The sequence below is a fragment of the Mustela putorius genome, unplaced genomic scaffold (assembly GCF_011764305.1).
Source record: "Mustela putorius furo isolate JIRA1106 unplaced genomic scaffold, ASM1176430v1.1 tig00000596_pilon_pilon_pilon, whole genome shotgun sequence".
NCBI lineage: Eukaryota > Metazoa > Chordata > Mammalia > Carnivora > Mustelidae > Mustela > Mustela putorius.
In genome coordinates, this window is record NW_025421428.1 from 14,222,132 (window position 1) to 14,357,933 (window position 135,802).

The window sequence follows — 135,802 nt, forward strand, 5'->3', positions numbered from 1 at the left end:
CCGGGCACCAGCTCTGGGGGCAGGAAAGTTCCAGACCACCGTCTCTGCAGGAGCGGCGAGGTCTGCAGGTGGAGGGGTGACGGGGTGCCCAGGCCCTGGGGGTTTGAGGATGACTCCTTCCCATAGAGTCAGCCCGTTGAGCTCGGCCTCCCCCCGCCCAGGAGAACAAAGCCCAGGCCCCTTCTATCTTGGCTGTTGAGGTCCTGGACGGGGGAGCAGACAAAGGCTTTCTCCACCCCCTTCACCTCCTGGCTCACTCTTTTCTTCCCTTTATCATGCATTTTAATAGGGTCAGACCAAGATGGATGGCCCCCAGCCCAGGAGAGGGGCAGGCCTGCAGGCTGCCAGGGGGAGGCGTCACACGGGCGGGGGTGAGGGGGGGTAGCTGAAAGCAGCCTGTCCTGTCCCCGATTGGGCTTGTGGGCGCAGGGCGGCAGCCTTCTCCCCCTCCCTTGGTCAACATGTGGGCTTGCCCCAGTGTGGGAGGGAAGCAGGGGACTGGCACCCACTGTGGCCCCGAAGGACAGGAGGCGGCCGCCGGTATTCGCAGGCGAGCCTCTGCTCTGTCTTTCGCTGATCCGAGTGCACATCTGATCCGAGTGCACATTCACGCACGGCCCGTTCATCACCCCCGCCTTTTCCTCGTGGCCCACGACTCACTTCCACTGGGCCGGAGCCGCCGGCCGCAGGGTGCACCTCCTCCCCCATGGGCCCGCTGACTCTCCAACAGCCCAAGGATATGGACGTCACCCTCCCATTTCACAGACGGAGAGACGGGGCGGATGGGGCCGCCGCAAGGTCAGGAGGAGCTTCGTCCCGGCGAGGGACCCCCAGGCCCTTGGGGCTCCCTCCACGCTCAAGAGGGCCCTGAGCCGCAGCAGGCCCACCAAGGACCAGCTCCCCACTTCGAGCATCCGGGAAGCGGGGCTTGGACCTGGCCACTCCCGTCTGCAGGCCAGGCCAGCCCTTGCTCAGGTACAGAAAGTGCTTTGGAAAAGTAAAGGTCTCCCTCCGCCCACGAGAGGACCGTCCATCAGCCGCTCTGCTCGCCTTAGCCGAAGACGGGGACCCCCCGAAGCCCACCCGCAGAGGAAGGCAGCAGCAGGGGGCGTGTCCGCAGGACGGAACGTTCCGGAGCCGTAAGGAGGAGGAAGCAGGGACCCACGCTGCCCTGTGGCCGAGCGTCGGGAACGTCTTCTCCGTGGGAGAAGCCAGACCCAGAAGGCCCCTCCTGCGTGAGTCCGCGTACCTGGGAAGTCCAGAACAGGCAGATGCCCTGACATGACAGCAGACGGGGGCTTGCCAGGGGCTGGGTTTCGTTTTCGGGTGAGGGAAATGTTCTGAAGGTAGTAGTGGTGGTGGTCGTGTAGCTTGGTCAGTGCAGGAAAAGCCACTGGACTGGACGCTTCGAGAGCACGACACTTGTATGTTCATTACACCTCGATTTTAAAAATATATATATAAAAAAAGCTGTAGGGGGGACTTGGGATCAGCCGGGGCCACACCCTCCTCTCCCGCCAAACAGAGAGCAGAGCGGGTCCTGTCCCTGGCGTTTCGGGCATCAGGTGCAGCCACAGCCCTGGCTCACCTTGAGGCAGGGTTGGGGAGGGGGAGGGGATGGCACTGCCCTCTTAGCCCAGCTCCTTCATTTTACAGACAAGGGAAACTGAGGCTAAGAGAGGGGTGGTGTCCCCATGACTAGCCCTCGGCCCCGAGCTCTTCCCCAGGCAGCCCCTGGGTTGATGGGTGCCTCTGTCCGCCAGGTGCACCTGGAGACCCAGAGTGTGGGAGCGGCCGAGGCTGGGTTTCCAACTGTCCCCTGGGTTTGCAGTCAAGTGTTGTGACAGTCCTCTGTGGAGGCAGGGGTCAGCCCCCAACATGTAGCAGTGTGCGGCAACAGTGACCATTTCTGCTCGCCCACGGTTTCTGGGGGGCAGAAACGTGGGGATCCTTGGCCAGGCAGGCTGGTTCCCGAGCTGTCGGCCGAGCAGATGGGCCCCGGTGCGACTGCGAGGTCCGCTTCCGAGGGGTGCGTATCCTGGGAACATGGGCGCTGGCCGCTGGTGGGAGGCCTGGCTTCCTCCCCGCTGGACCCCTCTCTCTGTGGCCCTGCCACGTGGCGGCCCCTTGTCCCGGAGCTTGTGGCCAACAGAGAGGGCAAGGCGAAAGAGTCCTATAGCACCATTTCCCCTGTGTCCTGCGGGGCCCTCGGGCCGGCTGCATTCAGCGTGGGAGGGCCATGAAGGGGACACACCCCGAGGCAGGGTCACCGGCATCATCTGGAGGCTGCCTGCAGCAACGCACAGTCAAGGAGCTCTCTGCAAGGTCAACCCCTGCCAGGCACCCTTCCCCCAGCCCTCTCTGTCTCCAGGTTCGGGTCCCGTGCCCTCCCCTCTGCCCCTTCAAGCCTAGGATGCTGAGCATCTCCGTCCCCTGGCCCCGGGTAGGGCCATGCCAATACTCACTCTGGTGAGGACTCCTTAAGTCACCCGGCTTGGACTACGGACGTGGGGGCCCCCCACGGATGCGCATCCCACAGAACGGGCAAAGGACAGCGGACAAGGTGCTCTGGCAAATTCTGTCTCTCGGCGAAAGACAGCCGGGTTCTGATCGGGGTTGTGGACAGGGTGAATTAGTCCCATAGCCTGGTCGTAAGGGAAATGCAAGCTGAAACCCCAAGATCACAGACGCGCGCGCACACACACACACACACACACACATATCAAGACTACAGTGGAGGTCGGTGGCCGGACCCTCCCTGGCCTCACCAGGCTCTACGGGCTGGACCCCCGGTCATCCGGCAGCAGGCGTCAAGTCCGGCGGGGAGCACGCCTCTGACCACTGGTCCAGGGCCAGGGAGTGATGAGCCGAGACCCTCAGAGACGCAGAGGACACTCAGAGGTGCATAATTCTGGCGAGAGTTAATTACTCTAAATCTGCCTGCTGGATCCCGCGGTCGCCGTGGTAAATAATAGTTCGAGTATTTAATGAGACAGAACACGTGCGGGATGTAATTTTAATAGGAAAAAAAAATAGGGTACAAAAGGTAGATAGAGTATGATCTCTGGATGAAAAAATACACAATATCACATATAAAGTGTATAATAAATATATTTACAGACGAAGGGGCTAGTGGAGAGACCAGAGTGTTCGTAAGGACCCGTTTTCCGTGACGGGATTTATTGGCTTTTTGATTTTGTCTCTTATCCTTTACCTTTGTATGTTTTCCAGATTTTCTCAAATGAATTACTCTTTTTGTTGTTGTTGTGGTTTAAAAAGGAAACGACTTAAGAAAACCCGCGCGGTGGGATCGGACACCTGGGAAGGGCGGCGCTCGGGCAGGCGGCCCGGTCGGCCGAGGACAGCATCTCACGGCAGCGCCCACCTGGGCAGGGCACCCTACAGTTTGCTGCTGCCGTTCCCTGGTGTCGTGGCTGGCTCTGGCCTGCCTCGCTGGGTCACCTCGGGAGAACCGTCGAGGCTCAACCATCCATCCACTCAGACTCAGCGGGAACGCCTCCCCTAGGCTTCTCACCCCCACGCACCCCTGCACGCCCCCAGTCCTGTCTCCCTGCAAGGGAAGCCAAGGTCTGAGCTGAGCCGACCCCCGGCTGGGACCCCGGTGGAGTATAGGTTCCGGGAAACCTACACGTGGGAGCACTGAAAGTCACGGAAGCGGACAGACGGGTCACCAAGAGCCAAGTTCAGGGGGAGGGATCAAGACTGGGAACCCACCCCCACGGCTCCATCATCTGAAAACAAGCTTTCTTCCTTCCTTGGAGACTCCCTTCCTTGGGAGGCCTCCGCCCGCCTTGGTGCCCCCGGCCTCCTGCTCACCATCTGTCACTGTCATTACCAAATCAGAGACCCCACAGAGAGGGCACCTCTGCCCCGGGCATGGCCATGTCACCACTATGCCACCGCATAGAAGTTCAATGGCTTTTCCCGAAGTAGACACCAGACTCAAGGAACGAATAAAACCAGACCCTTGCCAAACCGTGTCCCCCCCACAGGAGACTCAGGGGGCGGCGAGCCTGTTTGCTCTCCGCGGCGTGCGTTGTGGCCGGAGCAGGCCGTGGGTCCTGTAGGCAGGCGCCGTCCTGGCTCCCATTCCCTTCCCAGGCACAGAGGAGTCCCTGCCCCGCCCAACTCCCTATCTCCGCCACCACTGCCCATTTGGGGCACACAGCTGGAGCTCACCCAGAAGCTGCGGGCCACCCCAGGCTTAACTGTCCCGCACTGTCCCTGTCACCCGAGCCCAGGCCAGCCCAGCCCCACGGCCAGACGGGCCTGCTGCTCTGCTTTTGACTTGTCATTGTCGATAAAGCCCTATTAAAACTTGGAAATACATTTTCCTGCTGCTGATCTTTTTCCTTTTCATTTAGCAAACATTGATTTTTCCCCCTCCTACAGACGGAATAGAAATGAAATCACACACGTCTCTTTGGGGTGATTTAGTTGTCAGAGCCGGAGGCAGAGGGCAGACGCCAGGCTCCTCCTGTCACCTCGTCCACGGTCTGGCACCTCGTGACCTGGGATCGTCATTTAGCCGTTCCCCTCCGCTGTGCGCGCCCTCTAGGAAAGGGGACCCGCTGCCTCTGTCCGGGGACAGCAGGAGGCCTGATCTGCCATCCAGGGGAGCCCCCCGGGAGGCTCAGAGGAAGGCTTCTGTAAAAAAATCAAGTTCAAAGTTGCATCAACACCAAGCACCATGAAGTGGCAATTATCCAGTGAACTTGATTAGTGTAGACAGAACCGCCTGCGTCTGCTCTGCACAGCCCCTTGCGTCAGTCCCCCGGTCTCGGACAGCTGCAGCAGAACAAGAGGGAAGTTGGAAGCTAGAGATTGGGCCTCCAGCTGCGCCCCAACTGTCCCTCTCTGTCCCTATGCTCCTAGGTCCCCTGCCTGGGCCTGGCCCTGATATAGGGTTCACTTTAGATAAAGTATGCCCTGAGCTCCCTGACTCTAGTTGGGGTGGGGGGTGGCAGAGCCTCCCTGGCTGGTCCCTGGTGAAGATTTATGGGTTACCCACAGTGAGAGTTCTGGGGAGACTAGGGGAGCAGGTGCTTAAAAGGACGGCACATGGGCAGGGTGTGGGGTAAACCCACTCGCATTGGAGGCCTGATGCTTCCATCACGCTCAGCGTGGGCAAACTCATCTACGCCTCCGTGTCTTCCTCTGTTCCATAGGGATTCTAACAGCCTTGGTCTCAGAGATGCACAGCCCAGGGTGAAGGTGCTCACAGCGATGGTGATGGTGGTGACGGTGATGTCGTGATGATGGTGATGTCGTGATGACGGTGACGGTGACGGTGGTGACGGTGATGGTGGTCATGACGGTGATGGTGGTGATGGTGATGTGATGACGGTGATGTCGTGATGACGGTGACGGTGATGGTGGCGATGGTAATGGTGGTCATGACAGTGATGGTGGTGATCATGATGACGGTACTCATGATGGTAAAGATGATGATGGTGATACTGATGGAGATGATAAAACGTCTTTCTCGTAGGCTCTCTGTATGGCCAACCAAAGAAACAGCCTTGCCAAACAGCCCCTCCAAAGGGATCCCTCCCCCACTGCAAGGTGGAGTCTGACCCTTCACCCCTTGAATCTGGGCTAGCTCCATAGCTTGCTTGGCTGGTGAGACCTAGAGGAAATGTTGTTATGGGACTTCCAAGTCTAGGTCAGATGAAGCCTTGCAGGCTCTCTGACGCACGGACCTCTTAGGACATTCTGAGCACCCTAAGTTGTGACATGTCTGGACATGTAAGATGTCCAGCTGCCCCGAGGCTCCATCCTGGAGAGGCCACCTGTAGGTGATCTGAGTGAGGGTCCCAGCTGAGCCCAGGCTTTTAGTTATGCTGGCAAAGAACCACACATGGAAATAACGCCATCTTAGAGTCTCCAGACCAGCCTGGCTGCCAGTTGAAATGCCACCAAGTGAATCCAGCCAATGCTGCCTGGGACAGAAGGGTGGCTCGGTGGGACCCCTGATGGGCTACCCGACCTAGGTGTTGTGAAAGGCACTACATTGGGGGATAGCACAGCAGTAGCCAACTGGAGCAGTTTCCAGAAGGTCCTGGTGTCGGTCACATCCTAGAGGGGCGTGTGTTTATAGATGTCACAGACGTAGGTCCCCTGCCTGGGCCTTGCCCTGATATGGGGTCCACTTTAGACAAAGAGCAGTGAAGACCTCTGACTTCTCAGCATGGGCCAAGCGGGTGTGTTTTGGAGCTGGGGGTCACACAGATGTAAAATGCCGTGGAAGGAAGGTCACACGTGGGCCTGGAGAGATCTCAGAGCAGTGTGAGAACCAGGAACGGCCCCAGGCCCCAGGGGGACACCACCCGTGACCCCAAGCACTCCTGGTCAAGAGCAGGGCAGCCCTGGAGGACAGGACATGCTGATGGGTACCCCCCACCCCGGCAGCCCCTGGTGGTCCCCACCACAGCCTGGTACTTTTTCCTGCTGGGCCCTACCAAAGAGGGACCCCCTGGGGGGGCGGTTTGGGTTTGCTGCTGGGAGGAAAAGAGGAGTGTGTAGAGAGGGGGGAATAAGACTTTACACGCCAGGCCAGAGAGGAGGAGGTGCCAGTGCCCACAAGCACAGACTGTGGTCAGTCCCGTGCTCACAGAGCCTCAGAACCGGCCTGGGGGAGGCGGCTTCCTTTCCCGCTCGCTTTATAGATGACAGTTTCAGGGGCCGGACCAACATCACAGTCCTGGGCCAGGATTTGAGGGGGGTCTGCCTGACCCCCAGCCCATGTCCCCTGAGGCTTCCCGGGGCCACCTTCCAACAAGTCCCAAGAGTTTACACTTTAAGGGTGATGGGAGCCTTCCTGAGCTTTTCTTCCACAGAAGCCCCCAGGTTTGGGCCACGGTCGGGGAATAACCAAACCGTACCCCTTAGGTGAAGTTCAGAGTCCTCTGATCAGACAGGCCCAGCACACACCAGCAGCGCTCTTTTATTCTGGGGGCTCAGGGAGAAAATGCAGCCAAGCGCTAGGTGGCCAGTCTAGCCTGTGGCTTGCTATTTGGGGCCAAGGGGCAACTTTTTTAACACATACAACCCCCTGCTTGTTCCTGACCTCAGGAGGAAACCAGTCTGTTTCCACTGTTCAGGGCGAGGTTGGTATACATTGCTTATCTTTTCTGGTTTTTCTTTTTTAAGTAAACTCTACTCCCAAGGTGGGATTTGAACTCATGGCCCTGCGACCGCGAGCTACGTGCTTCACCGACTGAGCCCACCACGGGCCTCGTATGTTGCTTGTTTTTCATAGATTCGCTTTTGAAATTTGAGAAACTTCACTTCTGTAATCTCCTACCTAGTTTTCCAAGAGTTTCTATCACGAATGGATGACGAATTTTATTAAATGTTTTTCCGAGTCTTTTGAAATAATTGTATTTTTATAAGAGTTTTCTCCTTTCATCTGTTAATAGGGTGAATTCTGTTGGGTGTCTGTCCAATGTCAGACCCACGTTGTGTCCCTGAGATACACGAGCTGATCGTTGGGTACCCCTTTCCTATATTGTTGGATTTAATTTGTTACACATTTGATAAGGGCTTATATAAAACCTTTGAAAAAATATTTTGAATAAAATCTTGGATAAAACACTTGAGTGACTGACGGAATCCGTCGGTGAAACGTTCTGGCCTGTTGTTTCGAGAAGATATTTCATACTAAGTCAGTTTCTTTCGCGGCTGTAGGGCTGATCAGATTTTCTATTCCTTTTTGTGTCTATTTCGTAAGGTCCCTCTTCCGAGAAATGCGTCGAATTTGCCCACGTTGTCTTCTTTCTTGGCATAGCGTTGTCTACGGCGTTGCTTCATTCGTATTGGGAGCGTCTGTGCTGATAACCTCTCCTTTCCTCCCGACACTGGCGATTTTTGTGCTGTTTCATTTTCGCCTCCTCTCCAGGGTCCGTCAACTTCCTTGATCTTCTCCCAGACCCAGCGTGTGGCTCTGTCCGTTTTCTCTGCGTCTCTGTCCGCATCATTGACTTCTGTTCTTTATTGCCTTGCTTTCACTTACTCTGCATTTACTTTGCCTTTTTTTTTTTTTTTTAAATCATCTTACGGTATCTTTTGGTCACTAATTTTAGACCTTCCTTTTTTTCCAATATAAGCATTTAAAGCTATAAGTTTCCCTCCCCGTACTGCTTTAGCTGCATCCGTGAATTTGGGTGTGGGGGGTCATTTTCAGATCGCAAATGTAGTGCCTGTATTTGGGGAGGGCAGGCTGGACCCAGGAGCGTCCCCCCCTGCCCTCCGCCCCGTGATCCTAGTTCCAGGCGCTGGGAAAGATCTCGGCAGTGATGCCGTGAATTCCCTGGATGCCGTGGAGAGGACGGGGCACCTGCGAGACGTCTTTCATGGGTGCCTTTCTCCACCCACCCCACCCATCTCAGACATCACCCTCCTTCTCAGAAGCAGTCCTGCCATCTCTTCTGTGACCCTGTCATCACTGGCTGCGTGACTCTGTTCATGTCATTGCTCCAGGACACTGGTCACACCACCTCGTGCCTCCTCGTGGGTCAAGGCAATGTCTTGGCCTTCCCAGTTGCCATCGGTCTGTCCTTCTTGGACTTTAGAGGTCTGTCTTGCCTCCTCACCCAGGCTGCGGGTCATTACCGGGGTCTGATGACCAGGAAAACGCTCTCACCTTCTCTTCCGAGGCAGCCTTGCAGAGACCCCCGTCGCTCAGATGTGCGGGGTGGGTCTCGTCCAGGCTCCCAAGCATGGGGAGCATCTACGGGGGAGCAGGAAATCCAACACAGACCTGTCTGTGGCCAAAAGCTGAGACATCGCCCACGGGCTGGACGTGCCCTTGGTGACCACCCGTGCTGTCGGCGTGAGGTGGACGTGGAAGCAGTGTGTGTCCTTGGGTTCCTGCTGAGGTGCTGGCAGGGGGCTCGTGAGGGCCGTCCGCAACAGAGGGGACGCCTCCTCCCGAAAAATCCCCGACAAAGGCTGAGAGCCCGCCGTTGAGCTGAGCAGTGTGGGCGCACGGCTCACGGGAGAAGAGCTGCCTCCTGCCTCCCACACGGGTGACGTGGGGCAGTTCCCACGTCCTGTTCCAACAGTCAAGCTTTACTTTTTCTTAAAGCAGGTGTTCGAAGCGTTCGTTCTGATGTACACCAGGCCATGATCTTTGGTGCTACGAGCGCCCTGGAAGGGAACCGCTAGCCCCCTTCTCGGGCAAGGAGACCAGGCCCAGCCAGGCCTGCCAGGCCCCTCGGGCCGAGCCGCAGGTCCCTCCAGCCCGCCCTGGAGTGCCCCGAGGACGTGGGTAACTAACGCAGAGGGGGTGCCCTTTGGGCTCCATGTTGGAGGGAAGAAGCCCAAAGGGACCTCCAGGGTGTCCTGGACCAGCAGAGGCCGGACACAGCCTCGCGGGGACACCAACTGGCCAGGACTTCTTGTCAGCCCCAGGCGACGAACCTGGATCACGTCTGCATGTGCGGGGGGGAGGGGGCAGCTACAGCTCTTTCCAGCACCTTCCATCATGGGACCAAAAACACCCAGGCCCATCGCAGGGTCCGCTTGTGCGAGACACGAGGCTCAGAGTTTGCACCCTTCGTGAGCCTCAGCAGGTCACACGCCCCTTCTGTGCGCCTGACGCCAGCGCGGAGGCTCTGAGCTTTCCACCGCCTCCCAGAGGGCCGTGAGGCCCTCGCTTTCAGGGGAGGAAACAGGGTCAGGGCGGCCAAGAGGCTCGCCTGAGCCCCAGCGGCCTGTGAGCTGGGCAGAGCAGGGATTCGACCAGGGGCTGCTTGGGAGGCCCAGCTCTCTCCACGCCCCCCAGCAGCAGGGCGGAGGGCTGCCTGACCCACAGGCGGGCTGCGGCCCTTCCGGGCACCTTCCCCTGCCTCCCTAGAAGAGAGGCTGAGTCCCGGAGCCTCTTGGGGCTGGTGGTCTGGGCGGAGGAAGGATGCCCACGCTAATTCCCCTTCAGAGGGCCGAGGGGGTAATCGCGGACAGAGCGGCTCCCGGGCAGCCGCATGATGAAGAGCTCCGGCAGTCAGGGAGGGCAGGCGCTCGGACCCCTGAGGCACTCATCCTCGCCGGCCGGCAGGGAGGGGAGTCAAAAGCGGGCGCGGGCAGCCTTCCTCTCTCTGGCCTCCGTTGGAAGCTTCTGGCCTCGGGCAAGCCTCTCCTTTCTTCCGGGCCTCCAGTCCCACTTTTGGTGGTCTAGGGCCATCGTGCTTGCTGGTTCTTTGGGAGGCGGTCTGGGCAAGGTGAGGCCACAGGCTTTTCTTGGGGCACAGGGTGGTGGGGGCCCAGCCTCTGAGCTGCCCTGGGGTGAAGTCGGGGGTGGGCTGTGTTGCGGTCCCCCAGCCTCCTGCCCTGGCCGGCTCAGCCCTGCTCTGCCTCTGGGCACCAGGTTCCTGAGAGCGCCGTAGCCCCGCTATGGTCTAAAGCAAGGCCTCTGGCATCTGGAAGCCTGGCTCCTCCTTGTAACAGGGAGCCAACGAGGCACTTGTTTTTGTGAGAGTGGCAGCTGTGATGCCACTGCCGCCTGAGGGCCAGTCCCCAGTGCTCAGACTCACCGCGCTCCCAGGCCACTTCATAGCACCTCGGCTGAGTGCAAAACGCCCTTCCAAGCCCGAGCCACCCCATTGCTCCCGATGGAGCGCCTGGTGCCATGTCCCCACCCCACGCACCCAACTGCGGTCTGACCTCCCCACCGGGAGGCTTTACCCTCCCACGTCCCCTGGCCAGACAGGGCCCACCTCCAGGCCCTCGGAGCACTGCTCCTGAATACCTAGCCAGAGGGCCCAGCAATGCCTCCTGGGGGTCTCTGACCCTCATCTCTTTCTCCAGGTTTGTGTCCCGCCCCTCCCCGGGTGTCACCGTGGGATCTGGCCCATGGGACATGTGTCACACCTGCGTGTGACCTGGAGCTGAAGAGAAGAGGGGCCAGGGCTGTGTCCCCCTCCTCATTGCCCCCCCCCACAGGCAGCCCTGCTGAGGGAGGGTGACATTCGCAGGGCACTGGGGTCCAGGGTACGGTCCCGCTGCTCAGAACCTTTCGGCCAAGCCCAACCACTCACTGTGTTGGCAATGGACAGCGGGGAACAGATGCCAAGCAGCCTCTGCGTCAGCTTTTAAAACCACTGAAATGACCTCACTTGTCGTTCTGCGGTCCAAATATTTTGGCCATTTAGACACAACCTTCCGTGCTTGTGAAATTAAGTGTATTATTAATCCCGCCTGGCCCAGTGACAGGTGGGCAGATCAGATAAATGTCCGCGCAGCCAATCCAGGGCCCGGCGAGCACGTTCTTATCTGGACGAAGTCGAAACGGAGGAGGCCGGGAGGCTGTCACGTGGGGGCTGTGGGGGTGGGGTGGGGTGGGGGGGTCCTGCGAGGGGACATGGGACCTGTGCTGGGGTTTCAGACACATTTCAGACAGGCCTTTGTGGACCCTCCTTTTTTGTGATTGTATAGAAATAAAGCCTCATTCTAGCACAGGAGGAAAAGCACAGAGGAGAATCTGAGCGGCTCCCAGCTCCACTGCGAGAACCCAGAACTGTGAGCCAGCGGGGGCGGGGGGTGCTTCTTTCCGGACTTCTGTGTTTGCCTTCGTGACCAGAGTCCTTCCGCTCCTAACTTTAAACTGCTGCTTATTCACTCGGCAACACGTTACTCTGGCACACGTGTGCAATTAGCAGGTCAACCCCAAGGCTGGGAGGGGGCGTGCCCCCTCCCCTTGGCCGCTAGACCTTCCTCTGAGACTGCATCCTTCGGACCCAGCACGGCCTGGAGGACACCGGGCTTGGACTCTGGCAAGGTCCCTGCTCTGCTCCAGGTCCCGCCCAGGTGCTGATGACCGGGGCATCCCCAGGAGAGAGTTCTGGAACCCCACACGGGTGGGGCGTGGGGAGGCGGGCTTATTTCACGGGGGAGGAAAGCGAGGCCGGGGGAGGGGGATGATGCGACACCTCCCTGAGTCGGAACCCCAGGAAGCGACACCAGTCAGACTATCAGGGTGATAGTGTTCCCCTCGGCTAATGTTTCTCTGATCAGTGAGCTGAGAGGACCAGCAGCTGGGCTGTGGTGAGCCAGCCAGCAACTGGGGACCGGCGGTCCTGAGCGTGGGCCACGTTGGGCAGGGACAGCCGACTCCCCCCGGAGCTCTCAGCCACGTTCTCTGCCCACGGGTGATGGGGTGTGTGGTCGGCAAGAGGTCGCCTCTCTGCTGCTGTCCCCGTGTCCTCCAGCCAGGGGCCCGCTGGGAAGCCCTTCTGTCCGTGCTCTCCTGCCTTCCCGGGAGTCAGGCTTCTCAAGAGCGGAGACCGGGGCGGGGGGGCCCACCCGGTCAGGCACAGCGGGTGAGGAAGAGCCCTGAACCGGCTCAGCTCCTGGGCCCCGAACCCCATCCATGGGCAGACTCCGCTAGAATGAACCTGGAACACCAGGGAACTCCGTCTGAACGGCAGCACAATCTGGAAATTTCTGCCACGGGGCTTCCACTGGGCAATGCTGGAACCTGGCCTTGGGCACGTTACCTCCGCAGGCAACTGCTGGGCTCTCGGCTGAGAGGTGCGCTGACGGAAGGTGTGCCGGGAGCTGTGGCCTGGCTCAGGCCTCCTAATCCCATTAGCCGAGCCTTATTCAGCACTGGCTGTCCCGGCTGGCGGCTTTCCAGACATGATCGCCTTTGATCCACACTTGAACCCCACAGGGCAGTCCCGCCGCCCCTCCGTTGGGTTCCCTCTGATTCGGGTGACTGCGACTTGGCCGTGACTGGGTGGCCCCTCAGGAGTAGGGGGGTGGGGGGCGGGCTGGGGGGGCCCCCCCGCTGGTCCCCACCCAGGGCCTGGCCCCTGCCCTGGCTTCCCCTGCCCTCCTACCCCAGGGGCGTTGAGGAGATGGAGCCGAGCAAAATCCGCGACTCCGTCTTCCTGCGGGTCTCTCTGTGCCAGCTGCTGCGCCCACTTCCCCAGTCCCCAAGAGTGGGGGTGGGTGTGACGGGAGGAAACGGTCTGGTCCAGAGGCACCGGGGTGTGCGCGTTTGCCAGCGTCCTTATCCCTGAAAACACTTTATGACAGGAAAGAAAATCTTTTCTTTTCAAAGATTTTATTTATTTATTTGATAGACACAGATCACAAGCAGGCAAAGAGGCAGGCAGAGAGAGAGGAGGAAGCAGGTTCCCCGCGGAGCAGAGACCCCGATGTGGGACCTGATCCCAGGACCCTGAGATCATGACCTGAGCCGAAGGCAGAGGCTTAACCCACTGAGCCCCTCAGGTGCCCTCTTTTTTTTTTTTTTTAATTTTTTTTATTTAGACAGAGAGAGACACATTGAGAGCAGGAACATAAGCAGGGGGAGTGCAAGAGGGAGAAGCAGGCCGCCCGCTGAGCAGGGAGCCCCATGCGGGGCTCCGGAATCACGACCTGAGCCGGAGGCAGGCGCTTAACGACTGAGCCACCCAGGCGCCCCTTTTTTAAGGGGAAAAAACAGTCAAATGTTGTTCAGCGCATCTGAAGCCCACTGGTCTGGGACAGCTGTCCAGGGTGTGCCTGGGACCCATGAACCCCTGGGTCTCCATTTCCCCCTTCTGAGGTTCCACTGCCCCATGGCAGGTGGGGCCCCTGCGGCTCACACCCCGGGGGGAGAGGGCCCGCTGGCAGCAGGGGGGCAGCCGGCCCACTCCACGAGAGCCCTCTTGGGGCTCGGACGGGGTCTGTGAGGGGGATGGGAGGAGCCTGAGGTCCAGAGCTCTTCTGCTTGAGAGAGGCCCAGGGGACTCAGCGCGTGGACAGCAGGAGTGCCTGTCCAGTCCCGGTATTTATTGCTGGAGGGGGAACCACACACGTGACCGACCAGCACTGCCTACAAAGCAGGAGGCTGGGGACATCTCGGGCAGGGGCTTTAGCAGGAGCCTGGTCTCTCGGAACAGGGTGAAGTGAGGGTCTGTGCCTGCGGCAGCAGAAACACGTGCTGCGTGTCCCTTGGCTGATCGGCGATGCTCCGGCCTGGTGCTCGCCTCTCCCATCCTCCAGTCCGGCTGGGCTTCTCTCCCAGGGCGGCGGGTGCTGAGGATGCGGCCCAGACCCCAGGCACTGCAAGCAGTCGGGGATGGGGCCCTCCTCCTGGGTGACCTCATTTCCAGGACAGCCCCGCCCCTCCTGCCAATGTCTCAGCTCTGAATCTGCTCCTTTGGGGAGCTGGGACCCTCATTAGTGGGACAGACAAAGGCCAATTGTCACCACGAGCCCGTAATTCACTGGGCCTGGGGACCGGGCTCCCTGATGGCGCTGGAGGCTGGCGGGTGGGACCAGGTCGGGAGGGGTGAGGTAGGGTGGGTGGTGGTGGGGTGGGGTAACCCTCCCTGCGATTCCCTCAGTGCCAACTCTTTTGGGCACTTCCCAAAGCAAACCCTGAAAAGCTTCCTGTGAGTGAGTGCCTGTGGGGCTTTCGAGGGGCCTGGACACCCCCCTCCCATGCTGAAGGCATGTTGCAGGGGCAGGTGGGCGGAGGTCCTGGGAAGAAAGGGTGCTTCTCTAAGCCTGGAAGGATCAAGCCTGGAGACAGAAGCGGGGTCCTGAGAGCCCCCCCCAGGGCTTGGAGGGGGAGCTCCTCCCTCTTTGACCATTTCCAGCTCCCATGGCGGGACTAGAAAGCGGGCGATCCTGGGTCCCTGGCCTTGGGACTATCAGTGAAATAGCCCTCACGGAGGCCACCGGGGTACAGGTTGCCGTGGGGCACAGAGAAGCCCTAGCCAGACGTGAGGGGGGTGTGCCGGGAGAGGGTAGTCGGCAAACTGCCCAGAGGGGCCCTCGGAGTTGGTCACTCTGCGCTGGCCGGCAGCGGGCCTGGGTCTAGAGCAGCAGCTCCATCCCGCTGGCCTGGGGTGGTTGGCTTGTGGGGCGGGGGCTGGCCGCTGGGAGGAGTTCGGACTTCATCCCTCCCGCAGTGGGGAGCATGAAGAGCTCTGAAGCGGGGAGTGACCGACTTGAGGGGAGGCGGCAGAGGGTGCCTCTGTCTGCTGGGTGGAGGCTGGGGACAGGCCGACCAGCGGGGTCTCCAGGCAGAGAGGGTGGGGCCTGGGCCAGCCTCCTCCGTGGGGACCCTGGGCCTCAGCCTGGGGACGGATGCCACAAGCCGAGGCGGGTCTTCCTCCCCATGTGCTGGGAGCCTGTAGGCGGGGAGCCTGGACTCTTTCAATGCGAGCACCAAGGAGCATTAGGGCAAACTCCTCGGCTACTTTTCCCATTCTTCAGTGCAAAACGGCTCCTTTTTATGGCCGCCATCAATAAGGCTTCCCGCTCCCCACTGCCGCAGTGGCCGCATATATAATATTTAAACCACATTGGTGGATGACAGAGACGTACGGATATTTTTAATCCCAACAGGCTATTACGGTTCATATCATGTCTGTCAAATAAATATTATGAATCATTTCCCGTTATCTTTATGGGGGCAAGCCGACTCCATCAGTGAGGCTGGGCGCGGCGGCTCTTGGCGGAATATTTATTTACCTCTTATGGATATGTATGTGTGCGGAGGGAGATTCGCGGAGCAACTGTCGGGAAGAAAGGTCCCGATGAAGCACGCCCACGGCCTTCTGGCCCGCAGGGCGGCCTCTGCAGAGGGCCCCGGGGGGCGGAGCCGGGAGCAGAGGCCGGGCCTCCGCGGGCAAGGTCGGGACTGGCGCCGGGCTGGGGTTCTGGGCACAGGTCCCTCCTCGGGCTCCCGTGGCGGATTCCTGTGGCTCCCGTGACCCATATCGCTGTGCACAGGTTCCCCACGTGTGCCGTGAAGGGTCCGTGGCTGGTGGCTCTTCTCTTCCACTTTGTCAGAGACCACGAGTCGGAGCGGGCCACGTGAGCACTGGTGGCCGAACCAGGCCGTGGCCTCCCCTCCCTGGACCCACCTGCCACCCAATGTTCCCGTTTGGCTGTCTGGCCCTTCCATCTGGAGTCTGGTCTTGCCTGCCCCCCTCGCGTCTCCCCCCCCCACCAGGTGGCCTCCCCTTCCCCCACGCTGTGAGGAGCAGGGCCCGGAGGATTTTGCTCAAGGCGGGGTCAGAGGCTTGTGGTCGTTCTGAGGCTTCCCCTGTGAGTCCGGGGACCCTGGTGCTAAAGCCACTGCACAGTGCAGAGCCAGTCACTGCTCCTCTCGGCCTCAGTGGCTCCATCTGTGAAATGGGGAAACTGGGGTCTCCGTCCGCTGGGCTGGGTGGTTGGAGGGGACAGTGCCTGGCCGTACACGCAGACCTGACACCAAGAGGCCCCCAGAAAGCATCTGTGTCCTCCCTTGCCGCGGAACTCCCGGGAGTGCGGGCCCTGTCCAGCCGCCCGGCTGCCCCCTGCCTCCCTCCAGGCAGCTGGTACGCCTTCCCGGAGCGTCTCTTCGGAGGGTCCTGGCGGGGACCCACCCATTCTCTGAAATCCTGGTCCTTCTCCACCACGGGGCCCCTTGTCCCCTGAGGCCTCACTTGAATGGCTTTGCCTACTTCCCTTAGCCACCTGGAAGTCTGCCACGGACCCCCCCCCCCCCCCACCCTGCGATGGAAGTACGAGGCTTCCTTCAGCGCTCCCGGCCCTCCTGTCCTGGTGGGTCTCGATGTGCGCTGGGGGTGGGGGGCGACTTCGAGTCCGGGAGCTGCTGACAGGCGCAGTCGGGGCGCTGCAGGGCTGAGGGCATTTCCTAGACAGAGCCAGCCTGCTCTCCCCCCTCGGCCCCTCCCCCTCCGCTCCCCCTCCCCCTCCCCTGCTGCTGGCCCCTCCCCCTCCCCGTTTCTCCCATCCTTGCTCCCTCTAAGCGGGAGGCCAGGTGTGGACAAGCCGCTTTCCCGTGTTCTTCAGACTGACGGAGACAGACGGGACCGGGGTCAGCTCCAGCGGGACTCACTGGTCTTCATCCTCATCTCCCAGCGTGGCTCACCTGTCACCCCTGACAGAGAGTGTCACCCCCAGAGGAGCCACAGAGTCGGGGAGAGAGGGCTCTCTGGGCTGGGCGTTTGGGGACAGAGGAAGGCCACCCACCCGGGAGGACAAGTGTGAGTGCCCGAGCCCCTCTGCTTGTTGGGGGCCAATGGCCTCAAGCCCCTGAGGGGTCCTGTAGGTCACTTAGGATCACATGGACCCTCTTTAGGGGAAGGAACCAGAAGCAGCCGAGGTGGTCCTTGCTGTCCCTTGCTGGGGACGGTCCACCCGGACATTGGCCTCAGGGGCCCCAGGCCAGCAGACACGGGCCTTCCAAAATATGATCCACCCAGGGATTCTGGAGAGTGTTTACCAGGCTGTGCTGAGACAGGCACATGAAACAGGCCACAGTACCCAAAACGGCATCTTCAGGGATGTTTTAAAAGGAAAAAAAAAAAAAAGCCCCGAACAAAAAACAAAACCCTCTTAGATCTCAGGTTGTAAATAGATGAATATAACTATAAAAACATTTTTGGCTGCAGAAGCACACGGCAGGCAGGCGGGGGGCGGTTTTTTCCGTGGTTAGCTGGGGCCGGGCCACTCCACACGGGGCGGCCACCGTCCCGGGCGGTGTCTTGTGGGAGCGTTTCCACAGAGAGTGCCGGCTTCAGGCGAGAGCGAGAAATAGAACCAACAAGCAGCACGGGTATTTTCCACCCAAGAGACGGGTCTGCTGAGCCCTCCAGCCATGGGCGATGGCTCCGGGGGTGCCCCGAGCCCCACACACCCACCGGGAGGCAAGGCCGCGGGCCCCTGGGGGCATGTGTGGGCCCTGAGGTGGATTTTAGGCGGGTCTGTGGTTTCAGATCCCGCATTCGCTCCGCCGCCCTGGAGAGAGGCTGAGGCCGGGGGACCCCTCGTTGGATCTCTTAGGAACAGGGGGCCCCCAGCCCTTGTCCCTGTGCCTTCCCTGGGCGTGGGAAGCCCATGTGGAAATTGGCCTGCGTGTGGCTCCCAGTCTTCAGGCCCCCGCCCCCCGCGATTCCAGAGTTTTCCATGGCAGGGGTGGGGCTGGGGAGGGGCTGGGAGTCCCTGGTGCCAGGCTGCCCACTGCCAGAGGTGACTTCAGATGTCTGAGCCCAGCCTTCCAGGCCTCCACGACCGGCTTTCCCACCGGCGCCCAGCGAGTTCCGACCTGCCCTCCAAGCGGGCTGCCGGCTGTTCCTTGCAGAAGCCCAGCACCTCCCGCCTCACCTCCCGGCCGGCGCTCACACCGGTCCTACCGCCCGCCCTGCCCTCACCCCTGCCTCTAACCGCCCGCCCTGCCCTCACCCCTGCCTCTAACCGCCCGCCCTGCCCTCACCCCTGCCTCTACTCAGTGAAAACCTCCCTTCTTCAAAACCCAGCTGCAGGACCGGCGGTCCCCGGAAGTGCCTGGGGCCCCCGGCTGCGTGAGGCCCAGGGTCCGCACCACTTCCTGCGTGCCCACGGCTCTGCACCTCACACGAGAGGCCCCTGTAGGCATGTTCTGTCTCTGGTTCGGGGCGGGGGCTCCCAGAGGGCCCAAGTCATCATCTCGTAGTAATAGCAGTAGTGGCAGAAGTAATCGCGGAGCTCACCGAGCTCCTCCCCCTCCGTGCCAGGCTCTCCTTCCTTGTTATCTCGCTCATCTGCACCGTGACTCAGGGGGAGGGCGTGTCATCCCCACTTTGCAAATGAGGAAACTGAGGCCCAGGGAGGGGTGCGACTTGGCCTAGCTGCACCGCTGGAAAGGGCCAGAGCTGGGATCTGCCCCACCTGGGACCACACCTCCCCCTGAGTAAGGGCGCCACAGATGTTTGTTGAATGACTGAACGAGCCACGAGCTCGCTCACCGCTCTCTCTCCCGCTCTTCCTCACCCACCCAGCCTCACCCTCTCTGGCCCGAGGCCCAGGGTCTTGGATTGCGGATAAGCTGTCCTTACGGGACATTGTAGGACGGCAACTTCACCGACGGTCACCGCGGCCCGTGGAACCCGTGCAGGATTGCACCCTGGCGCCGTTGGAGGCCCAGAAGGGCCAAGGACAGGCCTGGGTTCAGATCCTGTCTTCCCCCTCACTGCTGCGAGACATGCTCCTGTGTTACTTCTCAGCCTGTGTGTCCTCCCCAGGCGGGCGGCTTGTAGTGTCCACAGCCCATGGGACGTTGGGTGACTGTCAAGCAAAGGAGGAAGCGCTATGGTCTCAGTGGGCTCCTCTTCCCGCTCAGTTGTGCCCACCTGGGTCTCTCTCTGGACAAAAAGGGCATCTGGCCTCTTCTGTAGGTGGAGGGGCAAGGTCTGATGGTGCCGGCCAGTAGGTCAGGCTCCCGAAGGGGCACCGATGGTGTATCATGGCCACAGGCACGCCGGAGTGCCACGGAGGCAGGCCAGAGAGCTGGGTCTGGCCCCCGGCGTGCTCTCCATGCGTGTCACTGCCCGCGCCTGCTCCTTCTCAGAGCTCTCCCTGTGTGCTTCCCTGCCCCCAGCCCTGGCACAGGAAGTCAGTTTTCGAAGTTGTGCCCTGGGGAAGCGAGGAAGGGTCTGACACCGGTGGGTGAGGGCCTCAGTTAAACAGGCTGGGCTGCAAGGAAGGCGGGGAGCTGCGAGGCGTGTGTTGGGGGCGGCCGGCAGGGGGCCAAGAGCCGGCAAAGGGGAGGGGATGGTGGATCAACAGGAGCCAGGGGGCCAGTCCGACCCGGGGCCAGTCCGACCCGGGGCCAGTCCAACCCGGGCCGCGGCTTGTGGTTTTGCTGGCTGGGAGGTGGCTCTCCTACCAGGGCTCCAACTGCCATGCTCCTGCCCCTAGTGGGATGGGAGCCTCCCCCAGGACAGGTCGCAGTGGCCATCCTGAGATCTAGCTCCTGGCTGTCAGGTGGGTCATGGGTCCTGCCACGCCCCACTTCCCAGAGGGGAAAGGGAAGCCCAGACTGTAAGGCTTACCCAGGGTCACACAGGTGGCAGCCAGGTGATAGGACTCCCTTCCTTGTCAAGGGCCTCCGTCTGGGGGCATTAAGGCCTTCCACATTCAGCCTCCAGCTCCCTCTACCATCAGCAGCCCCCTGGCCCCAGGACCACCACGTGCCGCAGGTGTGACTCGGCTTAGCCCCTCCACAGCAGAGCCCCAGGTTCCTGCGGGCTGGTGGGGAGGGGCGCCCTGGACTCCATCTGCTCAGCGAGGCTCCCCCCAAGCGGGTAACGCGGGAACCCTAACTCCTGCCGCCAAGCGGTCCCAGGGCCAGCTCCTTCCTTTCGGTTTTTAAACAAACAAATCAGAAATTTAAAAGTCTGGGCAGAGAAGTAGCCACCGGCCTCCCAAGTCGGCACCCAACTCAGGGCCGCTCCTCCCCAGCCCGGCGCTGCTGCAGAGGTCCCCCAGTCCGGCCTGCGCGCAGGGAGCTCGAGCCTCCCCGCCCCCCTCCGCCCCGCTCCTGCCCCTCCCGGAGGGCCCGGCTGCCCGCTGGGGCCGGCCGCGGGGCAGAGCAGAGGGGGCCTGGGGACCGCGGCTTCCCCGGGACGTGGAAGTGGGGGGCGGCGGGGGCACGTGTCCAGAAACTAGAAGATTCGCGGGCGGAGGCCTAGCCCGGGCCCCCGCGCGAGCCCGGGCCCCCGCGGGCCTCAGTTTCCCCACGTGGCGGCGGGCGGGGGCGGCGCGCGGCTCAGCCGGCCGCTTTGTGTGGCCGCCCAGACAATGGCCCGGCCGTGCAGGACGCCGCCGCCCGCCCGCCCGCCTCCCCCTCCGCGCGGAGGGCCGGGGACAGCGGGGAGGGAACCCCGCGCCCGCCCCTCCCCCGCCGCCCCCGCGCGGCTCCCGGGAAGCCCGGCCGCGGCCAACTCGCAAGTTTGCGCGGCGCCCGCTCCGCGCTCGCGCTCCGGCGCGCGCTCGCTCGCGGGGGCGGGGGGCGCGGGGTCCGCGGGAGGCGCGCGCCGGGCGGGGCGGCCGGGCCGGGCCGGGCGGGGCGGCGGCGGCGGCGGCGGCGGCGGCGGCGGCGGCGCTGCGCCGAGTCCGCGCCCGTCGCGGGCCCCCCGCCGCCCCCCCGCCGGCGCCGCCGCGGTCGGAGCGGAGCGGGCGCGGGCGCGCGCGGCGGGGGCGCGGGCGCGGGCGCGCGGCGGCGGCGCGCAGCGCAAGTAGTTTACATTGTTGGGCGACTTTTGCAACAACTCGCCGCGCCGCGGCCTCCGCGCGCCGCCGCCGCCCCGCCGCCGCCGGCTCCCGCCGCCCGGGCCCGGCCGGCCGCGCCGGGGGCCGCCGCGCTCGCCCCGCCGTCCCGCCGCCGGCCGCGGGGGCCGCCGACATGGACACCAAACATTTCCTGCCGCTCGGTGAGTGCTCGCGGGCCGGGCCGGCGGGCGGCGGGGCGCGTTCCCGGCTCGCGGGGCGCCCGGCCCGGCCCGCTCGGCCCCGCGCCCCCCGCGCGGCCCTCGCCGAGTTGGGGCGCGGGCGCGGGGCGGGCGGCCGGGCAACTTTTCCCGGGCCGGTCGGGGCGCGGGGCGCGGGGCGCGGGGCCGGCCCTGGGTCGCGGGGCGGGAGCGGGCGGCGGGCGGCGGCGGCGCGGGGGCGGGGGCGGCGGCGGCGGCGGACGGGGGTCCCGCCCCGGCTCTCCCCCGACCGCTACCCCAGCCCCCTCCTGGGCTACGGGGTCCGCCTGCGGCCCCGGGGCGCGCAGCTCCCGGCGGGCCGCGCAGGGGCCGGGCCGGGGCGGGCGGAGCAACTTGTGCGCTCCCAGCCTGCGGCCGCCCTGGCACCGGGACGGCCTGTGCGCCGCCGCCCGGGCTGCCGAGGCCAGCAGGCCGCCGGCCCTGGAGCGCGCGGGACCCCTCCTCCCGCGGGGCGGCCCGGGCGCGGGTGGGCAGGGTCACGCAGGGGCCGTGGCACCGGGAACACCAGACCGGGGAGGCCCCATCCCAGAAACGGGGCCCCTCACTCGGGCGCCCCCGGAGGGTTGCGCGGGGCGTTCAGGGGAGGGGGGCTGGCCCTGCACTTGGGGAAAGGACACCCCAGAGGCGCCGAGGCTCCGCTTTCCCGTCCGAGTGCCATCCCGCCCAGGGGCTTCTCTGCCCCAGACTGCCCCCGGGCTCCAGGCCCCGACCCACGTCGCAGGGGGAAGGGGCTTGGCCGGGCGCCCCTAGCCGCTGCCCTCCCTGGGGTTTGGGAGCCAGTGAGAGGCAGGGAAGGGGGAGGGGTTGGGGAGACTTTATGAACGAGCGCCGGGAAGGATATTAATTGGGTGGTGGGGCCGGCCGCCAGGCTGTCAGGCTGGGTGAAGGGTCTGTGCGGAATGGAAATTGAAACAGCTGATTATGAATGAAACCCCTCGGTCAGTCGCCCCTCCTGCCCGCCCCCCCCCCCCCCCCCGCAGCCCGGGGCCCCACTTGGGCAGCAGGTTGGCCGTCAGACCCCAGCACGGCTGCAGGGACGTCTGCTGAGACTTGCAGGTGGAGGTGAGCCAGCGTGGAGCTGCCCTCCACCTCCTCCCAGGGTCAGGGTGAGGATCTGAGCACTCCCAGACGCCCCTCAGCCCACTCACAAACTGGGGTGCTGCGGGGAGACTGGACCAAGGTCAGCCAGGCTTGTGAGATCTGGGAAGACCCTCTCCTCGATTCTGTAAGATGCAGACCCCGAAGCCTCCCAGCAGAGTGTCCTCCTCGCGTGAGCCTGGTCCTCCCCAAGCTCTCTGCCGGTGGGCGCGCTCGCCCATTGTGCAGATGAGAAAACGGGCTGGAAGAAGCCGAGGCCACAGGATGCAAAGTGGTGAATTTTGGAGTTGAACCCCTAGTCCTTGGGTGCCAGTGTGTGTGGAAGAGGAAAGAAAGCTAAGTTGTCTCTCCTTTTTCCCCACCGAGGCTTTGTGCCGTCCACGACGCATGCAGACAGAGCTGGGCTCTCCCGGAGGGTACCTCCTGGGTCAGGAATGTTCTGCTCTGTCTTTGCTCCCCATCCCCGAGGTGGCAGGGCCCTGGCTGGGTGCTGGGGGCAGGACGGGTCTCTGTCTCCGACATCCTGGTAGGGTCCTGGGAGTTGGCGCAGGTAGGGCCTGGGCTGCAGGGTGGCGGTGCTGGTGTCCCCATGGAAAGGAGGGGTTCTGCCTCTGGACCAGGGCCCCAGGAACCCGGACGGGTCCCTCAGGGACTCAGAGGCTTTCCCTGCCCCAGGCTGGCGGCCTTCCCGCAGCCCAAGCCCCAGGCTTGAGTGGAGAGTCCCGGGCTCTGATGACATTTTATTTTTTTCTGAGCTTGTGACTGGCTTTAAAGAGCCGTGGAGTTGAAGGTCCGATTAAGCAGCTACTTGCCCAAGCTCTTTTGTAAACACAGCCTAATCCCTCATGGGGGTGCGTGTTGGAAGGCCCGCTCACTTGTCCAGGGCCCGGCTGGCAGCCCAGGCCAGCCCTGGTGCTGCTGGGAAGGCCGCACCGCCTGCCGCCTGGGCTCGCGGGGCCTTGGGCAGAGAGGCCTCCTCCCCCAGCAGCCATGGCCTCAGGCCTTGGTGGGGCTGGGTACTTGCCTTTACCCACCTGGGAGTCTCCTGGCCACTGCCTGTGAGGGACAGGGACAAGCCCCTGCTTCCTGCCCCTGCTCCCCAGTGCCCCCCACACCCATGGGAGAGGCCTGCATTGGCCCGCACCTGGGTGGTGGGGCCAGAAGGCTGGACCTGCAAGGGAGGCCCACAGGTCTCAGGTCTGGCCAGACCCCGCTGGGCCAGCAGTGGCTCACTTGCTGGGCGGGAAGGGGTGGCCCGTAGCAGAGTGATAGGCCCACTGGCTGTCCGATAGGGGGTCCCTAACCCTCTCGGGAACCTGAGTGAGCTTGGAACCCAGGTGAGGGGCTTCTGGTAACATCAGAGCCCCGAGGGACCCAAAATAGAGCACATACTGGGGCCTCCTGAAATACCAGAGTCACATGACTCTGGGGAGGCCGGGCTTGGAGTCCGGGCTTGGAGTCCGGCCTGCTGAGGCCGTTCTGTGTACTGCCGGGCACTGCCGACTGTTGGGGCGTTTGTTTTGGTGAACTCCAGAGGGGGCTCTGTTTGTTGACAGGAGAAGTGTCAGGGCGAGAAAAACAGCCTTCCTGCGGGCTGACCGTGGCCGAGGCCTTGCAGCCTACAGGCTCGCCTGGGCCCGGCATACAGCCCTGACCCCCTCTGCCCAGACATGGGTGGGATGAGCTGGCCCCAGGAAGGCCGTGCCGGGAGGGCTGGCGGCTGGGGGCTGGGGTTAGGCAGAGTCGAGCCAGCAGCCCTGCTTACCCAGTGGTGGCTGCCCCGGAGCTCCGGCTGTGCTTCCGGCTGTGTCTGTCTGTCCTTTAGGGCCTGCAGGACCTGCGCCTCCTCCAGGAGGCCCTCTGGCTGCTTTCCCTGGCCCCCATTGTCTCGGTGTCCCGTCCTGGGAAGGGAGGAGGGGGTGGCTGTGGAATTGTACGGGCGTAGGATGGATGACTGGGGTGGGTCCCCTGCCCGTGCTCGGCTGGTGCCCAGGCCTGGGGCTCTGCCATCAGGAGAGCGGCTCCCAGGTGATTCTAGGTGGCACGGACTTGGGCCGCACGGAGGGAGGTGTGGCGAGAGTCTGCGATGTCCGGGGCCGTGGGAGCCGCCGGTGGAGTTATACTTTCTTGGGCGGCTTGGGCTCTTTCCACCATGGCTGCGTTTCACGGCTGTGGTCTCCGGTGGCAAGTGGGGCGCATCCTCCGGGAGAAGAGGCTTCTGGGCCTGCTCAGCTGCCCTCCGCTGGACACGGAGTCAGAGCTGCAGAGCTGGCCTAGGCCAGGCCTGTTGTCGGGCTGATGCTTTGAAGCCAAGACCTGCTCCTCCTTCCCTCTGCCACGGGCTTCAAGTTGGGTGAAGGTTGTGTTTTCTGTCTTTTGTAGCGGGCCTCGGCGGCCAGGGCTTTGAGGTGTCCATTCCCATGGGAAGTGGTCATTGGCGGCGCTGGGGCTGGGGCAGGGGTCCAGGCCCTCAGGACCTGGGGTGTGTGGACCGTGAGCCTAAGGGGGCTGGCACGGCTGGTGCTCATTTGGGGGTCACCTTCGAGACCTTTGTCCCGGTGCTCATTAAGCGGATCGATTTGAGGGATGCTGCGGAAGGGTGGGGGAGAGGGCTGAGCCCTCCTGTCCCGCCCCTCCCCTGCATGGCCCTGCTTGGGACATCCACATCGGTGTCCTGGGAGCTGCGGCTTTAGCCTCCCCCTCCCTGCCCTCCTCTCCCAGGCACGCCCCTTTGTCACTTGCTCCCCGAACCTGAACCTGCTGCCTCTGGAGCCACCCTGCCCTCCCTGGGGTTGAGGGGCGGTGAGCACTTCGCGGACGGCTGTGCTGTGCTCCTCGGCTGCTGGAGCCGGCCGCTCCTTGCTGCCCGCGCGTGCGTGTGCGGCCTGCTGTGCCTCTGTGCCTCTGTAGAACGGACGCGGGGTCGGCTTCTGCCGGCCCCGGGGAAGGCAGCCCTTTCTGTTCCCACGGCCCCTCCCACGGTGAGGTCTGCGGCCAAGGGCTCCCCGTTCCTCCTGCCTGGGTCAGGGCGCCGCGCAGGTCTGGGGCGCGGGACCGACCCGGACCCTGAAGCGGAGAGGATGGCCGGGCTCTCAGGGGCGCAGATGCAGAAGGGAAGGCGCCCCCCGCCTCTGTGAGCTCAGCAAGCACTGGCGTGGCCCCTCGGCCGGCTGCCCTCGCCCCTGCCCGGTTCCCCCCGCCTCTGTGAGCTCAGCAAGCACTGGCGTGGCCCCTCGGCCGGCTGCCCTCGCCCCTGCCCGGTCCCCACTGTGAGGCCTCTCCTGGAGCCCCACGGCTAGGGACTCGCGGGCGCCCCCTCCCCTGCAGCCTGGGGCGAGGTGTTCGGAGCCTCACGCTGTGCCCCAGCGCCTCACAGACCTGGGGATCGCACCCTGGAGTTCCAAACAGTCGTGGCGCTTGGCAGCTGGACGAGTGTGGAACGGGGCTGAAAACAGCTAAATGAAATTGCGCGGTCGGTGCAGGGGAGATTGGGGGCGAGCACGTGTGCAGGGCCTGGGCGTGGGCCCGTCACATTCTCCCTCTTCGACAGCGGTGGCCACACCGTGCTCCGGCCCCTGCCTTTGGGCCCTGCCTGGCGCTCTACCCAGAGGCGTTGGTTACGTGTCCCCGTGTCCGTGTGGCCTCTTGGCCCTGAGACCTGCGTCCCAGTGTCCCCTCATCCCCATGTCTCTGTGTCCCTGTGCCCCGGGTGAGTGAGGTGGCCTCCTGGAGCCCGGTTTCCTGGTCTTCAGAATCCAGGTGGACCTGTGCGGCCCTCGCCTGTCCCGTCAGTCTCTGTGCTGCCCCTTCGGGGAATGCCGATGGCCCCAGTCTCTGGGCACCTACTGTGGACGTGGGACTTGACTTTTAGACCTTGTGGAGGCTTCACAGAGGCAGGCTCAGCGAGCCCTTCCGTCATGGCCTTTGCTGAGCCTCTGGGTCCGAACTGCCCCCAGGATGAGAGCGCTGTCCCCCTAGGTCTCCTGACCCTCAGGCAGCATTGTTAGGAGCCACTTGCCTACCAGAGCCCGGGCCTGCGCCCAGTCCTGGCTCCCTCGGAGCTCTGTTAGGGATCTTGGGCCCGCGGGTGAGTGAGCATTCTGTTCTGTAGGACTCGGTGGAGGTGAAAGCTTTGTTGTGTCCCTTCTGTCCCCTGTCACACACTGAAGGCCCTCTGGGGACTGGAGACCCTGATCCTCGTCCAGGGTTGTCTTTGGTGGGGAGGGGCAGCGGGTCAGCTGATGGGCTGGAAAACCATGGGTGGGGTCAGTGGCCAGAGGCCCTGCCTGAGGACCCCCATGGACTGGGGCGTACCTCTTCCCCCCACCGGGACTGAGCTATTTGGCAGCAAATTCCTGAGGGAACCAGGTGGCCGGTGGCTGGGCTAGAATGGCCACACCGGGTCCCCGGGGCAGGGCGGGGCCTTGTCTCTGTGATCATCCTTCCCAGTGCACACACTGATGCACGCGTACACACGTGCACACACGAGTCCACGTGTTCAGGCCCACGTGCACACATGCGCGCACACGCACCGATGTGCACGGGCACACACAGCTCCACACATACACACACTCACACGAGTGCAGGCACAGGGGCACACGCCCGGCTTTCCCAGCCTAGCCTCACAGAGCCTGACGAGCTTTTCCTTAGGATGACCAGGCCTGCCGGCCGGGCTCTGTCCACACAGCATCTGGAGTGTGGCTGCTGGGCGCTGGCCACGTCCTGCCGTCCCCTGGGGGTGGTCTGCGGACTGGGGGCTGGTGAACCTTCCCGTTGGAGCTGGTTTTGTTACGGGCTCTGGAGAGGCAGGGTTGCAACAGGTGGTGGGGGGAGGGGTCTCTGGTGGCAGGGACAGAGAAGACAAAGGCCTACAGGCCTGGCCTCTGGGCCCGTGTGGCCACAGCGGGGAGAGGCTGTGCTGTGTGAAAGATAGGAGGGTACAGTGTGTCCAGGTGAGGGCCTGGGGTGCTCAGTTTGGTGTGGGGGGCCCGGGGTCACAGGGGGGGCCTTGGGCAGGATGGTGTCCATGGCAGGAATGAGGCCTCCAGCTCTGCGCAGCGGGTGGGCTGGAGGCGGGCAGGAGCTGGGAGGGGGAGACGTCCCCGGTGGGCCTGGAACCCGGCTTGGTAGGTGTCCCTCTGTATGGGCTACTGACCTTGCCCGGGCTGAGCCGGTCCATGCGGCAGCCTCCGTGGGGTGCCCCTCCGTGCTGGGGGTGGCACTCCCTTCCCCCGCGCCGGGCCCCAGTGCCAGACCGCGGATCTGCCGTCCCCGATCGTGGGGAGGAGTCGTGTCCCTCCCTAGCTCCCTTCCTGGGCCTCGGGCCCTTGGCCTGTCCTTGGGGGGGGGATGCTGCCCAGCCTGTGCGCCCCTCCCCATGTTAACTAAGCTATTCCAGGGCCTGGGGTGCTAGTGGGGCTCTGGGAAAGATGGCAGAACAGTCTGGTGACCACGAAGGGTGAAGCCCAGGTCTGGGAAGAGCATCGGGTTGGGGGACAGGCTGTCCGTAGGTGGCAGGGCGGCTGGGCGTCCTGGGGCCAGGGCAGGGACCTGAGGGCCATGTTGGGACTGGCCTTGGGCCTGGACCCGCAGCCCCTCAGTGTGAGGCTTTAACTCGGCGTTCTTCCCTCTGAGGTGTTCTCAGTCGGCCCTAGGCTCCGAGCTCCTGAGGTCGGTGACTCCAGGCTCTTCTTGCTGGGGCTGGGGAAGGGGAGCTCTTGGTCTGAGACCCTGTGTCTAGGGTGACCCAGAGACTGGCCCTGGCCTCTCTGCACCTCTGTGGACCCATCAAAGCAGCAGTGGTTTCCAGCCTTGACTCAGTTTCCCTGCTGTGCTTGGGGCATAGGGCCGGTGGCGATGGGTCTCAGGAGAGGGAGCCTCCAGTGTGGAGGGGAGGGGAGGGGAGGGGAGTGCGAGCTGGGCCTGGGCCTGGGCCAGGCTGGTGTGTAAATCCTCCGGCGCAGTGGATAAACCCCGTGGAGTTCAAAGCCGGCCCGGGTGCGGCCTCCTGGCTGTAATGAGGTTACTGATTCAACAGGCTTCCTGGTGCTGCGGCCCAGAACCGAGGGAGGCTGGGAAGGCCCAGGGAGGGATCTAAGTACCCCATAATTGACCAATTTAGCTTAAGTGTCCGCACTGGCCCCGGGCAGAGGTCGGGCAGTGACAGCCCAGGTGGCCCGTGTCGCAGCGTTCACGGGCTCCCGACGGATGACCGCCTTGCACGGAGCTCTCTGGACCAGGCGCCCGCGGGGCCTGGAGCCCCCTGTCTCCCCTCTGCCCCATCTGTGCCGTTGGCTTTAGAGCCGTGTCCTTAGCCACGTCCTCCCGGGGGCCTGCTGGCTTTCCCCAGCCGGGGCTGGGTTGTGTCCCGTGCACGGTTCGGGCGGTGCGCACGGCCTGGACTCGCTGCCAGGCTGCCAGGGCTGCAACCCGCCCTCCGAGCCGCGGGCCCTTTGCTGCTTCCTCGCGCCTCCACGCGGTCATTGTGCCGCCTTGTAGGGACCCCGTGGATTAGGCACGTGTGCGGGGGTGTGAGGCCTGCCGTGGTGGAGCAGGTTCTTGGCCCGTGGGCTCTCCTCCTGTGCAGGCCGCCCCCTGCCAGCCCTCGTTTCTGAGGTTTCCTGGCGGCGGGGCCCGCGTCAAGGGTGTGTGGTCACGCAGTGCCCAGCAGGGGGTCCAGGCCGTGTGTGGCTGGTTCAGGACCGGCCCGGAGAGGACCGTGCGACTGCCCGTCGGTGGCAGCTGGATACCTGCCCTGTGGAGCCTGCCCAGTGTCCTGGCAAGGGGCTGGTGGGGTGGCCTGGTCCCCGCTCCGCACTAAACCTGGGCCTTGTGTCCTGAGGGCCCACTTTGCTCATTGTCAGAGGCAGGGCTGGGCGCTGGGCCGCACTGGTCAGGGACCGTCCAGGGGCTGGTGTGGCTGCAGTCGTAGCTGAGAACTGACTGTTCCCCAGCCCACTGCTGGAGCTCTTTGGGCCACAGATCTGGGATGCAGGCTTCAGGCTCAGGGAGGTTGAATGATTCGCCGAAGGTGCTGTGGCTGGTGAAGGCCCAGAAGGCTGGCCCTGGGGTCTCAGCCGAGGAGGGGTCCTTCCTGGAGGCCACGGGTGCTCACTGCGCCCCCCCCCCCCCCACCCTGGGCTCGGCCCTGTGCATGGTGGCTCGGGGCGCTCCCAGCAGAAGCTGTCGCTGCTGCTCCTGGGAGAGGCTTGTACAGGTGGACTTGGTGGGGGCGTCCCTTGGTCCCCCTCGTCTTGCCCTGCTTGGGGGCGGGGCAGAAGAACTGCTCTGTGCAGAGGCCCCGGTGTGCTCTGGGCAGCCTGCTGCGTGCCTGGACAGGTGCCTTCTTTCCTGGCCTCGGGTTCCCTGGGGTTCTCTGGCTGCCAGGGGTCTCTGCCCTTCCCTCCTGGTACTTGGCCTGGTTTCCGTAAGCTGGTGGCTCTCTGATGGGGTGTCCCAGCTGGGGCCTAGCATCTCAGGAAGTGACTCTGGGGGTGAGGTGCCTGTGTGCCAGGAAGCCACTGGCCCTGAATTGGCCGGGGTGGGGCCTGGGGTCACTCTGGCTGGGCCCAGCTCTGGGTCCGAACTGGGAGTGTTAGGGTAAAACACTTTGGGGTGAGTAGCTTGTGATGGAGGAAGTCGTGACCCTTATGACCAGGCCTGGGCATGGTGGGTGGCAGTGGCGGCCTGCTTCTGGCACCTGAGGTCAAGCCAGCCTCTTCTTTCCTTGGGCTCCGATCTCCCCTGCCTGAAACTCTCCGTGGCTTTCGTCACCCTCAGCGCAGAGGCCAGGCCTCAGCTCCGTGTCCTGTGGCCCGGGAGCCTCTCCTGCCGCATCCAGCACCACCTTCCGTTCTTCCTGGCTTTCTCGTGTTCACAGCTTGCTGTGGGGCAGCCGCCTGAGTGAGGAGGGCGGGCCCTGACTGGAGTCTGTGTGGCCCTGGGTTGGCAGATTCACCAGTCTGGCCTTCTGTTTCCTCACCTGTAAACTGCCTGGGGAGGCGTCACAGGAGCGGTGTTGCTGCAGCTGGGCTTCAAGGCATGAATAGGAGTTTGTGGGATGGGCTGTGGGGAGGGAATCAAGGTAGCGAGAATGGGTGGACCCTCCTTGGGGGATTTCTGGCCCCAGGGAGGGATATGGAGAGCAGTGCCTCTGTGGATATTGGTAGGGATATCGTGGAAGAATCTGGCTACCTGGCCAGGCTCCCGTGGCTCCCGCCTTGCTGGCTGGGTTCTGGGTCTGTGCTGGTGAGGAGGCATGGGAGCCTTGTCGGGTAGTGGTGGTGCTGGTGGAGTCAGCTGGTCTGGGAATAATTAACCCTGTGACGAGGGAGGGTGGCAGGGGCCTGTCTGACCCGGCGGACCCCATTCTGGCTGTCGGCAGCCCCTCTGAGCCGGCTGCCTCCTTGTCTGATGTCCCCTCTGCTTCCCAGGCCCTGGAATGTGCTGGTCTGGGGTGTAACCTACACTGGCCCCCCACCTGTGGGACTGGCTCAGAGCTCTGGTTCCTGGGGTGAGTGGCTGTTGCCAGGTCCCTCTCTGGGTGGAGCAGCTGTTGGGGGGGCTTTCTGCACCCGGACTCTCAGTCCCCGTATCCTCAGTCCATCCCTGTGGTGTCGCTCTGCCGCTGCCCCTGCCCCTGCCCCGAGGCAGCTGGGCAGCATTTGCTCAGGGGCCTCCTGTGTGTGCTCTGGGCTGTCCCCTCCCTGCGCTGAGGAAGAAACCAATGAGGCCGGAGTCTGCGGGTGGGGGTGGGGCGGTCCCCACCGCACCCCTGCCCCTGGACTTTCTTCCCAGGACCAAGGTCGGGAGGAGGGTTGGGAGGCGGGGCCCGTAGGCACTGCGTGCTGGGCCGGGACCCCTGGGGCGGGGCAGTGCCGGCTTTGGCTTTCCTGGACCCTTTCCCGGGCCCACGTGGAGGGGCGTGGGGGGCGGGGAGGGCAGCCAGGGCCTCCCTCTTCCTTTTTCTGTCTCTGGGGGCACAAGGTCAGGGCTCCAGCCCTCCTGGCTGGCTGGACCCCTTCTAGCCCCAAGGCTGGGACCTCAGGGAGCCTTCTGCGCGAGAGGCTGACCCCTCCAGACTGCGGGCCCTGGGGGAACGGTGGCACGCTCAGGACCCCTGACTCTCCCTCTGCGGCTCTGCCTCGGGAGCTCGTGCGTCGGAGCAGGCTCCGTCCTCTCTCTTTATCTTGGTTTCCGCGTTGGCGAAGTGGACGGTGGGGGGGAGGAGATGGCGCTGGGAATCGCAGTGGTGGGCGCTGCTCCCGCCGGGACCCTTGGCAGGCACGGCTGCCGCGGTGCGGCTCTGTCCACTGCGGGTCCCTGAGACCGCAGGCCGCCCCTCCTCCAACGTGGGGTGGCTCCTGGGTATTGTTTGCGGCTGAAGCCACAGTGCCAGGTTCTGCCCCTTGCGCAAATGTTTGTTGATTGAATTAGCGCCCTGCAGACGCTGCCCCTGCCCTGTCGCTTCAGAGGGCCCGTGCAGCGAGCCCAGCCCTCACCAAGGTGGCTTTTAAAATTATCACCCGTGTGCAGAATCCGCCTCCTTCTGGACGTCTGCTGGCCTCCGAGGGAGGGGAGTTCTGTGGTGTACGGCCTGGGGGCGGAGCAGGGAGGGTCCCGGACAGTGGGCTAGGACCCTGCCCTGGAGGGTCCCCCGGTGCCCTTGAGGGAGCCTGCTGCATCTGTGTTCTTGCCCCCGTGGCCAGCACCTATCCCCCCGCCCCCCCGCCCTAGCTTGCTTTAAACACAGTGGCCTCTGCTGCTGAAACGATCCTGGCTTGCCCTTGAACTCGGACACCCAGACGCATCTGGGGAAGGGTCCTCAGCCCCAGAGGACCACCCGGGGCAGGACCTGGTTCTTCCTTTGCCGCTAAGTGCATCTTGTTGAAACTGGGTCGGTGGGGGGTGGGGGGTGGCGGGGACCTAGGCCAAGAGGCCCGGAGCGACATCTCGCCTGCCCCTTGTTGTGTGTCCGTCCGTCTGACCGGCCGTGTGTCCGTAGACAGCTGGCTCTGCTGGGGCGGCAGAGCTGGGTAAAGCTCAGCCCCAGCGGGTTTTGAGGTCAGAGAACAGAGTATACCCGGGGCTACCAGCTTTCAGTGGGTCACCTCGGGCCAGATTTTTAAAAACTTTCCTGGGCTTTGGTTTTCTTATGTGTAAAGTGGGGCTGATGGCAGATCAGGGCAAGTCACCCGCAGTGAGTGTGGCGCTGAGGTTGCTGGTCTGATGCCGCCCTGCTGTCACTCTCGTGGAGGACACGGTGTGAGTGCGGTGGCAGAAAGGCGTACTGAAGGCAGGTGGGGTCAGAGCGTTGTAAGCTTGCCCTGAGGTTTGGTGGGTTGCATCCTCTAAACTGGGTCCTGAGGGATGCATAGGAGTTTGGGAGAAGTCGGTGTCTGTCCGCTCAGACCTGTGTCAGCGAAGTCGGTGTCTGTCCTCTCAGACCCGGTGTCAGCTTTGTTTTGTCAGAGGCCACCCCAGAGCAGAGCTCCTTGGATCTGCCTGTGTGGGTAGAGCCAAGCCACTGAGGGGAGAGGGGACAGCTGGAGTCGGGGGCCCTGGAGAGGGCTCTGGGCCTTCCGCCTCCAGGAGCTCGGAGCCATTGTGGCTGTGTCAGAGGCAGGGCTGGAGGGCGGGGTGGGGGTCACCAGGTGGACGCGGCCTCCGTGAGGGGAAGAATGACGGGTTTTTTACCCAGTGCAGAGAGCCGGAGAGGCGCAGTCCTGAGGGTGGTCGGGACTTCGGAGTGGGATGCATTCTGACACCTCCCGGGAGAGGTCTGGCGGGCAGTGGCCGAGCGGGGCTGGAGCGCAGGGGAGAGGTCAGGGGTGGGATGTGCGGCGTCGGCTGGCGGGGGAGGCAGGAAAGCTTGGCAGCGGGAGGAGGTCACTCCTCTGGCTTCATGGAGAGCAGAGGTGGAAGCAGGCCAGGGCCCCGGACCCATCAGTGGGATGCTTCCAGGCTGTGCTGCGGGGGTGCTGTTGGAGCCCCGCTTTGGAGGCAGGACCCCCCACTTTTATTTCTTGGCGCTGCCTTTGTGGTGGGGACTGCGGCCTGGGGCTCATTGGTGGGGAGAGCTGTGCCCGTCAGCCTGACGGGGGGCTGTGTCTGCAGAGCAACCCAAAGAGGAAGGAGGGGAGCCCCATCCCTGCCGTGGAGTGGGGTGCGGGGCAGTGCTGGGACTTCCGTCGGCTCCGGCCGGGCTCTCCGGGCTTGTCCCCGCCGTGCCCTCTGCCCCCAGCTCTTGGATGGTCTGTGGGAAGCCGGGCTCGGCAGCTGCTGGAAGAGCTTCCTTCCACCCTGGCTGGCCCCAGGCGCCCGAGACACGGGAGGCCCGTCCCGCTCTTGCCACCTGTGCCCGTGGAGCACATGCCTTGGCCGAACGGCCTGGTTCGGGTCCCAGCTCGGTGCCCACACCTGCAAACAGGGCTCACGACGGCTCCAGGGTATCCGAGGGCTGCGGGAGGTGAGGAAAGGCCTGGGACATACAGGCTTTTCTGGGCCTCCCTCCTCGGGCTGAAAGGGTGGGCCAGCGTGCAGGCGTGGCCCTTGGCCTGGAACCCCCACTCCCCACCACGAGGTGTTTGATGCCTGCCGACTTCTCTCTGGCTGCGGTGGGATGAGATTTACAGAGAGAACGGGTCATGGTGTTCAGAGGCTGCCTCGCGTCAGGGCATGATCTGGGTGCTCCTGGCCGTGGGCGGGACTAGGGATGCCCAGTCTCTCTGAGCAGGCGCAGGGTCCCAGGGCAAGGTCATGTCTCCCGGTGCCTTCGCTGGCGGCAGCGTTGGGAGAGGCGTGACCCTTGCGTGGGTCTGCCCGCTGCGGCGAGCCCTGCCTCCCAGCCCACAGCCCAGTCCTGGGCCTTATCTGCCCGTGGGTAGTGACTGTGTCCCCTGCATTGGGCAGCAGAGCCAGCGAGGGGGAGGGGGAGGGGCCGGTTCGCCAGCCCACACTGGCCCTGGATGTGGCTGATAAGCTGCGGGGCTCGCTATCAGTGCCCCTCACCCCCTCAGCCACCGCTTCTGTCCGGCCCTGAGGCCAGGCCCCGTGCTCTGTCCAGCCCTGTGGTTGAGGGGTGGGAGGAGGTGTGGTTGAGCCTGGCCTTGGGGTAGTGGTCGGGCCTCGTGGGGATGTCTCAGGGACCCTAGAGTGAGGAGAGGATCTGCCCCAGGCTTGGGCCGCCCTGCCCCGCTGGCTCTGCACCTCTTCGTGTCCCCCTTTCCCGCGAGCCTCCCCATTTTGCGGAACTAGGGAACCGTGGTCACCACCGTTGTCCCCCTGGCTGCCTAGACTCATGCTTGGTGCGTGGCCCCCCCCAGCCAGAAGCCGTGAGTGCGAGCTCCGATCCCGGTCAGCAGCCTCGGTGCCTGTGGCAGGTGGGCTTCTGGAGTCTCTGACCTCAGGCTTGGCCCTAGGACCTGGAGGTCAAGGGGCCCAGAGTCTACCTTTTGTCTTTGGCTTCCCCCAGCCACGGGGCCCGCCACCTCCTGCTTTCCAGCAGGCTCTGAGGGGCTGTCGGCTGCAGGGTGCTGGGCACGTGGCCCACTGCTCCCGTGTTCACCCCGGCCCGCCCTTGGGGCTCCGTCCTCTCCAGACTGTGCTCAGGGCCTCGGAGCCAGACACACGCGGGGCAGAGGGACCTGGCAGGCTTCCTTCTCTCTAGAGCCGGAGTGTTCTGAATGAGTTCCTGCGAGAGCGTGTGAGCCTGTGTGCCTGGGAACGTGTGAGCCCGTGTGAGCCTGCGAGCCTGTGCGTGTGGTCTGTGGGCTTTGCCCCCCACTCCTGCTGGCCAGCACGGTCCCGCCCAAGTTGCAGATGGGCCTGCCCTCCCATGGGCTGGCTCCCTCAGGGCGGGCGGAGCAGACGGTGTGGACGGGTATGTGCACAGGGAGGCCTGGGTAGGTCTGAGCCAGTCATTGCTAAGGAAGCGGCAGGGGCTGGCAGGCAGGTGGGTTCCACGAGGACCTGCGGCTGGCGAGGGCTGGGAGCTGGTGTGCATTCTAGAGGACAGCGGGTTCTCGTGGGGAGGGTGGTTTGGGGCTGACTGCTGCTGGGTCAGACCGGTTATGTCACCCCAGACTTCTCTGGCCCCCCCATCCCCCAGCCCACTTCAGTTCCTCGGGAGGGGGCTATGGGCGTCAGATCCAGGGGTGGCCTGCGAGGGCTCCTGGGGTGTCGGGGGGCACTGTGGACTAGCACATGGGCACTACTGGGGCCACCGGCGACACACAGCCACTGCTACAGGAGCAGGCTGAGTGCTGACCCAGCAGGTGCCTCACTGAATGGGGCCAGTGGTGGAGGACCCTCATGCTGCGGGGGGTAGGGGCGGACAGCACGCACGCTTGGGCCCACATGGGCCTTCCTTGCCCTCTGGCTGGGTGTTTCAGCTCCAGGATCAGCTCACTCTCTTCTGTGTAGCTCTGTTCCCTGGAGAGTGAGCCACACCTGAGGCCAGGGTCAGTCATGCACACTTTAGTGTGAATGAGCCTAGTGCCAGTCCTGGACGGCCCGACAGGAAAGGAAGGAAGGCTTCCTCTGATTGTTCCACGAGGAAGTTCAGGCCTGATTGCCGCACAGTGAGCTGGGGCCAGCCGGGAGCCAGATCCCGTCTCTCACTCTAGTCTGGGGCTTGGCTTTTCTGATTGCCCACCTTGCACGGCAGAGCGAGCGTGCAGATGGGGCGCTGGCAGAGGGCGTGTGCCTGGGGGGATTCTGGCAGAAAGGTGTGTGGGGGTCCCAGGAGCCTTGTGTGAACCATGGTGTGGCCCCGTTCCTCCGTACTGGGAGGTAGGTTCGTAACCCGCCAATGGGGAGGGGGTGCTCAGCTCCTTGCCCAGGGTCACCCGCCTGGGTGGTGGCAGAGCTGGGGGTTGAACCAGGCCCTGGGGATTCGTCTTCGAGGCTCGCGTGTGTGTTTGAGGTCTTGATGGCAGCTGGAGCCTAGGGGAGACATTCCTCGCCTGGGAGGGGCCGGTGCTGAGCCCTCCTTGTGGGCGGTCCGTGCCCCCTCCTTGTGGGCGGTCCGTGCCTTGTCTCCCGCACAAACAGCCAGGACGGCCAGGGCGACTTTATTTTTATTTCCTATTTTTACTTCCCTGTTGGCTCTTTTTAGCAACTCTGGGTCAGAGAGGCCCCCGCCCTCCAGTCCCCACCCGGCTTCCTGGCCCAGGCCCGGGGCCTCTGAGAAGAGGAGTGTATGTGATTCTGTTGGGGGTGGGGCAGCGACGGGACTTGGCAGCTTGGCTTGCACTCACTCGGTCACGGGGAGCTCACTCCCTCACCGGATAGTTCTGTAGTGGCCCCTTCTCATCTTCTGGGACCAGCCATGGCGGGGGGTGTGAGGGCGGTGGGTGTGTCTTTGTTCCTGACTCAGTTTCCTCACACCCCTCCATGGTTCTCAGTGGGCTGCTGAGGCTTGGGGTGGCCTGGCAGAGGAGAGAGGGTGACTGGTGTAGGTGTGTGTGCCAGGCGGGCTGGGCTGTGGCCACGCGGGTGGATAAGTGTGTAGTGTTTCCTGCCTTGGACCTGGCTGGACAGGGTGTGTCGAGGGCAGGGCTGGACTTGGCCTTGTTCAGACCACGTCCACCAAGGGCCCTGGACCCCGAGAGACCGGCTGTGCTGTGGGGTGAGCAAAGCCCACCCCCAGGGCGGGGGTCATTGGAACGGCAGGCCAGCTGGGGTCTTCCCGGGGTGGGTACTGCTGGCTGTGGGGCACGTGGAGACCCCAGATTCGGGCTCATGGCCCAGCCCAGGGTGCGGGGTCTTGGGGACCTTGTCTGCCTGTGTGGACACAGCTAGGCAGCAGGCCAACATTTGTGGTGTGGGGTCCTGAACGGTGAGAGCAGGCTGGAGGAGGCTCTGGGCCCACACAGGCTCCAGTGGGGCTGGGGTGTGGGACGAGCCGGATGCAGCCCGCTGGGCGCCCAGCGTGGCCTGTGCTGAACCCACAGTGCTCTGTGTGTAGACGAGGCCTGGGCTCAGAGAGGCCAGGCAGATCTTCAAGGTCACACAGCTCGGGGCCACGTTCTCTCCTGGCCTTTCATAGATGGGGAAACTGAGGCAAGGAAAGCCACCATCCCACAGGAGGCAGCACGGGACTCTGCTTCAGGCCCGTTCCAGGCCTTCAGTGGGGAGGGGCCGGGCAGAACGGGGCGGGGGGGGGCTGCAGTGAAGGGGGTGGGGTTTCTCTAGGACCCCGGGTGGGCTATGCACAGGCCGGGGGCTGCACCGTCAGGACGGAAGGCCCCGGGAGGGCTTGGATGTTGGGAAGCTGCTTGCCTGGATGGAGACATGGGACATAGGCCCATCTTGCCAATATGTACGGGACCTGGTGCGTGCTGCGTGGCCAGTGGCCAAGTGTGGACTGGTGGGTCTGGGTGAGGGCTCAGGGCTCAGCGGGTCGGGGCCTCCCAAGGACAGGCAAAGGGCACAGACGTGGTGAGGGCGTCTGGGCCGGGTCCAACCCACTCTGCACCAGCGGGGCCCACTTTGTGTGTGTCTGTCCCTCGCTGGCGGCCAGGGCCGAGGCCAAGCAGCTGTTGATCCTGAACCCATCCTACCAAGCCCCACGGGTCCCTGGGGCCTTCTGCCGTTCCTGGAAGTGCTGGGTGGGCTTCCCAGGTCCAGCCTGTGGCCCCCGTTGCCTGCAGGACACCAGGTGTGGTCTCCTGGGCTGACATGGGCAGCCCCAGCAGCACTCAGGCCTGCCTGGAGAGGATGGGGGCTTCTGGCCCGAGGAGGTAGTGGGCGGCAGTGGGGGACGAACCCGCCCGCTGGCCCCTCCTGCTCTGGCTGGCTCTGGCGGGCACAGCGGGCAGCCGTAGTCCTCTGCACAGACCCCGTGGTGTGAGCGATGCGGGCGGTAGGTGTGTGTGTGTGTGCACGAGTGGGTGCCGGCATCATGGGTAATCCCTTGATCACAGGCCAGGACACCGAATCCGGCAGCTGAGGCGGGGAGGCCTCCTCCCTGGAGAGGCCCACAGCTTACGGGTTTCTCCCAGCCCTGCCCGTGGGAGGTGGCCTGTGTGGGCAGGGAGCATCTGGCTGGTGGGGCTGCCTTGTTATCACAGGGCAGAGGGGCTCCTCTTCGTAGCCAGGAAGCCCTGCGTGGGTTGGGTGGCTCTGGGGTGCGGGGGCGGCTGCACTCGTGCTCAGGCCTGCACAGCTGTGTGGCCTGGGCCCGTGGCTGGCTCTCGGAGCCTGGACTTTGTTGTCTGTGGAGTGGGGCGATGGGGTGGGCGTGAGGGTGAACCGAGGTTGGGCCAGACCGTCAGTTCTTGCTTGGGAGCAGGGAGGGCTGGTGGCCGGGGGCCCCTCTGAGCCTCAGGGTCCTCATCTGCCCGGCGGGGAGAGGAGTTTCTCGCTCTGGTGCTGGGACATGGCAAGGATGGCCCGTCAGCGCCCAGCGGCGCCTGGACGGTGGGGAGCACTCGGTGTCGGGCTGGGCAGTGTGGGGACCATGTGACAGTTCCGCTCCCCTGGGAGGGGTGGTTTCGGGGCAGCGGGCTCCAGAACCATCCTGGTTCCCAGGAATCCCCAGGGTCAGGAGTGGGACCTGTCGCCCGGTGTGGCCTTGGCGTGGACTGGGGGGTTGTGCTCCCTGTCCAGTCCTCGCGGGCCTCTCCCTGGGTCCCGGGTAGGGATGGGTGTCTGGGTGTCTTCTGTCGGGGAGGGACCCCTAGGTCTCGGGGGACCAGCCCCCACCGTCAGTGAGTGCGAACACCGAGGCCTGGAGTAGAGTGATTCTGGGTTCCCCTTCTTCCTTCCAGCAAAGAGGATCTTTCGTAACTGTGGGAAAGAGCGCTTCTCCCTGAGGGCGGTGGGGGCGGGGGCTTGGTCAGCAGATATGACGTCCCTCCTCCCCCTTGCCCTCTGCCCTCCTGCCTGCAGTGCCCTCCGGCCCCGTGCCAGCCCTCCGGCCCCATCAGGGTGGGGTGGGCTTGCCCAGGCAGCTCTCCCCCCGGACACGGCCTCTCTCGTGGGGGCCCCCGCGGCAGTTCCTGGTGGGCCGTGCCCTGCGTGTGCCCACCTTGGACCTCTGTGCAGACAGTGCCCTCTGCCTGGTGTGCCCTCCTTCCCCTGCTTTCCTGTCCCTGAGCCTGATTCCATGGGGCCTCCAACCCCTTAAAGCTGGTCCCCAGGCCCGAGCAGGGTGTCCCTGTCCTCTGAGGTGCCTGCCACCCCCATCTGCTCCATACCCCAGAGGGGACTGGGCCAAACACGGACAAGGCCACCTTCACGCACCCTGGGCCCTGGTTCTCCCAGCTCCAAGTGGGTCCCTTCCAGCCCTGAGGAGTGAGGATGGTGTGGCTTCTGGTCCTGGGAGGGGCTGCTGCTGTGGCAAGGGGCCAGGAGCTGGCTTGCTCAGCTGGGAGCTGGCTGGTATGCAGTAGGCGCTTGGCAGGGCTTGGGGCCAGTGGACTTGGCTTCCTGCCCATGCTGCTGGAAGGGTCTGTGATTTGGGTCCCACCCCTGTGCTCCTGACTCAGCAGCCGCAGGGTGGGGGAAACCGGAGGTTTCTCCACAGAAACCCCAACCCTGGGCATCTGCCACAGGGCCCAGATTTCTCTCCAAGGTGGGAAGTGGAGCCCTTGATTCCTGCTACTGGGTTCCCAGTAAGACACTGGGGGTGGGGCTGGATCCGGGGCTCTGGGGGTGTGTCCAGGGGTGTCTCCCCACCCCCTACCCCAGACCTCGCTCTCCAGTGCGCTGCTTTCTGCGGCTCCCCAGTGCCTGCAAGACGAGGTCCTCGGTGCCTCCTGGCTTGGTTTTCTTCTCGTCCACCCTGTGCCTCCTGCTGCCACACGGGGCACCTCTCAGTCCTCGGGAGCCAGGCCGGCTTCTGCCTCTGGTTCCCACCCACACGCCTCTTCACCTGCCAGCTTCCTGCTCTGGCCCCTCTCCGTGGATGCAGCCTCCTTCAGGGGGCTCTCCTGGGTTGGGTCCCGCTACCCCTCGGCGGCAGTGCCTGGTGTCCTGGTGCCCCGGCAGAGTCGCAGGCTGGGGCTTGGGGCCTCCCTCCGTGATGTGGGTGTGGAAGGGAGCGCCGAAGCCCTCCGGCCCGGGGCCAGCCTTCTGGGGGGCTTCCTGGCGGGGAGTGGGGGCCGGCGCTCACAGGGCCTTTGCTCGAGCATCTTGGACAGGGCGCCTCCCACCGCCGAGGCTGCGGCCCCCAGTGCAGTGCATCTGTGCAGAAGGTGGCGGAGGATGCACCCCCACAGGCTGTCCGTGAGCGCCTGGTCGGGGTGGGGGGTGGTAGAGTTTGGGGCCGGGGTCCCGGTTTCCACTCGGTCACGTGGGGAGACCGGCCCCCACTGGGTCTCGGGGCAGTGTCTGCGCCCTGGGGCAGCCCCAGCTCCAGTGGGTGCACGTGCTGGGAGGAGGCCGAAGTTTGGGCCAAACGCAGAGGTGGGGCTTCGTGGCTCCTCGCCCGCCGGCGGTGGGTGCATGTTGTCGGCTTATGGGCCTCCGGGGCCCCCCCAGGGCCTGCGTGCAGGTGGCTGGGCCGGGGTCTGCAGCCTGCAGCTGGGAAGCTCCGTCCGCCCGGGTCCGGTGGCCTGGAGCCAGCGGGGTCCACCACCATGCACTTGGGGAAAGGGGGGTACACGGTGCCGTCACTCAGACCTCGCCTTCTGCGTTCTTAGCCCGGCCCCTCCTGCCGGGTCTTAGTTCAGCGTCTGATGGCTGAGTGCCCCCCCCGCCCCCGCCCTTGGTGCCAGCTGCCTCCTTGATCCCTAAAGATATTTGTGAAACACGAGCTAAAAAAGGTTCTTCCCTGGGGGATGGGGGAAGCGCAGGGAGGGAGAGAACAATTAAAGCTGAAATTAATGGTGTTGCCGGTTTTCCTGTCGCCTCCCACTCACCGTCCGTGCACACAGCGCAGGACCAGGGAGAGTGAGGAGCAACGAGTCTCGACTCACCCGCTTCATTCATGACTAAATCTGGGTCAGCGCCTGGCACAGATAAGCACGAGTGGGCGCCGCGCGGCGGGACGATGGCAGTGCTACTGCTCCCGCTTTGCGTGCTGTGCCCAGATGCCCCCTCCTACAGGAAGCCCTGCTAGGTGCCCCCCGCCCCCACCCCTGGGAGGCTCTTTCCCACGCCTGAGGCCTAGTGTCTTCTGCGTGTGATGGTGTCTTTTCCCCACGTTCCTGTAGGGACTGTGTTGGGGGCTGGCAGCAGCTTTTGGGGTGGGCATGTGGGGGCGACAGCTCAGCGTGGTCTCCTACCGGGGACCACACAGGGCCTGCTTGCGGTGCTCACTTGTTCCAAAACCCTTGACCCTGACCGTGCCACCCTTTTTCAATCTCTCCCATGCTGGCACGGTCCTCGGGGTTCATGAAGGCCCAGCTCTGGCCCTGGCGCTGGTCCCTGCGGGGGAGGCCGGCCAGCTGTGCCGATCCGCTTCCTGTTGCTCGAATGTTCCCAGCCCTCTCACTGCTCACGGCCTTTGCACGTGCTCTGCCTCCTGAATGCTCTTCCTTCCACTGCCCCGGGGCCCCCGCTTTCTCCCTTCTGATCTCACTTGGGTGTCCCCCACCCACCGCTGTGGCCTCTCCCCCACGGTCACGCTCAGCCAGCCTAGCCTGCTTATTTTCCTCTGAAGGTTTGTTGTGGGGCTCCCTTCTGTCCCCTTGGCCAGGGTGTGAGCTCTGGGACTCTGGGTGCCCCAGGGACTGCTGGCATTCCCACATCTTCAGCACAGCAGATACAGGAAGAACATGAACTAAGACCCCACCTCTGGGGTCTGCGGCTGCCCGTCCTCTGCCTCCTCCCATGGGGGACCTTGTGGAGACAGTGGGTGCCTTAGGGAGGGCGGAAGGGAAGGTGCTGCCTTTGGGGGCTGGTCCTTGCGGCACTGCTGGGCTCTGCGAAGCGAGAGCTCTGTGGGGGCCCCGGGTGCTTGGGGCAGTGTCTGGGCGGCGGGGCCACCGTGGGGGGCCCGGCCAAGACTCTGCCACTTCCTGACTCTTCTCATCTTACAGAAATGGGAAACTGAGGTCTGAGGGCAGGTGCTGTCTGCCTTGAGGCCACTGGGGAAGGTTTGAGAAGTACTGGGTTAGACCCGGGCTGTGGGGAAGGGCCCTGCAGTCACCCCGGGGTAGATGGCACGGGCAGCTGGGTACAGAGCCCGGCAGACAAAGGGTTACAGATTGAGGGAAGTAATAATGTTTCTAATTTTCCGTTGTGATTTAATAAAAATGTAAATCTTGGGGCGGAGGACGGCCCCGCTCACCGTGGTGTTGACCGAGATGAACTGCGGGTTCCTGGTGGTCAGCCTGCCTTTGTCTCCACGCCGCTGAGCCTGGGGCCTCCGTCAGCCCAGAAGGCCAGACAGCGCAGGGCAGACGCCGCCTGGATGCACGGGGAGCCGGCATGCCAGGGGCCGCCGCCGCGGGAGTGTCAGGGCCTCTGCTGAGGGGGCAGGCCCGCGATGAGGCTCCCCTCTGACCCCTGCACCCCTGTCTCCAGAGGAGCTCGGGGGCTCAGCTAGGATCGCTTGGGGCCTGTGCTGACCGTGGGCAAGTCCCGGGTATGTGGGGGCGACGTTTGAGGTGAGCTTGTGAGCGGGGAAGATGTGGCTGGCAGAGCCGTGGAGGAAGGGCGTTCCGGGCTAAGGGGGGGGGGGTGTGCAAAGGCCCTGACTAGGGAGTGAGCTTGGGCTGCGAGGGTTGGTGCAGGGCAGGTGCTGGGTCCGGCCCCGAGGTGGGGGCAGGAGGCAAGACTGGTGGGAGGAAAAGCCAGGTGGGGTACCGTGGGGGCGGGGTTGCTGGGCCTGCCCTGACAGCTGTGGGAAGCCCTTGTAGGGCTCAGTGGGGAGCAAGGACTCTGGTGGAGGTTGGGAGACAATGGTCCCCGGCAAGAGTGGTCCAGAGGCCCCGAGGAGGTAGGGCGCACTGGTGGACCTGGCTGCAGTTACAGCCACCGCGACAGGCCAGGCTGGGGTTCCAGGGGCTTGGGCTGCCCGAGAGGTTTGGGCCCCGGTGGAGGTACCATTTGCGGGGTGTGGCAGGGGGCAGGGTCTGGGGTTCTGGCTGGGCAAGGTGGACGGCGAGGGGGCACAGGGCTGCGTGGAGCCTGGACTGATGTCTAGGCTTGAGGGAGAAACGTGGGACTCCGGGGCCTGTGGTCAGAGCTCAGAATGTTCTTGGAGCTGCGTTTTGTCAGCTGACGGGGGCTGGGGGGTGAGGACAGGTGGCAGCGGGAATCGCTGTGGCTTTTGCTGGTGTGGTGAGTGCTGTGTCCCTGGGAGGGCGCGGGTGGCCGGGCTGCTCTCGGAGCTCAGGGCAGTCGGAGGAACGCGCTGCTGCAGGTGGCCGAGGGTCATGGCTAGGGGACCGCACACTGTGGTTCCAGCTCTGCAGAGTTCAGAGACCGTGGGGATTCCTCCTCACCTCCCTTCCTGAGAGAGGGCACTCCCGTGCGTGGGACCCGCACCCACTCCCAGGGTCCCCGGCTTCCATCGTGCCTGTCCCTCTGCTGCCGTCAGGCAGTGAAAGTTGCTAGAACACCTCCCAGATGCTGGACATGCAGCGGGGCAGCTGGTCCCTGTGGGGTTTATAGTCCCCAGTGAGAGTGGAACTGTGCCCTGACGCCAGCTTCGCTGAGTGTGAGTGAGTGACCGCGATGGTGTCTTGTCACTGAGAGAGGCTCCGGGGGTGGGGGCACGTTGAGGACCCAGTGAAGAGGGGCCTGCGCGTGGTGGGGGTGGGTGGGTGGTGCTGGGCTGTGCCCCGCTGTCCCGACAGGGACCTGGTCTGCTCCTGGGCTCACAGTTGGCAGCTGGGGGGCATGGGTGGAAGTGGGGTAAGATCTGGCCAGAGCTACAGACCCCAGCCCCCCAGCCCCCTGCTCTAGCTGGCCTGGAGCCACCACCCTCGACGCTGGGCTGTGGAGGCCTTTGTCCCCGAGCTGCCCCGGGCTTTATGCCTGGTCACTGTGCGCAGTCGGTGGTCCTGCTTAGGCCAGCTCTGGGCCAGGGACACCTTGACCAGGGTGCAGGGCATGGCCAGGTTTGGTGTGTGGGGGAGAGGGCATCCCTCGATGACCAGTAGGATGTGGACGGGGCTTTGGGGGGGCTCTGGGAGTGAGTGAAGGAAAGCCTGCTGCTTGGGTGGGCTGTGTGCTGGACCTCAGCTGGCGGGCGGCCCCCGGGGCCACGTGGTGCTGGGTGTTGGTGAGGTTCGACCTCTCCAAGATTTATTGGAACTGATTGAGTTGTGCCCTTGGGGGCAAAAATCCCTGCCCTTGGCAATGGTGACCAGAGGGTCTGGGCTGGGAGTGACGGCTGCGTACCCATGAGTCCCCGGAGCGGGGACTGTGCAGCCGCTCCCCAGGGGGCTGTGCAGGGGGCGAGCGGGCGGGCGGGCTGCTTGCCATGGAGCCACGGGGACAGCATCGCGCTCTGCCTTCAGCGCTGCCCTCTCCTCCCGGCCTGGCCTGCCCTCCCATGCGGTCTTCGCCATGCCCTGGACCCCGGACCCTAGCTCTGCCCCCCACCCGGAGCACATGCAGGCCTGGGGTCAGGAAGAACAGGCCCAGCAGAGGGCCGGGCGGGCTTCTTGGCCCCGAGACCCCAGAAGCCTCCTGCCCCCGGTGCTTTGATCCGACAGCCGGTCGGGGCTGCAGGGCAGCTGTGCAGTGTCAGGCTCGCTCAGCCGGAGGCGGGGCGGGAGGGGGGACGGGCCTCGGGGAGTCCCTTGGGACGGGCCCAGCCTTGGCCTCGAGCCCCTGGGCTCACACCCAGGCCCCCACTTATCAGCTGGAGCTCTGGCGGCCCTCTGTGCCTCAGTTCCCTTGTGGGTGAAGGAGGGTGCAGAGCCATGGGGCCCGCATGTGGGCAGCTAGAGGCTCCCGGGGGGCTGCCTGTGGAGAGGCTTGGGCTCCCTCTTAGGGGCCTGTGGTTTCTGCCCTGCCCGATGGCACCGGGAGGATTGTGGCCTCCGTCCCCGGCTCGCTGTGTATCTGGGGGGGAAACAGAAGGCACTTGCGGCGCAGGGAGCCTTGCTCTTGGCGTCTGGCTGGGGCTGAGGCCGGGGCCCTCTCCGCCTGTCCTTCCCCTCCTTGGGGGGGGCGGTCTCCTGGCCACACATGGCTTCTGTGCCTTTGGGACGGTTTTTTTCTTTGCTGAGAGGCGGAGTGAGAGGGAGGTGGGCCGTCCTCGCCCTGCACGCCGCATGCCCTGCATATCCTCGCCGTGCCGCCGCCAGCGGGGACACTTCCCGGGGAGTTGGGGGTCCAGGGCCTGTGCCAGACGTTGACGCGCCGCCCCTCGTTGGCTCTGGCCGCGCGGTGGCTCCGTGACGGGACCAGGGCATCACGTGCCTTTCCCACCTGGCTGTGCTCCTGCTCCTTGGTGAGGGTGGGCAGAGCTACTCCTCTCCTGCCTCAGCGTCCCCTTCTGGGATCCCGGGGCAGCCCTCTCAGCCTTCAAGAGAGGCTTCTGTAGCCTCAAGGTGTACCTGCCTGCATGTGGGGTGGTCCCTGCATTAGGGGCCAGGCACCTGGACGTTTTGCTTAGGAAGTGGAGTGCTGGGGACAGGGCTAGTCGTCCTGGAGGGTTGAGCCGGCAGTGGAGGTCCTGCCAGGGCAGGACTGGGGCCAGGGCTCATGGCTGGAGACGTTAGGCCACAGTGTCCTTCTGGCAGGACTTACCCATCGGAGGCCCCTGACCAGCAGCAGGGTTTGTGACGCGCCCAGAGCAGGGACACAGGGAAGGCAGGCACCCGTGGCCCCGGGGACATGCAGGGTGCTGGCTGTGGTGGGGGCAGGTGTCTGGCCCCCGCCCTGTGGGCTTTGTTCCACTGGCCGGCCCTGATTTTTTACCCCAAACTCGGTGTCCTCCTGGCTCAGGGAGCCCCTGGAGAGGGCAGGGACCCAACACCTCGGGAAATGTGAGCCCCTCCCCAGCCCGTGAATATTTCATCAACGGATTAAAAATTGAAGCTGAACCGTCCACGGCTCGGGGCGCGCGGGGGCGGGGCACCGCTCCTGTGTCAGGCCTGCTGGAGTGTTTTTCCTGGTGACAGAGCCACGTCAATTAGAAATGGCATTGTGGTTTAAAATGCCATTCCGTGGCCGTCTTCCATTAAGGTCGAGGTGTGATCAGCCATCAGCGGCCAGGAGTGAATTTTGACCCTCAGAATGAGAGGTAACCAGGGCACGGAAGGGTTTCTCAGAGCCGGCGAGCGGGGGCCTCGCAGAGGCTGTGGCTGCGTCTGGGCCGTGGGCAGGCATGGGTGTTGCTGTGGGCGATCTGGTCTGTGCGTGTGTGTAGGGCTGGGGGGGGTCTGGTCTCTGGGTGCGCGTGTGCGTGTGCGGGGCTGGGCAGGGCTGGGTGGCTGAGGGCTGGCTGCCCCCTCCTCTGGAGCCCCACCGTGCTTGCCTGGCCCGGTGCCCGGGGGGCTGGAGCCCTGAGGTCCCGCAAACAGCGTGGGGCTCGCGAGGGTCCCGGCAGTGGTGTGTGAGGGGGAGGCCAGTCTTGGTTGCAGTGAGGGAACAGTGGTCTGGGCCCTGGGGCTGAGGAGGGGCCCTTTCCTGGGGCTGCCCGGGTGGCTGGCACGGGCCTCCAGGCCCCGATGGCCAGTGGCCCTGCAGGTGGGTGTGTTGGAAGCCCTGATGGGTACGCTGGGCGAGGAGGACAGGCTGTTTGCCAGGGCCCCCCGGGTTCTGAGAGTCCACATCAGGACCCCAGGAGCATCGGCCCCAGGGAGGAGGATGCAGGGCAGGGGCCCTACTCTAGGCCCCCAGGCAGGCTGCGCAGGGCTTGGCAGTGCTGCCCTGCCCCTCCCCGTCTCACTCCTGCCCAGCAGCAGGCAGAAGTGGCCACTCGCCAGGCAGCAGACTGCCCAAGGCCGAGCGTCTGGACCACCCAGCCTCCCGTCACTCTCCTGCTGGGCCTCGCTTGTTTTCCTTTGGCGGATCGGAGCTGATGCAGCTGCCGACGGGTGCCGCAGCAGCTCTGCTCCTTGGCAGGCCGGCTGCACGCGGGGCGTCCGTTCCCCCAGGGGCAGGTGCTGCGGGGTTGGCTGGGGGCCGGCGTGCGGCAACACAACAGCGTGGGGGAGCAGTGCCACGCTCGGTCCCCTTCCCGCAGGGTGCAGAGAGGGGCCTGCTTGCTGTCGGGCATGGTCCGCTGTGAGGCAGGGGTGCCCCGCTCCCTGCGGGGATGCCCAGGGAGGCCTCTGCTGGCCTCTCTGGGGCGGGGGAGGTGGGAACCGAGTCGCCTGAGGTGCTGGAGCCCATTCGCTCTCCCCTCCACGCGCGACGGTGAGTACGCGGTCCTGGCTTCTCCCGCCTTTTTGTCTCTCCCTGGGGGCTCTGCTCTGCTCGCTGTGGCGGGCGTCACGGGGAGCGCACACCGGGCTGGGTGCTGCGGACTGGGTGGCTGAGCCTGGTGCCCCTGGCCCCGTTGTGCACCGGGAGGGGCAGGCCTGTCGCTGGGAGTCCTGGGGGCCCGGGACCCACGGAGCAGGCTCAGCGGGGACGTCGTGCTAGTTCTCTTAAGGGGTGGAGGGCTCCTGAGGGCGTGTTCTCAGATTTCCCGTGAAGGTGGAGTTTCTGGCAGCCCTTGGCTGTGGGGGCTGTGCGAGGCCCGGTGGCGCGGGCTGTGCCTTGCACACCGTGGCCCCGTGTGCACGTGTCTGTCTGCACGCGGATGTGCTCACACCTGTGTGTGCTGGGCCGGTCTCCCTCCTCGAGGCCGAGCCGCAGGCATTCCTGCCTTTAAGCAGACTGTCGCAGGCTTTCCAGAGGCCTGGCTTTGCCCAGTGACGCGCTGTCCGCTTCTTGGGGTCTGTGTTTCCCCGGTGCGCATGGAGCGTTCCTGTCCTCCCGAAGGTGGTGCCTGGGCCTCCCCCTCCCCAGGTCCGCGGGTGGTCTGCCCCCTCCTGGTCCGTCTCTGGGCAGGAGGCTCGAGGTGTCCTCTCTGTGGCAGTGCCGGGCCTTGGGAAAGGAGGGGGTGCCTTTGGGACGTGAATCACTTGCAGGGCTGGTGTCCCTTTTGGGGAAGTCAGGCCACTTGGGATCTGCGATTCCTGACTTCTGTTGGTCGGGGCGATGTGGCAAGACCCCGGGGCAGCTCTGAGCGTCCCCACAAGCCGTGCTGAGGGCGAGTGCGGCGGCTTCGCCTGCGTTTGGGGGACCCTGCCCGGGACGCCAGCTCGGATGGGGACGGGGTGCTCCCTGGGCCCGGGAAGGAAGGGGCCGGGACTCACACCCTGAGCACTCTTGTCTCCGTAAAACCCCTCACTCCGGCTGACCCGGGCAGGCGCAGGCGCGTGCGGCTCCAGGTGGCGGGGTGGGTGGGGTGCCAGGGCGACGACTCTGGGTCCTCGGAGTGAGCCGTGCTGTGGCGGGTGCGTGGCGTCACGCGGGGGGACGGGACGGGAGGGCGCACGTGCCGTGCGGGGCTGGCCTGGGTCCGTGGCCTCCTGCCGCGCCGCCTCCTGCGCCTCCCCCTGCGCCTCCCCGGGGGCCCCTCCGCTGGAGCTGAGTAATGGCGCCCTGTTCTCTCTCGGAGAGCAGCCGGGCATGGAAGGCCGGTGGGGTCTGCGGGGTGCGGGGGCCAACACATTGACCCCGTTCACCGCAGCCGTGCGCTGGCCGACCAGGCGTCAGCGCCAGCGCGGACCCCGTGAAGCCCCTGGCCCGGGCCACACCCCAGACCACTAGACCCGCGGCCCTGGGGCGGTGCCTGGGTGCTGGGGCTTCTCGGGGCTCCCTGGTGGTCCCTGCATGAGATCAGGTGGAGGCCCACGGCGCACGGGGGCCGTATCCACGGGGCGCTCCCCTCTTCCCGGCTCCGTGCGTACAGCTTCGCGGGTGTCAGCATCATGGGAGGTTTTAAGTCTTCGTTGCTGTGAAGTCTCAGATGCGGGTCAGACCTCCTCCCCGGGTCCCAGGCCCTCGTGTGCCTCGGGCGATGGTTATCTGAGTTCTCCGTCAGTGGCTTCCCTCCGTAGACCTGTGTGCTCTCACTTTCCAGCTTCCACGGGCCTCCCGGGCTTTGGATGGCCTTGAGGGCCCCAGGAGGTCTCACTGGGCAGTTTGGGAGGCTGCCCCAGAGTTCTGGGGGGTTTGGACCAGAGGGACCCCCAGTGGCTGGCCCCTCTGCTCTCAGAAGGCTGCACGAGTGAGGTGTCAGTTATAGAAAGGCCCAGGACACACAATTCCAGGGAGAATGTGCCTTCTTCTGTCATGTGCCCAAGTTGGCCCTGGGGTCTGGATGGGGCTGTGGCTGGGCATCTGTGAGCCATTCTCTGTGTCCTTGGCTGCTTGTGTCTGACTCTTTGCTCCCCCGGGGTCTGACCTCACCTGAAGGAGGTGTGGCATCTGTGAGCTTGTAGGTCTGTGCAAGCAGCGCTGGACGGGCCGGCTGGTTTGAGCTCCCCAGCAGGGCCCCGGGGGAGGCCACCTTGGAGGGGACGGGAGGCCTTGTTCCCGCAGGTCCTGGCCAGCCTGCCCAGCACTGTTAGCCGAACCGGCCTGACCCTCAGTGTGGGTCCCGGAGACATCAGGCAACAGTCCCGTTCCCGCCCCTCCTGGCCTCAGCCTCTAGGTTTGCCCTCAGGAGAGTTGGGCTGGTGAGCGGTGCTCAGGGCTCTCCCCAGCGCCCGGGTCGGGGGCGGGGGCTTCCTGCTTGTCAGCTTCTCAGTTGGGGCTTCTTGTCTCCATGGGGTGGGGAAGGAGAGGCACAGGTCGGGATGGGGAAGGGCAGTGGAGCATGGAAGCAGAGAGAAGACAGCACGTGTCCGGCCAGGGCCCCAGGAGGGCTGCTGAGGGTGGGGGCGATACCCAGCTGCTGTCATGGGCCGTCTCGAGCCAGAGGGCCACCAGGTCCTGGTGACACCCAGAGGCAGGTAGGTTCGCAGCCATCATACAGCCTGCGGTGGGGCTGGGGACTTTCTTCCATGGCCCTGGGCAGTGTCTGCCCAGGATTCCGCGTGTTCTGGAAAGCTCTGTGGCACCCTGGTCCCAGGGAAGTGGGGGGTTTGCCCTCTGGGATGGCTGCTGGGCCTCAATGTCGTCCCAGAGAGGCAGGGCTGTGTCGCCTGCGGGGAGCTGGCGGGGACAGCATGAACCCTGCTGGGCTGCGGTTTCTTGCCTCCTACCTTGGGGGGCTGGGGCCAGGGGGCTGCTTCTTGGGAAGTGGCCGTGCTCCCACCCGACTTCCCGGCCCCCAACCCTGTGGACTGTGTCAGGCTGTTGTGGGTGACTGCCCCCCCGCCCCACTGGGGAGCAGAGGCCCCGGCAAGTCACTCTGAGCCTCGCTTTCCCCCACGTGAAATGGGGGAAAACGTTCTACCTTGGGTTTTTGTAAAGCAGCAAAGAATTGTGTAGCTCACTCCTGCTAGGACATGGAGTCGGGCCAGGCTCTTGAGGAAGATTCCCGATGGATGGCTGGGCCGGGGGCCGAGGGACCGCAGTGTGCACTCTGACTGTGTGCAGACCCCCACCCATGAGGGCAGCTAGGCGGGACCACCCTCGACCCCGGGAGGGCTGGGGGACAGTTAGTGCCTCACCCAAGGGTGCGTGTCCCCGTCTCCCTCTCCCCCCGTGAAGGGCCTGAGAGCCTCAGTTGCCAGGCACGTGGCCATGATGATCCTGTTTAGGGGCTTGGACAGGACCCCCTTGAGGCACGGACTGGGAATGGAGGACTCTCATCACGACCCTTCTGGAAGGGAAGGTCACAGTGTGGCTGGTGGCACGTTTGTCCTGCAGTTGGGAAATAGTGGCTTTGTCGGGGGCGGTGGGGGGGGGGGAACGGCCACCCTGCCCCAGCCTCCCCCTTCCCTGCAGACAGCTCAGCCCCCACCCTGTGATGGAGGGCGTCTCCCTGGGGACCCCTAGCTGCTCCTCCCAGCCCAGCACCCAGCAGGCAGGCGGCCCCGAGCGCCAGCACCCAGGCCCCTGTGGGGCACCCCCAGGAAGCCTCTGGCCCTGCGCAGGGCTGGGGAGCCGGGGAGGCCCAGGGAGGGCAGAAACAAAACAAAACAAGACCCCACCCCCAGCCCCCGGCCCCCACCGAGCCTCCTTATCTGTCCTGCAGCCTGTCGCAACGGCTGGCTTGGTGCCGTGGAGAAAAGTGATGGAACAGATAGTCGTGGGGCAGGAGTGTCTGGGCCCGTCCGACGGGTTTGGTTCCTGCCCCAGGTGGAGGGGAGAACCTGGCCGGAGGTCACTGCCTGGGCGCGGGCTCCTGGCGGGTCCTGGGAGCGGCGGCTTTGCGCGGAGCCGGGTCCCGCCTTGGCCCTGCTCCCGTAGCTGTCCTGTCAGGTGCTTCCCTGGAGGGGTGCGGGGTGGAGGGTGAAAGAGCTCTGCCTCTCTGCTGGATGGTTCGCAGTGAGCCCAGGCCCGGGCACGGCCGTGACAGTGGGGAGGGTGGCAGCTTCCGAGGCCCCAGTGGACCGTCCTGCCCCCCTCCCCCCGCTGTGGCCCTGGCGTTCAAGGGAGTGGCCGTGGTGGACACCATCAAGAGTGGATTTTAGGTAGAAAATGCCCTACTTAAGCCAAAGTCAGGTTTCTGGCAGCCAGAACCTTCTGGAACACAGACACGGGCCAGAAGTGGGCAGGAAGGGCTTCCATCAGGTCGGAGCCTATGTTCTTAGAAACGTGGATACAAATCATGGTCTGTCAGTTTGCCCTGGTGACCTTTCACCTGTCTTATCGTAGGACAAGAGCTTGGGGACAGTCTGCCGCAAACCTGAGTTCAGGGAGAAGTGACAGCCAAGGCGGAGGCCATCCAGTGGAGAGCTGGGGAGAATTTAGCTGTCCACCGTGCCCCGGGGACCATGGGGACCTGGCGGGGATGCCGATCGCGGGCGGCCGCAGGATCTTTCTGGCACTGTGGGGCGTGGCTGGGATGAGCTGTGATGCTCCCAGGTGTTTCCCCGGACAGACCCTGGTGTCCTCCCCTTTCCAGTCGTCCCCACGGGAAGCCCCGCGTCACTGCCGTGAGGGCCGTCCCGGCGCACTGGCCCCAGCCCAGGTCCCCGGCCCAGTGTGAGCTCTTAACCCTGGTCAGAGCTGAGACGGCAGGCCCTGCCCAGCCTCACGAGGACCCTGACCTGATGAGCCGTGAATTGGGCAGGAGGCCCGTCAGTGGCCACATTCGGGCAGGAGGTAGGTGAGGGTGTGGAGTATAGCTGGGGTGAGGGGTAGGAGCTGGGCAGTTGCCATCCTGGGAAAAGGCCTCCGTAGGCCTGGGCTGGGGTGGAGTGTTTGGGAGGGCTTCCTGGAAGAGGTGACCGTCGGCTGGTCCGGACGAGAGGACAGCATCTGCAAAGGCCCGAAGGTGAGGGAGGGGTTCTGGGTTTGCGCGGGGAGGTCTCAGAGGCCCCATCCGAGGTCTGGAGGATCGTGGGCGCCTTGTGTGCGGGAACCCACGGGCCCAGTAGGAGTCCAGGGATCTGGCTTTCCAGGCTTCGCTTTGGGCGTGGCTCGGCAGAGCCGTGCTGCCTCGGGCTGTCCCTCCTCCTGGCCCAGGTGGTCAGCGGGACCCGGCAGGGCGCTCCATCCTGCCAGAGACAGGCCGTTCCCGGGGCGGGCCTGGCCAGGGCTGGGGTCTCCGGGAGACGGCAGTGGCCACCTCGGGAGTGTTGGCATGTCTGAGCGTGGCCTGTGTGTGAAAGCAGGCCGCACAAGGGGGCGGAGGGCCAGGAGCCTTGCAGTTGGTCATGGTGAGCTCAGGAAGGGGGGGTCCCAGGACGGCTGGAAGGTAGAGGTACAGAGGGCCCCCCCGAGGGCCTTGCCTCGGCCTCGCCTCCCCCTCGCCCGGGCCACGGCAGAGGGGCCTGTGCAGTTCTGGGGGTGTCGACTGAGCACTCCCGGCTGCAGGAGAAGCGTGGGGCCAGGCCCAGGAGGAGACAGGGTCTGCGGCCAGAGAGTGAGGGCCTGGGCAGAGGCCGGGTGAGGCCTGGGGTGCAGAAATGGCCTTGAAGAGCTGTTCTTGGCCATCTGGGGTGAGAGCGAGGGGGTGAGTGTGCCTTTTTGGTTGGGCTCTGGGGGTCCCTGCTCCATCTGAGCGTGTCTTGGGGCCACATTTGGAAGCCACGGACGTCACTGTGCAACTGGGGGAGACGGAGGCCCAGCAGTGGGCACCCAAGGGCACGCAGAGCCTGGTAAGGGCACGTGGGCTTAGTGGCTCTAACGGGGCTACCCCGGGGCCTCTTGTGTTTTGGAGCCTGCCCTGACATAATTACCCGGCAGTAATGAGCTAATTAGTCACAGTGGTGCCCCCTCCCGCCTGTTCCCCCACCGGGCTGCCTTCCCTCTCCTCCTGCCTGTAGTCTCTCTCCAGTGCTCCTGCCGGGACGACCGCCCTCCCCCCAGGCCCCAGCCCCCCAGCCCCTCATCCTTCGCTCAGGGGACACTGAGTGTGGTTTTGTCTGCTGGAGGTGCTGGGCTGTGAAGGGTGGGACCTGGGGAAGGTGGCTAACGAGCCTGTCCTCGTCAGTGGGCCTGGATTGATTTTTCCCGGGTTGATGAGGACCCCTCACTCACTTTGCTAGTAACAGTCAAAAACCCAGTAGTCATTTGTGGCCTGAATCCCAGGAGAGGGCAGGGTCCACATGGTCCTGGGGTCCAGAACAAGCTAGGGTTGAGCCCTGGTGGGAGCAGGGGACGGGCTGCACCCCCACTCCCGCTGGGGTTTGGAAGGTCCCCTGACAGTCTTGGTGCTCTGGTCCCAGGCTGCCCGTGTCTGTTTCCCTCTTGGGCAGGGCTCTGGGCAGGCCTGGCCTGGGAAGGGAAAGGGCTCACATAGCTGAGGCTCCTCGTCGCCCCACTGAAGGGCAGGGGAAGGTTCTGGCGCCACCGGGGTCCCGGGGCTGGCCATGGGGGAGGGAGCCAGGAGGGCCAGTGGAACAGTGATGTCGTTGCCTGAACTGGTTTCCTCGTGGAGGGGCCTTTCCTTAAGGCCCGGCTCTCTCTGTGTCTTGCCTGGGGGCGTCCCAGGGTTGCTGGGCTGGGCTGGGAGCTGCGGGTCACCCCGACTGGCCGTGGGGTGCAGGAATGACGCCTGGCTGGGACACGCTGCACATTTGCTTGTCGCCAGGGGTGGGGGCAGAACAGGCAGGAAGCAGCTGTTCCTTCCCGCTCTCACCCCTGCGGGTCACGAGATCGTGCCCCGTGGCCCTGCACCAGCCCCAGGTTTGAGGGCGGGCATGGACGGCATGGCCCAGGGCCCGTCTGGAGGCCGTCGCCACGGTGGCTCATGGCGGAGCCCGGCTCTGCCCAACGTTCTCGGGCCACGGGTCCTGGATGGGGAAGGAGGTGCTTTGGCCCCTGGGCCTGCCTTGTGCGGGGCCAGGCCTGGGATCTGGGTCGCTGGGTGAGGAGTGCTGGCCTGACTCTCCTGGGGAAGCGCTGCCCCCAACAGGGCCCCGGCCTGGGGCCTCCACCTGGGCTGGAGTAGGGCCCGCGTCAGGGGGTGCTGGGCGCTCAGGAAGGCAGGGCCCCCCAGGACTGCTGTCTGTGCCAGGGAAGGCTGGGGGAGGGGGCTCCTTCCCCAGTGGCTGTCAGAGACCCAGCGGAGCCCTGGCTTCCTGGTCTGGGGTCCAGGAGCCCCCTCTGGGTGGTCTTGGAATCCAGGGAGGCTGACGAGGTTCCTGGGGTGCCTCCTGCCAACGGAGCCCCACACTGAGCCTGGCTTGGGCCCACGGCTCCCTTTGGGAAGCACCTTCTCTCCCCGGCTCTGCTCGGATCTTATCTGATAGGAGAGGGTGGGCCTTTTGGTGTCAGACTTGACTTTCCCAAGTGCCTTGCCGTCTGACTCATCAAATTCACGTAGTGACTGTTCTGCTGATTTGTTTATCAGCTAACGATTCTGGAACTTTCTCTGGGTCAGGCACCTGGTCCCAGAACTATAAAGGAACTTGGAGATCCTGTTTAATGTTCTTATTTCACAAATGGGGAAACTGAGGCGGGTGGCTGCCTCTCTGCTGCCCGCGTCCCCTCCTGGACACTGCCCTCGGTCCCATGACCAGCTCTAGCTGAGGGCTGCTATGTGCAGAGGCGAGTTTGAGGACCTGTCCCACTGTCCTGTGCATCGCACCCTGTCCCCATCTCCCCGCTCGGTCCAGCCCCGTCCGTCAGATGTGCAAGCTGGCGGGCGCGGGTGACACCCAGGCCTGAGGGCACGGGGGTTCCCAGGGACTGAATGCTCCCAGCGCCGTCCCTCAGCGACTCTGTGCCCTCCGCGGTGGTGCCGTCCTCTGTTGGTAACGAGCTTTTTTGCTCTGTAATGTGTGTTTCCTGACTGCCGGGCAGGCGCCTAATGACTCTGATTAAATCAGAAATCAGAGGGACTCCAGAGGTTCCTTGCTTGGGAACAGGCCTGTGGCTCTCAGGGCTGCCCTCCATTGCTGGTGGACGGTTCTGGAGCAAGCACTTAGAGCCCGAGTGCCTTGGGTATCTCTGGGTCTGACCCATGTCAGGGACTCTGTTGCCGGTCTACAGACTGGAGAGAGCAGTGCCTGTCCTCTGCAGCGAGCACCCTCGGGAGCTGGGATGTTCCTGCTGCCTTGATGGGCTGGAGGCTCAGCTCCCGTGGGGTCAGCCCTCCACCATGTGGTCACTAGGCTTGCCAGCCCCCCTCCGACCCACTGGTGAGAGGCACTCCGGCTGTGGCCCTCTCCCGGCCCTGAGCTCGCCCCTGGCTTGCACCGCGTCTCCTGGCCTTTGTTCCACTTCTGTCGGTTGGGTTTGGAGGGGACAGGGCTCTGAAGGCTAAGCTGTGCATGTCTGTGCTGGAGTGCCACTGTCCCCCCCTGCCTTCAGTGGGTCTCCATCCCCCCTGGGCCAACCGTGCGTCTTCCAGCCCCTGCCCAGCCTGGAGCTGCAGTGCAGGTGCGGGCGTCCCCCAGCCCAGACCGCACCCACAGGGGCCTCTCGCTCCTTGCGCCTTTCTTGGACAGAGGTCTCTGCCTAGGACGGGGACCTCTCCTGGACCCCTTGCCCAAGTCGGGGCCCCCATTGGATGCTGCTGCAGCCCCTAGCATTCCTCCTTGTGTCCCAAACTCCATGATTCGGGTGGCTTGTCCCCACCTGACTGTGAGCCTGGAGAGGACAGGAGCCGAGGGGCCTCACGGCCACCGTGCGCCCGGCAGTCTCCGTGGGGCACGCTGCATGAACGCACGACGTAGTTCAAGGTGGCAGAGCCCCCTTGGAGCTTCTGGAGCATCTCCCCTAAGCCAGGTGCTGGGCTGGGCACGGAAGCACCTGAAGCCAGCTCCCCTGAGCAGGGAGACCGCGGGCCCCACCAGAGACTCAGGCTGTGCACCGGAGCCGAGCCCACCACTGCTTCCCGTGTGCCCCTCGTCGGCTGAGGCTGAGCCCGGCTGGAGGGGCTTGCCTCGCTTCACGGCGTGCCTGTGCCGCACCCTGCTGCCCTCCTGCACCAGGGTCTGCCTGCTGGAGCTCCGCAGGTGCAGCTGGCGTACCGCCCCCCCACCCCTTCCCTCCTGGGGTTTGGGTGCTCGTTTCTGCTGCTCTGCCCGGGGACACCCACCCTCCCAGGGGGCCCCATGTCTGGCAATGATGTAACCTGAGTGACGGCGGCAGCCCCGTGGGCAGCAGGACCTCCTCGCTCCCCCCACATGTGTAGCCAGGGCAGGGCTGCTCCCGAGGCACCCCCGACCCCACGGAGCCCACGGGCCGCCCAGCCACCCCTTCTCTGCCAGTGGGGAGGGGAGGAAGGCGTCCGTGTAGAGGGTCAGCTAATTTCACGCCTCGCTGGTCTCCCATCTGAGCGCCTTTCCCTGCTGGACCTGGGGTGGACCCGCATGCAGGCTCTCGCCCCTCACCCCTGCAGGGGCTCCTGTGTTTGCACAGCCCTTTGCTGCTGTCTGGCCTCTGGGACTTGCTGGCAGTGTTTCCAGGAGGGTCCCAGGTGGTGCGCGTGGCCAGAGGGCTGCATGACGTGGTGCCGAGGACGCCACCTGGAGCCCTGCGCCCGTGCGGGGCTGGGTTTTCCGTGCACATCCGCGCTCGGCTGATACTTTGGTGCAGCTGCCCGTGGTCTTTCTGCCGCCTGGAGCACCCCCATGTCCAGGGCAGCGCCCGCTCTCTCCGGCGCCGATGGCTGGGGGTGGGGGATGGCTTTCAGGCAGGTGCAGCCCTGTGACTTGTGAGTGGGCCTTGGGTCGCCTACTTCGTCCGCTCACCTTGTTTTAGCGGTGTGGGGAAAAGCCTTTCTTAAGAACTTTCCAGCTAGAAAAACCCCAGCTCATTCTGAGCGACGGTGGTTTCTCCTCCTCCCGCGCTCCTCCCGCCAGCTCTCTGGACCGCGCAGCGCTGTCGGGACTGATCGCGTCTTCCCTCTAAGTCTCCGGCTCAATGAAGACATCTCGTCGAGCCGAGCTTCCAAGCTCCGCAGCATCTTGTTTGTGAGATCCGGGTGTCCGGGGACAGGGTGCGGAGGCCCTGAGGGTGGGCAGGGCAGAAGGCTGGGCGAGCGTCCCGCGTGTGGGCGCCGGGAACCGCAGCTCATCGGCTAAGAGGCTCCAGGAAAGGCCGGGGTTGGTGTCTTTGTTGACGGTAATGATGGCAGCCCCGTCATGGGTCCCAACTGTTTACAGCTTGGAAGCTGAGGCCTGCCTGGCCTTGGCCTCCCCTGAGCCCTCTAGGTGGCTTCTTGCTGGAGGTGACCTGGGCTGGGGTCTGCCAGGCAGGGGCAGGGAAGGCCGTAGGGTGCTCTGGGAGTTTGGGTGAGACCATCTATGGGACTGTGCTTTGCCCAGGTATGCCTGTGGTGACCTTGGGGCTGTCTGGGACCCAGCTGTGGGGGGCTCTCCCCTGGTGCTGGCCGGTCAGGGGAGAGGAGCTGGGCGTGTGGGCTCCGAGTCCCCAAGGTGGGGCCAGCCTCTTGGCCCTGCTGGTGGTCTTGGCCTTTTGAACATTATAGATGAGGGTGTCCATCCCTAGCCTTCTGCCTACCCTGCCTCTCACATAGGAGACAGTCTCGAGAGGGCTGCGCCCTGTCCCCGTCCCCCTGTGTGTGAGAGCTGTGCAGGTCAGGGTGGGGAACGTAGCTGGGGTCAGGCTGCTGGCTGTGCACCAGGCCTTGTGAAAGCATTTGTGGGGTCGTCTCGGGAGCCCCTCTTAAGGGTAAAGAGATGGAGACTCAGCGCCACACCGTAGCAGCGCGCCCTCCCCTGCTGGAAGCCCCTGCGTCTGTCCGCTGCTTCCTCTGGGGGCCATTGGTGCCCAGGTGGGTGAGCCGAGGAGCCCAAGTCCTGGGCGCCCCTAGAGCGCAAGCAAAACCTCTCCGGGTGGACAGAACTTGGCAGGTCCACTTGCTCCCAAGAAAAGCAGCTGCGGGAGACCTAAGTGGTCTTGGCTTCTCTGCGGCTCTGCACGCGCCAGCCTCCGTGCCGGGTTTGGGTGCCGTGTGCGGCTGGGCCCACAGCCGTAGCCGTTGCTCGCGGGGTGAGGCGGGCGCCAGGCCCGGCAGCCCGGGTTGTGCGCGGACTGGGTCCTCACCATTGCTCAGTGGCACAGTTGGACCAGTTTTACGTCTGTCCTTGGTGGCTGCAAACCCTGGCCAGGGTGGCTCCAAGGGGCCAGGCTGACTGAAGGAGGGGCGCTTGACTGCAGGAAGGGCAGGTGCGTCGGGCAGAAAGCACCCCCTCCCCGTCATCCTGCCCAGCTCAGGCCCAGTTTGTGAGAAGGGTCCTGTGTGGGATGGGGGGCTGGGCCCGCCATGGAGGTGCGCATGGAGGCCCAGCGATGAAGCTGGGCCCTCTGCGAGTTGGAGGGCCGGGCGGGTGAGTTCTAGGAGCGCTGTCTGTCTCAGCTGGGGCCTTAAGACCCCGGGGCTCTTGTCTGGAGTCTGCTTGCACCTGTTTCTGGAGGGGTTGGGGTTGACGCGTCCCCAGTGTCTCAGCCCAGCCCCCAGGGGTTTTGGTGGCGGCCTTGGAAGAGGTGTCTTGCCAGTCCCAGAGGGACGCTGAGGCTCAGAGATGCCGGGGCCCCAGTGGGGGTGCCGTGGTCCGGGGTGGGGGTGTCTCCATCTGCGCCATCTGGGTGGTCTCCGACGTGTGGGTGGGGGAGCGGCCTCTCCTCTCCCACAGCATGGCTCGCCGCCCCTCCCCGGGCCACGGGCCTTGGCACTGGCTCAGGAATCCCACATCACCTCGGGCCGCGTCCAGCTTGCTCAGCGGGTGCGGGGCTGCCCCCTCCGGCACCGGCCGCGTCTGGAACCCATTACCTCGGGGTGTCGGCAGCAGAGTAGCTGCCCGCCGCGGGCTCCCGGGCTCCCACTGCTGCTGCCCCCTGCCCTGGTCCCCTCAGACGGGGGAGGCCAGGAGAGGCCGGCCGGGGGCCTGCGTGGCGGTGGGAGGCTGGGAGAAGCCGGGTGGGGCCAGAGAATGTCTCTGGCTGGCCTGGTCTCCAGCTTCCAGAAGCACCACCTGGAAGTTGAGTGTCGGGGTCTGAAGGGCTCGAGGGGCTGCTCCCAGCGTGGGAACCAAGGAGACCCAGAAAGGCGGGTCCCTTGCCTGAGGCTGGGCAGTGCGCTGCGGCCCAGGACTGACCCTGGCCTCCTGGTTGCGCACTCCTGCAGCGCCCCGGGGGCTGTGGTCCTGGGAGGGGTGGCCAGAGGCGCGGCCTTGGGGCTCGGGCCTCGGGAGTCTGGTGGCACCGAGCGGTCCAGGACCAGCCGCCTGGAGACGGGGCATGAACCGGGGCAGGCTCTCAGCCCTCGGCACGCGGGGAGCGTGTGGTGGGCTTCTGTCGCTGGGGCCTTTGCGGGGTGTCCCGGCCATTGAGGTTGCCTCGGACTCTGCCTTCAGGCCTTCACTTGCCCTCCAGGGCGGCGCATGTATGGGGACTCTGCGCCCACCGAGGGGCACAGCCGTCCTTGGCACCTGCAGGTGGAGAGCGCCGAGGGGCGGCCGCGCGGTCCTCTCCCTCACCAGGTATTTCCTGAGGACCTGCCCCGCCTGTCCCCGGCAGCCACGCTGGCTCCCGGGCCCTGGCTCTGCCCGCAGCTTGCGCCGACCCTGCGGGCGCTGCTCATGAAGCTGATGGCCCCGGGCTCCTGACCGCAGTCGATGGGCTCGGCCTTGCTGGAGAGAGTCCGCGAGAAGACGCTCCCGCCTGCTTGGTGGGGTTCAGTGTTAAACAGCAGCGAACGCTCTGCGCGTCTCGGAGCCATCTCTGCCCTCCCGGCACTGCCACGGCGTGATTGTGCTCCAGGCCCGGGACCCCAGCTGGGGTCCCCGGGAGTGCAGCGGCTGCGGATCTGGGGCCTCCCCGGGCCCTGGGGCTCCTCCCGCTGTCTGAGGGGTGAAGCGGGGGCTTCCCCAGCCTGAGCCGAGGGGTCCGGGGCTTGAGGGCGCTCCAGGCCCTCGTCCTGGGGAACAACAGCCTGCAGAAGGTAAACAGCATGGGAGTGGGCGCATGAAAGCTCCCGTCTCTTCCGGGGCCCTCTGAGCAAGCCCCGGTCCCCGAGTGGGCCTGCTGCTGGTGAGGGTGGACATGCTGGGTGTGCGGCCCTGCTCCCAGTCCTGGCTCCCTCAGTGCCTGGTGTCCCCACAGGCTCAGGAGAGGGCTGGTCAGGGATTGACCGAAAGGACAGCAGCTGCTCTCGCTCTGGCTGTCCCAGGGCTCTGGCGAGGATGCCCCCGAGGGCCTAGGGTTTCCGTCCCTGGGCCAGACAGCCTCGGCCATGTGGGAGAGATTCTCCCCGTGGAGTGAAAAGATACGGGCAGTGGAAGTTTCTGGAGAGCTGGCTGGCCTGCTTTGAGTGAGAGATGGGGTGTGCCGTTCTGAGGGGGTGCACACGTGTGTGCGTGTGAGTGTGCACGCGTGTGGGAGTGTGAGAGCCTTTTGGGCCCTTTTGTCCCTGCTGGTTCCCTGGGCAGGGTCTCCTTGCCCCCAGGGGCTGCCCAGGTTTGCGAGTCCTGGGCCTGCCTCGGGATTCTACCTGGGTGGCTTCACCTCGGGCCAGGCAGGCACGTGTCCCCCAGCTGCCCCACCGTCTCCTGCAGCCTTGGGGTTCAGAGGTGGGAGGATGCGGGGGGTGGGTAGAGTCGGGAGGCCCCCTCCTAGCACCTGAGAGCTGGCCTGCATCGCGTGCACGTGGCCACGCTGACACATGCACGTGACCTCGCGTCAGACCCCCGGCCCAGGCAGTGAGCGGGGGTCCTGCTGTGCCTCACAGTACCAGGCAGAGTCCTCTTCCCTCTCAAGTGTCGGACCCTCCTTGGGCTGAAGATGTGGCGGGGTTCTGGGCACATGGTGGTCGGGGGCAGCTCATGGGCGGACTCCCTACGACCCAGCCTGGGTGTGGCTCTCGGTCTCCTGACGAGGGGACAGGCAGGAGGACCACTTGTCCTTGCCAGGTGTCTTAGGGGGGCCTTCAAGGGCCATGCGGGGTGACGGTTTGGATGTCCTCACACCCAAGCTTGAACCCTGGCTTCAGGGCCTCCTGGTGGAGCCCACTCCATGCCCTGCAGGCGCCCGTGGTCGGCTGCTCCTGCTGCCCGGGGCGCCGGGCCCTAGAACCACCGGGGGTCTCCCTGCCTCTCCAGCCCCAGTTCCCTTCCTTACCCGTGTGCGGGTTCACCCTCTATCTCCCCCGGCGGGCTCTCTGCTGTGTCCCCACATCTGCTGTGAGAAGGCGGGCCGGTTTGTGCCCGTGGCCCCCCCCCCCCGCTCCGTTGGCGCGGCCTGGCTGCACAGAGCCTCTTGGGCTCTCAGAGCTCCCGGTACAGGGTGACGGCCGAGTCATCTTTCTCCGTCACCCCGAGCTGTCCCCAGCAGTCAGCAGCTGGCTGTCGTGCTGAACTCTGGGGTGGGGGCGGCTGGAGCGTGGCCCCCGGGGGCCCGTGGTGTGGGAGCGTCCCCGGTGAGGCTGCTGGGTGGCTGGGCCCTGGGGGCCTTGTGTGCAGCAGCAGAGCACGGACCCCGGGGGGTGAGCCGGAGGGAGCCCTGCTGCCCCTAGGCCACACGTGCTGGGGAGGTGGCAGTCGGGTAGCTGGCCGAGGGGGTGCCGCGGTCGTGGATGGAGGCGGTGCTGGCGGTGTGTCCCGTCTGTTAGCTCATTTGGGAAGACGCCCAAGGGCCTGGGGTGAGGCTGTAGCAAGCAGACTGGGTGGTTGCCCGCGCCGGGAACCTTCGCCACAGGAGCTGGAGATAGCGCCGGGTGGGGGCGTCGGTTGGCTCTGGGGTTCCTGGCACGTCCTGGGGTCGCCAGGTGGTAGGCCCCTGGGCGGATAGGCCGACAGTCCCTGTTCCCAGAGATCTGCTTCTGACGCTGACCTGCCACCCCCCGCAGACCCCCACCCCAGCGAGAACTCTTCCACTGCTGGCCCTGTGGAGGGGCGTGAGGTCGGAGTGGGGTGCCGGCTGCTCTGCTCCTTCAGTTGAGGCCTTGGCTGAGTCCCTTGTTCTCATGGGGCCACTGTGTCCCCTTTTGTGGGGGTGGGACTGTCCTGAGAGCACAGCGGGACCATGTTCCTGGAGCATGGGGTCCCCCGGAGTGGCAGCTGTTGTCCTTGGTCCTGCTCTTGGTTTTGCTTTAGGTTGAGCACAGGCGCGTTGGCCGCAGGTTGGCCCCAGGCATGTGGGGCGGGTGTGTGTGGACGTGTGAACAGTGAGGCGAGCCCACGCGGGCAGGGTGCCCCAGGGCGGCGGTCTGTGGGCGAGTTCCACCGAGAACTCTTGTCCTGGTGTCCTGGCCGTGGCGCGCAGGCCTGGAGCAGAGCCGGGCGGCTGATTTTAGGCCTGGTACTCCCTGGCTCACTGGGCCTGTAGCCCGGCCCTGGGGTGTGGGAAACGGGCTTTGAAGGTGTGGCCTTTGTACCTTTGAAATGATCTGACCCTTGTCTCTGTGTGTCCCTGAGGGCAGGGGACATCACCGAATTGGACAGAAAGGGGAGCTGAGAGCCCTGTCCCCGAGGCCAGCTCCCCTGACCACCCCCCTGCGATGTGGCATGGCGCGGGGGTAGGCAGGCAGACCGGAGGGCTGTGGCCCTTTCCTGGGTGCCGCTGCGTGTCGAAACCAGTTGCTGACGCGGCCCGTGGTGTTGAAATCCAAGTGCTCTTGGGTTTCCCAACATCCTGCTGGCCCGTCATAGGACCCAGCGTTAGGAGCCGGGTGCCAGGACCAGCCTAGGGCCCCTGTCTGGGTGCCTGTCTCCCTGCTCCCTCCCTGGGGAGATGGGGAGAGACCGCTATCCCCAGACTGCTGTCCAGGCTGATAGTGGCGTGTGTGGCATTAGGACGGGGTGACACAAGCCTAAGCCCTCACAGTCCTTGTGACCTGCTCATTTTCGGTACATCACTTGGCTTCGGAGTAGAGGGGAGTAGCATTGGAACCCGGGGCCTGGAGTCAGTGCCGTTGCTGCCCTCGGGGCAGGAAGGATCAGGGAGGCGAAAGGAAGAGCCAGGTCAGGCCCGGGGACGTGGCGCCGTGAGCGTGCTCCATCTGCGCCCTCTGACAGGCTGTCCCGGTTCAGCGTGGGCCCCTCTCGGGGCTGACCCCCTTGTGAGGAAGACCTGGGGGTGGGGGCGTTCCTCGGGCTTCGCCTGGAGCAGGGCCTGGTGCCTGGACCGCCCTGCCTGAGGACAGACGGCCACCACAGCTGTAGTCTCCGCTCACCCTCTGGGCTCCAGGCCTGTGGCCTTGGGGGAGCAAGCAGTCTCCCTGAAACCACCGGCGTGCGGGTTGACCTGCTGGCGTCACACAGTGGGCTGCTGGACGGCGGAGGCCACTGTCTCTGGGATCCTTCCAGGTCAGATGCGGCGGGGGGACGCAGTCCAGCAGGAGGCCGTGCTCCTGGGAGCACCACTGAGCTCTGCTGCGCTGGACAAGGCCACCTCGGGCAAGTGGCCCAGGAAGCCCGAGGGTGCTGTGCCAGCCCGGGGCCTGGAGCTGGTTGAGAACACCTCTCGTGCCCGTTCTGTGGGTGAAGGGAGCAGAACAGGTGCCCACGGGACAGCGAGCCCCCCCACTGTGGGGCAGGGGGTGCTGGGCTTCTAGGAACCTGTGGTCAGGCTTCACCCTGGCTGTGGCGTCTGACTGTCGCTTGTCAGCAGGGGAGGAGCCCTGGAGACTGTCTCTTACTGAGGAGGAAGCAGGTGCCCAGAGAGGACGAGGGGCTGGGCCTGGGCCACATGGCGAGGCAACCGCCACGCCGGGGGCCTTGGAGAAGGGGGCATCGGGAGAGGTGGAAGTCCCTGGTGAGGTGGGAGTCTCCGTGGTTGGGGTGGGGAGGGTGCTGTGGGTTCCACTCGGGCAGGAACCCGTGAGCCCCCACCGCGTGTGCCGGGTCGGGTCGTGGTCGATGCCTTCCGTTCCCGCCGCCGCAGGCCCACGGGGCGCCGGGCCCCTGCTCAGCCCATCCCACGCCCCAGGTACGTCCTCATGCAACTGTGTCTGGAGGGTCAATCCGCCCATCTCCCTGGTGTTCTCACACTGTAGCCCAGAGAGGTGATGTCGTTTCCTGAGGTCTTGGGCCACGAGGCGGTGAGACTGGCCCTGGGCCCTGGTCTGGGTGCCTCCTGCTGCCAGGGGTCCCCTGCGTCCCTCTGCCGCGGCGGACGTCTGTCCCGTGCTCACGGGGTGCAGGAGTTGTTCTGGGGGGATGTAGGCAGCTACCGTGTTGCAGCTGCAGGAAGATGAAGGTGCCTGTTACGGGAAGCCCTGCCCGACGTCCGCTCGAGGGCAGCGTGCCTTTCCTCCTGCTGTGCGTCGGGGGCTGACAGCTGCGGGCTCCTGCAAGTCTCTCTGTCTGACTTCGGGCGGCACATCCCTGGGCAGGGCCTGGCCTTGTTGATCCTCCTGTTCCTGGCGTGGGGGCAGTGCCGAAGCAGGTGTGACGCACGGAGGGAGCCGGAGCCTCTCTGAGGACAGGGCTCTCAGCCCCAGCAGGGCAGATGCCTGCGGGCCTGCCTGGCCTGGAGCTGGAGTCGGAGCCGGGAACGGAGCCGCCTGCTGGCTGAGGGCCACCTGCCGCTCACACCTTGGGGACAGATGAGGAAAGGCCGGCTTCGCGGTGCCCCGTCCACTTCCCCTGCCTCCTCCTGGCCACCTTCTTCATAGGCGATGGAGTTTCTGCTCAGAGCGCTGGTTTACCTGCTGGGTTTACACAGCACTGGGGTCTCTGTAGAAGTCAGTGCTTGGTGGCCGGCTCTTAAGGACCATGGTGAGTCCTGCACCGGCCCATTCCCACCTTTCCTACCTGCCCCCCGCCCGCCCCGGGGCTGGGCCAAAATTTAGTAAGTTTTTACGTGGGACCCCTGTATGCCAGGTGCTAGGCTAGGCTCCAGGCCAGGACCTAAGGGTGCCTGATGGACCACTGGGGGCTCCTACCCGCAGAAGCCCCCGGACTTTAGCAGCCTCAGACAGGCCAGCTTGGGGCCCTCTTGGGGGTATGTGGTGGAAGAGGCCTTACTGTGGCTGGGAGGATCAGGAGGGCATCCTAGAGGAGGTGTTTAAGTTGGTTTGGAGTGAGCCAGAAGACACGCAGGGGAAGTTTCAGCCCAGGGAACAGCCTGTCCAAGCCTAGAGGCCCGAGAGCTGGCGTGTTCCTGGAAGTGACCTGGTTTCCAAGGCTGGGGGTGGAGAGTGGGCCAGCCCGGCGAACACGGCGGGAGGCGGCCACCGTGGCCGTGGTCGGCCCAGGCCCAGGAGGAAACCTTCCCACCCCCAGAGTCGCAGTGGCTTCTGGGTGCTCGCTGGGCTGGCACAGTCAGGGTCTGGGCAAGGGGGCACTTCCTGGAGGGAGACTGGGGGGTCCCCTGGGGGGACCTTGGCCCTTTCTGGAGTTGTAGGGTGCTGGGGGCATTGGTTCTGGGGCCCCAGTCCAGAGTAAACCCGGGTTCACGTCCAGGTCAGTCCAGGGACCGTTCAGATGGGCTGGCGTTCAAGTTCCCCAAGCAGCCTCTCGTCGAGGCCAGGCCCCTCCTCTTACAGCTGAGCGCATGGGTTGGGAGCAGAGGGGTGGGTAGGGGGCGCTGGGCAGGGAGCTCCTGGCCCCCCAGGGCTCCTGCCGACTCACTTGGGGGGAGGTTGGAGGGGCTCTGTGGGTGGGCAGAGTTTAGGAGAAAATCCTGTCTGCATTGGCGTGGAGGGGCCTTTTGGTGGGGTGGTTTGTACACAGGGCTGACTGAGGTTCTGTGACGTGCCCCCCAAAACACCCCAACCGACCCCCTGTAGCTCTGTCATCAAAGCCAAAGAAAGTGAAAGCCGGCCGCCGCGTCAGAGCGCTGCCCTGCTCGAGATTTAGTTTCCGTCCGGGCTCTGCGTCCCCCGTCTCTCTGCTACTGCGTGTCTGTGTTGCGTTGGTCACAGCCTCCCGTCTGGGGGGGACGACCGGGCGCTGAGCACGGCCCCCCGGGCTGGTGAGTCGTGCAGACTGCCTCTGGGGACTAGGGGTGCGCTCAGCTGGAAGCGGGCAGCGGCCATGCGGCCAAGGCTGGGGCAGGGGCGGCAGGGAAGAGCGCGGGTGAGGGGGGCTGAGCTCCCGGGGGCGCCTGGCCACCACGGGTGTGGCCATATGGTGGTGGTGCGCAGGGCCCTGCACCAGGACTCCGGCCCCGCCCCCAGCCCGCCCCACGCCCCAGGCAGGCAGCACTGTCCTGTCTCCTAAGGTGGAGAAGGAAGAGGGAGCCTGCCCTGGGGGGTCTGTGGCCCCGAGGGCAGTGAGGGTACTGGCCGGTTGGTTTGCTTGGAGCCAGGCCCTGGGGTGCGTTCCCTGTCCCGAAGGAGCCGTTTTCCGGGTGGGGGCGCGCTGCGGGCCAGACCGTGGTGGCGCCTGTGGCTCCCTCCGCTGCCCCTTTCAGCTCTGGGCTGCGGTTCACCAAGTTTGGAGGACAGCGTGGTCACAGCCAGGGAGTGGGGGCTCTGACCGCCAGCTGCTCGGCCCACCCAGCTGCTCGGCTCAGACTTGGGATTTGCCGAGGGAGGTCGGTTCTCTGTGCACTGAGGGTGCTGGACCCCAGAGGTGCCCCGGCCTGACTCTGTGTCAGCCTGGAGTTGCTGGAGGTGCCGCACGCGGGGAGTCGGCCTGGCCCCTGGCCAGCGCAGTGTGTGCAAACCCCTTGAGCAGAGCGTAGGGTGACAGCCACGTTGCCCTTGGCTGTGACTTCGTTTGGTTTCCTGGAGTCAGATCGTCCATCACACACCCGAAGAGAGGCCTGCTCTGTCCTTGGGTGGGGCCGCGAGCCCCTCACCTTCCTGGGGTCGGGGTGGGGGGCTGTGCTGCCCTCTCTGACCACCCAGCTCTCTTGCTGCGGCGCCTCGGACCTGGGGCCAGACTTCCAGCCCCTCCTATGCCATTGGCCCTGCCTTGCACACCTCTGTGCAGCGGAACCAGACGTCATGCTGTTCCCTGTCCTGCCTGCTTGTCCTTGCTGTACTCTTTCCTGGACCTTCTTGTTGATTTCTCCTTCAGGCTCTGCCCCCGTTCACTTGCACTTAGGGAGGCCCCTTTCCTCGAGCATCTCTGCCCACTTCCTGTGCGCTCCTGAGGGCAAAGCCCAGGCCGTCTCAGGGTTCCCCTGTGACCCAAGCACAGGAGACGGGCATGCCCAGCACTCTGTGCTCCCAGAGCGTCCTGGAATGGGGACTCCCTTGCTCTCTGGCCACCTGTGGGGATGGCCTCCGGGACCTGTGGTGAGGAGGGTCCCCGTGGGGATGTCCGAGGAGACCCTTCCCTTGCGGTGGTGAGTTGGGCTTGTGGATGTCGCTGTTGGAAGCAGTTCTGTGTCCGAGGCCAGCTCTGGCCCTTTGAGCCAAGATGAGGCTGCCCCTTGGAGGCGCTTCTCATGCCCCCCCGACAGCCGGCAGGGCCTTGCTGTCCTGTCTCTTGCCCCTTCTCAGCACCCCTTGTTCCCAGGGGGTGACAGGATGGCTGAGACCTTGGCCTGGCCCTAGCAGAAGGCCCGTGCCGGGACTGGGGCCCGTTGACCTGCCTAGCCCCCGGGTGAAGCTCAGCCCCGTGGGGGGAGGCAGTGGCCCTGAACCTGGACGTGCAGGGTCCGGGGACTCCATGGCGGTCAGCATGCTGGCCTCTGCGTCACGGGGGCCAGGGAAGCGGGTCTCCATCCGAGTCCAAGGCCCTTTCTCCAGGTGCTCCTCTGGCCCTTAGGGCCTTTGGGATCGGGGCTCCACCCCTATAGGGGTTCCATTTCCTGAGCCACCTGCTGGAGCGTGACCTTCCTGAGTCCCTCCTGGGAGTTCCTCCGTGGCACAGTGCCTGGCTGGCCCCACAGTCTTGGGGACACCCAGTTCCCAGGTCCTCCTGACGTCCGCCAGCAGCAAGTCTGGACAGGTGTGTGGGGGCCAGGCGGCGTTCCAACCCTGTGAGTCACACCGATCCTCGGAGCAGGGGTGGCAGGGGCCCGGCTGTGGGGTGGCGTGCCAAGACATGCCACCGGCCTGGCACTGGCAGGGAAGGGGTCAGGGTGGGCGGGGGCCCTGCTTGTGGCCTCACGGGGAAGCTGGGCTGTGGACCAGATCTCAGAGACCCCGCCTCCCACCAGCCTGTCCTGTGGGGGGGGGGGCGGGGCTCTCTTGTTGGGGCTGGGGAGACGGGGTGGCTGTGAGAAGCTGGTGCCTCCCCAGGTCGGTGCTCCGTGAGGGGCAGATGCTGCCTCTGTACCCACTTCACACGTGCACAGCAAACCCGTGGGGAGGGAGGAGCAAGGCAGGAAGGCGGGGAGACACAGGGCCCAGCCCTGCATGGCCAGGGGGCAGGTATGGCAGTGTGGTGGGCCTGAAGGAGCAGCGCCCTATGCCCCCCAGCTGCCAGCCTGGTGTTGGTCCACTCCTGTTCCTGTGCCTGGTGGGCGTAGAACTGGCCACCGAGACTCACCTGGTCCTGGGGGGTCAGAGGCCAGAGGAAGGGCCCCTGCGGGGCTAGGGCCACCAGGCCCGGTATTAGGGGCCTTAGAGCTGCAGGTGTCCCTAGGTAGACAGTAGCCAGACGTCCTCCTGAAGGCACACTTGGCTGCAGAGACAGCAGAGTCCCAGGGGAGGGGAGTCGGGGGGCTGGTGCTCCCCCTGTGGGGAGCGGGGCAGACCGTTGTGGGTAGAGTCAGAGCCCGGGTCTGAGACCCGCACAGCCTCTTGCCAGCTGTGAGCTGGGCACAGCTTTCCAGGGCAAAGCCCCAGACCCTCAGGGGGCCATCTGGGTACCACCATGAAGGACAGACGTGGCCTGGGCTGGTGGTGGGAGGTCTTGGGGGAGCTGGGGGTGGCTGGAGGAGGTCTGAGGCTCAGGGGCTTTGAAGAGGTCATGTGGCTGGGAGTGGTGACCAGAGGGTCTAGTTTGGGCTGGGGGCTGGGGTCCAGAGATGACTGGACCATCATGGCCTGTACTCTGGGCTGGTGGGCTCGGACTAGCCACTGCAGGGCTGAGGCTAAGGGCTCTGAGAGGGTCTTTCGGGGCTGGGGCTCGCTCTGGCAGGGGCAGAGGGCTTCTTGGAGGAAGTATGCCCGGCAGGAAGCTCCAGAGTGAACGATCGCGTCTGCTCGGGGGGCCAGGGCTGGGCGCGGAGGGGCAGATGGGCCTGACTGGAGGGGGCTGGGGTCTGGGCAGGGCTGGACGCTGAGGCTCGTGTGGGGGCAGGTGAGCCCTCTGTGGCCACAGGCCCCCCCCCGAGAGAGGGAGGTGGGCTAGCTTCGGTGGGAGTGGCGGACGCAGACCCCTGGGTGAACTTGAGGTTCCCCGAGTTCATGGTTATTGGTCTTCAGCAGCCTCAGGGCTCGCAGGGCGGCTCCACCCCCATCACCCCCGGGCTCACGGGGGTCCCCGGTGGGGGCGCTGCTCGGGCGGAGCTGGTGGGGGGCCCGTGCCCGGACCCGGGAGGGTGGCAGAGGCCAGCTTGTCTCCACGCCGGCCCCCGCCCCTGCCAGTGCGGGCGCGAGCACCCCTGCCCGCCCCTCGGCCGGCTCGCCGCCCCCCTCGCTGCCGCGGTGCAGGGCGAGGAAGGAAGCCGAGGTGGGGGCGGTGTGTGTGTTCACTCCTCGCGGGGCTCTGGGCGCGCTGGCCGGGGAGGGGCGGCCGGGCCGGCGGCGGGGGGCCGCAGGGGCCCCGGGCTGGGTGCCGGGGCGGGGCGGCCGCGGGCGGAGGGGACGGAAGGCCTCCCGCGCCCCCTGGGCCTCCGGGCCGCCATCTTGGACGTGGCCGGAGCAGCCGCGCGGGCCAGAGGCAGGGGACTGACTTGCAAGGGACAGTAGGTCTGTGGGACTGGGGGGTGTGGGGGGAGCGGAGGGGCCTCTCCGGTCCACAGGGAAGCCGAGGCTGGGAGGGGGCATCCCTGCGGCTCGGGGCGGGGTGGGGGGGAGGCCCCGATGGGTGGGGGTTCCCGGTTTCCGTGCTGCGAACGCTCTGGCCACGGCCAGCGTCCAGCTACTGATGATGTTGTTCAGGGCCGATCGCCAAGGGGTTGGTTCGTGTGAGCCAGCCCGCCGGCAGCTGCAGCAGCCCCTGGGTGGTACCTGCCCCGTGTCCCCCATCCCCCCCGCGGGGCACGCCCTTCTGTTCCCCGTTCTGCTTCGCGCCTGCCGCCAGGTGCTTGAGCTTGTCTGGATGGGACTGTTGGCGAGACCCCCAGGGGCCCGGAGGCACCTGGCCATGCCCCGGGCCAGCCCCGTGCTGGTGAACTCTAGGAGCCTGTGGCCGACATGGAGGTGGCTGGTGGGCATATGTGCCAGGGCCGGGGGCGCTCTGGCCTCCCCGGGCGTCAGCACACAGGTGGGCCGTGGTGGGGACCAGTGTCCAGGCTGCCCTACCTGAGGCCACCGGTCTGCGGGGCTTGCTCCTTGTCCTACAGAGGCAGGCATAGATCTGTGTGGCCTTCGGGGGGTGGCTCTGCCGTCCTAGACCCCTGTGGTGCGGAGGGCAAGCCCGGGGTGGCACTGGGCACCTTTTCCTCCCCGGCTGCCCCAAACGGCAAGAGTTAGCTTTCCGGGGAGAAGATGCTGTGGAAAAGTGAGCTGACCCCGTGGGATGGGGGCCTGGAGTCAGACAGGGGCTGTGCCCGGCCCTGGGGGTGCAAGCCGGTGACCCGCCAGGCCACAGGCGGCTGAGGAGGAGCTGGGGGCCCCACTGGACACAAGCCACGGCAGAGCTGGCGGAAAGCCTCACATGGGCCGGGCTGCCGTGCCTGCTGCCGCCGTGCCTGTCCATCGGGTGAGCTTACCCAGGTGCGGCCCCGGCCCTGAGCCAGACCGGGCAGGCGCTGGGAGGCTGGAGAGGAGTGAGTGAGGGATTGTGGCCAACACGGAGGAGAGCAGCGGCAGCCTGGCCCGTCTGGCCGAGGCCTTGCTGCAGTCAGGGCGCCGCAGAGGTGGTTCCTGTCAGCACGAAGACAACCTGTGCGTAGAGCATAGAACCCAAACCAAACGAAAACATAGGCCGTGCCATCTCTCACCCTGGAGCTGGGAGTCCTGGGCCTCTCCACTCCGCAGTGTGACTCCTGGGCCCTTCCCTCATGATCCCGGAACCCCAGATTGGGCAGCCATTCGTGGGGTGCAGAGGGGGCTGAGACGTGACATGGGTCCCTGGTGACAGGATGGAGGTGGGGGATGTGACCGGCCGTGGGGATGTGAGCACCAGGAGGGCCTGCCACCGAGGAGGGCAAGAATCAGGAACCCAGTGGCCCCCGGGAGCGTGGACCTGCGCAGGCAGAGGGCCGGGCTGCCAGTCCCACAGCGGGCTGGTTTTCAGGAGGAGGGCGACATGGGCGGATGACGGGACAGGTGTGGGGCGCACTGGAGTGGCCTGGGGGCAGGGGCTGTCTGGCCTGTGCGCGAGGACGGTGGCTCATCTGTGAGTCCTGCGGAGGGCTTCTGGACGGCGTAGGCCTGTGTGGTCCTCCAGCCCTGGCCACATCTCCGTCTCGGTGGCCCGTCCCCAGTGCCAGTGCTAGGCCCGGGGGTGAGGGTGGGGGTGGGGGTGCGGGCAGGGCTGGGGGGACGTGCTGCTCAGAGTCTCCCGCATGATCTCGGCCCTGGCATTCTGGGCAGTGCAGCCCAGCGTGGGTAGACCCGGTCGGACCTCGGGCTCCTTGTCCGGCAGGGGCAGTGGGGTTGAAGGGTGCGTGCTGTGGTTCCTGTGCTCCCCCACTCCCACCGCCCGCCGGGGGCCATTGGCTGATGGGCCACAAAAGGCATTCTGTGCTGTAGAAGAATGACCCGTTGTGTGGCTGAAGAGAGGTTGGGGGCCTGTGAAAGCTTCCCTCCTGCTTCCCGAAGACCCTCTCCCCTCCGAGGCTGAGTCCCTGCGGGCGGCAGAGGGGGCCCGTCCTGGCCTGCGCAGGCCCTGCTTCTCTGGCTGTGCAGCGCCTTGTGGTCCCTCCACCCCGGCCTCCCTCTGTCTGTCCTGTCCCGGACTCTTGGCCTCTGGGCCTGCACCTTTGCTGCGCCGTCCTCCCGCGGGACCCTTGCCTTCCAGGGCTCCATGCCGCGTCTGCTGCTGGGGACGAGGGAGGACACAGCATCGCAGGCCAGGCTGGAACAAGTTCTGTGCGTCTGGATGCAGGAGCCCTTGCTGGAGGCCGTGCGGGCTGACAGCTTGGGGGGGCTGGCAGCACGGGGGTGCCCTGCCTGCCCTATCTTCACAGCAGCGAGCACTGGGGCAGGGGGCTGGCCGGTGGGGGCAGGTTGAACTCCGGTCTGCCGGTGCTGTTCCTCTGTCGCAGGCTCTGGCGGGCGGCGTGCCCATCTGCTGCACCAGCTGCGGCCTGGGCTGCTGCGTCTCCAATTGAGGAAACAAGGCTGGGGTCCCTGTCCTTTTCCCAGAAGTGCTGGTTTCAGCCAGTGGGAGCTGCCTGTGGTCACAGGTGTCTGGGTGAGGGCGGTGGGCTGGGCAGGCCCTGGGAAAGGGGAACTCGCCCGCCGGGCTGATGCGAGCGTCACTCGCTCCGGACGCCGGCAGCTGCCTCGTGGCGACGCTGGTCCTCCCGTGCCTCCTCTCCCTCCCGGCCCCCTGCCGCCCCTGTACCGCCGCCCTGCATCGTCGGAGGCCGTGGGACCCCGAGCCAGAGGGCCGGGGGCTGATGGGGCCTCCCCCTTGGTGGGACCTGTCACCCACACTCACCATGAGGCTGCACCTCCTGGCCTCTCTCTCAGGAGGGGGCCTGGCCTGGCGGCCTGGGGACCACCGGTGGCTGGCAGGTGAGGCCGGGACTCGCAGGCCTGGGGGCAGCCTGGCCTGTGTGCGTGGGCGCTGGATTCTGGGGCGCGGTGGGAAGGGCGGCCAGCTCTGGGGAGGGCTTCTCGGGGTCTGGCTCACTCCCTGTTCTCACTGGGAGACTAGGGGGGGACCCGTGGAACAAGTCTGACTGGAGGGGTCCGTGGACAGGGAGGAGGCTGGCAGGGGATGGGGGTGCCGGCTCTGGCGAGAGGCGAAAGGCGACAGTAACCCCTCGTGGTAATGGGGGGCGTGCCCCTGCCTGTCCCGGCTCTTGGCCCTAGAACAGGAGCAGGGGTGCCTGTGTGCTCTGCTCTTGCCTGCGCTGGGGCCGGTGCAGGTGGTTGACTTGCCTTCGTAAATGTCCCTGGTGGGACACGGTCTTCTGTGCCTGGGTTCAGGGGAAACCAAGGCCCAGGTGTGCAGCAGGGAAGGGGCTCAAGCAGACCTGGCTGGCTGGGGGCCGCGAGCTCAGACCACCAGGCCCTTGAAAGTTGTCTGGCAGTTGCTGGACATTGAACTCTTACTGTCTCAGGTTCCTGCATGCGTCTTCTGTGTCAGGAGCCGTGGCTTGGCCTGGCCTGTGCCGTGTGGATGTGCAGGGAACTCCGGGGTCTTGGCCCTGGAACGTGCAGCTGGGTGCCGCAGTGTCCTGACGGGTGGCTGCCTGCCCCCGACGTGCCCTTCTCAAGCCTTTCCCACACTCTATGGTGTCTGGAACCGAGGGACGGGCCCGGGGCACGCTCGTCGTGCACCCTCATCCTGGGGCCGGCTCTGGCCTGCTGGTGACCCAGAGCTGCACCTGCGTCTGCCCTCTGAGCCGGGCCATCCTAGCCAAGTGACTGTGAAGGGCTGCTCGGGGTCGCCCTGTCCTCCTACAGCAAAGAACCTTCTGGCATGTGTCTTGGAATGAGGGGCTCGGTCTTTCCGGCTTTGGAGGTGTTGGCGGGGTTTGGGACTCCTGTCCCTCAGACAGCTCTTCCTTGGGGGTGAGAATGGTGTGTGTGTGTCTTGTCTGCCTCCAGGCTTGACCCCGAACGGACCCCTTCATTTCTTGGCTCTGGCTTCCATATCTGTAAAACGGACCCAGGTAGAGAATTTTCTAGGGCTGTTTACCTTTTGTCGCGACGGACGTTTAAAATCATATAGTGACTTTTACACAGAACCTGTCCCGAGCCGTGGGGCCCTGCCTGGGCTCCTGAACAGAGGCTGGGGCACCGGTTCCTGCAGCTGGGCGGCCCGCGGTGCGTGTGTGTGCGGGGTGTGAGGGGGGTCATCATGGGCACTGGGGTGGGGCCAGGCTCTCTGAGCGTCCTGCAGGCCACGCTTCCCTATGGACGGCGTGGGCCTGTGGCTCTGGCCACCTGCCTGGAGCGTGGACCCGGCTGCTGGGCGTTGGTCTCATGTTTCAGCTTCTCCCACGGTCCCCTGCTTGTCACCACTTGGTCCCACGTCTCGCTTGTTCCGATTCTTCGTTCCTGGGAAGCCTCCCCCCCGCCCCCCGAGTGGTGTGTCAGCCCCGCGCGCTGTGTTGGCCCAGTGGGCTCTGAGCAGCGACGGCTCCTGGGAGTCAAACGCACAAAGCTTGTAGCCTCTGGCGTCTGTGGCCGCTGTTTGAGCACATCAGGGTTTTCTCCATGTTTCTGGGGTCTTTCTGCACCTGGACCTGTGGTCTTCTGGCATCTGAGTAGAAGGGGTTGTGTCAGGGGCCTCTGGTAGAGGAAGGTCGTTCCAGGTGACACAGCTGGGTGCTCTTGGGGCCAGGTGCTGAGGGGTCCCCAGGCAGCTGGCAAACTGTGTTCGTTGGGCGGCGGGGGGCTCCAGGCCCTTTGCCCACTTGGCCGGGGCAGCTGCTCCGTGGACTGTTGGGTTTTGGGAACTGGGGTGGGTGTGAAGTCTCAGAGGCATGTTTCTGGGCCCCTGCTTCTCTCTCTGATGCCGAGAGGGTGTCCCGACTCTCTCTGAGTGGAGTGAGAGATGGACGCTGCGCTGTGCCGGGCTGGCCTCCTCCCGGCCTCTGCGCTCAGCCTTGCCTGCTGGGGCTGGACCACACCGAGCTCCAGCCACCCAGGGCAGGGGTCCGGTCCCCTGGGCTTCTCAGCATGGCCCTGCCACTGGGCACGCACGTTGGTCCCGACTGGTCCTGGGGTGGCTGGTCCCCAGCCCTGTTGCCCTCCGCACACTCAGGGCGTTCAGGACTGCCCGTTGTTTGTAGTTCACTGAGCTGTTCGCAGATAGCCCCAAGGACAGTAGCAGACAGTGGAAGCGAACTTTCCCCAGGTCCCCTCCCCCACGTTGACTCTGCGGCTTGTTTGTGAGACTCGAGACAGGTGGACGCTGGTGAGCTAGAGGGCCCGGGAGGGGGCTTGGGGGCAGGAGGTGCGAGGGTAGAAGCCCTGGCCTCACTCAGCCAGTGTGGCAGAGGCAGGAGTACTGGGGCCCCAGAGGGCCTCAGGCCTCCACGATGGGCCAGGGGCTTTGGAGTTTGGGGGTGTATGACGGGGAGCCATGGCCGGTGCTGGCAGTGACCGTGGGCTGTGGCCAGTGCTGCTGAGGGCTCAGCAGGAGGGATGGCTGCGGACTGGGCGTGCGGAGGCGGTGCTTGCCAGTCTGCAGCAGACCTGAGCTTGGCTGCTTGCCACTGTCCTCTGTACCGGGGGGCTGCTGAGCACTTGTGGGGGGCACTGTGGGGTGGACAGAGGTCGTGATCACCCGGAGCCCAGGGAGAGGCTCTCCTGAGCCTTCTGTCCCTCCGTCCGTCTGCCCCCTGTTCTGCTGGAGACGCAGTGGGCTGGGTGCAAGCGTGGGTGCTCCCTGGGGCCTGTTCTGGGCTCCGGGGGCAGGGACCGCTGGAGTCGGATGCCGCCTGTCTCCCTCTGTGGCCACACCCAACCCCCAGGGGCGTTAGCGGTCTGCATCCTGGTGACATGGTTTGATGTTTGTGAGGACAGAGCTGAACGAAGTTCTAGTTCTAGGCTCCGCCAGGCCTGGCCCCGTGCTAGCACGGCTCCCTGGGCTCTGTCTCCCCTCTCCTTGCCCAGGCTGGCAGCCCAGGGGAGGAAGTCGAGGGCGGACGCTGGCACACGGCAGGGCCCCAGTGGGTGGCTGGGTGAGCAGTTGGCTCTGTGCAGGGGATCCAGCGCAGCCCGTGGGCATCACAGCCAGGGACGCGGCAGTGAGGGGCTCACACATCAGGACCCCCAGAGGGGGCCCCGCGAGGCGGTTTCTCGCCTCGAGAGGGAAGGAGCTGGCAGGGCTTTCAGGCGGGGCAGGGCAGGGGTGTGCCCAGGCAGCTCTGGGTGGGGGGGCCCAGTGGGTAGGGATGGGGGCTGGGCGGCCGCGCCATGCAGGGGAGCACCCACAGAGGCCCCCGCCCCGTGGAGGGGAGGCGCCCCTGCAGCCGCTGACCCGGGGAAGCCCCGCTCTGGCGGCAGACGTCCTGTTCTCGGTCTGTCTCACCGGTGAGGCCCTGTCTCCTGGCTGCACCACTCTGCCTGCTGCCCCGTGCACAGCTGGGCCCAGCCTAGGGCTCCCAGCTGAGTCAGTACAGCGTGGGTGAGCCTCTGCCCAGGGGACGATGCTGTGTGGCCAGGGTTCACGGCACGTGGTGATGGGGGGCCTGGGAAGCCCTCCGGGAAGCCCTTTGGAATGGAGCAGACTATTGTCCAGGGACTCCTGGGTTGGTCTGGTCCTGCCCGCTGCGTGGCCCCAGGCAGCCACGTCCTGGGGTCTTCGAGCATTCGTGCCACGTCCGGGAAAGGGGGGTGCTCTGTGGGCAGAGGGGGCTTGGGGTTGCCCCTGGGTGAGACCCATGCACGCTGCGCCCAGAGTTTTACCCGGAGCATCCCCTTTCCTTAACCATCCCAGAAGTCCCGGACTTGGCACCCACCTGCCCAGAGGCCCCGCCCCCCACCGGGGCTGGGTGTCGTGTGGCAGGCTAGGCCCTGGGCGTCGGGGCCAGCGTGTCTCAGAAGCCAGCGGGGATGCGAATGAAAAGTAGAAAACCGGCTGGAGTGGGCAGAGAGCACAGGCGTCCGCGACAGAGCAGGGCCCGGGCCAGCCGCCGTGGAGCCAGCGGCCGTGGAGCCAGCGGCCGTGGAGCCAGCCGCCGTGGAGCCAGCCGTGGAGCACAGCTCACACTGAATCGATACCGTCTCTTCTCCTGCTGAAGAGAAGGGCTCAAGCAGCCCCGGCTCGGGGCCCCTCCCGCCTCCAGGTGCCAGGCCGCAGGCGGGCTCTCACCAGGAATTCCCCCTTCCCACGCACCTTCCTCCGCGGCTGCCGTCTGGGCCGCTCCCCGCCGGGCCTGGGGCCAGCGGAGGGGACAGCCCGGAGGGGAGGCCACGGCACGCAGGAGCCCCTGCCTGGCCCCGGAGAGCTGAGCGTGCTTCCCGCTCCCGCCACTCCGTCCCCCGGTGAGCCTGGCTGCCGGCCCCCGGGTTCTGTGGCACCTGCAGCTAGGTGTCTGGCCACGCCCTGGCCACGGGGCATCTGTGTGGGGGTGGGGGGCCCCGTCTGGCTCTTGCTCAGGCTTGGGAGGAGCCTCAGCCCCCCGAGCCCTCTTCCTGCCTGTGGAGGAGTCCCCAGAGCTCCTGGGACGGCGCCGGCTGGGTGTGCTCTGGAGGCCCCGCCTCGGCTCCGCGAGAGCCAGTGGGGCGTCTCTCCAGGGAGCCTCGGAGCCCCCGTGGTGCCAGGGGGCAGGCTCGCGGGTATGTGGAGCTCCGTCTGACCGTGGCCGGTGTGGTGGCCTCACTGCAGGTTGGTCGTGGCTGCCGGCTCCTCTGTGCACTGTCACCCCCTTTCTGCCCCAGTGCCTCCCCCCACGCCCCTGGCTCCCGCAGGCCCAGGGACGTCCGCTGCGGCTGCTGCTTGGCCTCTCTGGCAGGTGGCCCGTGGTAGGCCACCGAGTGCGAGGTGTGGCCCAGCTGTCGGACAGCCGCGTGGGGCAGTCGGCCTGTGGTACCCAGGGACACGGGTGCCCCGGCCAGCCTGCCGAGGGCTCTCTGGCCACAGGGCTGGGAACTAGCAGCTCTCTGGGCAGGGGACGCAGCGTTGTTTGGGGCCCGAGCCGGGTCCTGGCAATCACTGCACTCTCCTGACGCCCTCCTCGGTGTGGGCTGGGCCGTCCTCACCTCGGGGTTCCTGGGACGGGTGCGTAGCCCCATCAGTGAGGCCACCTGAAGCCTTGTTGCCCTGCCCCCACACCGTCATCTCTGGGTAGAAGGATGTGCCTGTCTTTTGTAAAATCAGATGCCTTGGAGCTCTCCTAAAAGGACTGGTCTCAAGATGGGGCGGGGGCCCTAGTGGGCGACTGTGTGGCTGGAACTCTGGGGCCAGCATCCTTTGAGGTTTCTGCCTGTGGGTTGGATGGAGAAATAGTGCCCCCCAAACAGGAACCCAGCTCAGCGCTCGGGATAGGACTCGCCTGTCCCACAGCCGCTGACCCGACACCACCAGTCCTGACCACTGCCTGTCCACAGTCCTAGGCCTCTGGGGCCAGTCTGCCTGCTGGGGGCCCACCCTGCTTGTGGTCACGTAACTTCTCCTGGAAAAGCCGGCCCTGCCGGGAGCTCTGGAAGGCCCTGTTGTTGCAGGGGAGAGGGAGAGGTGGGGAGTTGGCACTTCCTGAGCCTGTGTTTGGGGGCGTCTGTGTGCTGTGCAGGTCAGAACCAGGAGGGAGGTGTCCGTACTCTAGGCCATGTCCCCCGTTCCCCTGAAGCCGTGAGCAGCCTCTGGGATCTTCTCTCTGCAGCACCCAGGGGCCCAGGGTGGTGTGGTGAGGATGGGGTGGGCCAAGGCAGGGCTCAGGGGGGAGTCCGCCCCACCCCCCAGGTGCCGGGCCGAGGTGTGCCGCGCACCCCCACTCTGCTCCTCTCCTTGTGTGGGTCTGAGCTGCGAAGACTTAGGGGCCACGTGCCGCTCTGAGACTCCCATTCGTTCTCCTGCCGTGATGGTCCGAGCAGGGCTCCCCCAGGCTGGGCGCACAGCTCAGCCCCCAGGGTACCCCAGAGAGTGCCCACCGCAGGCCTCGCTGAGTGCTGCCAGCCCAGCAGGCGAAAGCAGCGCCGGCTGCAGGAGTCAGGGGAAAGGGTGCAGATGCCTTTGGTTGACTCTGGCTGTGCCTGCGGTAGGGGCTGTGGCCACGAGGACCAGGGACGCAAAGTGCGACCTCCAGCAGCGACGCCGGCCCTCGTGCCCCCAGGCTTCAGTGCTGCTGCTCCTCAGCTCTTTCTGGAGCACCTTCCAGGCCCAGGGGCTGGCTGGCTGGCTGTTCCAAGAGGACCCTCTCCTGGGCACCCACTTCTCCTGTGCTCCCTGCTCCCCCCCAGTGGCTGCACGTGCACCTGCTGCCGCTGGGCCTGACTGCAGGGCCTCCCCGGACAGTCGGCCACGTCACCCCTCTTCTTCCACTGCCCCCACCAGTCCTGGCCTGCGGGGGACGGCCAGCCCAACCCCGAGATGCCGTCCCTTTCACTACTTGTGGCAAGTCCCGTTTAGCCTCAGGCACTCTGAGCGTGCGACCGTCGTGTGTGTGGTGTGGCAGGGCGAGGGTTTGCCCAGGGAATGGGTGATGGTGATGGTGCTGGTGGTGATGGTGATGGCGATGATTGTGACGGCGACTGTGACGGTGATTGATGGTGATTGATGGTGATTGTGACGGTGCTGCTGGTGATGATGGTGACAATGGTGACAACTGGGGGTGATGTGGGGGTGACGGCAGGGGTGGTGATGGTGGTCATGGCGATGGTGACGGTGACAGTGGTGGTACTGGTGACAGGACAGATGTATTTGTCGTTAAGTGCTCGCCAGATATCAGCACCGATGTCCTGCCGTGAGCTTTATTACAGAGAGTGGTTTCCCCATTAGGTCCTTTGGGCCTCGACGGGGCCCGTGCCCATGAGGGGCATGGCAGGGGCTGTTTCCTCGGGCCGGGGGGTTTGAAGGCGGTCAGCACTGAGAGCTCTAGGTTGCTGTCTCCTGGCTCCAGATCTTGTGTTACCAGTCCTGCGCTCACACCCTGGGGGGCTGTGGGGGGCCGTGGGGAAGGGGCCTGATGGGGCTCCGTAGATTCGGGCTACCAGTGCCATCCCCCCCAGTCTCTTCCCCTGGGGGGCGGCAGGTGTCTGACCAGCCGTGCTTGGGGCTGGGTACCTTCCTGTGTCGGGGCCCAGGCCCCTTGGCCTTCACCTGGTAACTCCTCCCTCCGTCCTGTTTCCTGTTTCCTGTGCTCCCGCTCTGAGCCAGGCCCTGACCCCATCATGGGGGGCCAGGGTGGCTCCAGGGGCAGTGGGACAAGGGCGGGCAGGGGGCTGAGCTGTGAGTTCCACGGGGGAGAGCCCAGCTGCGTGGCTGCTTCTGGGGTGTGGGACTGGAGCCGAGCCCCTGCTGTCCCCGATATGGGTGGGGATCAGTGACCACACGAGTGGGTCTGGCATTTCCAAGTCCTTGAGGTCTCCTGCACAGTAGGTTCCCTGGGGCCCTGAGCTCCCAGAGGCGGTGCGCAGATCAGAGTCCAGGGGCCTGAGCTGGCCCAGCACACCTGGGGTCCCTGAGACATGAACGCTTGGGGTCCCCAGGAAGCCTCAGCCCTTCCTGAGTTTTGGGGGGAGGCTCTGCCTGCTAGGTCCACTGTCTCTGGTCACTTGAGCTCCCCACAAGGCCTTGGGGCTGGGGGTGTCATGGTGTCTGTCCTTTATCTAGCAGAATGTCCTGTCTGTCCCCGGGTCTTTAGTGTCCCCCTGCCTGACCGCCCTTTACTCCCGGGCCCCTGGCCGCCCTGTGCGTCGCAGAGGGCTGGGTGGGGCGGCGCCGTGAAGCCGTACTTCAGAGAAGCCAGCTGGTGGTCTCCAGGGGACCTGTGGGGGGTGAAGTCTCTGTCGGGCGCCCAGGAACCAAAAACCCTTGGAGCCGCTCGCGGTGCGCAGGTGTGGGCAGGGGAGGAGCGCGTGTCTTGGCTCGCGGTGCCCCTCCTCTCCCTCTCGGGTCCGCGATCTGGGTGGATCTGGTCCACCGTGGGCTCCGTGTAGAGCTGGGCAGGTCCCGAGTCCTGGCCACCGTGGGCCCGTGGGCTTGCTGAGCCTGCCAGAGGGTGGGCCTCCGAGGCGGCTTGTGCGCTCCCCCTACACACACCCTGCTCTGAGGCCTCTGGTGCTTGGGGCAGGGCAGGGGTAGCCCCGGGCTTCTCTCGACCCCTTGGGAAGGCCCAGCTGACCTGTGTCCTCCTCAGCAGGGGCTGGGGTTTGGGGCTGGCACCACTGGTTTGGGACAGGGCAGGGGGACCCCAGAGGAGCTGAAATCTCAGCCCCAGCCCCCTGAGCCATCAGCTGACATTGCGCGGGGCGGCCATCGGGGTGCTGTGCTCCGTGGGCTGGGAGGTGGCGGGAACCCTGCGTCTCAGCCCACCGTTTGCAGGCTGGAGAGTGGCCACCACGCTAGCCTCTTGCCATGGGTAGGTTCAGTGTGCAGGAGGGGAGACAGGCTACGCGGTGCTGGGTCCATGCGCCCCGGGGGCAGGCAGGAGTCTGCGCCTGCAGGGCCGGCCCAGCCCCAGCTCCCGAAAGCCCCTCACCCTGCAGGGCCGGTCGAAGCTTCCTTCCACCTCCTCTGTCTGTTCCAGCCACCCTCAGCTTCCCCCAAACCCAGACGCTCGCTGTGGTCCCCACCGCAGTCCCTGCCAGGCGGCCACTTCTCCCTCCCCCGGCGGCAGCAGGGGAAGCAGTCCTTCCGGAAGGTGGGGGCTGAAGGTGGGTGTCCCGGGAAGCTCCTGAGGCCTGCCAGCGCCTCTACGTGGGGTTTCGGTTCGGGGGGTGGTGCGGGTCCCCAGGCGGGGACACAGAATTGCAGAGCCTGGGGGAGCTTGTGCTCAGAACCCTAGTCTTGTTTGTCCCGGGGTCTTCTGTGCCCCTCTTCCTCCTGGGCACCTGCTCTCCTGCCCCCTTGCGGTCCTTCTGGCCCCCCTCGAAGCCTCTGGCCTGTGCCCGCCCACGGGACCCCTCCTCACGCTCCTGCCGTCGCACCTCCTGTCGCCCGCACCTCTGAGTCCCCGCCTGGCCCCATGTCCTTTTCTCCGCCGGACACGCGGCCCCGGCCTGTGGCCTGCCGGGACTCCGCCCCAGTCGGTTCTGCAAAGTAGGGCCTTGGAGGAGCCCTGAGCTGTCCCGGAGGGGGCGGCGTCCCGGGGTGCACCCCAACCCCACCGCACTGGGGCTGGCTGGCATTTCCTGCCACATGCCCCTGTCTACCCTGTGGGGAGCAGAAAGGCGTTGGTGGGGTTTCCCAGCTCCCTGCTGTGGGGTGGCTCCAAAACCCCGTTCTGGAGGGAGCACATGGAGCTTAGGGATTTTGGAGGGTGGTGGAGAGAGTCCCTCTGTCAAAGGGGCCTTAGGGGCCATCTGCTGGGCCATTCCTGAGCGGTGGATGTGGTTTCTGCTTGCATGTGGCTCTGATGGGGAGCTCACCACCCCAAGAAGCAGTCCCTGCCGTTGTCCATTACCAGGAGCACTTTATTTATTTTATTTATTTTTTTTTTAATTTAAATTTTTTTTTAAAAGATTTTATTTATTTATTTGACAGAGAGAGATCACAAGTAGGCAGAGAGGCAGACAGAGAGAGAGAGGGAAGCAGGCTCCCCGCTGAGCAGAGAGCCTGATGCGGGGCTCGATCCCAGGACCCTGAGATCATGACCTGAGCCGAAGGCAGCGGCTTAACCCACGGAGCCACCCAGGCGCCCCCAGGAGCACTTTCTTGACTTGAAGCTTTACCAAATACAACTCCTCACCCTCGGGCTCTGGGGCGCAGGAGGTCCTGGGGCTCAGACCCCAGCGCGTCCGTCTCTGCCCCGTGGCTGATGCCGGCCTCCGGGTGTTAGCATTTTAGAAGCAATTCTGTGGCCTGAGTGCTTTTTGTGCCAAAAGAGAGTTCTGCCTGCCACTTCTTCCATGTAGCCTTCCTGGACTGAATCTGGCAGCCTTTCCAGGTCTCTTCACCCATGTTGCGGCTGCTGCGCCTCCCCTGTTTGGACAGGGACTGTCCTTCCTGGAGGTCCTTGTGAGCTCCCAGGCCATGGCCTCCTTCCCCAGTCTCACTGATTGCTTGTAGTCCCCAAGGGGTGGGTGCATACGTGTGTACGCGTACATATGTGCGTGTGTGTGCATATGTGTGTGTGTACGTGTGCACACATGTGCATCCGTGTGTGTGCATACATGCACGCGTGTGTGCACGTGCATGCATGCGCAGTGTAAGGGGTGTGGGGTGCGGAGGGTGTGAGGTTTGGGGTTCGGGTTTTGCCCCTCCCTTGCAAGCCCCTCTGCATCCCTGGGGCAGGGAGCCTGCGTCCGGGGTCCTGCAGCCCCGCCGAGCAGGGGTCAGTTAAGCGTGTGGTGACCAGCCAGTGGCAAAGCCGGAGCAGGTTCAAAGTATGACATACTCCAAGGCCTGAGCACTCCTCTGCTCCTCGGTGGGGGGGGCGGGTAAGGGGCTTGGCCGCGAGGAGCCTTGCACGCGTGTGGAGGGGGGCGGGCCGGGCCTCTGCAGGCGGAGGATGTGTGGGCTTTTTTTGCCTTTTCTTTGTAACGTTCCCTTCCTGGCCAGAGTGTCTCTCTCCAGAAGACTCCAGAAAACACGCCCAGCCCATTGTCACCCAGGCTCCGGGAAAGTGTCTGCTGCGGATGCTCTGTGTAAACAGGAAACACCCAAAGCCAGGGAGGGGGGTGGGGGGGCTGGGGACAGCAGGGGTCCAGAGGGGGGCACGTGTTGCAGGGGGGCGGCAGGGGTCTGGAAGGGGCATGCACTGGTGGTGGCTGGGGACAGCAGGGGTCCGGAGGGGGCATGCACTGAGGGGGGCCGGTATAGCCACCACACTCAGCCACCCCAGAAGCTCACACTGGGGCAGTTGTTGGACACTTGGGCCTGTGCCGTCCAGCCGGGGCGGGGTGGGGCGGCACAGAAGTTGGCGGTGGGTGCTCCTTCCCCTGGTGGCTACCCCCCTCCTGGTTCTCAGACTTGGGCTAGGGGCAGGCAGTGCCTTGCGGGGCTGGGGGCTTTGGGTGCAGCCTGGCAGCCGGCCTCTCCTCCCTTCCCTCCTTCCTTCCGGCCAAGCTTTCTCCTGCCTCTCCCTCCCCTTCCTGGGGGGAGCAGCAAACCAGCAGCAGCTCAGGGCCCCGCAGGGTGGGCGGTGGGCGGATGGGGCCCTGCAGTTGGGAGCTGTGGCAGCAGTGGATGCTCCTCCCAGCGACCGTGGCTACTGGCTGCACCCCTGCACCCCGCCCCTTGAGGCGAGCGGCCCCTGAGAAGCCCTGCGGTGTCCTGGTCTGATTCAGGCCCCCCCGGGCCCCCGGAGCACCTGGGCAGGGGTGGAGTCTAGGAGTGGCTGCTGGGCTTGGCCCTGGCATCCTGGTCTCCTTCCCGCTTCTAGGAAGAGAGGTGCGTGGGGGTGCAGAGACGCCCTTCTGGGCCTGGGAGCCCCGGGTGCCCTGGCTGCCTGGCGGGGTCTCCGTGCTCTCCCGTGGAGCTGGCCGCTGATGCTGTTTCGCAGAGGCCGTCTTGTCCCCTTCGCATCCACGGTGAAGTCAGAGAGGCGCCCGTCCGACGGCGTGGAGGGGGCAGCCCTGGTCCAGGCCGTGGCTGGCTTCTGCAACACGGGTGTGTGCAGACAGGGAAGCCCGGGCTTGGCAGGGGTGAAGCCGGCACTGGGCCCTCATCCGGGGCTGGCTGCGGGCTGGGGAGGCACCCACAGTGGGTCCCTGCTTGCCTGGTGCGGGGCAGCTGCGGATTTCTGCACTCCTGCCTTCGGGCGAGTCTCACGCCAGCAGTCTGTGCCTCAGTCTCTGTGTCTGTCTCGGGTGGGCGGACAGGGCCGCAGGAGCCCCGTGGTTCAGGGACCAGCGGCGCGGCCTGGGTCCGGTGTGTGTAGACAGCTCTCCCAGCCCGTCCTCTGTCGTCAGCCCCGCTGCTCCCCCTGGGCTTTCTGGGGAAGTTATGACCCTCGAGGCACACGTGTTTCGGGCGCTTTGAGACCCACAGGGCAGATCGGCGGTGCCCACCCCCACCCTTGCTGACAGGCGCTGCCGGCCCCCAGTCCGCTGGGATTCCAGGTTTCATTCTCAAGTTCACTGAAGTGGGCGATCTCCGATTTTGTGAGTGAGGCGTTTCCACTGGTTCGGCTGAGGCTGCTGTCAGTGGAGTCAGGGCGCCGGGGGCTTGCCCACCCCCAGCTGGACCGTGGAATTCTGGGCCGGCTTCGGCGCCGCCGGTCCCACGGAATGGGGAGGAGGGGAAGTGTCCTGCGGGCCCGGGGCTGAGAGGCAGAAACGGGTAAATGCTCACAGGGGCTGGGCCTCTGGTGGGGCGGCACGTCTCTGCGGGACCACCCCACCTTTCGGGCTGGCCACCCCCAGCATCTCCGGGGACAGGGTCGCACGGCCCTGGGTAAGGGTTTTGGCCAGAGTCACGTGTGCTGCATCTCAACTGGGCCGCTTGGTCGTGGTGTCCCGCCGCATGAGGGGGTCTGTCCCCCAAGACTCAGGGGGGCCGTTGGAACACAGCCGCCCCGAGGTTCAGGGAGGCAAGTGGTACCCGGAGCCTTGAGGGGTGCAGCCGGGTTGGGCCCTCTGACCTGGGGTATTGTGGGCAAGGCCCGTTTGCAGGTGGGAAGGCTGAGGCCGGAGGAGGGGCCCCAGGGCGTTCTGCGGGTGGAGGCGGCCTCGGGCTCCCCGGCTCTGCTGCTGTGCTGGTGCGTGCTGCCTGCCCGCGGGCAGTGGATTCGCCGCCTGAGCCTTCCTCCGGGGGAGCCTTCTTCCTGCAGAGCCTGCGGGGGGGGGGGGCTCTTCAGCTCTCTCGTTGGGGCTTTGAAATCCCTGAGATGAAAGCATGTGTGGGAGGTCCCAGCCTCTCCCCGCAGCCTCTGGGCTGGCACACACCCCGGCCTGTCCACGAGGCCCCCACGGAAGCAGGCCCGGGCACATCGGAAGCGGGCGTCTCTCCGGGGCCTCGCGGGTTGAGGGCCCGTGGCCGTGGGGGCGTCTGGGTGGGCGTGGGCAGGGCGTGGGCTCCGGCCCAGAACTCGGAGCGGGGGTCAGCCTCCTGGTGGCAGATGTGCTATGCCCTGGGCAGCTGTGGGAACTCGGGGCCTCAGCCGTGTGTCTGTAAGCGGGGCCGGACGCGTCCTCACCACGTGGCTCTCAGGCCCGGGCATGGGGTCCACCTTGTGGACATGGTGGGCACTCGGGGAGCAGCAGCCTCGTGCCTCTTACTGTCACGGCTCACCTTTAGTTCTTCCCCTTGGGTGCACGGGCAGAGGGGCCGGCAGCTCGTGGTGAGCAGACGTTCCAGGTGGACAGGCGGCTGTCTGGCCTCCCTGGATGGGCATCAGGGAGCCACCGCTGGCAGCCGTCCCCTGCTCGGCCTGCGCTGTCTGCTCTGGCCCAGCCTGCACCCCGCGGCCGGGGCTGGGGGCTGTCGGGGGGCAGCTCCTTGCGCTCTGGCCTCCTGTTGGCAGGAATCTGCAGCATGAACTGTTAAGCTTGTTGTGGGGTTAGACTCACCATGGGGGCGCCGGGGCCTGGCCGGGCAGTGTGCATTCCTGACCACCCTCTTCGGGTTTTTGTCTTACAGACTTCTCCACCCAGGTGAACTCCTCATCCCTCAGCTCGCCGACGGGCCGAGGCTCCATGGCTGCCCCCTCGCTGCACCCCTCCCTGGGCCCGGGCATCGGTTCCTCTCTTGGCTCCCCGGGACAGCTGCACTCGCCCATCAGCACCCTGAGCTCCCCCATCAACGGCATGGGCCCGCCCTTCTCCGTCATCAGCTCCCCCATGGGCCCCCACTCCATGTCAGTGCCCACCACGCCTGCCCTGGGCTTCGGCACAGGCAGCCCCCAGGTAAGTGCAGAGGTGGGACCTTCCTGTGGACCCTGGGGGCGCGCTGTCACTCCTGCCCTTTGCCGCTGGGAAGCAGAGCCTCAGAGAGGAGGCTCCCACCTGAGTTTGAGGCCGGCTCTGGCTGACTCCCCAGCCCTGGACTCTCAGAGGTCATCAGCCAAGTTCGCTGCAGCTGGCTGTCTGCACCAGTGGGCCCCTGCTGTCGGCGGGCTCCCTGCTCCCGGGGCGCGGCTCTGCAGGTGGGGGCTCTGTGTGTGTCGGGTTGAACCCGCCTCCCTGGAGCCTCTGCCCCTTCTTGGCCCTTCGCTGCTGAGCCTCTGCTCAGCCCACGCCTGGGGCTTCATCACCCCTGGGCCCCGATCCCAGGGCAGAGACGCGCAGGCTCCGTGCAGATGCTCCCCCCTCGGACCAGGCCCTGGGCTCCTCCGCTGGGCTTGTGGTCCTTCCCACAGTCATGTGTTTGGAACCGTCTGGCGTTTGGGATCGTCCATGAATCAGGAATCAGCTGGTGCTTGGCAGGGCCTGGCTCACTTTGGTTCTTGCGATGCGGATCCTGGAGGCCCGGCCCACTCTGTGCCGGGTGCCTCTTGTCCAAACCCCTGCAGACCTGTCCTGAGCTCTTCTGGAGGTCCTTGCATTGTGAAGGGGCCCCGGGGCCCAGTCGGGTCTCCCCTCTCCCAGCTCCGTGTACTTCCCGGTGGATTTCTGCTGGGTGAATGGGAGACCTGCCTGAGTCCTAGCCGGCTCTTCCTCTCTCTGCGGACGAGCGGTCCTCGCTGCAGTAGGGTGGCTCCATTCCCGGTCCGAGTCCAAGTGCACGCGCCACCCTTCTTGCCCCAGTGGGTGAAGGCCCCCGTGGTGGGGGGGTCTCTAAACCATCTCCACGGAGCCTCAGGACGGCCTGCTGGGAGACACTTGAAGTGCAGGCGTCCTTGCCCAGAGCCTTACATCTAATTGTGCCCGCCGCGTCCCATGGGCTCCCAAACCCCCTCCTGCCACGCCGCCTGCAGGGCAGCCCTCCTTGGCCCTGGCGTGGGAGGCCTGGGGCATCCCTGAGCTGAGCCAGCCCGCTGCCTGTCCGGCTTGTTCTCTAGGGCTGGCCTTGGTGCAGGATCTTGCTGGCTTTTCCAGAGCGATCTTGGTGGCCCTTGGTGGCCGAGGGAAGGGGGCAGAATAGCTAGGGCCGCTGTCATGTCAGCTGGGCCCCAGAGCAGGCAGGAGGCCTGAGGTGCTGCATGCAGGAGGCTCGGCTGCCTTCCTGGGCCTGGCCAGGTCACCCCACCCCACTCTTGCTGGCTGCACAGCGCCTTGTGGGGAGTGAGAGGGCACAGGGAGTTGGAGCCCGCACTAGCCCCTTGGGGACCATGATGGAGGCAGGCACCTGCCGACCCTCAGCCCCACGGGGGTCCTTGCTGGCCTCAGGCCTGCCACCAGTCCCAGACACCCCGAGTGCACAGCAGGAGCCTGGTGGTGGCGGTGGCGCCCTTCAGACCTTGGGGGCACCTGCCCCTCGCTGCCGGTCACCTGTCTGGAGGCAGGGGCTGCGCGGTGCTAGGGAGCGAGGGGGTTTCGGGACCGCATCTGTCCCGTTCTGTTATTCTCTGCGCTCACCTAGGTTCCTGGCACTTAGCAGGTGCTGGCTGAACCCGGGTTGTGTGTGGAAAGGGGCTCCGGGCCCCATGAAGCTGACACGGAGTCAGGGCAAGAATCGGGCCCGGGGCAGGGCAGGAGGCAAACCCGTGTCCCAGATGCTCATTACTGTCCTGGGATCGGCCGTCTGTCTGTGTGTCTGTCCGTTGGGTGGGCCACAGGGAGTTTGCCACAGTCTGCACACCCCTTCCCCCCACGGTGCTTGGCCTCTCTGGCTGCCCTTCCCGGGTGGGCCTCTGTCTCCCCTGAACCCTGCCGCCAGCCCCACGCCCCCGCAGCTCCTTCCTGGAGCGAGCACAGCTTCTGAGTTTCAGCAGCTTGTCTCGGAGACCTGGGGTTCCCCATATTCATGGGTGTGTGGGTGGAGTTCAAAGGGGGGCATGCCCCACCCCCTCCCCAAACCACAACCGCGAAGTCATGGTTGCCAGAATAGGGAGGTTCTCTGCTGTTGTTGGGGGAGGCCCGGCGCTCAGCCGAGGGCTGCCTGCTCGAGCCCACGGCTCTGAGGGAGGGGGCAGTCAACACCCGAGCCCACCCCACTTGGCCCGCCGTGTGAGCTGGGCCGAGTGCCCAAACGGCCCCGCATCTCTTCCTGGTCTGGGGGCTCCATCAGCGCCAAGCCCAGGAGTGTCCCCCGCTTGTCCCAGAGCCTGCCCGCCGCACCTGGCCCTCCGTGGGCAGCCCCGCGACCAGGCGTCTCCAGCCCAGTGAAGCTTCCCCGGTGCGGGATCCTCTTGGGCCAGCGGGGCGGCCAGTGCTGGGGGGTTCTGTGGCTGGGAGGCTCTGGGACGGGGCAACCAGCTGAGGTGGGTCGTGCTGCTGGGTTTGCCCCTGCCTTGCTGGCAGCGTGAGGCCTGTGAGGCCGAAGACCTTCTCCATGTGTGGCGGGCCTGAGCCTTCCACCCCGGTTCTGGCTGTGGGTGATGGCCTCCCCCGCGGGTTGGTGAGGGGGGCCTGCCGTGGGCTCCGGAGGAAGGGCGTGGTGGGTGCGGAAGAGAGGAGCCTCGTGAGGCGGCAGGAGACCCTGGTGGGGCACGGAGGAGGCAGGTGGTGATTTTAGTAAGTCCTGGAGGCTCCGGTGGGAACTGAAATAGATGCCAAGGGTCTGAAAGGGGAAACGAGACGGGCCCACCCTGGCCACAGCACGCGGCCGTCGGGCTCCAGCGTGGGGCTGCTGGCGCCGTGGGTCTCCCCAGAGGTGGGGTGGGGTGGGCCACAGGAGGGGAGCAGCCCCTCGTAGGTGGGGCGCCCGCAAGGTAGAACGAGCCCCGGGAATCGGTTTGTCCTCTGTCCGGGAGCTGTGAACCCACCCAAGGCCCATCAGCTTGGAGCTGGGCAGGGGGAGCAGCATGGAGAGGGGGCCCGACCCCAACATCCTTGCCCTGGTGGCCCTGTGGGGACCACGTACGAGTTGAGGCAAAGAAACCAAGTGGGTGGCTTGTGTTGAGTGGGTCTGCGGCCCGGCCTTGTCTCCGCGCGCAGGGTCTCCTGGGACGACTACTTTGCTCGCGGGAGGCCTAGGCCCGGGAGGGCAGGGGTGCCCCGGCACGTGGTCGGGGGCCTCAGCACTGACCGTCCGTCTGCCTGTGGCTCCTTCCCATGTGGGTCCCCGGGCAGCCCCCTTCCTGCTACAGCCCTGCCTCAGTCGGCCCGGGGGAGGCACCAGTCCCGGGTCAACTGAGGAGGTTGGGAGGGCAGGGGGCCCGCCGGCCGCCCAGCATGGCGCGGGCAAGCACGGAAGAGGAAATGCCCAGGTTCCTCTCCCTGTGCTCCCGGTGGGTCCAGCCCCACGGAGACCTGCCCAGGCTCCCACAGCGCGGGGACAGGCCCCCTGCTCTCGTGTCCTGGGTGGCTCCCTGCGGGTGGGTTCATGGGGACTGGCTTGGCGTCCCCTTTGCCCAGGACCGGCTGGCGGCGCCTCCTCCTGGAGGCCGAGCACTGAGGCAGCTGCCCGGGCATCCGCTGGGTTATCCGGCCGCAGCCCTTCGTCTCGCACACCCGGGACCGCGAGGGCAGAATGACAGTGATTTCCCCAAAGGCACACCGTGAATGGAGCGGGCCTTGCTGAAGCTGCACTGTCCCCCTCACCCCGTTCCTCCCCTGTCCCTACCCGGCCTGTGAGCCCCGCAGTGCTGCGTCTCTGACCGCCTGGCTGGGGTCACTGAGCAGCTGTGGACAAGCCAGCCTCTTGGGGCCTCGGTTTCTCCTTCTGCAGCACACGAGGGGCTCCTCGTGCTCACCACCTGCCACTCCAAGGCCTCAGCTTCACCTGCTGTTCCGCCAGTCCCCCGGCCCGGGAAATGGGGTTTGGGGGGACGTTCCCACGCTCTGAGGGGCACGCACACATGAACCCGGTGCGGGCTCTGGGGCTCTTACAGACTGAGCCCCTGCTCAGGCCCCTGTCTTCCCTGGGGGGCGCTCCTGGCGCCTGGGGACAGAGCAAGTGGGCCTGCTGGCCTTGCCCGGGGGGCTGCTCTGTTCTTCGTGGTGCCCCACCCGGGTCCTGCGAGGGTTAAGTGTCTTCACGGAGCCGCTCGGCCCAGGACCGAGAATGGGCGGGGGACCACACGGAGGCCCACGTGGAAGGAAGCTTTGGGTGGTTTCTGCTTCATGTGCCTTGAGCCCACGCTCTTCCTGCCCCTTGAGCAAAGGGGTGGGGGGCAGTTTGGGGGCCGTGGGGAAGGAAGGAGGCGAGGTTCCCGCTGGCAGGAGGGGCCCGGGGCTACCAGGGGACAGTGTGGTGCCTGCCACCCTTCCCCACGCACGCCCGCATCACCCGGTTTCCGCCTCCATCGGGTTTGCAGAAGTGGGGGTGCGGGGGTGCCGCGCGGCTGGGGTCCTGGCACCGGGGGAGAGGGGCTGGCCTGTGGGCTGCCGTGGGGAGCATCTCTGGGCGCTGACAGCAGCCCTGGACTGGACGCAGCAGAACCAAAACTGCTGTGTCACCGCTGTGTCACAGCCACCGGCGGTTGCCGGGGTGACTGGTGAGTTTCCCACGCTTCCTCCAGGCGGGGCGGGGCTGGGCGCCGAGGGGGTGCTGGCTTGGCCCTGCACGCCTGGAGCCACATGACCCGGGACCCCCACTCTGATCCCTGAGGCCCTGGCAGGGTGGCCTGCTGACATGGAGCCCGACTCTCTGGTCTACTGGGACCAGCCCTCGGCGCCCACCATCTGTGGGTCGCGGTTCCCCCAAGTGCCTGCCTCACAGGGACGGTGGCGAGTACACGCGGTCTTGTCCAGGGCGTGCGCAGTAGTGGGGCCCGGTTCTTGTTCTTAGCTGAATGAGGGGCGGGGGCATGAGCAGGGCCTCAGGGGTCTTCCCCCGAGGTCTGGGCGGGCTGTGGGCAGAGCAGCCTCCTGCAGCCTGGCGGCCGCTCAGCACAACTAGGCCCTGCCCCTCCCGAGCTGTGTGGCCTGTGGCGGGCAGGGCCCCCCTCTGAGCCTCGGTTTCCCTCTCTGTAAAGTGGGGTTATGTTGGCGACTCCCGACCGCGGGGTAGGTGCTGGGGACCGTGCCGACCCACCGGACACCCCCACTTGTCCCTCCTCAGCTCAGCTCACCCATGAACCCCGTCAGCAGCAGCGAGGACATCAAGCCTCCCCTCGGCCTCAATGGTGTCCTCAAAGTTCCGGCCCACCCCTCAGGGAACATGGCGTCCTTCACCAAGCACATCTGTGCCATCTGTGGGGACCGCTCCTCAGGTAGGCCGCCACGGGACCCGACGGGCGGGGCGCGGGGGCCGGCCGGGGCGGCGTGGTCACGGGCCTCTCCCCGCAGGCAAGCACTACGGGGTCTACAGCTGTGAGGGCTGCAAAGGCTTCTTCAAGCGGACGGTGCGCAAGGACCTGACCTACACCTGCCGGGACAACAAGGACTGCCTGATCGACAAGCGGCAGCGGAACCGCTGTCAGTACTGCCGCTACCAGAAGTGCCTGGCCATGGGCATGAAGCGGGAAGGTGGGCGCGGGCGCCGGCCGGGGGGGGGGGTGCGCCGCTGCGTCCCGCCTGCCTGGGCGCTCGCTGCCTGCGGACGCGGGGCTGCGCGGAGGCTTTGCTCCACCTTCCCTGGCACCTGCTGCGTGCCCGGGATCGCTGAGGGGGGACAGCCCGGTGATGGACTAGCGTCGATCAAACCCTCCTCGTGGTCGTGCCATGAGGTCGTGGCAACCCGGTGCGTGGTTTCTGGGGCGCCGGGCCAGGGCAGAAGCACCGTGAGGGCCGAGGTGGGAGGTGGGAGGTGCGGTCGGGGCGGGAGGAGCCCAGGGCCGCGGGTGCCTGCGTGTCCTGAGCGACGTTTCGGGGTCTGGCTAGGGGCTGATCAAGGCGGCCAGGGCGGGGACAGCACGGAAGAGGGGGCGGACCGGAGCAGGACACTCTGGAGACCGAGCAGGTGTCCCCAAGCCCACCAAGTGCCGGGGTTGCCCTGGGCCCCGCTTCCTTCTGCGCACCTGGAGGAGGCTCCCTGGGTCCTCAGAGCAGTCGGACTCTTGGGCTTGGGTATGGGGGCCTGCTTTATGGACAGTTTGTTAGGGGCAGGGCAGGGAGACAGCTGGCATGGAAGGTCACTCCCCTGAGGCCACTGAACTTAAGTGACTCAGCCAGACTTGGGCCCGAGTCCTTGGCCCCAGCGTGGCAGTGTGACCTCCCTCTGCCCAGCCTCTCCCTGTGGGCCTCAGTTTCCCCATCTGTGGGCTTGCCGACCGCTGCGTCCTGCTGGCTCATTCCCTGGGTTACTCTGCTCCTGTGCTCAGATGCAGCGGGAGGGGCCCATGTCGCTGGCGCTCGTACCCAGGGCCTCGTGGGAATCAGGGGCTCCGTGTCTGCTCCTGTCTGAGCTGCCACTGCTTCTGACGCGGTCCCCAGGCTGGTGGCCCACCGCCAAGGACTGTCACCTGCGGTGCCTGTGGCTGTCCTCTCATGTTCTTTTCTAGCTCCTCTGGTTCTTGGGGAGAAGCTGAGACCCAGACGGGCCGTGTGGTCCTGCAGGATTTCCTGCTCCGGGCTGCAGGGGACAAGCAGGACATGGCGCCGCTCCCGGCAAGGGGAGCCGCGGGCTCCGGCACTGAGCCGCCGGGGCCGGCGCCGTCCGTGGGGAGTGGGTGCCCCCAGGCCTTCTGGTTGGGTGCCTGTTCCCTGTACTGCTCGGTCCACCCACTCTTCCTCGTGCAGGGACTGAAGCCGAGGGTCCAGGGCTTGCCTGAGGTCGCACGCCAGGTGGCACGCAGGCGTCTGGCTCCCAGTGCTGCCCTCCTTCCGCAGGCCATCTCGGGTGGAGGAAGCCTGTGCCCGGCCGGGGGACATGTGCATCTGGCCCCGGTTCCCCTGGATGCCGCTGTAACCAGGGAGGCCTTGCTGGGGGAGGTCCATGCAGCTTTGTTGCTGGGATAGGAACTCGGGCAGGGCAAGCATGTCGCAGTCAGTAGACAGGTGTGTGCCCAGGTGTGGGGCCTGGGCAGAGGGCTGGGTGCCAGCATGCTGCGGGAGGCTCGGGCTCCCTTGAGGACAGCCTAACACAGGGCAAGCCTGGGTTAGTGCCGAGACCGCTGGCTTGCCAAGGCAGCTCTCCTGGTGCCAGGCGCCATGCTGGGTGCTGGGCGCGAGCACTGAGCTGTGGGCAGGCGTCCGCTGACCATGATTGTCACGTTACCAGGCAGGCCCTCGCCCCTGGTGGGGTCTGTGTCAGTCGGGGAACCCAGCTGCGGGCCGATGTCCAGCCTGATGCCCTAAGACTGGAGGGTGTGGGGAGAGCGTGAGCCCAGCCAGAGGGCGTGCGTGTGCTCAGGCTGAGAACACGAGCCGGTAGAGCTGCTCCTGGACGGCTGCGGAGATGCTGAGCTCTTCCTCAGCCTGGCTGCTTTGGAGCCTGGGCGCCATCAGACTCCAGCTGCCGCCTCCTCTGCTCGTCCTGGGAGAGACTGGGTGATGCCTGTCTTGTCCCAGTGCAGCTCCAGGGTCCCAGGGTGCAAGAGGCCTGGTCTGGCCCCTGCCCTGGTGCCCTCGGGGATAGGGTGTTGTGTGCAGGGCCTCACTGGGCACCCTGCCCCATTGCCCGTGCTGCTGGGCTTCTCGGAGACAGACGGGCTGCAGAGGTGGGGGGCGGCTGGGCTGCCCCCGTCAGCTCGGTCCGGAGTCGCTCCAGCCTGTGTGTCTCTCTTGCCTTGCTCTCTCATCTGATGGATAAATCTGGTGCTTTGGGTGCGTTCCTGAGATAGCACATGGCCCTCAAGACCTGAGTTATGGGCCGTTAGATAAATACCTGATCCTGGCAGGGCCCACCTGCTTCTTGCCTTGTATTGGATTTATAAGTCACGAACGTGCAGTAAAAACCCTCCCACGGAGCTCTCTCCTGCCCGAAACACAGCAGCACACAGCCGGGCCCCTCCCCTGTGCTTGCTCAGTGCTCGGGGCCCAGTGCACAGCCTCTGTCTTGAGTGGAGTGACCAGTGGCCCCAGTGTGACTCTGGCACCGGTCCAGCAGGGAGCTCCAGGGTCTCCCAGGCCCCGAGGCCTGTGGCTGGGTGCTGGGAACTGCCCTGTCCCCCCGGAACTCTCCTGAAACCGCTCCTTTCCTCTTTGTTGTCTCGGAGACGAGCTGGGGCCCCTGGCAGCAGCAGGGCAGCGTGGCACCCCCAGGGAGTGGGGGCCGTGCCAGCCAGGCTTGGCCTGGAGCGCAGAGGATGGGAGGTGTTGGCTTCCAGGCTGGCCTGGGCTGCGGAGCCCTGCAGGGAAGCTTGTGATCAGGGCCCCGGGACGAGCGAGGAAGCGGGCTGCACCCAGACGGTGTCCCCCAATGCAGCGCGGGACGGAGCAGCTCGGGGTTGGCATCCGGACTGGCTGACCCTCAGGGAGAGCTCAGGAGTGGCTCGCTCTGGCTCAGAAGGGACCGAGACCCCTCCTTGGTGCTGGCAGATAGCATCTCTGTTGGGCAATGCAGGGGCCTGCGTACACAAGCACCGGCTTGGGACTCGCTCAGCCGCATTCCCGGGGAGGTGGGGGCTGCGGCCCAGGTGGGAATGCCGGCCTCTGGCCAGGCTGTGCCCGGGCCTGTCTGCTGGAGCGCACGGTGGCAGGGCTGGTGGGGGGCGCTGCTGGCGCTCCCGGTCTGATGGGGGCCTGGCCCCACCTGGGGTGACGCCCGCCCAGGCTGGAGGAGCGCCCTGCTGCCCGCCTCTCTGCTTCCTTCTTTCCCTCCAGGAAGGCCTCTCCCTGCTTCCTTCCTGCCTCCCTTTGCTTTCCGAGCTCCGTCACCTGACCACGTGTGTGCATGCGTGCGCGTCTGTGTGTGTGCACGTTTGCATGTGTGCGTGTGCGTGTGCGTGTGCTTGCACAAGTGCCCCACACATTCCTGCTGTGGACAAAGAGCCCAGCTGGGTTCCCGCACCGCCCCGGTGACATCGAGGGGGTGACTGCCTGTGCCTGTTTCCTCAGGTGACCGTGGTGGCGCAGCGGCTCCCTGCGGAACAGGACAGCGGTGATGTGGGGTGGAGAGCGGAGAGAGAGCGTGTGTGTGTGTGTGTGTGTGTGTGTGTGTGAGAGAGAGAGAGAGAGAGAGAGAGAGCATGTGCGGGGTCACTCTTGCATGCCGACACCTTGTCCTGGACTGAGTGCCCAGAGAGCGGGAGGGACGTGTCCGCTGAGCTGGAGAGCCAGTCGGCAGGATGGTTCCTTCTCTGGGTCGGACGAAGGGGCTCTGGGCCGTCAGTCCTGTCTGTCCTGGGGCTGCACACGGGACAGAGGAAGGGCCCAGCCAACTGGCAGCAGGCTGGGGTGCTGCCTTCCAGAGACACCCCCTGCCCACGTCCTGGCTTCCTGCCCAGCCCAGCAGCCGGGAGGGGTGGCGGTGGGCACCAGGACGGGGGTGGCCTGCTCTGCCCCCCCATCCCCACATCAGCATCTCCGCAGATGCTAGGGACCCCGGTCTTGTTGGGTGTGGAACCCCCTCCCAGCCTGTGCCTCTGTGGTCTTCCCAGGGTCCCACAGGGCTCCGGCCTGGGGGTATAATGAGGCCCCGTGTTCGCAGACGCCTCCTGCCTGAGGCTTCCTGGCGCCAGCACAACGTAAGGCAAACATGACTCTGTCTGAAAGGTGATTGAGCTGGCAAGACATAAGTCCCCGGGCTCCCTCCTGCCCCCTCCGTGTCTATAAATAAAACCATAATATTTATAATGATGCCATGCGGAGCTGCCAGCCTCCGCGGCTTCAAAGTGCCTCACGGAGCGTTGGCTCCTTAATTCGCGCCGCCCCCACGGAGCAGGCAGGTGCTGGGGACCTCCACCCCACTCTGGGTGCTGCCCCGCCTTACGGCCACCCCGTCCGTCCCGTCTGTGCAGTGAGAGGAGACCCACCACCGGCCGCGTGTGAGGAGTGTGGGAGCAGGAGGCACGGAGCCGTGAGCGCCTCGAGGGTCCCGCCCGGGGCCAGCACCGTGCTTCCCCGCTCCGGGGCCGAGCACGCGCAGCCACAGGGCTGTCCAGGGCGGGGCAGGACCCAGGAGGCCGGGCTGCCAGACTCCTGAGCCTGGAGCCGCCCACTGTTCTGTGAGCTCAGCCGGGCCCCTCGGCTGCTGCGGGCCTGTCGCCCCAGCTGGTAAGACGAGGTGCCTCTTGGCGGCCTCCTGGCTCTAACAGCTTCGGGTTCTGCCCAGAGCACAGACCTGGAAGACCACCCCATCCTCCGGGTCTCAGGGACACGGGCCCGCCTAGACGCGGGTGTGTCACCCTGGTTGCCGGCCTTGTGGCTCGGGTGGTTCTCCTGGACTCTCACCCCCTGTGGCCGAGGGGGACCGACGAGGGGCCCAGCCCCCACCCCCTGTTGGCGTCCAGAGGCCCGGCTGGGGAGGGGCCAGAGGATGGGCAGCCGGCCGCAGCCATGCCGGCTCGAGCCCCCGTGGACACCCCTGCCGTCAGAGTCTGTGGAAGAGCTAAGTTCGCAGTGGCTCGGACTTGGGGCCTCCTGCCGGGGCTCCTGGCCCAGCTGGTGTGGCGTGAAGGTGTTGGCTGACCCGCCTTGAGAATTGCCGTGTGGATGGCAAGTCCCTCGCTTGAGTCGGTGCTCTGGGTCCCAGAGAGCGTAGCCTCTGGCTCGGGGTTGGGCCCGGACAGCCACTTGTCCGTGCACGAGGGACATGGGGCCTGCCCTCAGGGGCCCACGGGTGGTCAAGAGGTGTTCATGTGGACGGTTAGGGAGCTGTGGGCCATGTTGTGGGAACCCCTGGGGCCAGCACCATCGGGGACCCCCCACACCCCTGGGCTGCAGGCGTGAGAGCAGTGAGGACCGGCCGATCCTGGGAGCTGCGGACGCGGGAAGCAGGGCCCGCTGGGAGCCAAGGCTGGGCAGAGAGGGTGCCAGAGCCGCGTCACCCGCCCTCCTGCTGGCGCCTCAGCGTTTGCCGAAGCCAGTGCAGGGCCCAAGGGGAGAGGGACGGGTCAGACAGTCTGAGTTTGGGCCCTCAGAGCCAGAGCCGGGGGGTGGGTCCAGGGTTTCTCGGAGGGGTACTATGTGTGGTCCCCTGGAGAGCTCCGGCCCTTGGAGAGGAAGCCCAGCTCCGTCGAAGGCCCAGGGCTGTCGCACTCAGGAAGCCCCGGGAGGGGCCGTATCTTCTGCTCTCCAGAAGGCCCTGCCCCAGGACGCTGGACCCGGAAAGAAGGCACTGAGTGTGGAGTCCCACGGGAGCGTGAGGGGTGAGGGCGGGGTGCCAGGCTGTGGCTCTGCAGGGACTGGGGCTCCAACCTGGTTTTGGGGATGTCCGTCTGCGATGGGTCAGAGATAGGGAGTAGGAGGTGGCCTGAGGAAGGCCCGGCGGAGGGAGAGAGGTCCCAGCGTGCGGCTGGTAGCCTTGGGAAGGCCTCGAGGTCCCTTGGCTGAGCCGGCCCCTCCAGGCTGGCTGGAAGCTGGGCGGTGGGCCCGAGGCCCTACCTACAGCTGTCGGACTCCGCTGACCTGAGCTGGCTTCTCTGCGGGGGCGCGCCCTGGGCGGCTTCAGCCCCCCGTGCACGTCACTGTGTGTGATCTCCATGCTCTGCCCTGGGGCCCCCGGCAGCGGGCTGTGTACCAGAGCCTCGGAGCGTGATCAGGGACGGGGGTGGTGAGGGTCTGGGAGGTGGTGGGAGCTGCTGCCACGTGGCCCGAGCTCCCGTCAGGTGGTCTGGGCGTCTGTCCAGGTGAAGGTTCTGCAGGGCCCGTGGAGTGTGCTGGGCCCAGCAGACTGGTCTGCTGGCGGTGGTCTTTGGAGGAGGGGCTGCCCGGGGCCATCTCCTGAGAATGGCTGCTGCCCTGTTCTGAGCCCTGGGGTTTCTGGTAAGGGGTGAGCAGCCGGAGCTGCTTGGGGTGCTGTGAGGGACCCAGGCCTGGTGTGTGCGTCCTTACTGGTGAGGAGCCTTCCGGACCTGGAGTGGGCCCAGCTTCATCAGTGCCCCTGGGCTCTGCAGCGTGGGGCCATTTCCAGGCTCTTCCTCTCCTCTGGGATGGGCATGTGGACAGAGGTCTGAGTCCCGTCACCAAGCTCCCACTCTGTGATGGGGTCTCCAGGGGCCCCAAGAAGCCGAGGGTCTTGTCTGGGGCAGGGGCAGAGAGCCGGCCCTGTGGAGGCCGAGGCCACCCCAGGGGTCTGGTGCTGGGGCGTGTCAACGCGTCTGGGGCTCAGGAGAGCATGACTGCAGAGGGTGGCCTTGGGGGAGGCCCGTCCTGGTGCTGCTTTGACAGCCTCTGGGGGCCCCAGAGCCTAGCCATCTCAGGCTTGACCAGCGCCATGTGGAGAGCCCTTCCCGGCCCGTGGCGAGTCTCCCCACTGCTGACTCGCTTGCCCCAGGCCAGGGCCTTTGGTGCTAGTACCAAAGCAGAGGGGGAGGAGACGGGGGTCAGCCCAGGGGGCCGAAGCCACCTCAGGAGCCGTGTCGGGGGCTAGTGGGACTCTGGGGGGTGGGGGTCCGTGGCCCAAGGTCTGTAAGCAGACCTGTCCACGTGGGGCTCCGTGGGGTTGCTTGGAAGTCAATGCCTCCATCTCTGCCTCTCTGTCTCCCTGCATAGGCTTCCCTCCCTGCTAGGCCACCCCCTGACCACCCTCTGACCACCCCTGTGCTCAGCCCTCCCCACAACCCCGACCAGGCCAGCCTGGGGCATCCTGGCTCACACTAGGGATTGGCCTCCTGCTTCTGGTCTCCCTTGGGACCCTTCTTCTTTCTACAGCTGGAGACGCATGTGCCGTGCTCTCTCCTGTGGCTCGTCAGACCCTGTGCAGGAACGTGCCTCCTGCCCCCCACTGGCACCCCTTGCGGTGTTTCTCCAGCCAGTGGGAGAGGTCTCCGTTTATCAGGAGTGGCTCTGTTCCGGCTCTGGGCCTTTGCACATGCTGCCGCCTCTGCCTGAACTGTTACCTGTTTTTTTTTTGGTTTTTTTTTTTGCCACTTCTTCCAGGAAGCCTTCCTGGTTTTGTCCATAGTCCATTGAAGCTTTTTTCACTGTATGCTGGGAGTGCTGCTCAGCAACCAGTCAGCTGCGTGAGAGCGGCCTTGTGTACTCTGGCCGCTGTGTGCCTGGCCCTGGATGGGTGCTGGTGTGGCCCGGTGTGTTGGGTGGATTAATGTAGGGCGGTTGTACCCTGTGTTCTGGGCACACTTGGCCACCAGAGGCCAGACCTGGGACAGAGATGGGGCAGGGTTTGTCCAGCTCTGAGCCATGCCTCCCTCTGTGGCCCCGGCGGGCGCGCTGGCTCGGCTGGTGCTGCTTGGCTCCTGACGGCTGAGGGAGTCGCGGGCTGACCGCCCCCCCCCGCCCCCTGCAGCCGTGCAGGAGGAGAGGCAGCGGGGCAAGGACAGGAGCGAGAGCGAGGTGGAGTCCACGAGCAGCGCCAACGAGGACATGCCGGTGGAGAAGATTCTGGAGGCGGAGCTGGCTGTCGAGCCCAAGACCGAGACGTATGTGGACGCAAACATGGGGCTGAACCCCAACTCGGTGAGCTCTGCCCCTGCACACACGGCCTCCCCCGGGGCGGCAAGGCCAGCACTGCTCGGGGACCGTTGGCCCCTGGTGGGTGGTGCTGGAGGCCCAAGCTGTCATGGCCAGTGCTGAACGCCAGGACACAGCACGTGCTGTCCGGCTCCTTGTGGCCTCGGGCCATTGCTCAGCTGGGTCTCGGGAGTCCTGTACCTGCCCCAGGCGTGCAGGCCGCGGGGTGGTTTCACCTGTGTCCTCTTGTGGGGTCAGGGCTGGGATCAGAGCCCTGTGGCTGACCCTGAGGTCACAGCAGCCTCCCTCCCTCTGTCCTCTGCCTGGCCCAGAGCGGCCGCCACCGTGCTGGACAGAACCAGCTCGTGCCCTGCAACTCCAGGGCCTTTGCACGTGTGGCTCCCCCTGATTCCTCCTCAGGCTTCTGTCTGGCCCGAGGTGTCCCTTTTCCCGGGGGCCCCTTTCCCGCCGGCCTGCCTTCATGGCCCTGCAAAGGTGTGTCTGGCCCCATGACGGGGCACAGGGCTTCCTTCCTGTCCCCCAGCACGCGGCAGCCAGTAGTGGGGCGTGTGGTGTGTTGGTGCCTGGAGGTGGTGGTTGGTCACGGCCCAGCTCCAGCCAGGACCCCGCCTGCCCGTGGGCACTCACACAGAGCCCAGGCTGGGAGGGTCCCGTGTGCTCGCCAGGCCCCCGTGGCCGGGTGATGGGCCGTGCCTGTTCCCCTGCACTTCCCCGCACACCGCGGCCCCCCCTCAGATCCGTGCCCTGTCAGGGAGAAGGCGCACATGGGGCCAACCCCTGCAGTCCCAGTGAGGGGAGGGGAGGCCAGCTTCGAGGCGTTCACGGTTGCACAGGAACTCCAGAAGGAACGGGGAAGCGGGCAGAGGGTTGCTAAGCCAGGACATTCTCAGGAGCAGCCGGGGCCGCCCTCTGCTCCCTGGTGTGGACCCCACAGAGGCGCCGGCTGAGCAGGGAGCGCCATCTCGTGCCCAGCAAGTGCCTGCCTTCCTGCCTGCCTGGGCCTGGGCTCTCCCCGCACGGGGCTGCCCCGCGCCTCTGAGGAGCAGAGTCTGGCCATGGTGGAATGCACTAGAACCCAGCCCTGGCGTCTGGCGTGCTGGCCGCTGGGTGCGTCTCACGCAGGGACTCCGTGTGGGTGGCCCCTGTGCCCGTGCGAATTGCGGGGTGGGAGGAACACCCGCGGGGTGTGGCACAGGGCCCCGGGCTTCTGGATTGCACCGAATCTGCTGCCGGGGACGGAGGAGGGACTTGGGGTGAGGGCCAGTGTGGGGGCGCTCTGGGTGTTGGCACCCTGGGCTGGGGGTCCCTTGTGCCCCAGAAACCCTGGCTGACGCCTGTGTGTGCAGCGCCGTGTCCCCGTCTGCACACCCCAGCCCCTTCCAACCCTGTGGCCTCTGTGCCACTTTGTTACCGGGCGTCCCACATGTGCCCTCAGCGGGCCTTTCCCGCGGGCCCCGCGCGTTCCAACTGAACCTCCCTGTGCGGCAGCTGTTTGCTGTCGAGGCAGGGAGCTCTTCAGAGGATGCCCCGGCCATCGTGTGTGGCTGTCGTCCTCCCCCTCGCTCAGGACCCAGAGGGTCCGCTGGTCAGGAGCCCCGAGGGGACTCCCCTGAGGCCTACCTGGGTCTCCTCATCTGTGACAATGAGGGGGAGTCTTTTCCGGCTAGAAGTTTCTGGAAGGGCCTCTGATGCCCCCATCTGTGTGCGATCTCCACACCCGGTAGGAAGAAGTGACCCAGAGGCGTCGGCACTGGCCACTGTCCTCAGAGTGCCCCCCAGCCTGGCACTCGCGCCCGCACCTCCGTTTCCCTGCCTGTGACTGGGGGCACTTGGCCCCCACACCTAGGCCTTCCTACAGCAGTGATTTTAGTGTCTTACAGTCCTGGAGGTCTGAAGTCCGCAGGCAGCGTCCGGGACGAGTCGCGGAGTGGCCAGAGCTGGTTCCTTCTGGGGAGGACGTCGCTTCCCTTCCCGCTGCTGGAGGTGCCGCCTCCTCGGCCCGGGCCCTCCTCCAGCGTCAAGCTGGCAGCTTCTCTCCTGCTCACGGGCTCCCGTCTCTGACCCCTGCTTCCTTCTTTGGGGACCCCGTGATGACCCGGACCCCCCTCAAACCCTCCCTAGATCTTGCCCACAGAGCGGGGCGCAAAGCAGCACTAGCCACGGGCTCGGGGGGCGAGGACACGGGCCTGGGGCCGATCTTCTGCCCAGGGCTGGGGCAGCACATGGAGCAGGGGCCCGGTCTGGGCCGTGCTCTCAGCCGGGCGCTCAGTGGGTGTCTCTCCCCCGCCCAGCCCAACGACCCCGTCACCAACATCTGTCAGGCCGCGGACAAGCAGCTCTTCACGCTGGTCGAGTGGGCCAAGCGGGTCCCGCACTTCTCTGAGCTGCCCTTGGACGACCAGGTCATCCTGCTGAGGGCAGGTGAGTGACTGGGTTGGTCCTGGCAGGGAAGGGTCGGTGGGGGGAGAGGGCGGGGACCTGGGGGACACCCCTTTCTCCTGCAGTGTAGGGCTCCCGTCTGGCCCTGCTCCCCCCACCCACAAGGAGGTCATCGGTTTCGGGTCTCTAAGTGGCTTTGGGAGGGTCAGGGGGTGTCTGGGGACCCTGGAGAGGCTGCCCTGGAGGGTGTGTGCTCCGACCTTTCCCTGCCCTGAGGCCTCTGCTCCTCACAGGGGGTAGGAGCACAGACTCTGGGGTTCGGGTCAGGCCTGGCTCCCGACATGCTCCAGGCACGCCGAGTGCAGGTTCCTGCTGGAGGGACAGAAGGGGCGGGTCGCCAGCTGTGCGGGGTGCTGGGCCTTCGTGGGGGGTGGCAGAAAGCACCCCCACCCCACCGGCCTCCTGCCCCACCGGGCCGTCTGCACGTGCTTGGTGCGTGGGAACGTCAGAGGGCAGCCCTGCCCCATGCCTGCCGGGCCCTGGGTGCGCTTGGGGTAGCGGGAGAGGTGGTGGCCGGCCCAGAGGTAGGAAGACGCTGGGCAGGCCCCGGGGGAGGGGGTTGGCAGGGAGAGGCAGAGTGATGCATTGTGCGCCCGCTGTGGGGGGACAGATGCTCTTGGGGCCAGCTTGGCCTGCAGCAGGACTCATCCCTGGCCTTGTGGGTGCCTCCAGTTGGGGCATAACACCTGACGCCCAGAGCCACAAGGCAAAGGTGTCGGGGCCGGGGCTCCTGACTCCCTGTGTGATGGGGTGAGCTCTGGCCTGCACCGGGCCTCAGGTTCTCCTTCTGAAAAATGGGGCTCTAGTTCTGGAGGACTGTAGGTGGTCGGAAGTGGGATAGCCGGCGTGACGCTGTGCCGCGGAGCCCAGAGCCTTCGGCCCGGGAGTGTAGCTGTGGACAGGGCCATCTCTGTGGAGGCGGCTGGGGCTCCCGTCCATGGGACTCCTTGAGAGCCCGGCACAGAAATCATTTCTATTTCGAGGTTTGCTTCCATACTTTCTCCTAACCCGGGACGTCTCCTCCGGTTTGTCTCTGCTGGGAGCCCACGTAGAGGGAGTGTCCCGTCCGCCCGAGGCTCTAGGATGCGGTTTTTTTTTAGTTTAAGAATCTATTATTTTGTGGTGCCCCACGTAGCACGCAGTAGCTGGAGAGTTTGCCGCTGAGACCAGGTGGGTGGCCGCTCCTCCGTGGCCGTCCCAGAGAGGATCCCCACATCCTCCATGGCACGAGTGTCCTGCCTGTGTGGGAAGGGACCTCCCAGGACGCGTGGGTTTGGGGAGCACGTGGGTTACACAGAGCCAAAGAAGATGTTCTGTGCGGGACTTCTCAGGGCCTTTACTGCCCGAGTTTGCACCACAGAAGGAAGAGGCATGTCCTCAACATTGGTGCTCAGGAGCGTTTCTGTGCCACAGCCCTGGGATGCGGAGTCCCCAGAACCCCCTGTGGGACATTCTGCAACAGTGCACGCTGCCTGTGGAGGGCTGAGTGGCAGCCCGTCCGGGGGGCCCCCGTGTGACCACGCCCCCTCCTCCCCCCAGGCTGGAATGAGCTGCTCATCGCCTCCTTCTCCCACCGGTCCATCACCGTGAAGGACGGGATCCTCCTGGCCACCGGGCTGCACGTCCACCGGAACAGCGCCCACAGCGCAGGCGTGGGCGCCATCTTTGACAGGTGGGGGCCCCGCCTGGGTTTGTGGCCCCTTCTGTCCCCGGAGGGTGTCGATGTGGACATAGGAGGGCGAGGTTCTGGCCTCTGCACGTCCCCGTGCTGGGGACGCCCAGCGCGCAGCGGGACAGGCAGACGGGCCTCCTCTGGCTCTCTTCCTTGAAGCTCTGGCGGTTAGGAGGGCTGCGCCTCGGTGTCCACAGAGGCCTCTAGAAAGTATGGCTTCCTGGGATCTGCTTGGGTTTAAAGACATGGCCCCCGCCATGCTCCGAGCTGCCCGTCTGTGTCCAGCTGCTGGGAGGAGGCGACGGTGGCAGGGCGCTTAGACTCCAGCAGGCGGCGTCAGGGACACCCAGCTCCTCCTTGCCCTCTGAGTGAACAGAACGGGAGCGTGGCCTCGGGGCACCCTCTGGAGCACCTGTCCCCTCTGACTCTGACCTCCAGGCTCCCAGGGATCTGTTCCCTGTGCTGCCTGCCGACCGTCGGGGACCCCCGGCTCCACGGGGTGACCGTCCAGGCCCTCCCTGGGCCACCGTCCTTCGTTCCCTGTCCAGTCTCCGACCGCTGAGCCCTCCCCGGGCACGGCTGTCGAGTTTTGGGGGCCCGTGAGTAGGCAGAGGAGGTCGGGGAGCTCAAGCCGCAGGGAGCTGCAGACAGACGCACGCCACGGCCCACAGGGGCTGGGCCAGCCGGGGGTGGTTCAGAGTCCTGCCCTCTGACAAGGAGCCACGGCTTGCTTTGGCCACGAGTGTCTGGTAACAAAAAGCGAAATGTCTCCCCGCCCGGCAGCTAGGTAGGGGGAAGGAAGGCCACGTCCTGGGGAGAACAGCTTTCCCGTGGGCCGCAGGGCCTGGCCTCGGGCCGTAGGGAGCCTGTCCTCAGGGTCTTTCCGGCGGGGGCGCTGGGGGGGCGCAGTCTGACCGGACGGCGGTGGTGGCCCGCTTCCTCTGCAGGGTGTTGACGGAGCTCGTGTCCAAGATGCGGGACATGCAGATGGACAAGACGGAGCTCGGCTGCCTGCGCGCCATCGTCCTCTTCAACCCCGGTACGGCCTCCCCGGCCCACGGCCTGCCGGCCAGCTCTGGGCCCCCAGCGCTCGCGGCCGCTGCGCCGTGGGGCCTGTCGCCCATCCCTCCTTGTGAGGGGAGACGAGCCCTGCCGCCGTCTTCTCACCGCGCTCGTGAGCACGACACCTGGCGTGGCCTGGGGAGCTGTGCTCACCCCTTGTGGTTTGCGTGCTGCGTCCAAAGCGTGGCCCCACTCTGCCTGGAATCCTGGGCCCTGGAAGAGGCAGCCTCTCCGTGAACTTGTAGTGGGCAAGTTCTGGAGCCCGGGCTGGCGGTGGGGGGACGGCGCACACAGGGGTGCAGTGTCCTTCGGGGCTGCTGCTGGCTTTGCAGGGAGCTGGGGGGCTGGCCAGCCAGCGGGGAAGCCCTGATGGTGCCGGGGCGCTGGGCCCGGACCTCCCGCTTTCCGCCAGCTCCAGTGCTGAGGGAACTGGCTGTGGGAGAGATGAGTGTCTTCCTGCGGGGACAGCGCACATCCAGGGGCACTTGTTCCCCAGGTTTACGCTCTGAGCCTGTGGTCCTGCCTGCGTGGGAGCCGGGGCCGCGCAGCTTAGCCTTGCCGGGCGCCCTCTCTGTTGCGGCTGCGCAAGGCCTGGCTGCCGGCACGGGGTCCCTCGCTGCGGGTGCGGGAAGGACGTGGCCAGAGCGGAGGCCCCCCAGGCCTGGGTGCTGAGCTACAGAGAAGCCTGGCGCGTTCCTGAGGTGGCCAGGGCCCCAGGTGGCCTGCGGCTTTTGCACTGGACCCTGGTGTACCTGCCGGGGGTGAGGGCACTGGTGTGAGCCCCCCAGTCTGTGGCTCAGAGGTGGCCTGTCCCAGCACGGAGCCACTGTGGGGCTCACTGGCTTCAGATGGTAGCAGTGGGCAGCTGTGGGCTCCAGCGTCTGCCCCAGGCCTGTCAGGATGGGCCACCCTTGGCTGGGGCCAGACCTGGGGCCTTTGAGCCCTAGCGTGATACCATGTGACATGGTGGCTGCTGTGGAGGGAGATGGGTTCGTCTCTGTGGGCGTGGGGGGTCGTGGGGAGCCCCGGGAGACGAGGACGCCGAGAGGAGGGCCAGCCTGGGCGGGCTCTGACCGGGTCGGAAGGGCCGGGCTGGCTCACCTGCTCGAGCCCTGGGACGCCCGTCGCTGCCTCCCTAGATCCCAGCCCTGGGCCCTGGAGGCTTTGGTGGCTGACGTCCAGGCGCCTCTGTCTACGGGCTCCTGCCCCAGGGTCCCAGGGCTCAGGCTGGCTGTCAGCCTCTCCCCCCACTGCCCTGTGTACGGGTGATGGTTCTGAGCTTTCCTCCCTCTCAGAGGAACCGGCTCCCACTTCAGCCTGGTTGCCCTGGTGACCAGGAGAGGGCGACGGTGGCCCAGTGCACTTGACCCCCGATGGGGAAGCCGAGAGCCGGGCGTCCAGGCGTGGGCTGCAGTTCACGTGTCCAGCGAGTGGCAAGCCGGGACCCAAGCTAGGACTCGAGGGGCGGCCTTGGGGGCGGAGCCTGTCCGGCTGCGGCTGGCCCCAGCCGGGCGGGCCCTCGGTGGGGAGCGGGCCTGGGTGCCCCGGGCAGCAGTCTGGGCTGAGGCCGCTGATCTGCGGCCCCTCCCCCGCAGACTCCAAGGGGCTCTCGAACCCGGCAGAGGTGGAGGCGCTGCGAGAGAAGGTGTATGCGTCCCTGGAGGCCTACTGCAAGCACAAGTACCCAGAGCAGCCGGGAAGGTGAGCCCCAGCCCGGCCTCCCTGGGGGCCTCAGGGGCCTGTGACCCCCGCCCCAGGCAGGACTGCCCCCCCGGCCCTTCTGGTACCTTTGTGTGAGTTAGAAGGCAGCACCCTGCTCCGTGGGGGGGAGCCCGTGCGGGGCATGGGGGACGTGCCCGGCGCTCCCGCTGCCCCTGCAAACATAGGCCCGCGTGCAGCCAGTGCCCTAGGGCCTCCCCAGCCCCTCATGGGCTCCCCTAGAGCTGGGTCTTGGCATGCTTGCCCGAAGCGGGGACAGATGCCAGCACATGATAGGCGCTTGTACACGTGTGCAGAGCTGTGCAGGCACCGGGGGCGCCGGGGTCCACAGTGCCAGGTGCACGGCAGGTGACAAGGGGGACTGTCTGTGGCTTTGGTGCCATCGTGAGTCTTGTCCTGACTCTGTCCGCCCCCCCGTACCCGCAAAGGGCCTCTCTCGGGAGGGCCATGCCCCCCTGCCGGCCGCCAGCCCCCGCCACCCCCCGCCGGACGCACGCGCAGCTGCGGGCACGGGTGGCTGTGCCCTGCTCCTCACGGCCCTCATCTGGTTCGGTTTAAAGTGAACCTTGCTGAGGAGGACGGAGGGCAGGCTTGTTTTTCCTGGCTCCCCGCCGCAGCCATCTCGCCGGCTCAGCAGAAAACCGCTTTCTCTGGCCCCGGTCCAGCCTCTGCTGCGTTTTTTTTGCCTTAAAACGTGGGTTGTGTGGCCGCCAGACCAACCACAGGGCTTTCTCCCCTAAAATACAGACGTTGTGAATAATTAATGAGCCCCATGGCCCCTCAAGGGTCCGTGCCGTTGCTGGGGGGACGCAGCAGCCGAGCCTGGCGACCCCCCCCCGAGCCCTGCACCTCCCGCCCCCCTCCCTGTTCATCTCCTCCCACGGCTGGGCAGGGCCTGGGGATCGAGCCTGTGGCTCGGCGCCAGCGGAGCCGTTTCTGGGGAAGGGGTGGGTGCCGGCCCGCGGCACAGGAGACGCCAGTGCTTTACCAGCCGCGGCTGGATTGAGCCCAGACCTGCTCCCCCGGCCCAGAGCCGCTCTGCCTTGACCGCCCCACTGCCACCAGACGCACTGCCAGTGCTCAGAGCCATCTTCGTAGCTCTTCCCTGCTCGTGTTCGGAGCAAGCGCACGTCGGTTAACTCCCCGTGAAGCTCTGTCGAGCCGCAGCAGCTGCCGTTGCGCCCCTGACCCTTCCTCCTGAGTCCCTCTGCCCCGGGCCTTCGGGACTCTCGTGGCTGCCGCGCGCGCTCCTGCTCCCAGGCCTGGGCCTGCCGTCTCCGCTCCCTGAGAGGCCCGGCCCCCCCTTCCCTAAGGCTGTGCACAGGCCAGGCTCTGCTGCTGCGGCTTCCGGGCTCCGTCCTGTCCCCAGGAGGCCACCGGGTGCCCGGTGGAGGGTGGAGGCGGGGAGGGTGGCCGGCGCGCCCTCACCGGGCCCTCCCACAGGTTCGCCAAGCTGCTGCTGCGCCTGCCGGCCCTGCGCTCGATCGGCCTCAAGTGCCTGGAACATCTCTTCTTCTTCAAGCTCATCGGGGACACGCCCATCGACACCTTCCTCATGGAGATGCTGGAAGCCCCCCACCAAATGACTTAGGCCCGCCAGCCCGTCCTTCGCGCCCGCCCCCGGCCTGGCCGCTCCCGCCCGGCCGCCTGCTGCTCTTCTCAGCCGAGCCGCGTCCCCTGCCCCTTCCCTGCCTGGCCTCTGCGGACAGGGGGACGCGGCCTGCTAAGCCTCCGTGTTGCCACCTCGCCGTTCCCAGCGCTGCTCGTGCGGGAAGCCGGGTCCCAGCTTTCCCGGGGTAGCGGGGCCAGCTCTCTGGGCCGCAGGCCCACCCCTGGGTGCCCCCTGCCGGTGTGCCCCACCCAGGCTCAGGAGCAGGGGGACAAAGACTCCACCTGCCCCCCAGCAAGGCGAGGGGGGCTCTGGGGTGAGCCAGCTTCCCTCATCGTGAAGGGTGAGCGGCCCCTTTTCCAAAGATGACTTGCCGTGTCACCCCCAAGCCGAGCAGGACAGGAGCTGCTCCAGCAGGGTTCCAGGACCCTCTCAAGGCTTCAGGGCTTGGGGTCACCCGCCTCCCCGCCGACCTTTCTCTTCAAGTCCCCGCTTCAGCTTCTCCCCCTGCATTGCCGTACGCAAGCCGGGGCGAGCAGACCCCGTGTGCAGCCCGGCCTCAGTTCTGTCCATGGGTTTAGTCTGGGCAGAGGGGCAGGCCAGCCCCCGTCTCTGCAGGATGAGCCCGCTTCCCGGCCTTCCCCAAGTCCGGGGCCATGCTGACCTGTCGAGGGCAGAGGTTGGAGGCAGGAGGGTGCTTTGTCCAGGGGGGTCTTCAGGCAGTTGGAGGGAGCCAGGGGCCCCCCGGGGCACGTGGAGCCAGAAGGCCTCGTGGGCAGATAAGCCCAGTGGGAAGGGGCAGGCAGGCTTCCTCTGGAGCTATTGGCGGAGGGGCCCCCGACGCCGGCGGCCTGTTCTGTGCAGACGAGTCCTGGACTCGGGGACTGTGGCCTGCCTGCGTCCTGGGGCGTGCAGCTGGATGCCCCTCGGGGACAGCCAGCCCAGCTGTTGTCGGAGTGACCGCCTCAGGCGGGGCTCCAGCACGTGCTCCAGCTGACGGCACCCCCGGCCAGGCTGGTGCCTGCTTTTGTAGTGTTTCCCCGGCCGGGGCAGGGGTGCGGCCTCCTGGGGTGGGGCGCTCTGCGCTCCATGGCATGCAGGGCTCTCTCAGGTTGAACTGGCTTCTTTTGCACTGTAACGCCCTCCCTTTGGTCTGAGTGCTTCCCGGTCTTGCGCTTCAGACTCCACGAACCCAGCGTCTGTCGCTGCTGGGGGCCCGAGCAGAGGCGGCAGGGGGCGGGGGAGGTGGGCAGCTCTGGTGTCCTCAGCCCCTGAGGGGTTGCTCTGTAGCCAGGCTTCCCTCCTGGGGCCCCCATGAGCAGCCCTGGGTTGGGGGTGCCTTCCCCAGAGTCTGGTTTCCCACCTAGGGCAAGGCAGGGCGGGGCCTCCAGGCCCTGTGGGGCAGGAGGTGGCCCTGCTTTGCCTTCCAGAGGTCTTAGCCCACCTGACGGTGAGGCGCCAGGCCAGGGCTCTGAAAGCCTGCCCGGAAGCCACCTTCCTCTGCCACCGGCGGCTCCTGAGGAGGGGAGGGCCTGCCCAGCTCCCAGACTCTCCCGAAAGTCTTGGAAGCCTGTGGGGGCTCGGTTGTGACAGGCAGTGACGCAGGCACTCTTGGGGACTCTCGGGGTCCCCCCAGTTGTGGGGACGGTAGACTGCCCCACGTCCGATGCCCCTGGTTCCTTCCGCAGTCGGACGCGCCCCGTCACCCCTGCCCCTCCACTGCCAGGGTCCTTGGGCACATGGGGGCCTCCGTGGAGGAAGCCCAGGGCTGGGTCTCTTGGAGGGTCGGCTTCTGCACAACCTCCCCATTACGGGCCCGGGGGCCCCGGCTGCTTGTCCATAAAGCCCTGAGGCTCCCAGGCTCCGGCCTGGAAAGCCGGAAGCCCCCAGCCCGTCCGGCCGGCGGGCGCAGCACTGTGGGCGCGCAGGGCTGTCCTCTCCTCCGTCGGCTGTCCTTGTCGTGCTTCCTGCGCTGTGGGGGAGGTGGGGAGGTGGGGAGACGGCGCGGGGCTCGTCAGAGAGCTAGGAGCTTTATTTAACCGGACCGCTAGTCGTGTTATCAATCTGGTTCAATTAAGGTGATTTTTGTAATTATTTTTATTATTATTATTATTTTGGTGGGACAATCTTTAATTTTCTAAAGACAGCACTAACATCAGCTTGCTGGCCACCTCGCTCGTCCCCGCCTCGGCCCGGCCTGGGAGCTGCCGGGGCCCGGGAGTGCTGTGCGGACTCACGTTCCCGCTGTGACATCGGGGGCAGGGAGCGAAGACGACTCTGCCTGCGTCTGCAGGGGCTGTCCTTGGAAGCCGACCTGCCCTCCGCGCCTGGAAGCACGTGGTCTCTGGGGCGAGGGCCCCGCGCCCCCGGCTCTCCATGTCTCCTGTTCCTCGAAGATTTGAGCCCGCGGCAAGCGCAGACACCGCGTGGAGCCCCCTGGTCTGTGGGGGCCGCCGGCAGGGCCTGGCCTGATGTGCGGCCAGTGGGCCATCAGCTGATGTCGTCCCCATCATGGAGTTGGGCGCGTGGCCTGTGCCCTGTCGGCGCGGGGGTGTGGCATGACACGTCCTGCTGCAGAGACAGCGCGGGGCTGGCGGCGCCGACGGCCCACGCAGGGCAGTCACCAACGTTCTGTCTTCGTTTCTAATCGAGACTTTCCCCCGTTTTCCTATACACCTGCTTCACGTAAGCAAGTACGTGAGGACCCTCCGTGGGGAAACCGGGTTTGCGTGAGGATCTCAAGGCGAGGAGTGCATCTATTTTCAGATGCTTTGGAGCAAAAGCAGCTTTACCGGCCCCCGACCCTTAGCAAGGCCCTCTCTGGGACGCACCGCGAGCCCTCTGGAGGGTGATGAGTACAGAGTAGAGAGAAAGTGTCTAAAGCATCGGGAAAGGTAAAAAAAAAAAAAAATCTATTTTTGTACAAATGTAATTTTATCCCTCATGTATCCGTGGATGGTGGGGGGGTGGGACTTGTTTGGTTTCTGCTTCTAGGGCTGGAAGAGAGACCGCTCTCCGGGAAGCGCTCGCACGGCCGAGGTCGCAGCGCGGGCTTTGTGCAGACGGCACGGACGTTTCCCCTTGGGCAGGGTGGGCCCCGGATGTCCAGGGTTTTCTTCCCCTTCTGAGTGATTCTCGAAGCCTCGCTCTGTTCTCCCCCGTCGCCAGCTGGCCTTCCCGAGACTGTTTGACTGTGAACTTTCTTCCCTGCGCGATTGTTCTCGGAGCACCGGCGCCCCTGGTGCCGCGCGGACCCACAGCAGCGTTAGAACGTGGAAAGAAAAACACAGGAAAACGTGAGAGGAGAAACAAAATATGAGCGTTTAAAAATAGATCCCACTCCCGTTCTCATTTGTTCTGCTGGGGGCTTTCCTGTGTGGGGCCAGGAGCGGGCCGTGCGAGAGGGCAGGAGGGCTTCCTGGGGGCGGCGCGGGCGTGGGGGCAACTCAGCTGCTGCCCGACCTGCAGGGGGTTGGGGGGCTCGGATTGTTGGCGCCCCGTCCTGCGACCGTGCTCCTTCCTTGGTCTCTGCTCCGCGGCCCTCATGGAGCCCCTGTGGGCCCCTCTGCCTCACTGGACACTGGGCACGTGGCCACCCGCCCTGCCCCAGGCTGCCCCAGCCCAAACGGGCCAGCGCACTCATGCGGGGCCACAGAGTGAATGACGTCATCCAGCTGCCACGTTCCTAACGGAGTAATGACGGCCCACCTGCTTGCTCTGTGCCGTGTCGTAAACGCTCTTCATCTCCGTGCTGTCTGGGGGCCGGGCCGGGCCTGGCTGCCGTTGGGCACGGGTGTCCGTGTCCTCCCCCAGCTCCTTCCCAGGGAGGCTCTGGGTGCCCTGAGGCCTGGAGTCCTCTGCCACCAGACAGACAGCCGGCTGCAGGCGAGGGGCGCTTTCAGCCAGAGCGGCGAACCTCACCAAGGCAGGCCCGCGTCTCCCCTCCCCAGCAGGTGCGCCCACAACACGTGTCCACACATGGCCCGTGTACGCGCACGTGCACGCACAGGCTCCACTCACGCAACCCAGCTCTCGCACAGAGCTCAGGACAGGCGTTCACAGCAACGCTCGTCCACAGCGTCCGTGTACATGTGACATGAGCGCACACACCGTCCTAACACTGTGAACACACCGCGTGCGCACAGCCTGCATACACAGGTGCCCGCTTTGCACACCGGCGTGCAGGGGCCTCACAAGGCCTCTGGGAGTGCGACGCAGGACAGAGGGGTCTCCCCCGGGGGAGTTGGCACCCCCCCACATGCTCCCGCTCTGTGAGCTGGGCCTGACGTCTCGCTCCTGGGGCCCCAGCCGTGGCTGGCCCAGCCTGCTGCTGGCTGTGCCCATGGGGCCTCAGCCTGGACTCCCCAGGAGGGGTGGGCACAGGGAGGCCCACTTCTGTCTGCAGCAGGCCCCCCACCTGCTGGGACTGGCCGGGACCCACCCGCTCTGCTTTCTGTCTGCTCAGAAGCACGTGTTACCAGCTGTTACCAGCCGTGGGGGCTGCCTCTGGGGTATGCAAAGAGGCTCAGGCCTGGGGAGTGGGGGTGGGGGGTCGGGAGGCTTGCCTTCCCGGGAAGGGGCCCTTGTCCTGCCTTCCACATGACCAAAGCCACCGTTGAGTGCGCTGTGTGGGGCCGCCGGTCCCTGGTGGGCCCCCTCCCCATGCAGGTGCCAGCCCAGCTCCGGGCGGGGCCTTCAGGACATGCCAGGTGGTCGCAGGTGGGCTGGGAGGGCGCCAGGTGTGAGTGTCCCCGTCCGACAGCTGGGACAGCTGCAAAGCGAGGAGGGGCCCCCCGTCCTGCAGGAGCCAGCAGGGAGTGTTCCTCACGGGTTTTCAGGGTGTGGCCCTGCCCAGACCCTGCCCTTGGGGCCGGGAGGGCCGATCCCTGTGTTCCTAAGGAGCTGTGTGGGGGACCCCGGTCTGTCGGTCCGAATCAGTCAGGGGCAGCCCTGGCCAGAACAGGCCATTGACTGAGATGACCTCCATGGGGGCCACTCCTGCCCCCAGCCAGGGTCCCCCAAACCTGCTCCAGGACGGAGACCCCCAGGAGCACAGCTGGGCGCTGTGCCAACCCCGACGAGGGGAGCAGAGGCACGTGGCCAGGAGACCAACGAGTCCTGCCGGGCCGGCTTGAACCCCAACCTCTGCGGTGGGTGGAACCCCTGGAGCCCCACCCCCAGGAGCAGGGCCCCCGCTGACGCATGCGCGCACCCAGCAGGGCAGGCAATCGGGCCTCTGGCTTCCCTGCTGCTCCCAGCCCCCGTGGCGGCAGCTGCCCGGGGTGGTCCCCCTGGACCAGAGGTGCTGGGCACAACGGCTTTGTTGCCAGCACAGGCCGCCCTGCTGGGGTTTGTAACTCCAGGGCTCCAGAGGCCGGGGGGTGGGGGTAGCATTTGGGCTGGGACAGCCCTGAGCACCCACTGTGCAGCCCGGAGGCCCGTGACTGGGAGGGGCTGGTTCCGCCCTCAGCAAGCAGCCGGGCAGGGTGCTGGGAGCTCGGGAAATGGGGGAGCTGCTGGGGAGAAGCCCTGGCACCCTACTTCGGACACCTGGGACAGGGGAGCTCGTGCCACCACTGGGCGTGAGGGCAGTGGCCCGCCGAGTGATGGGAACCCGTGGAGGGGGCAGGGAAGTTGGGGAGGCCTCAGGCAGGAAGGGGCGGGAGCAGGGGGAGTCAGGGAAGGGGCCATGTAAAGCGCTCAGTCCCCAGCGCCTAGTGCTGCAAGGGGCCCGTCTGTCCCTAAACTCGGGGGCTGCTGGTGACCTCGAGTTCTCCGAGTGTCACCCTACTGGCCGTTCCGGCGAGCGGTTCCGGCGAGCGTTTCCGGCCGCCCTCCAGCTGCAGAGCGCAGGGGGCCCAGGCTACCCTCCCTGCTGTGTGCGGAGCCCTGGGGAGTCCTCAGTCGGGACCGCCCAGACCAGACCAGCGCCCCCCGCCCATGGCTCCCCAGCGCAGGGGAGGCCGCGGCGTGGAGCAGCACTGCCCTCTGCTGGACGCCCTGGGGCACAGCCGACCCGGCTCCCTCCATCCCTTCCAGTCCCCGGGAGCCGTCCCCCCGGGGGTCTAGCATCAGAGGTCCAGGCTGGTGCCTGGTTGGGGGGAGGGGGACAGCAAAGACCCCACCTGGGGCCTGGATCCAGACAACTGCCCCCAAGTCCCCACTTCCTGTTTCTTGTTCCAAAGAGGCTGTGACATAGGGCCAGGACCCGGACAGGGGTGGGGGTTGGAGCCCTCAGAGGTCAGCCCTGAGCAGGGGGCACCTCCCGAGAAGGCCAGGGCTGTGAGTGCACAAGGTGGGCCATCACTGTGCCCTTGAAGGTGCAGATCCAAGGCCAGGTTGGAGCCTGCCCAGGGGAAAGCCAGAGGGTGGGCCCCCGTTCATCATCACGGGGGTAGCACCTGCACCCCGGGCCTCTGCACGGCGGCCTGGGCACGGCTCCCCAACCCCCAGCCTCAGGCCCGACCCTGATACCTGCCAGCCCTTCCCGGCCCTGACCTGGGGAATCTACGACCAAAGCCCGTGAGGCCGACACTCTGCTCACAGGGGCTGGGACAGCCTGTGTCTGCAGCCGGCCGGGGACCCCCAGTGCCGATGGGCAGAGTTCCTGTGGGAGCTTCTGGGCCCGTGCGGCCCGCTGCCCAGAGAGGAGCACAGGGAGGGGGCTGGAAGGGACCCGTCTGATGGCGCCTTCCTCGACCGCCCTGGCCCTCGAAGGGGTCCCGATGCAGCAGGGCAGGGGTGTGGCTTTGGGAAGTCGGCCCTGGCTCTGGGGCAACAGGCCTCCGGGGCAGCCCTGGGAGCAGCGCTGACTTCCGCCCCCCACCCCGGGGAGATGTGAGGCTCAGTAAGCCGGGACCCGTGTCCGTCCCCAGCTGGGGGTCTGTTGGGCACAACACTCACCTCCCCGGCCTCATTGTCCTGTCTGTGGCCAGGTGGCCTTGGTTGCCAGCAGGCCCTGTGAAGCCTCAGAGCGTCATCTCGCCACAGCTGGGGTCAGCCATTGAGGCCAGGAGAGCAGGTGACAGCTCAGGGTCAGATTGGCTGTGGAGCCCAGGCCCGGCACCTGGCCACCTCCCCTGCCCACTGGCTGTCCAGCCCGGCTGAAGACTCTGGATCCCCGTGGAGGGGCAGGGCGAGTGGCTCTGAGGGACACAGACCGTCCAGCGGTCACTCTGCTAGGTGTTCCCGTGATGCCTTGACGGCACGCCCACCGCAAACCTGCACAGGAGCGTTGGTCGAGGCTTGCTCCTGGTCACCGGAGGCGGGCCCTGCCAGGCCCTCGAACAGGTGACCGGTTCGTGGATCTGCCAGGCAGAGACAAGACACGGGCGCATCAGAAATGTGTGTCGCTGAGTAACAGGAGCCCTAGAGGGGGGACAGGGACAGACTCCGTTCCCGAGGGGGGGCGGTCCCAGGAAAGGCCTGGTCCCCAGGCTTCCGGTGTGAGCAGGGGTGGAGCAGGGGGGACCTCTATGCCATTTGCCGCCCTAACGGTGGGGACAGGATGCTGTCCACCTGTCCAGACCCCCTGCCCTGGCCACACCCCTTGTGAGGGAACTGAGCAGAGAGAAGGCCAGGGGAGGTGACAGTCCTGGGCCAGCAACCTCCCGAAGGGGGCAGGGAGGGAGCAGGGCTGGAGGCAGCGGGCGGAGGGAGCACGTGTGGGAGAAGCCGTACTCCGGCCCCCGAAGCTGCTCCCCAGGCCGCAGGGGTGCCGGGCTCGTCCCTCTTGGAGTGGGGGTGCCGGGCTGGGGGAGGCAGCGGCCGTCACGTGGTGGGGCAGAGCTGGAGACGTCATGGGCTCCCCTGCCCCTTCCTGCACATGGCTGTGTGTGGCCACGCGGGGGACCCACGCACATAACACAGGCAAGCGCGCCCACAGAACCGCTGTGGTCACGCCCAGACCTTGGTCTCTGACCCGGGCTCGCCGGGCCACCGGAGCCGGAGGACCACTCCCCGTGTACCACGGATACTCCCGTGTCCAAGTGATGGGGGGTCGGTCCAGGCGCCCGATCCCCGGAGAGGTGGTGGCTGAGTGCGCTCCAGAGTGGTGGCTGCGCAGGGGACGTCCTGATCAGGGGCCACTGTCAAATGGGGGGACGAGCGGGAGTCCACGGTGGAGGGGCCGGGAGCATGGCCTCGGCCAGGGACCAGGGCCACCACCTCGGGAGACAGCCACACGGTAGCGGGCACCCCTGAAGCCACGTGAAGAGGATGGCCCCCCCACCGTGGTCTCCCTCCCAGCCTCCCCACCCACCCAAGCACAAGGCGCACGGGCCGATGCCCACGGAGGGACATTCCCTGGAGGCCAGTCCTCCTTCAAACTGTGCGGGTCACCAGACAGAAGGAAAGTCATTCCAGACATGGCGGCTCAAGGTCACATGGGGTCTAGGATGGGCCCCTGGGACAGGGAAGGGGCATCGGGTGGACAAAAAAGCCGGCCCCCGGGACGCGTGGGCGCGACACACCGGTGGGCTCGTTCTCCAGGACAGACGTGCCCGAGGGCGGCCGAGGCCAGCGTGGGGAGGGTGGAGACGCTGAGCGCGCGGACAGAAGCATCGAGCCCCCTCCGTGCTCTGCGGTAAGTCTGATGCCTTTCTAAAGGAAAAAAGTTCATTTCGAAAATCAAAATGCCGCATACGCGTAAAAAAATGTCACAGAGCGTCGCCCGAGTTCTTACGGAAACCAACACGTGTATCGTGAGGTCGTCCGGCTGCTGTAAACAAAGACTTGGCTTTTCCAGAAAGATTCCACATCAAGCCTTTGCTAGTATCTCACGTTCAGGGAAGAAAGAGAGCAGGGAGAGAGGGGGAGAGGCAGGGGAGAGGCAGGGGAGGGGCGAGGGGTGAGAACGCAAGGAGGGGGGCAGAGGTGGGGGAGAGAGGGCTGGCAGGGGAGGGGAGGGGAGGGCTAAGCGGAGGGAGGGCCGCAGGGGGGTGGGGAGACACGGGGGCCTAAGGTTAGGGTCACTAGCTAGGTCACTGCGGCTTCAGTCCTGGGCTCCCCAGGAGAGAACCTGTGCCGGCGGGGGTGTGCGCCGTCACAGAACCACACGCGGCCAGTCCGCGTCCCGGAGCAGCTTGGACACCACAGTCTGAAAAGGCCGAGGTCCGCCAACCCAGCAGCAGCCTGGGTGCTTGGGGGACCGTCGGCCGGCCTGTGGGGCGAAGCCGCCCCTCTCCGTCGGGGCCCAGCTGGCAGCCGTGGCCTGGCTCCCAGACACACCAGGGACCTCAGCCCGGGGCCTCGGCTCGGTGCCCGGGCCACACGGCATGTCACCCGTCTGTGGCTCAGCCTCTAGTGCTCCCGGCAGAGGCTTCCCAGGCTCCAGGCCAGCCAGACGGGGGTGGAAAGGCCCCAGAGCCCGGGTCCGAACGGAGCCTCCCACTGGAGAGGGCATCCGTGTGGAGCAGAGGACGTGGGCTCGGCAGGGCTCCGTGGCCTCAGGTAGTGGCTGGGGACCAGGAGGCCCTGCGGCCGGGACTCACGCCCTCACTTGGCTCCCCAGGTGAGCCTCGGTTTCCGCCTCCGTGCGATGGGCCGGTCCATGGCACCTCGTCACGGTGCTGAGCCGGGCTGAGCCCGACCAGGGACCGGGTACCTCCGGGAACCCTTGACATGTGTCCGTCTGGAACCACAGGCTGCGGTGTGGGCCCATGGGGGACGCCCAGACCCGTGTCTGGGCTTTCCCAGCCGTGGGACAGTGTCCGAGCCCGATGCGGCAGTGGAAGGTGGTGTGGGCTGCCGGTGTGGCCGACTCCGGCCAGACGGGCCGTCCCCGGGGTGCTGGGCGGCGGGGAAGCTCACCGCGGCTGGAGCCCAGACAGGTGGGGTGCACGGGAGGAGGGCCCTGGACGCTGCGGCCCAGGCGGGCAGCACCGGCCGCCGCCACCAGAGGGCAGCGTCGCCCCGCTGAGCGCTCCCCGGAGCCCCTTGCCCGGTGGCCTGGCCAAGCCCGCCGTCTCCCTGGCAACCGCCTCCACCATGACCTCTCCCCGCGCCATCCGCCCGGGCTGCCACGGGGTTGGGCCCTGGAGAGGTCCCCGCCCTGTCCCCACGCCAGGCCGAGTTGCTGCCCGCCTGGGAGCGCCGAAGCGCCGAGGGGCCCCTGCCAGCATCTCCGGTTCCGTCTCGTCCCGGGGCCCCCTTTCCTCAAATGCGTGTCTTGTCCCACATCCCTGGATGCACAGGGCGGAAAACAGGGGGCACTGGGATCGGGGCGGGGGTTGGGGGGAAGGCGGCCGACACGCTGCGACCCGCCTCGCCCCGCCTCGCCCCTGCCTGCGGCTCCCAGCTAGTGGCTCACACCCGGACGGTCGGGAGTGGGTGGGGCGGGTGCCCCTGCCGCGGGGGGAGTGGATGCAGGACGAGGGGATCCGGGCCGGGCCAGGCCAAGGGCAGGGCCAGGTCGAGCTCCCTCCGTGGCCAGACCTTGTCAGGCATGAAGTGGGTTTGGATTCTGAGCACCTGGGACGCCGCTCTGATGCTCCCAGCCTGTCCCCAGAGACCGCAGAAGGCCCCCACGACCGGCACGGTGGGACATGCCGGAGCCTGCGCTGGGGGCCTGGCTGTCAGGAGGAAAGGTGTGTGGCCCGCGGGAGGCCGTCCGAGGTGCGAGCTCTGAGCAGACCTCGACCGGGAGCGGGGCGGGAGGCAGCCGGTGCGCGGGGCCATGGGCAGGTTAGGCCGGGGCCGGAGGGCATGAGGGCCACGGGGCTGGGCACCAGCCAGATGCCCCACCGGCCTCCTCTCAGTCCCCTTCCAAATGGCTCTGCCCCTTACCTGCCTTCCATGACGCTCCTGGCCCGGAGGCTCGGCCCGCTCTCTCCCTGCCCTGCCCCCTGCTTCCGCTCTCCTTGGCCTCGTGGGCTCCAGGGAAAAGACCAGCACCGAGTCCCCCCACCCCTGCCGCCCCGTGCCTTGCTTCTGCCCGCTCAAAGCCTCTAGGCTTGGTCTGGGGCATGTTAAGCAGCCTGTGGACTCCTCCTTCGTGGGGCCCCCTGGCTTCTCCGTGGGGTGCCCCGAGACCCCAGCACGGGGCCCAGTGCCCGGCGGGGCCGAGCGCACGACGCCCCAGAGCAGGGGGCCGTGCTTCCGTGCCGTCCCAGGGCACCCGCATGACGACAGGACCGTCGTGCTGGGGCGGGTCGGAGACCCCAGGGTGCCCCCCCCACTCACCCATCTGCTCAGCAGACACTGCCCAGAAACCCAAGCTGGCTGGGCAGGTGGCCGGTGCCTCTGGCGGAGACGCAGTGTGGGCCACATATGGGATTAGGAACGTTCTGGTAGTCGCATCGGGAGCCACGTGACCTTTAATAATATACTTTTATTTAATCCAGTATGGGGAACTGTTATGACTTCGATACGCGAGCAACACAAAAGTTACTAACGAGCTCTTCTTCATTTGGTTTTCGGCACAAAGTCCTAGAGACGCGGTACCGTTCACACTCGCAGCACGTCTCCGCTCGTGCGAGCTGTGTTCCGAGCTCTCCGAAGTCACGTGTGGCTCGTAGCCGGCATACTGGACAGTGAAAGTCCAGAACATTCTCACGGGGCTGCCAGCAGACAGCACGTGTGGGCTGATCTGGGTCAGGACGGGGACGAGCTCAGAGTGCGGCGGGAGCGCAGGCAAAACGCAGCCAGGGGCGGGGCGGGGGGAGCGCTGGGAGGCTTCCCCTCTGGGCTGGGCACGGAACAGGAGGTCCTCGGGCACAAAATCTTCTAATTTCATCCCTGGGACCCGTGTAGGGCTCGGGAAGGTCGAGGATGGTGTGAAGAGGTCGAGGAGCTGTGAGGACCTCCCCACCAGGTGCACCTGGAGGAGCGCTGGGGTTAAATCCTCTGATTTCTGTCCCTCGACCAGTGTCGACGATTTCCCCTCTTCAGCTACTGGCAGGTGGGCCCATAGGTCTCGAGCTGTACTGGCCGGGCCCCTGGACAGGGCGACCTGGTCCCACTGCTGACAAGGCCGTTGCGCCTATGCTTGAGAACCTTCTAGAGCCCCTGGTTTTCTGTCGCAGGTGGGAGTCCCAAAGCTCACCCGTAACCAGGCAGGATTCTCCAGCTGCCGCCTGTTTGGTCTTCCCGGGGCCTGACCGAGGCCTCCCTCCTCCCGACCGAGGCCTCCCGGGCTGCTGCTGGGGCCCCGGGCCGGGCTGCTCGGATGCTCCTCGCTGATAAAAGCCTTTTGACACGGATCTTCTGAAATGTTTCTGCGAAGAATCAAAAGATTACGCCTGCACTGGGGACGTCTCTGGATAGGTGACCGTGCTGGTGGCTGAGGGCTGACAGCTCTGTGTGACCAGAGGCATGTCCCTTCCGCGCTCTGGTGGGGTCCACGTTCCCTGCTGTAGGGGAAGGATTGTTCTAGGATTGAGATTTGTGGTTCCGGGGGCGGGGGGTGGGCGGCCAGCGGGTCCCTCTCCCCCCAAACCTTCCTCCTCTGCTGTGTGTACCCCGCGGCTTCATCCGGCATAAACAGTGCCCCCCCCGCAGACACTTGCTGCACCTTCCACGGAAGAAGGGGTCTGTGCGTTCTTCTCGGGGGCTCTGGGTGGGTTGGGGCAGGGCCCAGCAGTGTGGTCGCCGTGAGGGGCGCGCCTGTCGAGCCTGAACTCCCCCTGAAGCCGAGGGAGGAAGCCCGGTGGTGACTGGGGGGGGGGGGGTCACGCCCACGCAGCCAGGCCCGGCCCGGTCGCGGAGCCGCTGGAAGTGTGGGTCCACCTCTCTCGGGAGGCCGAGTGGGTGCGCCGTGTGAGATTGGGCGTGGGTTTGGGCTCCGTGACCCCATCTGGCCTCCACGTATCCCCCGTGAGCAGGTGTCCTGGACCCCGCGGGGCCGGCCCTGTGTCGGGCCGGACCGGGAGTCTGCCCTCGGACTCTCTCCCCTGCCCGGGCTCCTTCGGGCGGTGCCTCCCCACGCAGTGCACGGCTGGTCTATCGCCATGCAGGAAAAGAGGGTTCACTCGGCAGACCCCATGTGCCCATAGCCTGTGCTTTCTGAAGAAAGGTCTGGTCCTGGCCCAGCTTCTGGGAGGCACCGTCTGAGCCCTTCAGACGCCCTGCCTCAGTTTCCCTGGGGCCGTGGCGCACGCCAGAGAGTCTCTGCTGCTGAGGCAGAGATGGGGGGGCACTGCAGGGGCAGTTGGGCCTCACGGGATCGTCGGCCTCTGCAGGGCAGAAGGCTCGGGTCAGCTGCGTGCACCTGACCGACAGCCGGCGATCTCAGGTGGCTTCCCTGATCGTCCCCACGTGTGGGCACCCTGGGTCCGGGAAGCATGTGAGCGCCGACCGGGCCCCGGAACCACACCACTGCGGGCTGGCCCTGCGGGCAGGGGAGTGGGGACCGTGTCGGCCCCATTTCTGCCACAGCCCGTAGAGGGCAGTCCTGTCCCAGGAGCCCCCACGTACAGACCCCTGCCACATTTCGCTGAGGCTTTCCCGGGCCTTCGACGCCTCTCCCCGGCTGTCCACATTCCCAGCTCTGGCCCCCCAGGGCAGCCACGTGGATCCCCGAGTCCCCGGGGAGAACCACAGTGCTCTGGGTGTGGGGAGCCTCCGTGGGCTGGGGAGGCGGGTGCTGGCCCCCCGCCCCGTCCCAGATCTGACCCTCCTGGGCACCGGGAAACAGCGTGGAGGGGACACTGTGTGGCAGAACTATGGACACGAAGACTTGGGTCTTCTTTGCAGCTGGGGTGCAGGGGGCCTGTGGGGGCCTCTGAAGGCGGCGCCTGGATCTTTCTCCTTGGGCTCTGGTGGTACTTCCACGTTGGCCTCGCTGAGGCTTTGGGGTGCCGGCAGAGCTGGGATGGCCCGGGCCCGTCAGGCAGCCCCCCGGGGGCCCTCCTGTGCCAGCCCTCCCAGAGGGGTCTCAGGCCCCAACTGTGAGTATGTCTAGTCTTCGGGCCGTGGCTCCAAGTGGTTCCCAGCCTCGACCACGCTCCCCCATCTCTGCCTGAGGTTAACCTGGGCTCCCTCCAGGGCGCAGATGCCCCTTCTCCCCTGAGCCCTCTGGAACCGGCCCTCCCCGTTCAGCTCCACACCTGCCTCCAGGTGAGTCGGTCTCTGGTGCCAGCACTGGACAGAGGCTGCTTTTACTGGACGCTCCCAGCACGGGCCCTAGCGTGGAAGCAGAGGCTCCGCGTGGAGACGTGGCTTCCCCGTGGCTGCACGCCTCGGCTGTGGGGCTGGGACCCCCAGCAGGCCCGTCGCAGCCCAAAGCCGGGTCCCGAAGCTCTGCGCAGCTCTTTCCCCGGCCCCGGCCCCCCCGGGCTCCCAGTGTGGCCAGGACCCTGGCGTCAGGAGAGAGCAGCCGTCCTTAAGGCCCTGTGGCCCCAGAACCGTGTCCTCCCAGGGTCCAGCCCTGGGGCGGGGCGGCAGCGGAGGCCTGGGAGCGCCCTGGGGCCCGCGCCTCCCCGGCCTGCGGACGTGGCCGCCCCCGCCCCGCCACGTCTGCTTGTCCACCCGCCGGCAGGAAGCCGCGCGCCTTGCTCTCTCTTTTTGTGAATTTTGGAGGGCTGTTGTTGCAGGAAACATCTGGACGTGGTCCAAGGAACATAATGAAAAGAGAGAGAGAGAGAGAGGGAGCGGAGGAGGCAGGGTTGGGGGAGGTTTGGAAAAACCATCTGATTTCACTTTGCAAAGACGACCGCGCTTAGGCTCGCAGGACCTCCCAGGCCCCTCGGAGCCAAACCCTGCGGCTGACGTCAGGGGGAAACTATGAGGCTCGGGATGATTTGTGACACACACACACACAGAACGGGTCCCAGGCCGGCTCCTGGCTTTCGAATCAGGACAGTTGATGAAACACGGGGTCTTTTCCAGAAGTGAGGAAAGCAGAACAGGGGCCCTCGCCTTGGACTCGCCGGGGCGTCTGGTCCCAAACTTGTGGCCGGGCCGGGCCGCCCCTCGGCGGGAGGGAGGAGGAGGAGGAGCACTCCACCGGGCTCGTGGCCAAAGTTTAGTTTCCGCTGGGGGGGCGGGGGGCATCCACAAGCCCCCACCCCCCACCCCCGGCCCCAGCACGCAGCCTGGCTGATTCGGCTCAGCTCTCCCCGCCACGCCTTTGGTGTCGAGGGTTCCCAGGCTCGGGAAGGTGCCCTGGGACTGTGGGGCTCAGGGCTCCCCGGTTCAGTGTGTCCCCACTCCAGTTCTTTCCACGCGTGCCCTGGGGTTGGGGGCCGAGGGTCGCTGACCGTCACGCTGTGCCCGGGTCCTGGCTTCCGTCCTGGAGTGGGAGGGAGGGTGGAAGCCAGCCTCTGTGCCTTCTGCCCTGGGCGGGTCCAGCCTGGGGTCAGGACGTGCCTGTCTCAGCACCGCTAGACGGGTGCCTATGGAGGGCTGGGGCCCAGAGCCAGGGGTCCAGGAACATGGCAGGAGCTGTATAGGAAAGGGGGCCAGTTGCCCGTCGTTAAGATTTTGGGGCTTCTCCGTGGAAGCTTTCCCTGATGGAGGCCAGGCCTCCGTCCGCTCCAGCTGCGGACCCCTCCCAGACAGGCCTGCCAACCCCAGGGACCTCACAGCCGGGGGAGTCTGCCCGGGGCAGGGTGGGGGGCTAGCCTAGTACCACGTCCGTGTTTCGTCAGAAATGTTTCTTGAAATAAAACCCCGCAGAGAAGCCCAGCGATGGCAAGGACCGGCCGGTGTCTGCCCAAAGCCACTCAGGTTCAAGGGGACCAGCTGACCCGGGTCTGACCTGGAAGCAAGGCCCCGCCCTGGGGGTCCACGCAGCAGGGCTCCCCCGAGCAATGCCCCGCAGGCTCTTCGGGCACAAGTGAACTGCCCCCCCCCCTTCCACTTGGCAGGTGGGAGGCCGAGGCCTCGGAGGCCCCGGGCTCGCGTGGGGCTGTGGGGCTCAGCCCGGAGGCTGTTCGGCTGGGGGAGGGGCAGAGCCTGGCTCGGGACACAGGGCGTGGGGGGCGGGGGGCGCCTTCTGTCTGGGACACGGTTCAGCAGTGGCTGTAGCAGCCTTGAGTCATGGGCTGGGGCCTCCTGGCCTCTGGGGGGGTCTGAAGACATTTTTTCCATGGAAAGTAGCCTCTGGCTCTGCGCTAAGCGTGGAGCTCTCGGTCCGCCTCCCACAGCCTGCGGGGGCCTTGGCCGTGGGCGACGGCTGTGCTCGGGCTGAGTCTGTCTGTCAGACCCTCCCCGGGTGGGGGTGAGGTGGGAGCGCTGGGCAGGGGGCGGCCGGGCGGGTTCTGGGCCCGGGTCAGCCTCCAGCGGGCGCCTGCCCTCCGGTCGTGTGCTCTGTTTCCCGCTCGCATCTTGCTTTGGGGAGAGGTGGGTCGACAGACGTCGACGGTCTGGCTGGGAGGGACAGACCTGTCCCCTTGCTGGCCTTCAAGGGCACGATGGGGTGGGGGCGGGCGGCAGGCGGCAGGAGGTGGACCGTCCCGAGACGGAGGGCTGGGGAGGGAAGAGCGTAGCTCCGGGGGTGTCCGCCAGCGCCGCAGCCGCCCCGAGACCCGCGGGCCGTGGCCCCGGTGCAGAGACACCCCCCGGCTTCGTGGGGTCCCTCCACCGCTTCGCCACTGGGGGCTTTGGCTGTCAACCTGTGAGTCAGAAATCCCTCCTCAAGCCCCTCGAGGGCCTCCCCCGGTCACAGGAAATGCACGCATCCTCAGGAGCCCCAGAACTTTCCATCGAGAGGGGCTCAGTCTCGGGGGCAGTGGGTCACCAGGATGATCTGTGGCTTGGTGTCCCTGAGAGCAGCCGCCTGTGGCTGAGGGAGACACTCACTCCCTCGTCTTCTCTGTAGCCCGGGCGGGAGGCCGACAGGTGGCAGGTCTCCAGCCGGGGGGTGGTGGCCTCCTGGCTGGGCGTGGGTGTGGCCTCGGGAAGACCCAGACTGGGCATCCCAGAGGTCTTGGTCACACGGCCGTGGGGCTCCAACCTGGAAAGCTCGGAGACCATCCCTGACCCTGTTCCTTCTTCCAGGAAGCCCTCCTGAACCACCTCTACCTGCCTGAGTTTCTTTCTCCTTTGAAGAAAGACCACGCGGTCTGACCTTCCTGTGCTCTAGGTTTTTGCAAACAGAATTCTTGTCTCCCTGGAGATCTCAGCTCCTGGAGGATTCCCCGTGAGCCCCGGTTGTGTTGATGGGGGGGCGAGCACGTGCCAGGCGTGTGGGCCTGTGGAAGGTGCTGGGCGTTGCACACAGACACCGCCCACAGCCTGCACAGACTCGAGCATATTGCCATTGCTCCAAGCCTCAGTTTCCCCTTCTGTGAGATGGGATCATAGCAGCCCTGGCCTCACTGGGTTCCTACAAGGACTTGATGGTCATGGATCTCTAGGCCCTGCAGACCGCCGGGTCCCGGCCTCTCCCGGGAGGCCCTCAGCCCTTCACGTGTCACCTGGGAACGCAAATGTCCTGTTCCTTCTTGATTTTTTGCCTGTTCATTTTAGCATCCAGGGGGCTCCCGCTCACGCGGTCACTAACGCACACGGATAGCTAACGGTGGGCTTCCAGCAGGGTCTGTTTTATCCTGCTGCAGAGGACCCAGGCTGCTCCTGGGGCGGTGGCCATGTTTGCCCCAAAGCGGCGGGACAGCTGGACAAGGGCTCTGGGCCCGGACCAGAAGAACCTGGCCGTGCTGGCCTCAGCTTTCTCACCTTGGACAATAAGAGACCCTTCCTGAGCCTCAGTTTCCCTGTCTGTGCCATGGGACCAGCCCCCACCTCAGAGGGTTCTGGTGAGGAATCCAGGACCTGCTGCGTCTGACCACGCTCAGCGCCAGGCCACGAGATGGCCAGGGAAAGGTGGCCGGCGGCGACGGTGACACTGCTGTCCATCTGTCCTCACTGCTGCTCTGGGCCGTGAGGACCTCCGGCAGCAGCTGCCACCCTTTGGCTCTTTCCCAAAGGCCACGAAAGAAACAAACGCCCTGTTTTTGAGGATGTATTTCAGGGGATTCAGGTAGTGCCTGAGTTAGCTGTGGCCCCTGCCTTGGCTTCCTGAGGCCAAGGTGAGACACCCCTGTCGCCTGTGATGGGGAGCCCCTGCACTGGGCTCCAGGAGTTGGGGCCCCCTCCCCCAAACCAACCCCTGCCTCTGGGCTGCCAGGGCCCTGGCCACATCCTCCCGTGCGAGCCGTGTCTTGCTGGTCTGGGAGGTACCCTCGCCCCTCGGTGGCCCAGAGCGGGGCCGTCCAGTGTGCAGGGGGACGGCCCGAGCGTCTGGCCTCTACTGCCAGACACCGGCAGGCATTCCCCACCCTCGTAGCGACAACCACAACTGTCTCCAGCCGTTGCCAAATGTCCCCTGGGAAACAGAATCGCCCCCGATTCCGAACACATGGCCTAAAGAGATGAGCTGTCCCCCCGAGTCGGGGGGGGCCTGACGGGTGCAGATGTGGCCTCATCCAGGGAGCCCTCCCGCCTTCTCCACAGGCCAGGCCACTCTGGGCCCTCATCGTCCTGCTCTACCAGAGCGGGAGTCCGTCGCCCCACACGGGGAGGGCGGGGACCTGCCGGGTGTCCGTGAGGGCTGAACCCCGCGGCAGGTGCCTTGCAGGTCCCCGAGGGGTGGGGCCCTGGCGTGAAGAAGCTTCCAGCTTCTTTCTCTCGGGAGGAAAGGGGGGCCCGTGGCTGGCGGTGACGCGACCGGTGGTGGCTGTCACGAAGACCCAGAAGCAGGGTTCTCACGAGGCCACAGCTCGACGTCTCCGTGTGGTTGGAGCGTCAGGCTGGGGCGGGCAGAGCTGTTTCCAACCTCACGCCGGCTCCCTCCACACGGGCCCCGGCAGCTCGGCAGTGCCCCTGCCCTCCGTGGGTCACGCCGCACACTGTGACTCACACACATTCTGCTGTGCTGCACTGGCCCATTCCGGCTCAGCCACGGGCCCGCGGTGGCCATCCTCCCAGCGGCTCTCGTGGCACCTCCCACGGCCTGTTTTCCCACATGCCCGGCTCCTCTTCTCCACGGGACGGCGGCGTCCGACAAGTCAGGTGGGTTCTAGGTGCTGGAATGGAACTGGGCCTCCAGGCACCCCCAGCCAGGGCTGGCTGGGCCCCAGAGCACCTGTGGGCGCCGTCTTTGGGGTTGGGAAGGATGTGGCAACGTGGTGGTGTCCATCAAGAGGACCTGCTTTCCGATCCTGGCCGTGTGGCTTTAGGCACGTTACTAAGCTCCCCTGGGCCTCAGTTGGTTCATCTGTAAAATGGGGATCCTAATGGAAGCCCCTCCTTCGGCCAGTGAGAAGCCACACAGAGGCCCCAGCACAGTCCCTAGCCGGGAGCTTCCACGTGGGCTTGGCTGCAACGGCTGCTTGCCCCCAGCCAGAGGCTGCGCTCCTGGCCTCTGCCTCTGGAGGGCTGTGCTGGGCCTCGCCACCGGAGGGGGACCTGGAGGGACCCCGGCCCAAGGATGAAGGGAGACAAGGGGCACTCACTTCTCAGCTACTGGCCACGGTCAGTGGCTGTGGCCGAGGAAAGCCAGGAAACAGGTCCATCGCTGGGATGCTGGGGTGCTGCTGGCCGGTGGTCCGGGGGCAGGTCGGGGGCTGGTGATGGGGCATCAGCCACGCCTGAGTCCCGGCCAACTGCGCACTCCTGGGGCGGACAGTGTGTGAGCAAGGGGAGCTCGGGGTGCGTTTTCTGCCTCTTTATGGAACTGGGCCGGCGCTCCCTCCTCTCCTCGAGACAAACCAACAGTCCCAGGGCTCCCCTGGTGCATTTTTCTACCTGAAGACAGACGGCAGCTTGGTGAGCGAGGACATCAATTTTGTGCAGCGAGGGAAAAAATAAACCTTTAAAACAACTCGACAGTAAAAATCCCAGCCAGCAGAACGCCCGGGCCGGCAGCAGGTTTTCGGAGTCGCTGAAACGAGGGGCTACGAGTGGCTGAGACAGGGTGGCCTCCGCTGGTCCTGTCCTGGGCCATCTGGCGGCGGTCCGGGGGTGTGGGGCCCCCAGCCACCCCACAGCCCCAAAGGTTCCATGTTTGTGCAGTCACTGGTGGAAACTCCCAAACGTTTCCACAGCTATAGCTTCCATTCCCGGTTTCTTGGTGCCTCTGTTCGTGGCAAAAGAGGAATAGAAGTTCCAGAAGCAGAGCAGAAGGTTTGTGCCCAAGGCCTGTTTGTCCCCTGATGTCCACTTTGGAGGGAGCAGGTGCCCCGAGCCTCCACACCCCACCTTTGGCATGCCCAATGCCCTGCCCCCCTCGGAGCGACAGCCTTGACCAGCGTAGGTGTGTGTGGGTCGCCCGAGCCCTGGTCGTGTCTGCGGCTCAGGTTTTAGGGGTCTCTCTGGGGGGCTGAAGGGCAGCTCGGATGTGTGGGGGGCAATAAATCGGGGCTGATTTCCAGGATCCAGGGCACCCGGGTTTTACGTGGGTGAGCGGATGGCCTCTCCCCGTCTCCCCATCTTGGCCAGGCCCTCGTGGGCTCTGTGAGCTCTGTGCTGGTGGCCTGTGAGCTCTGTGCTGGTGGCCTCAGCCGCTGGAGAGCCCCCTGTCGCCAGAGTGTCCATCTTGCATGGAAGCTTGCGTCCTCTGGGGGTGGGGCGGGGCGGGGGGCGCGCAGGGTGAAGCTGAGGCTAGCTCCTAATCCTAACACTCTGTGCCCTTCTGTGCCCCTCGGGGGGGGGCAGGAGAACACCCCAGCCCGTGGTCCGGCGGGCCCCGAGGCATGGCGGGGGGCCCAGGTATGTCTTGCTCTCATGCCTGTGTGGAGGGCATCGGCGTCTGGGGCTCGGACAGGCCATCTTGGAGCCTCCTGGGCAGGGAGTCCCGCGGGCCTCTGTGGGAAGGAGCTGCAGGGTCAGAGCCGTGGCCTCCCTCCAGGCCCCTGGTCCACGGCCACATCTCCCAGACGCTCTGCTCAGTTTACTCGGCTGGCCGCCCTCGTGCCCAGGCTGGGGCCACTGGGCTCCCCGCTCACCTCCAGCCCGTTTCCCTGGCACCGGTCCTGATGGGCCTGCCGGCCTTGGCTCACACATCCCCTCCAGGTCTGGAGTGGGCAGGGGAGGTCCGCTGGAGCGGGTCACCCTGAGACCTCCCCCTGCAGAGGGGCTGAGCCAGGGCCCGGGCAGGAGTGGAGTCCAGGCTTGGGGGTCACCTGCAACCTGGACCGTCCACTCTCCCTGGCTCCAAAGGAGGGTCTGGACTCTGCTCCCCCCACCTGCGTGCAGGGACATGACCCAGAGCCCAGTGGAACCTGTGAGGAATGTTCCGGAACCCTGGTGTCAGCGGCCTGGGGTTGCGCTGGGATGATGCTGTCCTAGCTCCCACCAATTCTCCCGAGGCCCATTTACCTTTCCCAGAAGTCACTTGTCTTCCGTGGCGCCTCTCCCCTCTTCTCCCCTCAGGGCCCCTAAGATGGCACACGAGCCCCTTTCCAATCCTGTTTTTCGGTGTATGTACTTACGTGGGTGAAAAATCTGTCTATTCTTTCACAAACCTGACTTTTGTTAGTTTAATTTGCAGCCCTCCAATTCTGAACCTAAGAGTGTATGGGGGAACCCGACCTCCCCCACAGTGGATGTCCCTGGAACTCCCCACACGTTGAGAGGAGCCGGGATGAAGGCAGAGGAGGCGGGCCTGCTCCTGCCAAGGGGGTCTGCTCCTGCCAGGGGGGGTCTGCTGGCTTCCCTTTGCTGTCTACCGGTGGCCTGGGCCCTGAATGCCACCTGCCAGCCCATCCAAGCCTTTCCTGGTTGAGCTACCACGTCTGTTGCCCTCTGCGCGTCAGGCCCTGGCCCAGGTAGTTTGGGTACACTGAGGTCCTTCGTGTTTAGAAATATCTTATATTCTCGCTGGCAGGCAGGGAGGCGAGGGTCAGAGAACCCCCGGCTGGTGCCTGTGCCCCACTCCCCAGGCCCGCGCCCTTCCGCGCCCCACAACCCTGTTAGGTACAACACCTGGGGCCCCTCCAGCTCAGCCGTGCGAGCTTTTCTGCCTCTCTGGGCCTCAGTTTCTCCTCCTGCAGCGTGAGGGCCTCCAGCCCAGTCACACCAGTTGGGCTGGGCCCCTTCCTGGCCTTAGACATCTACCTGGGGTCTGGGGTCTACTTAGCCATGCAGAGCCCGGCGCACGAAGACGTGTGTTTTGGCTCCAAAAAGAGGCCATTTGGAGAGGGCAGGCCGGCCTCTGCTGCCCGGGACTGGCTGGGCCGCGGGCAGCTGAAGCCTGGGGCCGGCACGCAGGTCAGGCTTGTCTCATGTCAGGATGACTCGGGCCATGGGGGAGGCAGCGTTGCCAAAGCAACATTTAAAACATCTCAGAAAATGTGTAGCCTCTCCTTGTCCGCGAGACTCATACCGGCTCCTGCCAGCGCCTGGGGGGAGGTGGGGCCGGACACGGAGGGAGAGAAAGGCAGACACCACGTGGGAGACGGGGAGCTTTGCCTCTCCCCACCCCTGCCCTCCTCCGTCTCTCTGGGGCACCTCACCCTCCACCCCAGGGCTCCAGAGCTGCTTCTGTTCCCTTTACCCCCCCGGGCCACCCCGGGGACCAGGCATGAACCCATTTCACAGACGGGCAGCCAAGGCCCGGGGTGGGGGCATGGCTGATTCTGACGCACTCAGCAGGAAAGCTGGGCTCTGCACCGGCTGCAGAATTGGGGGGCCCTAGGGCTCCTCGTTCAAAAATTAATAAGAATTTCAAGAGGGCGACTGCAGAATGTGGACCCAAGCATGAGCCTCCAGAGCAAGACCTGAGGGGGGTTGGCTTTCCTCCGTTCTCACATGGCTGCTCAGGCCAGACCCCACAACGTGGCCGGCCGGATGAGCGTGGGGCTGGGGGGTGACTGGCCCCGGACCCTGGTCACAGCTCTCACAGAATCGGGCTTCTTTCTGCCAGGCTGACCCCTGGGGGTGGTGGGCATCTCCCCTCGGCCCCAGACTTCTGGACACTCGAGGCAGAGCAGACCACCCCGAGCAGGGGCCCGGCTGTGGGCAGCCTAGGGGGCTAGAGTGGGGGTCCTACACTGGGGTGGGGGCTCCTTCCCAGGTAGCTCTCATGGACCAGCCTTGACGGTCTTGAAGAGGGAGCATCCGGGCTTGGCCTGGCGAAGACCTGGTCCCCCGGTTCCCAGCTGGTAAAGGGGGGAGTCCCGGCACCTCCGCGCGACCCCCTGCACTGGGCATTTCTGGGAACATGTGGCCTCGCAGAACTTCGCTCCCACCTGCCACGTGCCCAGCTTCGTCCTCCCGGTCCTACCCCCTGGGACGGGGCCTCCCCCAATGCATGTCTGGGCCGTTGTGTCTGCTGCTGAGGGAAATGGGGCCCTGCTCTCTGGCCTGCGGTGGGAGGGACTTTGGGCTCCCCAGGGTTCCCAGCTAGAATCAAAGCCCGAGACCGGCCCCCCCACCACCGTGCCTTTCCCCCCCGTGCCCCCCCACCCCTGCCTGTCGCCTTTCCCCAGGAAAGGCTGAGTGGTCGGGGTGGGGGACATCCCATCTCCCCACTCTGAGGGCACGAACAGCGTGTGATAGTCACCTGGCCTGTCCCACTGCAGGCCCCAGTTCAACACAGACTGAGTGGTAGGCCCCGGCGTCCGTGTCCTGTGTCCTCCATGTCCCCCACGTCTGGGGCAGGACGTAGTACATCCACCCTCTCCCGAGGGAGACCCCAGGTCAAGTGCCATGTGGCACAGGAGGGTAACACGGGGCTGGGATCTAGCTTCGCGCACCTGGTGGCAGAGCATGAGGGGTCCGAGGCTCAGCGGGAGCCCTTCATGGTGCCCCACGGTCAGAGCCATGTGCGGTCTTCCCCACTTGCCCTCGGGGTCCAGGGGCTCTCTGGGTGGGTACAGGGTCCCGTGTCCTCCCTCTCCTGGCCATCTGCGTGGCTTCTGTTGCCCACGGGTGCCGTGTCCAGCGATGCTAGAGAATCGACCTTCTTCTGAAATGCGCAGCTTCACGCTGGCCCAGTTTGGACACCTGGAGGGCCCTGGACCGGGAAAGGGCATCCAGCGTGGGCTCTGGGCTCCCTCACCTGGCCCAGTTCTGGGCCGTCCCTGCCGCCGCTTCCAGCCCCTGCAGCCCCTGGTATGGGCAGGAGCGAAGGGGCCAGAAGGCAAGTCTGGCCCGGGTGGTCTTGAGGCCGGGCGGGGTGGAGGCACCAGTGTCTCAGAGGAGAGACTGGCACCCTGCTGGGAATGGGAGGCCGTGCACCTTCCCCTCCCCTGGCATGTCCTCCTCTCCTAGCCTGTCTCCCAGCGGGGCGTACCTGCTCCTGGGAGCCCGAGCTCACACCTCATCACGCGCGTCCACCCCTCTGGCTCCGTGCGGAGGCACACCCGGGCCAAGCCTGGACGGAGCCCCTGGGAGCTGGGCGGCTGCCGCTGTCACCCCTGCTCTCATGCTTGGGGCTGAGCCAGGACTTTCCCATTTTTCGGGCATGTCCGAGGAGGCCGGGGGGCGGGCACCCAGTCAGCGAGGAGGGAGATGGGTATAGAGGGAGTAGGAGGGCCTGCTCAGACTCGGACGGAGTGGCTCTGAGCCCCCCATCCGCGTGTGCCCCTGCTTTCGGGAGGAGGCTGGGCCCTGCTGACTCCCGCCCCTGGGACTCCCACCCTCTCCCACCAAACCCTTTCGGCAGCTGCCCTGGCACGGGGCGTTGGTGGACTCCTCAGAACCAGGGAGGCCAAAACGGGGTGCCAAATGGCACGGGGTCTGCTCAGACGTGTTCACTGTGCCATGGGGGACTGTGGACGTCCTCCTGGGGCCTCGCAGCAGAACTCCGGGGGACGATTCAGACTGCCCTGGAGAGAGCACCCAAGGTTAGCATCTGAGCCACTTCACAGATGTGAGGGCTGAGCTTGCTGAGCCCCTGCCCCTTGCCCCATGGTGACGTCCCTGAGGGTGCCCGTTGGCTGGTGTGTCTGTCCTCCACGGAGAGCCTGATCCCCTGGGGAAGAGCCCCACGCCTGCAGAACCAGGCGCACAGCTGGTGCTCATGCGCATGAGAGAGAGCACAGCACATGTGCCTGGGAGCCTGGCAACTGCAGCCGGGGACCACGCTGCTGCCTCAGGGCCTTTGCACCTCTCCGTTCTCTGGCATCTTTCTGTCTTGTTCCTCTCCGGTGTCGACTCCTAGGCAGGGCCTTCTCTGAGGGAATGTTCAGGATGCCCCCACCTTCCCCTCTCTCCTCTCTCCTCCCTCTGTCTTTCTTCCTCAGGCTGGGAGGCAGCTGGTCTGTACTCCATGCTGTCTCCACTGGCCCCAAAGCAGGGAGGTATGTTTTGTTCCCAGGTGGGTCCCTGCTGCTTGGGGTTGGCCTAGCACACGGAGGCACTGTCTGGCCTGGGCCTGGAGGACCTGGGGGAGCTCCTGCTGGTGGGAGGGACCCTTGCATCCCCCATGACCGGCTCCCTGGGACCCTTTCCTTGCTGTCCTGGGAGCAAGGAGAAGCAGGCATGGGTCCCGCGGAGCAAAGGGGCGCAGAGATTGTGAAGGGCATGACAGGAAGGAGCAGAGGGCCTGGCTTTGAAGAGGGGGTGCTGCCAGTCCCAGTGGGAGCACCCCCCGCCACCGTGTGCCTGCTGGGGCCGCGGCCATTGGTGATGGGGTGTCTCGGAGCTGCCACGTGGACGCTGCCGGCTGTCCTCCCCGTCTCCGTGCACGCTCAGGAAATGAACATTTTTCTCCTCCTTTTCTGGGCCTCTTCCCAGGGAGGCTGGGCCGGTGGGAGGAGAGGCGGGCCCTGGGCTGAGCACTGTTGCCCATGACCCCCCCAGCTCCATGGGCTGGGGCTGACTGGGAGCCCTCATGGTCCCCCGTCCCTGCCCCGACTGCCCTCCCCCACCAAGATGCGTCCTGACTGCGCCTGCCCCTGTGCCTGTGTGTGGACTCGCTGGGGGCCTGGGTCCCCAATGGGTTTGGGGATGCAGCCATGGTCAGTGGCCCTGCCAGCACCCGCACTTTCGAAGGGTGGGGATCCCCAGAAACCCCTAGACTCCTGGGACGTCCTCAGCACAGACTGGGGCTCACGCAGGGCCCGCTAGCTGGTGGCCTTGGCCTGCCCACCTGTGTGATGAGCAAGGCACTCCGAGAGCGGCCAGTGGTAGTGTGGTGGGTGTAGACGAGCAGTGGGGCTCGGGCTTCCGGCTCGGCCACATCTCAGCTGCGTGGCCTCATGCAAGTGGCTTTCCCCCCCGTGCAGGGGGAGCTACTGGACGCACCGCCCTGAGGGGAGAGCTGGGGCCGCTGCTTAGGCTGTTCGGAGGCCGGCAGGGCTGGCTCTGGGGACCCGAGCTCCATGGCACTTGCCCTGGTGGGCAGCCTGAGCCCCGGGGCAGAGGGGACCTCAGATCCTGGCTGCCGGACTGGAGCC

At 65.9% G+C, this 135,802-nt stretch overlaps 1 protein-coding gene across 3 annotated transcripts; it reads left to right on the top strand.

Moving 5' to 3' along the window:
• Positions 1-21,073: 21,073 nt before the first annotated feature.
• Positions 21,074-112,332, top strand: RXRA (retinoid X receptor alpha). Of its 3 annotated transcripts, none has more exons than XM_045082875.1 (10): positions 21,074-21,221; positions 87,140-87,405; positions 92,606-92,756; positions 92,833-93,012; positions 100,835-101,004; positions 103,311-103,440; positions 104,998-105,130; positions 106,078-106,169; positions 107,788-107,893; positions 109,355-112,332. In XM_045082875.1, exons 1-10 carry the CDS (start codon positions 21,194-21,196, stop codon positions 109,500-109,502), a joined length of 1,404 nt encoding a protein of 467 aa, XP_044938810.1. In that variant the 5' UTR covers positions 21,074-21,193; the 3' UTR covers positions 109,503-112,332. The 3 variants fall into 3 exon arrangements, with proteins under 3 accessions (XP_044938810.1, XP_012914002.1, XP_012914004.1); XM_013058548.2 differs by lacking the exon at positions 21,074-21,221 and adding an exon at positions 64,640-64,742; XM_013058550.2 differs by lacking the exon at positions 21,074-21,221 and adding an exon at positions 70,548-70,572.
• Positions 112,333-135,802: the final 23,470 nt, after the last annotated feature.

Excerpts from the sequence above, each read along its gene's own strand:
- RXRA (XM_013058548.2), top strand. The coding sequence starts at position 64,673 with ATGCCTTCCGTTCCCGCCGCCGCAGGCCCACGGGGCGCCGGGCCCCTG. Across the intron at positions 87,406-92,605 it reads TCGGCACAGGCAGCCCCCAG|CTCAGCTCACCCATGAACCC; the intron begins GTAAGTGCAGAG and ends GTCCCTCCTCAG. Across the intron at positions 106,170-107,787 it reads CATCGTCCTCTTCAACCCCG|ACTCCAAGGGGCTCTCGAAC; the intron begins GTACGGCCTCCC and ends CCTCCCCCGCAG.